This window comes from Engraulis encrasicolus, chromosome 20, assembly GCF_034702125.1.
Source record: "Engraulis encrasicolus isolate BLACKSEA-1 chromosome 20, IST_EnEncr_1.0, whole genome shotgun sequence".
Taxonomy (NCBI): domain Eukaryota; kingdom Metazoa; phylum Chordata; class Actinopteri; order Clupeiformes; family Engraulidae; genus Engraulis; species Engraulis encrasicolus.
In genome coordinates, this window is record NC_085876.1 from 5245243 (window position 1) to 5389421 (window position 144179).

Below are 144179 nucleotides of genomic sequence, written 5' to 3' on the forward strand. Positions count from 1 at the left end.
ACCCCCTCCAACTGAATCGGCGGCCCGACGATAGCACTTTACTCTAATCTTCGCCGTGTGAGTGGCTTCCTCCCTCTCCAGTGACAGCAAGCCCCCGAGGTAGTCGGAACGGATTTGGATGCTGGCCCGCTGTAGTCCTCGTGGAGCGTCTCAGTGGCAGAGACTCTCCCTCTGACAATGCATCGTCATCCCCACTAGGAGTCCCGGGTGGCTCTAGTTCTGACTGAGGTTCTTCATGGTAGACCATCACCACACCTTCAGGTTCTATTTTCTCAGGGCTGATAGGGTCACTTGCAGGACTTCGACCACTGCTGTGGACCCTCCTCTGTACTGCAGGCATTCTCTCGGTCTCTGGTCGTACTCCTTCAGGGACTGCTCTCAACTCTGACCTGTGGACCTGTCGCAGCGGTCCTTCTTGTCCCAATGGGGCCAGTGTGTACACCACCCCTGTTGCAGAAGGGGCACGTACCACTTGAAAGACTTGGGGGCTCCAGTGATCTTGTATTTTGTTCCGCCCCTGCACATGGTTCCGCATATATACGAGCTGTCCCTCTTCCAACCCTGCATCATTTGCCTGGTCGTTGTGCTTCTGATTCCTTCTGCGTGCCACCTCCTCTGCTCTTTGTTTGACATGCTGCCAAGTCATCTGGGCACTCTGCCGGTGTCTTGCAATCCATTCCTCCAGAGGCTCAGCATCCTGAACAGTTCCTGGGGCAGTCCCATTGTCACCCAATAGGAAATCAATGGGCAACCTGGGGTGGTGTCCAAACATAAGGTAATACGGCGTGTGCCCGGTGGTTGGATGGGGGGTAGTATTGTATGCGAATGTCAGCTGAGGCAGGTGGTGCGGCCAGTGTCGCTTTTCATCCAAGGGTAACGTGCGCAACAGGTCGTGGAGTGTACGGTTAAACCGTTCACACTGCCCATTCCCTTGTGGATGGTACGGTGTAGTTCTACTCTTCTGGATACCATACATCTGACAAAGCTGCTGTACTAATCTACTCTCAAAATTTCTCCCCTGATCGGAATGCAAGCGTGCAGGTGGGCCAAATCGGTAGAACCATTGCTGAATTAAAGCACGGGCCACAGTGTTTGCCTTTTGGTCCTTTGTGGGAATTGCTTGAGAGTACTTGGTGAATATGTCAGTAAGGACCAAAACATTCTCCCTACCATCACTGGCTGGTTCTAACACTGTGAAGTCAATGGCCAGTATCTCGTTGGGTTGACTGGCTTGCATGGTGCCCCAGTAGGGACGGACTTTAGGCCGGGCTGCTTTACCTAATATGCATCTGTGACATTTGACACACCAGTCCTCTGCATCCCGGGTCATGCTTGGCCAGAAACACCGGCTACGCAACAGCTCAAGAGTTCGCTCAGCACCCGGGTGCCCGTGGTCATCATGGACGCTGCGGAGGACTTCGTCCTTGAGGCACTGTGGGAGCACTAGCTGGTATATCTCGGGCCCTCCCCCCGATTCGCAGACCAGCCGGTACAGCCGACCTTCCTGCTCCACTAAGCGGTCCCACTGACGAAGTAGCTTTTTGCTCAAGCCAGACAGCATGCCTCTTTCCTCCTTCCTGGGACGCCGCCCCTCTCTGTGATATTTGAGCACTGGCCCAATGACTGGATCATTCTCCTGCAGCATGCCTATATCCTGCACGGTCCGTTCTGGGAAGGCGACCACCTCAGCACATCGAGCTTCGGAGGCAGGTAGCTGACTAGAACTGGCTAATGGCAACGTTGGGACCTCCGTGCCCCAGGCAAAGCGTTCCAGGTATTGCCGGGATAGCGCGTCCGCATTCTGGTTGCTTCTCCCGGGGCGGTATTTGATCGTAAAGTTGAAGGACGCCAATTGCGAAGCCCACCGTTGCTCCGTTGCCCCTAACTTGGCTGTCTGAAGGTGGCTTAAGGGGTTGTTATCGGTAAGAATAGTAAAATGGTTCCCAAGCAGATACTCACGAAACTTTTCCGTAACTGCCCATTTCACTGCTAGCAACTCGAGCTTCATCGAGCTGTAGTTCTCCATGTTTTTCTCAGTTGGTCTCAACCCCCTACTGGCATAGGCTACTGGCCGAACTCTCCCTTCATGTTCTTGAGACAGGATAGCGCCCAACCCCCCATGACTAGCATCAACTTCTAAGATAAAGGGCTTTTTAAAATCTGCGTAAGCTAGTACAGGTGCAGAGGTGAGCTTTTCTTTTAAGGAGCAAAACGACTGTTCGCAGTCCTCGTTCCAGGCTGCCGCAAGTGGGACTGGAGGGGTTTTTCCCTTTCGCCGTGGTCCACTAAGCTTGCCTACAAGATGGTGCAATGGGGCAGCAAGCTTTGAAAATCCTTGCACAAATCTTCGATAGTAGCTTGCAAAGCCTAAAAAGGACCGCAGTTCAGCTAAATGCCCTGGACGCTTCCAGTCCTTCACCACCTCAATCTTCTTTGGATCCGTCGACACCCCCTCCGACGAGACGACGTGGCCTAAGTAGTTTACTTGGTGTTGAAAGAAACTACATTTTGACAACTTGACTTTGAGACCTTGCTTTTGCAGTCTGGAGAACACTTCCCCTAATCGCTCAAGATGCTGTTGTATCGTGGTGGAATAGACGATGACGTCGTCCAAAAACAGAAGAACGGACTGGTAGCGGCAGTCCCCGAACATTCGTTCCATTAGCCGCTGAAATGTCCCAGGGGCATTGCAGAGTCCAAACGGCATGCGGTTAAACTCAAACAGCCCGAATGGAGTGCAAAAGGCCGTCTTGGCTTTGTCACCCTCTGCCACTGGGACTTGATTATAACCGCTTGCCAGGTCCAAAGTAGAGAACCATTTTGCCCCAGACAAAGCATCTAATGACTCTTCAATTCTAGGCAGTGGGTATGCGTCACGCCGGGTCTTCGCATTGAGTTGCCGATAATCCACACAGAGGCGAAGACTTCCATCTTTCTTAGTGACAAGGACTATTGGGGAGGAATAAGGGCTACTGCTTTCTCTGATAACCTGGCTATCCAAAAGTTGTTGGATGTGTGCCTTTACAGTCTCATACTGAGAGGGCGGTATTCGTCGATAAGGCTGGCGGACAGGTGCCTCATCCAACAATGGAATTTCGTGGGTAATCAAGGAAGTGCAGCCCAGGTCGCCATCACCTCGGGAGAAAATGTCCTTGTACTGAGCAAAAAGGGTCTTCGCTTGTGAGACTTGCGGTTCTGTCAGTTTCTCAAAGTCAGGAAATGGTAAGTCAGGAGCACTGGAACCTGTGACTACTTGTTGAGTAGAGATGTACACACAGTCCTCCTCTATGCTGTGATCCACTGCAAAAGGTGTGGCTCCGGTTGACAAAACTGTTACCGGTTCTACAGTGCCGATGACTTGGCGTGGGGGAAGCCATACCTCCATGCAGCTGACGTTGACGATGGGGGCATATAAGCGACCTTTCTTGGCAGTAAGAAGGGCGGGGGACACCAGGAGGCCTTCAGGCAGCTGCCCATCTTCAAAGCCCAAAGGCTCCAACAGGAACTCTGCGGACTCGATCTGGGGGCAGGTCACGGGGACCATGTACAGAGCACCTGCCCCAATGCAGATAGAGGATTTCCCTCCGATTTTGACCTTGTGTGGCTTGGGGGCGTTCATAACGGCCTGGATCTTCTCGCACTGCTTCAAAGCACGCAGGGCTGCCGGGGCCGCCAATTCAACCGGAGGGGAATGGAAAAGCTGAGGACCATGCTGTTCAAAAAGAATATCATAACACTCCCCGAGTATGTTCATACCTAGAATGCCAGGTGTTACCTTCTTACGGTCTCGGAGGGTCAACTCTTCAGGGTCCCTTACCACCAATATTCCCCTCCCAGGTATGCGTTGCCCCAAGACTACTACATCCATCTCAATATAACCAGTGTAAGGTATATCTAACCCATTAGCTGCTCTGAGACTCAACCAATTACACTCTCTCTTTTGCAAATGAGAAAAATGTTGCTTAAAAAAGCTTTCTGTTATCGTTGTCACCATTGATCCTGTATCAACAAGGCAGGGAACTTGTACACCCCCCATAGTTACACTTAACACCGGACAATTTCCCACTAATTGATTGAAAGACGAAGGACATGCAGAGCCAGAGTCACGCCCTCCCAGTGTGTGGCTCTGCACACTGGGGGTGTCTAGTTTCCCGACTGGCTAGTGGAGGCATGAACTTGGGTAGGCGGCTGGCTAGCAGAATTTTCCGAAGGAGCACGGGGGGCAGACATAGAATTGCTTAGCGCGGGAGCTGACGGGCAAAATCGAGCAATGTGACCTGGCTTTCCACATCGGAAGCAAATAGGCTGGCCGTCTGGAGCGCGCTTTAAAGCGCCCCCCTCGATATGACTGACCAACAGGGGTTTTGTTGGAGGGTTGGCCAAGGTGTTTAATCAGCGTATCTAACTGGGATTGTTGTTTGAGAACTATATTCTTCAGTTCTGCCAAATCAGATGTTTGGGCTACAGTAGCCTCACACTGAGACGCGTACTGCGCTTCACTTGCCCGTGACGGAACATGGGTTTTCTTTTCACGACCAGAGTTGCCCTCCTCCACCCACCTGATTGCCTCCCCTCGTACATCCAAAAGGGTCAATTCTGCTTCAGCCCGCACCCGCCTCTTTAGTTCCCGCCGTAATGTATGATCATGGACATTTTCACAAAATTGATCTCTCAACACTATGTCTGGGTTAGCAATTGCACCACTCTTGGACTGTTTAACTTTTTCCATAAGCTCCATTAATGCATGCGAGAACTCGAATAGTGACTCACTTTCTTGCTGCTTCCGATCAAAGAATCGCTGCTGCCAAAACACATACGATTTCGAACATCCATACACTTCCTTTAGAACCTTAATAATTTCTGTAGGGTTTTCTCTGATCGTTGTAGGTCGGTATTTGATTTCATTGCGGGCTTCGCCCTCTAAATGATCATATAAGAACAAGGCCTTCTCTAACTCCGACATGTGTCTTGAGCGAATACAACTCTGTGCTTCTTCAACCCATTCTTCAACACATAATGACCCTGTTCCCATAGACCCAGAGAATTTAGGGCACCGCCTTTCCCTGGGCAGGTAGATGGCCTGCTCTCGTCGTACAGATTGAGCAGCATTGGCATCACTAGTACCTCCATTTTGAGTGTTAGAAAGTCTCTGGTTCTCAACTTGAAGCCGGTTCACTTGTTCCCGTAGCTGCTGTAACTCCATCTCGGCTTCCTCGCCGCTTGACATCCTGTTGCCAGCTGCTGTTCTTTACACACAAACACACACACACACACACTCAGCCCTATCCTTTATGACCAACCTATTGGTACAAAACAAAAAGAAAAGTAACAGAAAAAAATAAAGAAAATCTCTGCAGACTACGCCAAGTTGTAACCCCCGCTTAAGACTGGCTATTGCACCCCTACAGCAGAACCACCAAAAGCAAAGGGAATCCTGATGCAATAACCAGACAGCACAGGTGTTTAGAAGGAAATATAAAAATACAAATCTTTATTTAACATGTTTAAAAATACCACAGAGGTTGGTCATAAATAACACTTACACAGACAAGGGACTCTAACTAAACCTGGGCGGCGGCACCAAAGCGTTGGCCTCAATATCACTCGTGAAATGTATAACCACTACAATGCATTTCATATCACTCGTGAAATGTATAACCACTACAATGCATTTCATGCCACACGAGAAATGTATAACCACTACAACACATAGCTCTCAGAGCCTCAAACGTGTACAAATAAACCTCATGGATCACACTAGTGAATGTACACAACGTGTCACTATCTAATCACTACCAGGTGATGCACACACTCTATGGAGGCCGTACGCTTTGGATTGACTGCCCGGCCCACGCCAGAAGTAGGAGGTGGTGGACGGGGCACACAAAGACAAACAAAAACAAAAGGAATAAAGAAAAGAAATACCTCCAACCTGAGGCTCACAATTGCAACACCTTATTTCTCCAGCCCAGGTTGGAAGGAGAAAAAAAAAACAATAACCCCTATGCACCACTAAAGCAACAAACCTTTCACGCACGCACACACACACACACCCAAAGAACAGCAGCCAGCAAATAATGTAGTCGCACCGTGGCGCTGTACACACTGAAACAAAAGAAAAACACACAAATGTAACATACCCCATTGACCCCAATTCTGTGCCCCTCATAGTAAAAGGACTTTAACACTTGCCATGTGTTACATTCTGATCATGACAAATGAATACTTAAGTCTCCACACAAAAGTGATTCATTACTACCGAATGGACAGACATCAAAAGACGGGTTGCACCCAAACCTACCTATTACTGCAGCTAGAGTTTCACAGATCGGTCCGATGCCAGGATAACTCGTTCACGATAGGCCAGGTGACTGGGTGAACCCGCAACACAACAGGTGACTGACCAAGAACACAGAATGGCATACATTACTAAAAGCAAGTACCAATATTAAAGGACCATTGGTTGGTACACTTGGCTACAGTATGCGGCCGATGTGCATACCTGGATTGCTGAAGTAGCCTACTGTAGCTAGGGCTTCCTAGACCAGCCCCCCAAACCAGCGCAAGGGTAAACACGGCATACAGCAGGTGGCTGGGATAACCACGGTACACAGCAGGTGACTGGCAAAGGACACAAAGTAGTATACATTATCCAAAGGCTAGCGACATATCTTTAGTCACACACTGAGATGCTTCAATGTACAAAACGCACCTGCTCAGTTAGAAGCCAGCACACCCCCGGACCTCTTTACAAGAGCTGCGCGGTAGCGCTACACAGCAAGCCACTAGTCAAAGACATAGGACACACATTACTCAAAGTGAAAGCCTACATATGATTTTAAGTCAAAACGAAGGTCGCTAACATACCTCGATAGTGGCCACAACACTCATGCACTCGACCCAAGCAAACGCCGAGCTAGCAACAGGAAGACAACCGGTGCCAGGACCCCAGGTGCCTATACTAATGCCTGTTCCCAACAGACTTACACCTGACGTATTTGCGCCCGCCCACCCATTCAATTATCTACGAAGGGGGAAGTAAACTGGAATAAGTGAGAAGCAGAGCCATCTAATAACAGAGTTGCGCAAACCGGGGACCAGGAAGTCGGTTGGTGATGTGATTCGCGTAGATTAAAATGTTTCTTAACAGTAAACTTCTGTTCGTTGGAAACTAACACAGAACCATCACATACCAAACAAAGATTAAGTACAAACAAATTACATTACCTTTACAACATTTTCTGTGTTCTACGGCCACCTCCTAGAACTAAGTAGGGGAGAGCGGGGAACAAAGTAACAGTTTTTGCTTTTGGGCTGATATCTTAACATATAATGCAGTTACATTAGGCCTATTTATTTTTTTAACACAAGAAACATACACATCTCTGTTACATATTAGCACTGGTGGTTTGTTTTTAAAACCTACCATTGCTTTACACTTTTACCGTTTGTGGAGGATGTAAAATGTTACAATTTACCCCACAGCTCGAGTAAGTTGTAACAGGGGGAGGGTTGTAACACATGCTGAATAGATTTATTTAAAACAATTAATTCAGTATAATTTCACCACAAGTGTGTTTGTTTATAAATCTACGATACGTAAAGATACTTTCTTACCAAAGACACTAATAAAAAATAAATAAATAGGCTTTAGAGGCTTTATTTTATTAGTCATTAAAAATCACAAAATCCACTCTCACAGTATAGCTTAATTTTAACTTTTATAAACACTTATTATGAATAATATTTAAATAAATAGAGCCATACTTCAAATGAAATGTGATAGGTTTGCATTTGTGTGCCAATTTTATTTCACCTTTATTTTACCATTGACAAGAATGAGAATTTCACTGAGATTTATCGTGTTACAACTAGCCCCCTTAGCCTCAGCCATGATTGTTGTCAACCTAGCACTGGCTACGAAGTAGCAACAAACTTCATTATGGTATCATTTTGTAACTGAGAAAACACAGTATCCGGCAATATCAGAATAGTTTTGGTAGCTTGTACCCATGCTTCACTAAATAAAAAACAAGCGCCGTGGAAAAAAATACTTTCAGGGTGCTAAAACACACTTTGTGGAATAACTCAATGAAATCTCAACGAAAATGTTTGAAACTTTTCCGAAGGCTTCTGTTGACTGAAACAATCGTGTTTACAGAAGTAGGCAGAAAATGATTGGTCCGTCTTGATAAAAAGTCCGTGTTACATCTTGCCCCCCGTTAGTTTGTGCCCCGTGCTCCCCTAACTTCTAATAGAACTAAAGTCAATGGGGATTTCCATGTTAACGCTCCGTGAGGCTCCATGAGAGCCGCCATTGCTGTGGAAAGATTGGTCCATAGAGGTCTATGGGAGTGGCGTAACTCTGATATTAGATGGCTCTGGTGAGAAGTATACCACGTAGTGATGATAGTAATAAAAAAAGGATGTGCACTAACATAAAAGAAAATAGGCACATATCCCCAGCTTACATAACATTAGCACACGTAGAATAGCAGGGCAATAACAAACGCATTACATCTACTGTGACTACCAGGTTCATAGAGCTCAATGTTCAGCATGGTATCCTATTGTAATGCACTGTACTCTACTGAACTATACTCTACTGTACCATACAGTACTCTACTTCACTCTACTCCATTGTTCATTACTGCTGCTTGGGTCTAGGGATGGGTCTCAGTGTATGCCTGGGAAGTGAGCTGCAGTTGCTCAGTTGGTACACCAACACATGTGAATACAGTACATGTATGCATGTTGCTTCATCAGTGGCAAGGTGTAGTAGTTGTTGCAGCAGTATGAAGTTCAGAACTTGTGCTATCTTTGCAAAGCGCTGATGACATTGTAACCCACTCTTCCTTTGCAAACCTCTTCATGATCTTCACCTCAAGTGTTCTTGCGGAGCGTTTTTAAATGTTGCTGTAAATCATGATACATGTGGTGCGACCAAGGCCTCCAGGAGGAGAGAAGTGCCGCAAACTCTCGAGTTAAATAAACAAGTTTTTAATGTGACAACGTTGTCACATTAAAATCTTGTTTATTTAATTTGAGAGTGTGCAGCACTTCTCTCCTCCTGCAAGTGTGCAACTGCACTCAGGACCCGCCAGGTTAGTGGGGGGATTAATTAACCAGTGCTCTCCACCATCCTCTTCCATGACTGAGGCACCCCAATTATGGTACCGTCCCGCTGCACTACTCCCTTTCGGATGACCTTTGGGGGCTGCACCGTTGCACGGGTGAGGCATAAATGCAATTTTGTTGTGTGTCGTGTGCAGAGTGTGTAGTGTGTTGTGGAGTGCTGTGTCACAATGTGAATGGGTGTAGGAGTTAACTAGTTGGGCTTTCACTTCACTTTCACATGACTACTAAAAAGGGACAAGTTAAGGGATGAGTTTATGTTGTGTTTTTCACACAATTGCTATGATTTCAATTGCAAGACTAAAAAGGGACATTATCACATATATGTCTGGTATATAACCTCTGGGCGCATAACAACATTGATTTTAGGACAAGTAGTCAGGATTCAGACACCATATAACACAATGGAATCACTGAGAAACTATATCATTGATACTGGTTATGGAAAATGATTTGCCTAGTTAACATTGCTCTGCAAACAGGAACACCAAATATATGATAATATCTGAATATACTACCCACTCCAAGCTTTCATATGGTATATAACAAGCTATGACAACCAACTGCAAAATGCACCTAGAGGTATTGCTTCCTGAACTTTATGAGAAAATGGCAAAACTGTGTTTTGAAAAAAAGACCATGCCTCATACAAGACTGAAAATCACCCCCTAAACATGGGATAACATAGTGAAAGGATACATTTTCAGATTCCTGATACTCAAGACAATATTTTAGAGTTTAAAATAGGTCTTTCTGATGCTCCCTGATGCCACAGTATGAAAAGACAAGAGATGATATCGGCGAAAATGGAAAAAAATGTGTCTGAGTAAATGTTTGAAGAGCTGCAGGGAGGGCTATACTTAACCAAAATGTTCTCGAAAGGTGTCAAATGAAAGCTCAGAGTCTCCCCTTCGCAACGATACCACACATAACAAAATTAACCATCCCTATATGTCTTAAACAAGGGCCAGTAGACAGACAGGCACCCATCTTAAAAACCTTTATTTTTGATGGGGGGGTGTTACTTTAACGGCTGATAACCCTAACTTGGCTGTACTTCCAGAAGGGTTATCATACAAAAATGTTGACTTCAGACATGTATCTTTTCAAAAAATATAAGCAACCTTTGCCCCTCTGAGTGGTACCGACATCTCACCTGGCCCGTGGACTATAAGGAGACTAGGCAAACATTGCATATATGTCAGAGTTCCAAGGCCAAAGCCACCAAGGAGAGCAGTAGGCTTGTCTCAAATTTGCTGAAAACATCCACTCACCGGTCACTTAATTAGGAACACCTCTCTAGTGCTGGGTTGGACCCCCTTTTGCCTTCTGAACTGCCTGAACTGCCTGCAACAATACTCGAGTAGGTTGTGGCATTCCAACAAAGATAAATTGGTACAAATTTGCCCAAACTGTGCTAAGAAAATATCTTTATGCCATTATATCCCCAGCCAGAAACATTGATGTAAGGCAGGATTGACCCATGTTTTCATGTTGTTAATGCCAAATTCTGACCATTCCACCTGAGTGTTGCAGTAGATGTCAAGACTCATCAGACCAGGTAACATTTTTCCGATCTTCTAGTGTCGTTTATGGTGAGCCTGTCCAAAGTGTTGCCTCATTTCCCTGTTCTTAGCTGACAGGAGTGTTACCAAATGAGGTTTTCTGCTGCTATAGCCCATTTGCCTCAAGATTTGATGTGCTGTGTAATCAGTAGAGATGCACCGGATCCTGATTTTTAGGATCCTGCCGTATACCGGATCCTACGAAAGGGTTGAAACACATAGCCTACTCACACATGTGGGCCCTTTTTATCACGTTGGCTCAAACTATTTTGACTGAAAAGCCTCGGCTACCGGATCCTGGATCCTGGATCCGGATCCTGTGAAAAACCCTATTATCCTGCCGGATCCGGAACCGGATCTTGGATCCGGTGCATCTCCAGTAATCAGGGATTCTCACCTTGTTTGTAATGAGTGGTTATTTGCCTTTGTATCAGCTCAAACCAGTCGGCCATTCTCCTCTGACCTCTGCCATCAACAAGAATAGAATATAGAATAGAATATATACTTCATTTGTCATGTAAGCATGAAATGTATCTTTCGTCTCACCATAAAAACATAAATGTACATTCACTCCATTAAAAAACTCACACTCTAAAAAAACATAAATACACATAAAACATTGCACATATCCCCTCCCTCCTACCACCCCTCCCAGCACACACACCACATACAGTACAGGTCAGGTACCAGATCCAGTCCCTTGTTAGATGCGTCCCAGCATCTCTATAAGCAGGGGTGCACATAACTGGTACGCAGGTGCGCATGCGCACCAAAAATTAGCAATGCGTACTGCCACCTCGGTCACTACAGCGCACTTGCGTACTGACTATCTCACCAGACTGTTGATGTTAGTGAATGGTCAAACATGTCCAAAAAGAAACAGACAACAGTAGCCTAATCAGTTTCTTTGGAGTTTCGTCAACAGCAAAGAAAATTGAGTCAGAGATTTAAAAAAACAAAACTTTCCGAGAAGTGGCTCCAAGTGCCGTGGCGCTAATGATGAGTGGACAGATGTAGTGCCAGTCCCTTGAAATGCGAAATCGCTCCGCATGCGGTAGTGAAAGCATGCGTTCCGTGTTGAACAGGTAAGGGGCGCAATCTGTCCCGTTTTCTCATGAATGCCTAAAAATAGACATGTCACTCGCATATCAACTGTAAATCTAACGACAGTCAGCGCGAGCGCGACCGAGTTGAGCTCCTGGCTCTCTCCTCCTCCCTCCATCATTATGGAATTGTGCCGTCTGTTAACTCCCACTCTGGTGCGCACGAGAAACTTGGCTAGAACTCTCAGGCCTCATTAGATTCTAGTAAAACTGGACAGGACTGACAGAGACAGGCTGGCAGAGAATGTCGGACATCAAACACCAAAGAGTAAGTATCATAGGCCTAATTAATCATTCTACAATTATTCTACTATTGTTTCTGTATTGTGTGTTTCATATTGTGTCTTCTTCGATGAATGAACTGTATTTGGTATAAGTAGCGCATTAAACACAAATTAGCTCTACAGTCTAGAGGTGTTGTGGAGCTACGCATAGCATAAACTCGTGTAGCCTACGGGCTGTGATGGTTTGGTGCAATACATGTCGTCGTTACGGGTAAAAGTATGTCTCTTGTTGTTTGTGTGTAGCTAGAGATTACTTCCACACTACCCTCTGATACATGCAGAAGTAAAGCTGGTCGACTTCTAAATGGCCAGGGCGCGCGTGGGGAGATGATCGCATTTGACAGTATATCTCATGGTATATCATGGTGGTATATTAATTACAGAGATAGCTGTAATCGAGTTCAACTGTGCAAACTGTGCTGTTTGTTTCATTTTCTTTGATGCCGGTTTTGCGTGGCTGCACGTGGTGTGCGGCAGCTTGTTCACTGCCTTGACTTGCTAGTACAGGCTTTAGCCTCGCGAGCCATCCTACGCACGGTAGCCTACATCCGCCAAGGACCAGGCTAGTGGTTATTGGGTATAGCACACGTGTCAAAGCATGGTCCAGGATCTCCGTGGATCCTGTTATCTTTTAAACGAATTATTACTGCAACTCAGTTGTATAGTTATGCAGTTAGTGAGAAACATGATAAGGAGCTTGGATGTACAACTTCTGCGTTTATGATACGCCACCTCTGTATGTTGATAAGAAGCGTTGTGGGCTGACTCCACTTTGCTAGTAACATATGTACACGTTTACGTTTAAAAACTAAAGGAAGAGAATATACTGCAGCAGGTTGTTGCCTATGCGAGTCTCTCCAAAACTATGCCGACTGGGTAGTTTGAAAGGCGTTTTTCTTTCCAGTTGCCACTTCAACACTTTCTTGTCAAGTCCTAGAGCCATGTGATGCTATGTAATGCAATCTTATATGTGTTGCAGCAGCGACCTGTGGATACCAAGGAAGAACAGGCATAGTGGAGAGCTGGATCACTTCAGATTGTCTACATTGACACATTTGGAGTTGGCTGTAAGTATCTCTTGACAGTATATATCATGGTGGTATATTAATTACAGAGATAGCTGTAATCGAGTTCAACTTGGCAACTGGTAAACTGTGCAAACTGTGCTGTTTGTTTCATTTTCTTTGATGCCGGTTTTGCGTGGCTGCACGTGGTGTGCGGCAGCTTGTTCACTGCCTTGACTTGCTAGTACAGGCTTTAGCCTCGCGAGCCATCCTACGCACGGTAGCCTACATCCGCCAAGGACCAGGCTAGTGGTTATTGGGTATAGCACACGTGTCAAAGCATGGTCCAGGATCTCCGTGGATCCTGTTATCTTTTAAACGAATTATTACTGCAACTCAGTTGTATAGTTATGCAGTTAGTGAGAAACATGATAAGGAGCTTGGATGTACAACTTCTGCGTTTATGATTACTTGCTCGAAACGCCACCTCTGTATGTTGATAAGAAGCGTTGTGGGCTGACTCCACTTTGCTAGTAACATATGTACACGTTTACGTTTAAAAACTAAAGGAAGAGAATATACTGCAGCAGGTTGTTGCCTATGCGAGTCTCTCCAAAACTATGCCGACTGGGTAGTTTGAAAGGCGTTTTTCTTTCCAGTTGCCACTTCAACACTTTCTTGTCAAGTCCTAGAGCCATGTGATGCTATGTAATGCAATCTTATATGTGTTGCAGCAGCGACCTGTGGATACCAAGGAAGAACAGGCATAGTGGAGAGCTGGATCACTTCAGATTGTCTACATTGACACATTTGGAGTTGGCTGTAAGTATCTCTTTCTGTCTTCTGCTACATCTGTTTTTAATAGCACTTTTCATGTTACTCAAAGCTTTACATTTAATGCAATGTTACACACAATTAAATATTATATGTGTTGGTCCATGAGCTGGCATAGTTGCGATCTGCATTACTTCAGATTACCTGAATTGAAGCATTTGGAGTTGGCTGCCCTGAACAGTAAGGCTCTCTCTCTCTCTCTCTCTCTCTCTCTCTCTCTCTCTCTCTCTCTCTCTCTCTCTCTCTCTCTCTCTCTCTCTCTCTCTCTCTCTCTCTCTCTGTGGCTACCACATACTAGTAAGCTGTAAATGCATTCACAGAGTGCAGACCTCAGTCAAATGTTCTAACAGACAGCTTCCTTGGCAGTCCAGATCACCACCAAATTTTCATTACTTGTTCCTTGTTCTGGATCACTTCTGATTACCTGAATTGAAGCATTTTGGAGTGTGCTGCTCTGACTAAGGGTCTCTCTCTCCTCTCTCTCTCTCTCTCTCTCTCTGTCTCTGTCTCTGTCTCTCTGTGTCTGTCTGTCACTCTCTCTCTCTCTCTGAGCAAATGTGGCTGCCATACGTGATGCTATGTAATGTGTGTTGCAGCGAGCTGTGGTTACCAAGGACAGGCCTTTGAGATAGTGGAGAGCTGGATCACTTCAGATTGTCTACATTGAAGCATTTTGGACTTCACTGCTGACCAGTAAGTGGCTCTCACTCTCTCGCCCTCTTGCTCTCTCTAGCTCTGTGTGTGTGTGTGTGTGTGTGTGTGTGTGTGTGTGTGTGTCTTTCTCTCTCTCTCTCTCTGAGTGCGTTTTTAATATGTGACCTTGCCTCCTCCACTTGCCTCCTCCACTTGCTTCTCGTCATGATGACATCACAGACAACAGCATTATATTTCAATATCTTGCAAAAGCTCAATTATAGAGTCTTTTTCTCATTTGCAATTGGGATGGTGAATGAAAAACAGTCCCTCAAAAGTTGTTGTGGCGAGGCTGACAGCTGGGAAACTTTATCGTTTTCTCCACGGAGGAGGGGCCAGGAGGCGGGGCGAGGAGACAAGCACAAGTGGAGGAGACAAGGTCACATATTGGGATGCACCCTCTGTCTCTGTCTCTGTCTCTGTCTCTCTCTGTGAGCAAATGTGTCTGCCACACGTGATGCTATGTAATGTGTGTTGCAGCGAGCTGTGGTTACCAAGGACAGGCCTTTGAGATAGTGGAGAGCTGGATCACTTCAGATTGTCTACATTGAAGCATTGGCTGCTGTCACCCGTAAGTCTCTGTCTCTCTCTCTGTCTCTTTCTCTGTGAGCAAATGTGTCTGCCATACTGCTACCTCTCTCGTGCGCACTCCCACTCTCCCCTTACGAAAATGCCTTCTTCGGTAGATTAGATATTTGTCTTCCTTCTGTTAGTTACCCTTACAAAAATGGACCATGGTTTATTATGGTATTACTATATTTATCTTGGTTCTACCATGGTATGATTACTCTGAGTACAATGAACCTACCATATTGTACTATGGCTTACTCTGGTATTACTGTGATGTTTATGTGGTAACATGGTTCTTCCATGGTATGTCATGATTACTCTACCCTTACGGAAATCAACCATGATTTTAATGCAGTAACCACGGTTTTCCTATCGCATTTCATGGTGATTCTAAGTACTATCAACCAACCATAGTTCTAGTACATTGGCTTTCATAGTTGTAACCCTTACAAAGATTAACCAAGGTTCTACTATGAAAAGTAATCATGGTTTTACCATTCGAATCCTGCCGTCACCATTCCCTACACCTCCATCCTTGGCTGAAGTGCCCTTGAGTAAGGCACCTAACTCCACGCTGCGACAGGGACTGTAATCAATAGCCTGTAAAATCTGTAAGGCACTGTGGATAAAAAAAGTGTCAGCTTAATTTAATGAATAACTATTAACCATTGTTTATTTTTTGCATAGTTAAACCATGGTTGAATCATAGTTATACCACGTTAAATCCATAGTGAAACCATGGTTGAACCATAGTCAAACCGTGCTCAAAAAAACGTGACAACTATGAGTAACTAAAAACCATGGTTTGTTACCATAGTAAAACCATGGTCCATTTTCGTAAGGGTCTCTTGCTTTCTCGCTCTTACTCCATATGTTTTTATTTTTAATTCTGTGTATTGGTCCCACTCTTATAGTCTTATGTCCTTGATGCTGTGTTGAACAAAACTGAACTTGAACATTCTCTCTCTCTCTGTCTCTCTCTCTCTTGCTCTCTCTCTCTCTCTCTCTCTCTCTCTCTCTCTCGTGCGCATTCTCTATCTTGTTGTAGATCTACATGAATGAGACAATACATTACACTTAGCTGATGGTTTTATCCAAACCTATTTCACAGGTACTGTATTATAGGGTATTGGTACACTGAACATGGCGATGGCGGCAGAGGATGACATGTTGGCATTTCTCAGAAGAAGAAACATTGATGACGCCATAATTGAACAACTACAAGAGGACAAGGTGAAGTATTTTTGTTTCCTTTACATATACAGCTCCACCCCAAATTATTAGAACATCATGAAATAGTTGATATTTCCATAATTCCATCAACAATGTTAAACGTTCATAGATTGTTATAGATTCATTGCCTACATTTTGAACTATTCCAATCATTCATTTGTTTATTGTTATGTGGATATTGCTTTTCACAGATCGACATCAATGTCATAGGTGTAATGAGTGATGCAGAATTGGAGAAGTATATCTACAGATATGGTGCCCGGCTTGCTTTAAGAGCATTTTGCCGCCAAAGAGAGGTGGCAGCCACAAGACCAGATGGAACGGGAACGGTGAGGTCTTCTCTTGTGCAAAAACTGAGGCAAAGGATAGGTGCGCGGATAACTCAAACACGACATGAAGAAACAACTCACGGAATGGGAAACAAACACGCAGCCAAAACAACCCGAAGAGTGGAATTGGGATGGCTCCACTACTCAGAGGAGACCCACTCGTTTCATCAGGTACGGACCAGAAATGGAGGAGGGACTCGGAACTTAACTGTCCAAAAGTCAGTAACCATGGCGGAGCTTCTGCAGACAGGGAAAAATTTGTTTTTTTCAAATGGACATTCACGTAAAGGACCAGTTGAAGACTTTCAGCTGGACGTACGAGACTACTGCCACAACATTCTGCCTCTGAATGTTACAGTAGGGCAGCTGTATGACCAAACCAAGCTAAGGATGCTCCGCATCTATACAGCTTCGATGAAGGCAAGTTGGGTGTTGCTTTTCTGTATTATATTGTGCAAGCGGCCTTTGGGTTAAAGCACAGAAAACCATTCCAAAAGTTGAACTTTGATCCTTCATAGATTGAGAATTTCTGTATAATTTAAGAGTTTATGTTTGCTTTCTATCAACAGAGAGGACAACCAACCCGTGTCGAAACAAGCAGCCAGCCCGCGCCAAGCAGCCAGCCCGCGCCAAGCAACCAGCTTCTGCCCACCGACCAGCCAATGCCAAGCAGTCAGCCACTGCCAAGCAGCCAGCCACTGCCCACCGACCAGCCACTGCCCACCGACTAGCCAATGCCAAGCAGTCAGCAACTGCCCACCAACCAGCCAATGCCAAGCAGCCAGCCAATGCCAAGCAGCCAGCTTCTGCCCACCGACCAGCCACTGCCAAGCAGCCAGCCACTGCCAAGCAGCCAGCCTCTGCCCACCGACCAGCCAATGCCAAGCAGCCAGCTTCTGCCAAGCAGCCAGCTTCTGCCCACCGACCAGCCAATGCCAAGCAGCCAGCCTCTGCCAAGCAGCCAGCTTCTGCCCACCGACCAGCCAATGCCAAGCAGCCAGCCACTGCCAAGCAGCCAGCCACTGCCAAGCAGCCAGCCTCTGCCCACCGACCAGCCAATGCCAAACAGCCAGCCTCTGCCCACCGACCAGCCAATGCCAAGCAGCCAGCTTCTGCCAAGCAGCCAGCTTCTGCCCACCGACCAGCCAATGCCAAGCAGTCAGCCACTGCCCACCGACCAGCCAATGCCAAGCAGCCAGCCTCTGCCAAGCAGCCAGCTTCTGCCAAGCAGCCAGCCTCTGCCCACCCACCTAACTGTGTTAATTCAGGAAGAACAGGAGTATGATGATGTTGTTTCCCAGGCCTTCGTAGCTTCCATGGATGATTTTGAAGTTCAATTCGGTCCAGTGACTGGTGAGGAGGAGCGTAATCAAGATGACACCCTTCCCTGGAGTCAAGACGGTCACAGTGAAGTAGGAGTGCGCGGTATGGACGGTATACTATCGTGCGAGGTATTTTTTCCCCCAAGGTATGGATTTTGTCCATACCGCTCTACCGCCATAGCGCATTGCGTCCTGCAGATGGCAGTAATAGACAACGTTTTGAACATCCACAGACAGACTGTCTCTCGTAGTAGCCAAAAGAATATGTGGTTGTAGAACAGAAGCACAATTTCATTTAAGCTTTAAGTGTAAAATGTATAGTTAGTGTAGTGAACTATTGTTTTAAACTGTATGTGATTTCGATTCTGGTCTCCACAATTTAATGTACAGTGGTGTGTGAAAAGCAAGTTAGCAAGCTAACAGCCCAAGTCATTCATGTCAATGCTGGTGTCTGACAACAGAAATGTGCTAAATCTATGTGCTACTGGTTGCTTTACATTTGCGCCAGCCTTACTGTATGTTACTGTGTCCAGGTGAGATAATATCATTCACGATATCTGGCTGGGTGTTAGTAACTTAGATGACTGTTCACTGTTTAAAATGTGATTTAGCGATTTCGCTAACGTTAGCACGCTAACCGCTGCTGCAGTGATAGCTGCCATTTAAATGCATTAGTTCTACAATGCATTGCTAGCTGCCTCATGTGAAAGTTCGTTTTTTTAAAACTTTAACAATAACAGCTGAACCATTAGGCTTGGCATAATCACAGATGCAAGCACACATTTCCAAATAACCCCTAGCAACTCCAGAAATAGAAAAAAGGGTCAAATGAAAGATTTATTGGATAAAATCCATGTTCAGTTTGACACCCCTCCCTTCCCTAGTTTAACACCTTCTAGACTTGGTGAAATTGACAGTGTTATAGCCTATTGCATTGCATTGCAAAATGCATTTTACATAGTTTTTGTTTGTTTTCAAAAGATTTGAATAGCAAGAATTCACACACATTACAAAAATGCAAATGTTTAAAAAATGCAAATGCAAATGCAAAAGTAAAAAAAAGGTGTTTTGTACATTTTGCGACGGAATGCTTAAATTTTACACAAATGTAAAATACCGTGATATATACCGTGATATATACCGTGGCTAAAATTATACCGAGGTATACATTTTTGGCCATATCGCCCACCCCTACAGTGAGGTACTGTAAACTATTAACCAAAACTCATGTTTCAACATTCTGTCAACTATATAGCACCCTATCATCACACAGTCGTTGTGTTGCACTATTTGTGATGTAACTCTGACTTTGATTTGTATACAAAGTTGCATACACAGGGTTATTATTGAGATTTTTTTCGTGCATGTGTGTGGACATTAAGCACAAAAAGAGAGAGTTTGGGTCCTAGGCAGCAGCTTGATCAACTGTAAGAGTATCACAGAAAATAATAAAGGAGTGGATTCCGCGCAGTCATGACAACCCTCCTGCAACATACAAAAACTTCTTTAACAGGTCATGACCTATGTCTAGCTTAAGAAGTGACTGAGGAGCAGATACCTTACATGAACTTGTACCAGTTTAAGTTCAATGTCATAGTGGTAGTAAAAAAAATGGAGGTAGTCAAAACATTGTAAATCCAATATATATGAATATCTGTAGGCACCCTCGATATGTGGAGCAGTAGCTAATCTTACCAGGTTCTGAAATTTTTCATTTTGCAGGAGAGTGTGATGACTACAAGTACTCAGCAGCAACTCAGTCCAGACATAAATCCTTCATCTATACCAGGTGAACAACATATTTTATGTGTAATGTTTCCATAATTGGCACTCATTCTTGAGTTCATTTAAAAATACTTTTATTTCAAACCATTTTGTATGGCTGGTAGCAGTCAATGTCAGATCATGTTTTTATTAGTATACCGTAATTCAAAATAATATGTCTTATGGCACTTTGAGAACACCACCTTTTTGAGTAGATTTGCATTGTCTTGGGGCTGCACAGTCTGTCATTGCATACATGACAGATCTCCATTACCACACATTCACAAGTTAATTTTCAGCTACATTAATACCAATGCGGCTGTGTTTGAGAATGGGAAACACACAAAGAAATCCCCCTTGAAAGGCTGTTCATTTCACTTGCAAGAGGTGGCACATTTTACCTTTGACATGGTCTTCATGAAATCAATAGGCAGTTATGTACAATATGTACTGTATGTAAATAACTATCTTGCGCTCTCTCTCTCTTGCATTCTCTCCCCCCCCCCCCCTCTCTCTCACTCTCTCTCACTCACTCACTCACTCACTCACTCTCTCTCTCTCTCTCTCTCTCTCTCTCTCTCTCTCTCTCTCTCTCTCTCTCTCTCTCTCTCTCTCTCTCTCTCTCTCACACAGATCCAATGGATGAGGAGACATTTTACACTTTAACTATTAGGAGGGGGCATTGTCTTACAGATCTAGTTCATGCCTTCAAAAACCCAGAAATTTTGAACCTGGATGTCGCCATCAAGATGCGCTTGTCAAATGGAGCACTGGAGGAAGGAGAAGGTAGTGGTGTTAGGAGAGATTGCCTAACCGAGTTCTGGACAGACTTTTATGAAAGGTGCACCTTAGGGGGGGACGTTAAAGTCCCATTCATCAGACATGATTACCAGGCAGAGGAATGGCAGGCTGTTGCTAGGATTGTAGTGTTTGGTTGGAGGTTTGGTTACTTTCCTGTGAAATTAGCAATGCCTTTTCTTGAATCCACCATTTATGGCACAACCAGCAGCAGCTTCAAGGATGCTTTCCTACAATACGTGTCCGACAGTGAGCGCCAGGTGCTTATCAAGGTTTTGGAGGACTTCAATTCTGTCGAAGATGAAGACATAATTGATGCCCTTGAGGCATACGATTGCCTCCAAATGCCAACAGAAGACAACTTTGTTGCTCTTCTTTCACAACTTGGTCACAATGTTTTGCTTCAGGCCCCTTCCTTTATCATGCAGAATTGGCAACCAATTTTGCAGCAGTTGGCAGTAGCTATGCCACTTGATGTTCTTCATGACACCATAAAAGAAAAGACACCGGCCAAAGCTGTGAAGGAGCTTCTTTTGTTCCCTAAAAACATGACTCCTCCCCAAGCAGTAGTTGCCCGGTACTTAAAAAAGTACATTGGGGAGGTTGACATAAGCACTCTACAACATTTCCTTAGATTCTGCACTGGTTCCAATTTAATTGAAAGTAAAATTGAAGTGCAGTTCATTGAATCGTCTGAATTTGAGAAACGGCCTCAGTCCCACACATGTGCTTGCATTTTGAAAGTCCCAGTGGGTTATCACAACTACCCAGAGCTGCGCAGTGATTTCAACACTGTACTAAGGAGCTCTGTTTGGGTCATGGACGTCGTCTGACGTTTTTTGTAGTTTCTCAAGACTTATCACAGTCTGAGACTGTGCAATAATCAAAAAAGACCACAAAGCCGTTCATTAATTTTCAAAAACAAAGCTTAAAGAAATGTTGGAAAAAATCCATCCATCCAGTCAGAAGTTATGGGCCAAACAATTCAGCCATGAGAAAGTTTGGGCGCCCTTTTGGGAAATCATTACATTGGTTTATTTCTCGTTGAGCTTTTACAGTATCAACTTCATTTTGACATATTAAACTGTAGGGAAAGAGAAACATATCAGCAGTGGAAGAATTTTCATAGGTGTTACAGAAACAATTTGATGTGGATTTAAACAAAAATAGGTGTGTGCATAAATATGGGAACCCCAAAAAAAGGTATACCATTGTTATGAAGTAGAGCTCACCTTTGCTGATCTAATGGCCTGTGGATACTTGCTATACAAGAAGACAAGTTCCAACTGCCTGGTGCTACTGAATAGTGACCAATTTTTCTATCCAGAACCTCTCTAGTTCAGTCAGGTTAAAATGTGTCTTCTTTAGACATCCTGGTTATAGAAATTAATGGCTTGGCAACGAGCGGGATCTCCGGCCCACAGACCACCAGTCACTACCGTCCGCAGACCTTCCCCTTGACGACGAGCGGGATCTCCGGCCCACAGACCACCAGTCACTACCGTCCGCAGACCTTCCCCTTGACGACGAGCGGGATCTCCGGCCCACAGACCACCAGTCACTACCGTCCGCAGACCTTCCCCTTGACGACGAGCGGGATCTCCGGCCCACAGACCACCAGTCACTACCGTCCGCAGACCTTCCCCTTGACGACGAGCGGGATCTCTGGCCCACAGACCACCAGTCACTACCGTCCGCAGACCTTCCCCTTGACAACGAGCGGGATCTCCGGCCCACAGACCACCAGTCACTACCGTCCGCAGACCTTCCCCTTGACGACGAGCGGGATCTCCGGCCCACAGACCATCAGTCACTACAGTCTGCAGACGTGCGTCGCCAAAGTTCAAAGCCGCCGCCTCGCCATTAATTTCGTATAACCGGTCACCAGGCAGAGGAATGGCAGGCTGTTGCTAGGATTGTAGTGTTTGGTTAGTTTCCTGTGAAATTAGCAATGCCTTTTCTTGAATCAACCATTCATGGCACAACCAACAGCAGCTTGTTGGATGCTTTCCTACAATATGTGTCCGACAGTGAGTGCCAGGTGCTTATCAAGGCTTTGGAGGACTTCAATTCTGTCGAAGATATAATTGATGCCCTTCAGGCATACGATTGCCTCCAAATGCCATCCTTTACCCATGCTTTATTAACTATTTTTCAGCAAACTACATTTTCCTTTCAGGAGTACCATTCCTGTGGCCTTCCATGCTTTCCACTCAAATGGATTTCCATTTCTGGGTGTGGGGAAACTTCCAGATTACTTTGTTTACCTTTCTCATTATTCATAGTAATGCATTATCTTTGTTTGAAGTCTACAAAGAGTTGTTCAGAGCCCACTATATTGCCACTCTCCAAGATAGAATTTAGGACAAGCCTAGTCTGCTATTATGTATGGTAAATAACATTTTAATGACCAATCACTGCTGTCTTAGTGACTGAAGTCATTAAAACCAGTTTGTGCTGCAAAGGTGAGCTCTACTTCATATTAATGGTATACCTTCTTTGGGGTGCCCATATTTATGCACGGGCATATTTTTGTTTAAATCCACATAAAATTGTTTCTGTAACCCCTATGAAAATCCTTCCACTGCTGAAATGTTTCTCTTTCCCTACAGTTTAACATATGGTAAAATTAAGTTGCTACTTTAAAAGCTCAATGAGAAATAGCCCAATGTAATGATTTTCCAAAAGGGCGCCCAAACTTTCTCATGGCACTGTAAATGGTATTTTAAGTTGGCTAAGGAACACTGCATATGATATAATTTTGAAAATCAACATGGTTTCGAGCGGGATTCGAACTCACAACCTCCATATCTGTAATCCAGCCCCTTTGGCATTGATATTAACTGACATACAATACATGATATTTGAAGTTGGCTAAGGAACACTGCATATGATATCATTTTGAAAATCAACATGGTTTTGACTGGGGTTCGAACTCCCAACCTCCATATCTGTAATTCAGCACATTTGCCATTCATACTAAATGACATACATGGCATTTTAAGTCGGCTCGCTAACAACGCGTCAAATAAACTTCTAGGTGAAAGTGTTGATGTTTTATGATCTCCAAGCCGAGCCGGTCGTTTTAGTGTTTGAACGGTGTCTCTATCTCGAAAGGCCTAGGAGGAGATCCATTTTCTATTTTACTGCCCTACACAAGAGAACCAATAATAAGAAACAGGACTAGAAACAGGACTTAGGGATTACTATAATCGGGCCCTTGCTCTGCAAGGGCCTTGCTCCGCAAGCCTGCTTAATAAAGAAAAAATAGTCAAATATTCCATCAAACAGCTTCCTCGGCGGAGGTCTGCACTCTAGAGAGTGCATCTAGTTCCAGGTGCATTCATTTTCAATAAACTTGGGTTTTTTGTTATTTGTGTGCGTTTGTTTGTTTTGTTTTTTTTGCTGCAAACTATCTGCAGTATGTATTTCTCATACAATAGACTACAACAATAGACAGTTAAATTGTAATGGGAACGTGAATGAGTTTGTATTAAAAAAAATGAAATAAAGCACAAAGTACTGCATTCAGGTAATCATTTGCCATGTGTTTTATTTTGGAGTCAAGAAAAGAGTCCCTCTCGATTTTAGAGATCTGCTGTAATTTCATTCCTTAAATGCAAGTATAAATCCACTGCTTGATAAGCATCACCTGGAAGATGCAGCTGTGACTCCACCATCAGAAAGTTGCAGAGATTGTAGATGTCTGTGTCACATGGGATAGTTTGTCTGAATGTGCAATCAGACTGACATAACTGTATATCAGCTCTGTCCACTGGTGAGATGCAGTCTTCACTCCTGTAGAGGTCTGGGAACAGGTACATGATTTGGGGTCGACCACTGGGAACTCTGTCATTCTTTGATGGTCTGATGATATGTGAATCCCATACATCAGTGGTTTCATCCAATTCATCCTGGAAAGGGGCACACATTACAGAGTTTAAAAAGTGCAATTGACCTCAATGTGGACAATAGGCAAGTGATAAGACCCCCCTATTTTTTCTTTCCAAAGGGCGCCGACCATTGTGGTGAAATGTAGACATTTTATAAACTGCCAAACCACCCATGTGATTTACCTGTTGAGATGTACGCTTTGCGAAGCTTTTTATGTCGGGCGCACAAAAAGACGCCTTAAAGACCGTTTGGCTGAACATAAATATGCAGGAAAAAGTGGAAATTGTGATTATGCCATGTTTAAACTGAGACACATGCCAATGCCCCTGTTACATTCACTGCTATTGGCATTGATCATATCCCCTTGAGCACAAGAAGAGGAGATGGACAGAAACTACTCAACCAGAAGGAAAGCCGGTGGATACACAATCTAAATGCCATGTCGTATCCTGGTTTAAATGGCTGTATTGATATGGTGGCATTTCTTTGAGCTGTGTATTTAATGTTAATGGTGTATTCTCTTGCAATATAATTGTGCTGGAAACTCTTCTCTGTAATGCTGCTGCAAGGGCAGAATGACATCCACCATGTTTGTTTTGGGTACATGCGCACGCACGCTTTGGAGACCCGTTGGCGCACACGTTACCGGCGCGCATGGACTGGAGACGCGCACCCAAACATGACGCGAAAAGCATAAAGGGAAGTGGGGGAGAGTTTGAACTCTTTTAAAGCCCTGATGAAGGCCAATGTTTGGCCGAAACATGTTGGCAAATTTTAATGTTCAAATATGAACTAGCTACATTTAATGAAAAGCTTTTTAATGAAGACGAAGAGTGCCTTGGATTTCATCATACATCTCTAAGTTACGTCTAACCAAAGAGCACCTTCGCACCACAAAAGAGAACGCCGAAGCCCTCTGACCCACACCTTTGTTTAAGTGATAAGATCATGCTCATTTAAGTTAAAATGCTGAAAGTTATGTAAGGGGATGGGAAGTAACGAATTACATCCACTCAAATTAATGTAATTTTCTTACAATTGTCAAAAACGGTGTAACACAATAAGGGACATTTGGAGGCTACCTGAATCATGCCCATGAAGCAGAACTGAATCAGACTTCGGTCCAAATATGTCCCACTGAATAAACCCCGGTCCTTCAGGTCTGTGAACAAGCAGATATAGAATTCCATGGATTCTCTTCGGAGGAAGCCCCACCAACTCTCTATCCGCTGATTTGCTGTGCTTGCCCCTTCAATGTAGCTGTCAATACCGGAGCCGTCGTGAATGTTGCGACAGAGAAAGCGTTGAAAGTCTCTGACTTTACCGTTCTCTGTGCCGCGGTCGCCTCTAACGACCCTCGGACAACCACCTAATCTCTCGACGGAATCCATGTAGTAGCCGCCGATTACTTTTGGATCGCTGCTGGTGGTGTATGCATTCATCCATATGATCTTTCGGGAAAAGCCATCAATGCAGCCGTTTATGCAAATGCCAAATGGTTTGAGTTTGTCGTAAGAATCCAAATGCCAAATGTAGTTGGGGCCTTTGGCAAAGTATCTCCGACGGCAGAGCCGTCGCCTTCCCCTCAGTTCTACCCCTCTTGGATCGAGTTCTTTCAGAATGATGCGCACATCCTCCTTCTTGACATGAAGCCCATGCTCTTTGCATTTCTGGTACATCCACCTGTATCCACAGAGTTGCCCAGATGTTTGTAATTGCTCTCCTATGAACTGAATAACACGGTCCAGTGGGGTGTATCCCTTGCGCCTGAATAAACCATTGGATTTCAGAATTCTTCTTAAATGTCTTTCAGACAAAATATAGCGATGCAGAGCCGCGACCCCTCAACAAGGCATTTTTGCCCACAGAATCACTGCTCACTGCATTTTTTTCTTCTTTTTCGTACCATTCAGCCCTAGAGATGGTTGTGTGCGAATATCCCAGTACATCCCAGTAATCAGTCTTTTCTGAAATACTCAAATCAAGCCCTTTCGGCTTGACAGCCATGCCATGTTCAAAGTCATTCAAATAATTTTTCTTCCCCATTATGATGCTCGGTTTGAACTGCATCAGATCATCTCGACCATGTCTAAGTTTACATGCACAAATGCATTGAGTTGTCACCATGTGATTGGCTGATCAGAAATTTGCCTCAATGAGCAGTTGTACCAGGTGTTCCTAATATAGTGGCCGGTGAGTATTGACAATGCAAAAAAAAAGCCTCTGAGAAAATATTGTTACAAATGACAGATGTAACAAAAGTTGAACTTTTTGAAAGGAGCCTCTGGTGTTAGTCCAGTCGTGATCCCCATAGGCCCCTATACTGAACCCAGAAATGTTGAGTACCCTAAAGTTTTTTTTGCAGAAATTTCATCTATAGGTCAAATGAAGGGGATTTAGCTTGGTTGCTCAAAGTTGCACTTTGGGCAATTTGCATAATTAGCAATATATCGTTAAGGTAAGACTACTATAGGTGAATAGGCAAAAAAAAACTTTAATCATAGATATCACCTTGAAACTCTCTCAGTTCATTACTGATGATAAGAGAAGAAAAAAATGTATTGGATATTTTTTGTATTTTGATGTTAAGATATGCAAATGAGGCCATGAATCATCAATTATGCACCAATTTGCATACGCACGAAATCAGCTTTGCATGGTAAAGCAGACTCCAAATTATTTTTCTGTGGGTAAAATATGTGTATTTCAGGGTTGAGTTAGTGAAAACCTTTTGAGGACCCTAGTCAAGAGGCAGTTTGGACATGTACCGTAGATGGATGAATTAGGTGTTGCATGCTAAACAGCCGTAGCTTACTCTATGCATAATCTATCAATCGTGATAACATGAATCAATAATTTGCATCCCTCACCACACCATTTAAAAAAGTTTTGGGGGGACCTTATCTTACTACACAACAAAAATAAACCATTCACAGTTCATAAAGATGAATAGCAAGAAGATAATGAGGCTGAAGAGTGTCTCAAAACAGAATATGGAGATGGTGAAGGCTATGTGGTTCTAAATGTGTTAACATGTGTGCGCTTGCTTACACAATGGTATACAATAATTAATGGATTGGCTCTCAGTAATTCATACCAAACATGTTCTATCAGGCTCAGGTTAGGACTCTATGTGCTGTGCTCTGCCAGTCAAGTTTATCCACACCAACCATACTCTGTCATTCAGGTCTGTGTGCACCAATGCACAAACAAGGTACAAGGTACATAGTCATGTTGTAAGAGGAAGGGGCCTTCTATAAACTGTTCCTTCAAGGTTGGGAGCATGGAATTGTTCAAAATGTTTTGGTATCCTGACGCATTCAAAGTTCATCTCACCGGAACAAAGGGGCCAACTCAAGAAAACAATCCCACATCATAATTTATCATGCACCAAATGTCATACTTGGCACAATGCAGTCCGAAATTGACCCTTCTCCTGGCATCCTCCAAAACCCAGACTTGTCCATCAGATTTCCAGATGGAAAAGCCTGTGTATCACTCCAAAGAACCCCAGAAGTCTCCAACAATCTAGAGTCCAGTGGCAGTGTGCTTTACACCATTGCATCTGGGGCTTCGCTTAGCACTTGATACATGATACATGACTTGGGTGTAGCTTTTTGGCCATGGAAACCCATTCCATGAAACACTCTGCACACTGTATTTGGGCTAATCTGAAGGTCACATGAAGTTTGGGGCTCTGTATACAATCAACTGTATTCGGTGACATCTTTGCATTATGTCCTTCTCCGTCAGTTTATGTGGCCTACCTCTTCAGTATGGTTGAGCTGTTGTTTCCAGTGTCCCAGTGTTAATAAAGCTGTAGTAATAAAGCTGATAGTTGATTGTGGAACACATATAAATGAGAAAATTTCACAACTGTACACAATTTGTAACACAGGTGACATTCTATGAGAACAGAATTCACACATGAATTCACTGAGCTCCGGAGAGCAGCCCATTTGTTCAGCATCTTAGCAGTAGTAGGTAGTGAAAGTGGACTATCAGATTTTGCTCCAAAACGTTTCGCTACCATATATGATATTTAAGGCCTTAAAGCCCTTCCTCAAACCAGTAAAATTACTCTTGTATAGTTATTTTGTGTTTGTATACACAAGCATGCTGTAAATAGTTATTCTACACTGCATATTATCTTCATGCTGTATACAAACTATGCAGTAGGCTATGTAATACACTGTATATAATATTGTATGGGGCAATTAATCTATCCAGGTCAAAATATCTTCTTGACCAGGTTCCTCAGAGGGTTGTCACTAACTCTAACCTGAAATATACATATTTTACCCACAGAAAAATAATTTTGAGTCTGGTTTTACCATGCAAAGCTGATTTTGTGTATATGCAAATTAATGCATAATTGATCATTCATGCCCTCATTTGCATATCTTAACATCAAAATACCAAAAACATCCAATACATTTTTTTCACCTCTCATCATCAGTAATGAACTGAGAAAGTTTCAAGGTGATATGATTTTTTTTTTTTTTTTTTGCCTATTCGCCTATACCTAAACGATATATTTAGGCCTATGCTAATTATGCAAATTGCCCAAAGTGCAACTTTAGGCAACCAAGATAAATCTCCTTCATTTGACCTATAGATGACATTTCGGCAATAAAACTTTGGGGTACTAAAAAATTCTGGGTTCATGAAATCACGACCAGACTATGTGAAATGAACACATTTGATAAAACAGAACATGTCAACTGACGTTATAGTATACAAGTCAGTGATGTCAACAGTGAAACATGGTTCGCTGCCTCGGAACATGATGACCAGTAGGCTCTGGGCTAAACAAGTAGCCTAGGCCCTAGTCGACAACAAGACCATGGCCAGGCATAGTAGCCTAATTGTTTCAATACTTTCCAATGCCATTATTGAAAGCTTATCTTGATATAGGCTACCTAACACGCCGCAGCTCAGCGCACAAACCAGTTCTAACCTACCATTCACAAGAGCAGAAAACTTCATTGAAAGCGAGACCTGCGGCATGAATTCACGCGCGACGCTGCTGCCGCGTGTAAGATGAATATCCGGGTTAACCGGGTGGTTTGCAGTTGGTTGAAGTGGAAATCGCAGCGAAACTGTCACAGCAACATCGGGATGTTGTAATAATGTAGAAATTCAGACGCCTCGAAGCCACCGATGACATGCGATCCCGTCCTTTCTGTACTAGGTACAGAGGATCCGTGGGTTTAGCGATTTAGTGACAGGAGTGAACGTTGTCATCTGTTGTAAGTAGCTCTACCTTTGTTTTGCTAATGTTGCACAGCTAACTAGCCCGTGGTTGTTGTTGCTGCATTAATGGTTGTTTTCTCGTTCACAACAATCTTCGTTTAGTTACCCAAGTCATCAGCTTACACTGCACATTCTGTTCAACTGCACAACTTTCCCCCCATAAATGACACTCAAAATTGTGCTTGCTTGTTTACTTGTAGGTGATTGGAGAAGATGTGGCAAAACATCGGACTCACTGTACTGGCCATTATTGCAACACTAATATGCGTGCTACTCTTCATGGTGTTTGGTGAGTGGATTTTTAAAACCTACACCGCCGTCTTTTCTCAAAACTCATTTGGACCCGGCTACAAATTGGGGCAGGCTACAATTTGAAGGCGTTACGTGCCGAAAAGCGAGTCCCTGCCAGAACACTCATTGAAACCAATGACATTTTTGGAGAGACAATTATACTATTTTTTGCAGAATGAATTACATGATTTATGAACTAAAAATATGCTTATGAAACACTACTCGTCCTCCACATAATATGAGTTTGAATGAAACCGTATATTTGTTATGACAATTCTTCGATTCTTGTATGGAAATAATACTGAAATTGTAACCAGCTGGTTGTAATACTTCCAGAAGGAATGTAGATGCTTTATTGGCAGGCTTTCCATCTTAAATAGTGTCGGATTTGTCTGCAAAAATAGGTTTTAAAAAATCTGAAAAATTGGTCATTGGTTTCCATCGGTTTCAATGAGGGCACGCGTGTTCTGGCAGGAACTCGCTTTTCGGCACGACATCGTCTTTAAGCCACAGTGGCCATATTTTACTTCGGTGCGCACCAAAGTAGTAGGTTCAGGCCTTTCCCTACACTCTTGGTGGGGGAATGATGGGCAAACACCAGTGACAATACTGAGACTAGAGAAGCGGTACGGAAAGTGGAACTACAACGACCTCTGACACATTTCTGTGAAAAAAAGATAGGCATATCCTACTTGTATTGCTTTAAAACGTTTTTTTAGACCATACGTTTACTCAAAGAGGCAGGCAAAGGTCCAGGGTATAAACTGAGGAAAGGCCCAGTAGGCCTAGGCCTATATCATTTTAATAGAAAGAGAGCATGTCAGAGAAGTGAACATGTGAGCAAGACCATTTAAAGGTCCACTGTGCAGTAGGATGGTGGTCAGAGTAGGTATTGCAACTATGCTGCTCATTGACATTGTGCTGACGATTGCCAAATTCGACCTCTCATGAATATTAAACTAAAAGTTAACTTACTAGTATGACCAAAGTATAGTAAGTTAGGTAACTAAAAATGTCTATTTCTGGACATTCATAATGGCAGACATGTGACCTTGTACCTGTTCACCCCCCTCGTCAACTACAACGGTCTGGCAATGGGAGACACAGTTCGATAGCGCTGGGCCAAGACGGCACAGAGATCATAGAGGCCGTTTACTAACTCTGTTGGTTAGCCTCCGTTACACTTGGAGAAGATCCACCCTTTCATGTATGGAAAGAGCAATGTTTCCAGTCAGCATACATATATTTGATGGTGGTTGTAAGCATTTGTGAAACAGGTAACATTTGTGAATGGGCAGCATGAATTCTGGAAATAAACTACCAAACATACAACATTGCAAACACAGTCAGCTTGCTAGTTAAGGTACCCAACAACCAATTACTATGTGGTACATTTTTAATTTGTGTCATATTGCTACTTCACATCACAAGCAAGTTTGAAAGCTGCTTGACAGATCTCTTAAAAGTCTGTGGTATGGTCACAAAATCTGTGTCACCTTTGGGACACAAAATCTGTGTCAGTTTCACAGATCTTGCAAAATGTTGGTGTACCTGGTCATGGAATGTTTTCCGTGATGGACTCATGGAAGTGCTCTCTCCATATTCACTATCACTACTTAACATACGGTATTCCAAATATCAGCACAAAGTTATTGCTGTGTTGTAAGGTGTTGTTAGTGTCTGATGATGCAGCATTTTTAGTTCAGCCCTTTCAAGTGAAGAGTAGCTCCTTTAAGTGATGATGGAAGAGGGAGTGTAGTCTTCCGTTTCTATAGCTGCTTGTGATAACTCCACCTAACATTAGGAACACTTTGAATTTTAGTTTCCTATTTGAAAATCAAATGGTTGAATGGTCAAGTGAAGTCAAGTGTACTTTATTTTCAAAATTATATGTAACAGGGTTAGTACAGAAGTTTGAAATTGTGTTTGACCAGTCGCCAATGTGCAATTAAACTAAACATACATATTAGACATTGACACACATATACACACACAATGTGCAGTAAAAAAAAAGTTGACTGTTCCGTCATAGTTGTATCATTGCATGTTCTGTGATGGTGTTCTTACCCCACTCACCTCAATGCATGTTTTGTGTTCTAACTCATTCGCCTTGTTTTTGTTTTTCTTCCAGGGTGGTATGTTGTTTGGCAGCTCTTTTTGTCCAAGTTCAAATTCCTACGGGAACTGGTTGGCGACACAGGCTCACCACTAGCTGAGACGGAACCCTCCGAGTCGGAGAGTGAGAGGAGCTCCCCACCCACACCGACACCCCGCCCTAAAAACAAACCTCGCCAGAGGGTGGTGGTGCTGCCACAGGACACCTCTTCGTAGACCTACAGGCCGGCTATCTACAACGTGCACCCCTGTCTCTTTGTAGACCTGTGGCTATCTATTACGCACGGGCCGCTGACAGCTTTGGCTGGGCTGGGACAAAGTCACCCCACACCCCCACCCCCACATACATACTATGTAATGGGGACCCAATTCTGGGCCCTGCACAACTGACCCGTTAACACCGCCCATGGGATTTTTCACATAGACTAGCAGCCCATGCCTTTAGACCCCATGGTATGGTGTGCCATTTAGGCTTCAATTGTCACGTAATTCTTAATTTCTCTGCAGTATTCATTTCGTTTCACTCTCTCTGAGTAGCACTCATTCAGTGGAATATAAAAGAAGCCAGATGTGATGGTAAGCGTTGTGTGGGCAGGTAGTCTGTCCCTCTGTAAGTCATCGTTAAGTCATCGGTTCTTCACTGTCAGTATTCAAAGCTTAATAGAAATTGTTTAAACACAACGACATGAGTCTTATTGGCGGCAGCCTGGCCTCAATATCACACACACAACCCACAGCACTCATTGAACTGAAGGGTAAAGGGGAATGGAATCCTGTCTTAGAAGCCATTTACACGCATATGGATTTTGTTTTTGAAAACGCATTGGTTTTGTGCAGTCAAACAGTTTTCCGTGTCAAAATCAGCTGACGTCCCCAGGCCACATTTTGTCCATGGTCATTGGTTTTGGCCCCTCGCTTTCCACGTCAATTGAGTTTTAGTATGCACATTTCAAAACTCTGGTTAAAAATATCCCATGTTGCCTTTACACATAAATGGATTTGGAAAAAAAAATCCTGTTATCTGCATATGTGTAACCAGCACCATAGTAAAACAATAATATAATAATGATGATGATTTAGGAAAATTGAGGGAAACTGACCACACTGACTTCTACCACCATAGTGTATACTGGCTTAATGGAATACTTCACTAAACTGCCCAGGTGGCACCCTGCCCACTGTGTTTTTGAACTGGTGGTGTTTCAGTGGGCACTGCATCATGATGTGTCCTGTTGTCACGGCAACAGTTCTGGATAAAACTGTACATTACAGGGCATCCCCCCAAAAAATACATTGTTAGAGCAGGTGGGTTTTTAAAATACATTATTTTCAAAGTGCAATACAGCTTATAGATATGATGTCATTGTTTTGCACCACATGTTCTCAAACTGACATTCACTCTGGTCCAGGCACTGCTGACCATGCGAACCACACACACTCTTTTTGTGAATATTTGTGCATTGACTTTCAGTGACTGATGACTGAAGACTATGAGACATGGATGGAACAGTTTTAGAATAAGTGGTGACAAACCATGAAACTGATTCTATTACAGTTTGACAAGTACCTTCATTGAAATAAATGCCCACTTTACATATATTTGTGTATACATTTTTGGGAAGCCCTGTACATTGCCATTTCAATTTTGATTTTTGGCAAAAGTCCTTTTATCTTCTGAATAAATTTGTCTGATAAAAATGAAATGTTTCCTCTGAAGAGATAATTTCAAGTGTCACTTGAGTGCATGTTTTTTCCATTATTATTACAGTTTCTCAATTGGTTTTGTACATTTCTCACAACAGAATAATAATTCTCAAAAGTTTTTGTTCATGTGTCACTTCCTGGTGTTACCTGTGCACATAAAATCAGTTTCTCATTGTTTTCAGCATATAGCAAATGCTTTCGTCCACCACGCCATGGTTGTGTACAATTCTCAGTTGTTTTCTACATTATCAATTGCTTTTGTCATATCACTCAAAAAGCCTCGTCACTGAATACATGAAAGTATCTTATGCCCCAAAACATTTAGGCCCTCATTGTACTGAACGTCTTGACAGGCAAAATGATTTACCAAGCTGTCTTGGGTTAAACACTGGATAATTTCCATTGGATTTTTGTCTATAAATATCTGTAAATATGATTGGTAAATTGCTCACAGGTAAATATTAACCCTCTCTAATCAAAGGCAGTAGAAGGGAATAATATTTCAAAGAGAAAACAGGCATGCAATATAACAATAGGCACTGTACTGCACATTACTCTATGCCTCGTGCCCTTTATAATTACGCTCCACACAAAATTACAATATTGCCCTATTTCACAAGAGAGTAAGTGCACTTTATATAGAATCAGTGTATTGTTTCAAATTTATTTTGCTTTACAGCTCTATATTTTTTTCACATGGGCCTGCAAGACAGGTAAAAAAGGGGTGCTAGAGGGCGCATTTTTACACCTCAACCAGAGTTGGCTATTTTTTCTATTTTGCAATGAGAATACCTGTCAATAAATAGGTCATAGTCTAAATGTAGTATATCATAGTCTTATCTGACCAATGTTATATAAAGCCAAATGTACAACATTTCCCATCTAATCTAAACAACATTTAGCTTCAGAAAAGATCCTCAGAAGTGTACTAGTCAATTGACAACATGACATCAATTTGACAAGCTTGTCCATAAATTGACACAATGACCAACCATTCTGATGGCACTGACACATTCATTGACACAAAAACTTGCTTTTGAAAGAAGGATTTTGACCAAGAGACTCGGTTTTGAAGGTCATCTACGGTGTTTTGCCATTTGTTAAGGCCGTTATGAGAATGAACTTTATGTTTTTCAAATTGCGAGAGAGATTTGAAAAATGCTCCAAAGCAATTGAGAAAAACTGTAAAGCAGTCTGGGTGAAACATGTCACTGATATCTAAATTCAGGGTACGATTTGTAGGGGGAGGGGTGGTTTTGAGATCGCCACTTTTTCCATATAATTGTAATCATAGTTTAATGTAATTCCATTGATATTGCTTGAAATCTGAAAACATACACCCCCCCCCTTCTGGTTTTCCGACAAATCGCAACCTGTCCAAATTCCTAATAAAAATAGTTTGCCCTAGCCTACAGTTATTTAATGTTGGATAAGGGTGGACACGGAGAAGATCCACACATTCATGTATGACCAGTTTTCCCAGTCACAATGAATACTAAGAAATTGATGGTCGTAGTAAATAGTAATGAAAGATATAGTATTTGTGTATGGGCAGCAAAAACACCATGTTTAAAAAAATAAGGGAAAAATCAGAAAGGAGAAAAAGACTGGAAGATAAAGCAGCATATTTGTTAGTTTACCTCACCTGACTGCTTAAGAATATGCATAGGCCTAGGCCTACTTCGCTATCCATTGCTAACAGATGCATATCTTGAATGACAAAGCCATGAAGGATCTCACCAGGTAACAATCAGGATGTTACAGAATTTGTTTCTTATAAAAAAAGCATTTCATTTTTTATTTAATATTTTTATTTCATTATCCTACAGTGCACATCATTAATGTGTACACCCCTTTTGAAAAAGAACATCTTGAACAATATTGAAATAAACACTAGTGTTGCACTGATACCGATACCAGTATCGGTGGATCGGCACTAAAATGGTGGTATCGGTATCGGCGAGTACCAACAAATAGGGCACCGATACCATTTACAGGTGCTTGTATGACCCTTAAACAGTTATTTCATAGAGGCATTTAAAAAGTATAAACAGTTTTTCTGGATTCACTTTGTATTAGTCTTTTTTCTGATTCACAGAGGTAGGCAGAAGCCTGACAAAGCCATGCAATGATTTTACATCCAAGTAGTATGCACTGCAGCCCTTCATATACATTTCAAATAGGGTGGTATCGGTATCGGTATCGGCCGATACTGCACAGCCAGGTATCGGGTACTGTATCGGGGCCAAAAAAGGGTATCGGTGCAAGACTAATAAACACAAAGTTACTACCTCCGCCAAGTATGTTTCTGCGTTCGTCGTTCGCAGTGCGTGTGTATTTCTGTCCACCAGAGGGCGGAGGTGCATGTGCTCTCTGAAAACTAGTGGTGCGACGTTAGCGAACGAGCCGATTCTTTTGAGCGGCTCCCAGAAGTGAACGATGGGAACCGGATCACAGCTGGGGGAGCCACTCTACCGTTATTTCGTTCATTTTTCATTCATTTTAAGCACGTGACCTCGTCACTAGGAGGGCACAGCCTGGCTACATAAATCCAATCTCTACTGAAAACATTTCAATTGGGGTTAGAACAGGGATGGGGAACCTATGTCTCGTTTACGGTGGCGTCATATAATTAAACATACTTTTCCGTGGCAAGCTTCACGGATGTTGTATTGAACTTGCTCTAAGCACATTTTGAAAATAACTTGTGTGTTTACTGAAATATTGTCAAAAATTTTACTTTTCAAAAGGGGATGTACTCATTAGTTATGTGCATCATCTTGAGTGACCATATAAAACAGTCTAAACATAAAAATATGGCAAATAATTTACATTCCAGAAAACATTTATATACAATTAACAATTCTAAAGCACAGCTTTTGATCGCGTGTATTATTTTAAAGACAGTGAGGGGACATGTTTACATTGCAGCCATCTGATGGAGTTGTGTCTTGAACCTTTGTCCCTCATGAGACAGCTGGGCGACTCGGTCCACCATTTCCTGCACAGCTAGCGTGTTTGGATAGATGAGAGCAGCTCTCTTAGTGGCCGCCACCACCGTCTTCAGCAAGTCACACAGAGCGTTGCTGGAGTTCATGATGCGATTGGCCACATCAAGTGCACTGGCCTGACGCGAGAGGGAGTCTCCGACGAAGACCAACTTGTGTGCGCTGAGGATCACGAACTTGCTGTGAGCGACAAAAATGCGAGGCGGCTGTCCGGCAGCCACACAGCTAAAGAAGGCATCGATGGCACTGAGAAGTGTGTCAAAGTGCTGTTCGCATTGGTCGGCATAGAAACCCAAAAGCTGACGGTCAGCTCCGCCCCCCGCTGACGAGGAAGAAGAGGAGTCAGAGCGTGCAGAGGAGGAGCCAGCAGAGTGATGGTGATTGGCTATCCACCGAGTGACGTCATTTTCCACCGGTCTGATCACTTCCTCCTCCAGTCGTCTCAACTTGTCGAGCTGTGACATAACAGACAAAAAGAAAGCAAAACATGGCTTTCCCATTTTATTTACAAACACTAGCTTGTGTGTGTGCAACACAGGGGAACCTTCTTCCTGTCTGGCCCAGGCACCCGTGTGGTCATAATTCATCCCTGTCACTAAAGCTCTTTTTTTGTTACTTAGGGCTGGATTCCATCTACAGTGTTGCTTATTTGGTGTGAGGAGGTTGTATTTGTGTGAAGAGCTCCGCAAAATCAGCTGGTTTGCTTAACTCTACACACAGTTGTCAAAATAAATGTTTTTGAACTAAGTCGTGAAACACACCCATCACATTACTAACACACATTGCCGCAGCTAGACAGACAGTGAAAATTAAAACACACCTTACCTCTTGATTCCTTTATTCACAAAGTATGTCATTTTGAGGAGTCTAGTGTGTGAGTGTGTTCGTCATTTGAAAGTTGTGTGTAAAGCAGGGAGTTGTGTGTTCAGTTATGCTAAATGAGTGTTGTCTTTGTTACATTCTGCAAAGCATGTGTGCATGTAATTCATTTTATTTTAGTTAAGTTATACTTCATCTTTGCTTGTTATGTAGTGGTTCCGTGTTAATCAGAACATTTGTTCAAAATGAAGTTTAAGGTTAGGGCCTAACCTCTCATTTTCTTTTTCAGCACTAATCTGAGGACAGCGACAGCTGCAACACGAGCGGTCCTATATGGCCCAGGATCAAGTGTTAATATTGTACTGCTGTTTGGTTCCAACGCGGCACACACTGTTTGTAACATTTGATGATTTATTGAGATAAGATGTCCAGAGCGCTGATCAAAATGATGACAAGCATTTTCTATTAACACAGAGTCAAACACTAAATTTACTCTGTCCAAACTCTGTCCAAACTTTTGGACATTATGGTTATTAGGCCGCTTGCCATCGTCTTCTCAAGTAGCTACAGGATGCTGCAACCTCACCTGTTCCTGTTCCAGCTGGACCTTCTGTTTCGTAATGTTCTCCTTATCTAACAGTTGCCTCTGGTGCTGCTCAAACTCCTCTTTGCCCTGAAAGAAATGAGATAAGAGTGGTTTAAGAATACACACTCTGAAAACAGAACTGATTAAGAAATGAGAGGAAACTGTGTATAATGTCTTACTCTCTACAGTTGAGGTAAGGTGCATGGCATGTCTATATTGTCAAACAAGAATAGAAATCAGTGCCAATGTGTGGGGAAGAAATGAGAGAGGAGTGCTTTAAGAAATGTGAGAAGAGTGCTTTAAGATATGAGAGATCAGTGGTTTAATGCAAGGTAAGCCAAGGCAAGGAAATTCATTCACATACGCAGTTCAACCCACCCAATGCATTTTTTTAACAGCAGATGGCAACCCTGAAAGGTTGAGATTTTGATGAGCAATGTTTTGGCTATGTTGTCCCTTATTGCACTGAGTCGCAAAAATAAGAAGAACATCCAAGGAGAGAGCTCACAGTTCGTTTTCTAGCAACATTGACCGTTCTAACTGTTGGTCAGTGTCACGGCTTCATCTGTACAGCGCAGCATTCTGGCGAATCGTGCGCTGGAAATAAGCCGATAACAACACTAGAACAAGGGCAAGTTTGTGCTCAGTTCCTAGGTTTGTAACGAAGCAGATGCCCCACAGTTGCAGAGAAACGTCTAGAAACCACAAAACTACAGCACAGGGTTGGCCTAAAGGAACGAAGACCTTCCTTAAGCCCACTGGACCTTGTGTCATCAGCAAGTGCAAGCCCTGCACTCGCAGTAGGACATAATCATTCATTCATAAACTATTTAATTAATCATTTAAATCCTGTCTTGTAGGCCTAGGCTTTCAAGGATTCATCTTCTAAAGCCTGCAACTCCTATGGTTCCACTACCGCATACCTACCTCAAACTCTGACTGAAAATCAATTACAAAAAGCATGAGACTAGCAGAATGTGTCCAAGTACTTCACTTTAATGTTGCTCCAAATTCGCTTGACAGGAAGGCTGTCTCAGTGTCTTTACAGTAGGCTATTATTTTAAGTAATAATATTCACAATATTGCTCAGGTTTCATTACAAAAAGGGAATTGCAACTAAATCGCAACTTTTTGGCATTTTAGATCGCAACTTTCAACGAAAAATCTTAGCAAATTCCTGGGGAGACTGGCTAATAAAATGCTGGGGGAGGAAACCCTGTGGTCCCTTACCTGCAAATGGACATAATCGTAGTCCTCCATCCAGCTCTTGATGCACTTCTCACTGTTGTTCATGTTGGCCTTCTCTGCTGCCACCGGGAAAGGCCTCCTCATCTCATTGTTGCAGTTGTAATCCGTGTGGTTGTGTCTGAGAGGGTGTATGACGCCCACACACTCCTCCCTTGTGCCCTTGCAGAGTGTGCCCTCCCCGACGGCTGACGACCGAGTGAAGAGCAACTCGGCACTCCCGCCAATTGTGGAGGCTAGCTGCCTGGCGTCATCCGCCGCCGTGCGCGATACTATTACGAAACGGTCCAAGTCCTCATTCTTACCCTGGTGCTTGCTGCTGCTACTGCCCCCACCTGAAAGCACATGCTGTTGTGACGTCCATCTGCACATGTCCAGATCCTGGTGCTGTTGCGCCTGCTGGAGTAGAAGCTGCGAATCCTCCAGCTTCAACAGCTGCCGCCTGAGCTTGCCATAGAGAGTCGGGTCCGGGAGCGCTGCAGCGTTGCCCATGGCGCCACGGCCAAACAGCAACAGGTCGTTGAGAGCTCCGCGAACCATCTCCAAGGCTGTCTGGACCTCTTTGGCGTGGCGCTCCATGAAAGGGAGTGTCATGGTTGTGGTCCTCCAGTGTGCTGAGGAGACCAGCTCCACCAGGGCGGCGCTAGAGGACTCCACCGCCAGCCGCAGCTGACCTAGCCTCTGGACGGCCGAGTCCAGGTCTAGCGCAAGCCGAGGCTCAGGGGGCGAGCCAGCTGCAGAGGAGGAGGAGCTGGACATGCTGCTGCTGCCACGGGCGCTGCTGCCCACGCTGGAAAATGATAGGCGGCTCATGTTGTCGGTCACGTCACCTGGCAACCGTGGTGGCGTATCACGACTTGGCACTTGGTCGTAGATGGCAAGGTGGCCAACTCGTCGCTCGCGCTCAGTCGATGACGCCAGTCTGTTCTGTGGGGGCGATTGAACGTCACAGGGAATGTCGTACAAGTCTCTGCGTGCCTCGGCCCCCACTGAAGACAGCTGACCACCAGGTGGAACGTCGTAAATGCTGTTGTCATCCGGCCCGCCGCGATAACGGTGATGAGAGGCTGCGCCCGCATCGGGGAGGATGGTGGAGAGCGGGGGGAATTGTGTGGCTTTGCAATGGGAAGAAGGTGGAGGGGCGTCATAAATCGTCTCTTGCTTCCGCTTGTGTGGCTGTGGGAAGTCGTAGCTGCTCTCCTCCCCCGCCACTGGGTCACTTCGACAGGAAGGCACCGAGTAAAGCTGCAGGTTAAAAGAGCAAAAAGAATAGAGTAGAATAGACGTTATTGTCATGTAAGCATTATAATTTGTCTTTGCAGTCACCGGGTGTCACCCGGCACTGACAAGTCAAGGGTAGCGTGAGCAATACAACAGCACATTGAAATTGGCAGGAGTGCTCCTTTAAATGACATACTAAAACAATAGTAAAACCTGACTTTAGGAAAGGAGTTATTTTCAAGATGACCCCTAGGTAGGCCAAAAAAAAATGTAATAGCCAGGACTACGAAACTTCTTCAGTGTATTAGACACATAAAATCTAAAACAAATTGTATTGGAAGTCTTCTGAACATTTCTTTCATCTTATGCAAATTATCCCCTCGCTCATTAAATATGCACATATCTGGGTGCATTGGGTGAATACCATTTTTTTCCTGATCCTTGATCCATCCCAACAGTGCATGAGATACAGTGCCCTCCATAATTATTGGCACCCCTGGTTGAGATGTGTTTTTTAGCTTCCAATTATTTTTTTTTTTTCTAAATAATATAGGACCTTAATGGAAAAAAAGAGAAAAATCCAACCTTCAATACAAGTGCATTTATTCAGTGGGGAAAAAATCCCACATAAAGAAATAATTATTTGACATCAAATAATGTGTGTCACAATTATTAGCACCCCTGGTGTTAATATTTTGTACAACCCCCTTTTGCCAACAAAACAGCACCTAATCTTCTCCTATAATGTTTCACAAGATGGGAAAAGACAGAATGAGGGATCTTCAGCCATTCCTCTTTGCAGAATCTCTCTAAATCATCCAGAGACCTGGGTCCTCTCCTCTGTACTCTCCTCTTCAGCTCACCCCACAGGTTCTCAATGGGGTTGAGGTCTGGGGACTGAGATGGCCATGGGAGGAGCTTGATTTTGTGTCTGGTGAACCATTTCTGTGTAGATTTGGCCATATGTTTAGGGTCATTGTCTTGCTGAAAGACCCAGTGACGACCCATCTTCAGATTTCGGGCAGAGGGCAACAGATTTCGATTTAAAATGTCCTGGTATTTGAAAGCATTCATGATGCCATGCACCCCAACAAGGTTCCCAGGGCCTTTGGAAGCGAAACAGCCCCACAGCATGACTGACCCACCCCCATACTTCACAGTGGGTATGAGGTGCTTTTCAGCATGCGCATCTTTTGTGGCACGCCAGACCCACTTAGAGTGTTTGTTGCCAAAAAGCTCAATCTTAGTCTCATCTGACCAAAGCACACGGTCCCAGTTGAAGCCCCAATACCGCTTGGTGAACTCCAGACATTTGCGTTTATGATTGTGACTGAGGAAAGGTTTTCTCCGTGCATGCCTCCCAAACAGCTTGTTGGCGTGTAGACAGCGCCTGATGGTTGATTTGGAGACTTTGTGACCCCAGGATGCTACCATTTCTTGTAATTCTGTAACAGTGAGCTTTGGAGATCTTTTGATTTCTCTTACCATCCTCCTCACTGTGCGTGGTGGCAAAATAAACTTGGGTCCTCGTCCAGGCTTGTTTACCACTGTTCCAGTTGTTTTGAACTTCTTAATTATTCCTCTCACAGTGGATATGGGCAGCTGCAGTTGAGTGGCAATCTTCTTGTAGCCTCTGCCTGACCTGTGAAGGTCGACGCACATCTGCCTCACTTGTATGCTGTGTTCCTTTGTCTTTCCCATGTTTTAAGAGTGCATAAGAGAAATGGCCTCGGTGTCACGTCATATTTATACCCCAGGGAAACAGGAAGTGATGAACTACTAATTAAATGTTCCTACATACTCTGGTAAACTTTGTAAACCACTGTAGAAATGACAGAAATTCTTCAATTATATTTATTTCCTGGGAATTGTTAAGGGTGCCAATAATTGTGAAACAGGTGATTTAATCAAAAATAACTATTTTTTAGTCAGGGATTTTTGCTATTTTCTTACAATTCATTTGAGTTGAATGCTACATTTTCCTAAAATTTTCAGTGTGACAGTATTCTTCTGCAATAAACACTGAATATATTTTAAGGCTTTTAACACATCTCAACCAGGGGTGCCAATAATTATGGAGGGCACTGTATAACCAAATCCTTCTTAAAAAGCTGCAGTATGTAGTTAGGAAGAGAGGAAGAGATCTGCCGAGTTAGGCTTGAGTAGGTTAATGATAAATCGAGATATTGTGTTTCATGCTGCCATGATATCAAACTCAATATGGGCTCTACCACTGTCAGCCCAAATAAGGTTGAAGGAAACCTTGGTGTCATGATTAATGATTAAATTTGATCTTTTGTCCTCTTTCCACATAGCTCCAGGGGCCCAGACATGCCCCTTGTCACTGTTCAAAATACAACATATCTTCTTAGCTTGTGTAATAAGACCCTTGCAAATGATCCAGAATACGACGGCACTTCTGGCTTTCACCCAACCAAAACGGGTGCATGGAACTTCTCTTTTTGTCAACCTACATTGGCTACCAACCAGTGTCCGTTCTAATTAAGCACAAGGCCTTGACCCTTACCTACAAAGCTAAAGCAGGCTCTGTTCCTGACTGATGATGTGTCCAAAAGGGAATTAGAAGATGTTTGACAACACAAGAATGAAATTACCATCAAGCAGTATTTTGCTAACATACAAAATATTAAGCCGGTAATAGACCGGCTGAAATGAGCTTATAATAACTTTCAACATTTTATTAGAAAGTGATCAAATGAAAATATAGAGAGATGTACATCATCTGGTGACCTTTTAAATCCGTTTCAACATTGATAGCATCAAGAAGTCAGGTCCTTTCCTGAAGTCAGGTTTTACAATAATTTTGATATGCTATTAAATACACCTAGATGTATCAAAATCAGTTGAAAAACCTTCTGTATAAATTAGTTTGAGGTTGGGTGCTTTTTTTACACTGTAGATGTACTCTCCTATACACATGCAGCATGGCTGTGATGTGAGTAGGTGAGGTTTGAAAAGTATATACTTGGGTGTGTGGTTGGACTACATGGATGTGTTAGTGAGATTTAAGTGCTTTCCTAACCTTTTATTTGAATGATTAATTGCTTCACCGAACAAGGACAGCTCAATGTTGTTAACAATGGAATGACAATATAGAATATCTTTTTTATTTATTATTATTACCATTATCATACTTTAAACTGGTATGCCTTTCTCCATTCTATTATGTCTGTTAAGCACTTTAAAAATGATTACCCCATGGCCGGCGACCCGGGTTCGATTCCTGCCCGGGTCATTTGCCGATCCTTCCCCGACTCTCTGCCCACTCATTTTCTGTCCCTCTTTCACGGTCCTATCTGAATAAAGGCCGAAATGTCCAACAAAATACATTAAAAAGAGAAAAAAGCTCACCCCTTGAGATGAGAGGGGAACATCATAGACGCCCTGCTGCCGCCTGCTGTCCGACCGCAACAGTGGAGGGACGTCGTAAAGTGCCTGGCAAGATTTCCCTGCATGATTCCCTTGGGGTACGTCATATATCTAGATAGACAGAAAGAAGGAAAGGCAGACAGACAGACCGACCTGTTGGTACAATAGGATTACATGGTAATGTCAATGAATCTTGGACTTAGATGTAGCATAACGGTCATTATACATCAACATCCATGTGACCCTCTGATGAAGACAGAAATAGCACCATCGTCACGTCAGGTAAAAGATAAAACTGACACAAACATAAAAAAGTGTTTCCTAAAGACAAATTCCACCACCAGTTGGGTGAATTATTATACCAGGGTAGCCATCCATAACACACGTACAGTATGACATGCACACACTCTTTCATAAAGCAAGATTTCCTCATTTTGTAACATGAGAATAAAAAGAGAATTAAATGTCATGCTCAAATACCTTATCTGATACATTCTTATTTCTGGCGATAAATAAGAGACCACAAAAATATTATTCAGAACAAGGACAAATAGAGAGTAGAGTATCATTTATTGATCCCAGGGGTAAATTAAGGCGTCAAGTAGCATACATAAATACACAAGACATTACACACATGTTAACCATATATGGCTCATGTAAGATCCCCCCATATGGGCCCTGACGAAGAGGCGCTAAATTCACAGCGCCGGTGGCTCATGGGCACGATATTAACATTTGTTTGCGTTTTTCTTTATTTCAAGCCTTTGTTTACAATCTATCGCCTTTGTTTTGGCTCCTCTGTGCTACCTTTTCACTTCGAAGATAAACTTTGCATATCTTACATCTGGATCTGAAAAGTACTGTGTGAGTGAGTACCCCCCTTCGAGTAATCGCTCGGAGACCTTGGCCACCTGTTCCATTTGCGCACCTCCCGGCGTGATAACCCACGGAACCTCCGGGCCAGTGTGCTCCCGCGCGCTCTCCAGCTGATTTCAGCGCGCACCCCCCGAGGGGTGTCCCCGCGCACCTCTGGTCGACTGGCCAGATGTTCAAAGCTCACCTTGCAGGAGTTCCCGCCAGATCTGAGATGTGTGACTTAAATGCTTACTATGACAGGTTGAAAATTGCTACGATGTGTTTGGTATCAATCTGATGGTCATATTTCGGGTGGTGACAAGGTATTGGTGTTGAAAATGGTCGTAGATGATTTATTAAAGATTTAGAATCATAGGAATGAATGAAGAGTCGGGCATTTGCCCAACCCCTCTGGGTTACAGTAGCCCAGCCCAAATTAATAGTCGCAGCCTATTGGCTACCTGGCCAAGGTGACCCACGTGGTAAATATTCATTTAAGACGGGGGGAAATATGAATTCTATGAGGTTTTATCTGTATCCAGATCCTCTGCGAATCTCTCGTTCGTGTAGCCTTTCCTCTTGTTCAGGTATGCATTGTTCAGGTATGCATACAATTTCTTTCAAATTGTACTTTGACGTAGAATTAGATTTGTCCTGTAATAAAACTTTCATTGATCTATCTTTGCTATAGACCCCGTTTATTCCTTCATAAGGTTATTGTACTGTCGAAACGTAGCAGCTCCAAAGACATTTCTCCATGTGGAGTGGGACGCTATACTTCGGGTCAGCAGAGTTCTACCTGATTGCAGAGATGTATAGTAACGTAATGTAAGTAAAAGTAACGAAGTACTGTACTTAAGTACTAAACTGCAGTATCTGTACTTTTTTGAGTAATATTTTTTTTCTCATACTTGTACTTTTACTGCACTACATTTTTCTGATGAAATTAATACTTTTACTCCGATATATTTTTCATGTGCTGCTTTCGTTACTCGTTACTCGTTTCTATGCCCGAGCGCTAGATGGCTCTGTCATCACCAGATATGATGGAACGTGTTCACGGTCACGGCAATGGTAGGGAAATAAAAGCAGATTGCATTCTTGCGCTTGTCTTTTGGCGCGGTCAGTGACGCTCAGTTGGCATTGACACTGGCATGTTGGCAAGATGGATGAGGTAGACGAGGTATCACTATCAACATCAACGACACTGCACTTCCATTGCACTTCATAAGAGACTTATTGTACAGAGCTCTAATAAACCAAATGGTATTCAAACTTTTGACTGACTTTTTTTCCCCCATTTTTTTTAATGCAGTACTTTTACTTCTACTTCTACTTTTTACTCAAGTAGCAAAACTTGCAATACTTCTACTTGCTTTACTTAAGTACAACACATTTTGAATACTTTTGTCCTTCTACTTGAGTAAGGTAAGGAAAGGTTACTTTTGACTTTTACTCAAGTCATTTGACAAGATGATACTGGTACTTATACTCCACTACTTTTCTCCAGTACTTTATACATCTCTGCCTGATTGTCACTGGTGTCTACTTAGGATAAAAATATGTTATCGTAAACTGGAACTTAAGCGGGGTGATCAGATCTTTTGAGTGTAGTTCTTGACATACACCTCTCGCTTCCTATTGCAGTCGAATAGGAGTAAAGTGTATGGGACTTAGGATCTTAGAAGTATGGTACCTTCCAGCAACCTTAACCTCTGATTTGTTCTAGACGTCTCTCATATGGGATGGACATGCATAAAGAAATTAGTCGGGCCGCGTGCAAATCAGTTCTACAAGTAAATGGAAACCTTTGACAGCTGGACTCAGACTTAACCGATATTGTTGGAATATTCATAATAAGAACAGTTCATATTAATTGAGTGCAATCACACAATTATCCTGGAACTAGGGAGATCTGCGACTGAGATCCCATCATAATACGGAAACTTGGTAAATTAGGAACTAAAATGAAATGTTTTCTACAGTCCATAGTTTAAGGAGCAGAGCATGAGACTAGGATTCCGGTGTTGGGCCTATCTCAGGTTTCACTCACTCTTAGACATTTAGCCCAAGGCAGGTTTCTCTCTCTCGCGCACGCACTCTCGCACGCACCCACCCACACCCACACACCAAATTATAAAGTGTTCACAGTGTCACATGTGCCTTGGCTGAGCAGCACACATCAGCCCAAGACAAAGTGACCAACACAGTGTCCAGGAGTGTCAGAAGTCACTGTGCATAGTAAAGATAAAGTGTCCAGGAGTGTCAGAAGTCACTGTGCATGGTACAATATCCATTGTATTCCTTGGAAAAAGATGGGGTATCACAAGTGGCACGCTGTGACGGTCCACACACACACGCATGTGCACGCACGCACACACGCACACACACACTAGAAAAAGATGATTGTCCTGTAGGCTGTACTGGAGAAATAAAAAGAAAAAACACAGTGCAGTACAGTAAAGAATCCTAGTGCAGTGTGTAGATATTCCAAGTGTAGAAAAGGCGAAGGATAAGAGTCCAGGTAGAAGCACATGAAGGTACAGAAGGCATGCAGATAAAGTGTGCAGGAGTGGGGGTTTGTTTGCAGTCCAGTCACCTATGACGATCTCTCTCTGTGTGTCCTTCTGTGTGATGTTTAATAGCTAGATGGCCCTGAGGACAAAGGACCTCTGTAGTCTGTATGTCTTGCAGGAGATGGCGTACAGTCTGTAACTGAACAGGCTTCTCTGGTTGTCAAAGACTGGGTACAGGGGGTGCTTGTAGTTGTCCAATATAGAGTCCAGTCTGCTCAGAGTCCTCTTCTCAGCTGTGGAAGTGAGAACCTCCAGTTCGGTGCCTACAACAGACTCAGCTTTCCTCACCAGCATGTCAAGGCGTCCAGCATCTCTCTTCCTAATGCTACCACCCCAGCATGCCACAGCTTAGGAGCACAATGGCCATGACAGACTGGTAAAACATCTGCAGGAGTTTGTTGCAAAAATTGAAGGATCTCAGCTTCCTCAGAAAGTAGAGTCTGCTCTGTCATTCCTTGTACAGTGCTTGTGAGTTAGTCAAATGTCAAAATAACACCAATGATGTAATGTTTTCAGATCTCAAAAAGAAAACAAGATTACATTCACTTTAAAGGTGCACTGTGTAATATTTATAGTAGTTCATTTCCAGAATCCATGCTGCCCATTCACAAGTATTACCTTTTTAAAGGGACACTGTGTGAGATTTTAAGTTGTTTATTTCCAGAATTCATGCTGCCCATTCACTAATGTTAACTTTTTCATGAATACTTACCACCACCATAAAATTCAAAGTATTCATTATGATTGGAAAAATTGCATTTTTCATACATGAAAAGGGGGATCTTCTCCATGGTCCGCCAATCGCCATTTTGAATTTCCAGAAATAGCCATTTTTAGCTGGAAAAATGACTGTACTTGGACCATATTAGAAAATATTAGTTTATTACTTCGTAAACTTTCGTGTAAAGATCAGATTTGGCAATAGGCAGCCCAGTTTCAATGAGCAGCATAGTTGCAATACCTTTTTTGACCATTTCCTGCACAGTGTACCTTTAACAAATACTTACCACACCATCAAATTCTAAGTATTCATTATGACTGGGAAAATTGCACTTTTCATACACGAAAAGGGTGATCTTCTCCATGGTCCGCCATTTTGAATTTCCAGAAATTGTAATCTTTAGCTGCAAAACTTACTGTACTTTGGTCATCCAAGTAAATATTAGTTTATTATTTAGTAAATCATGAAAACACCTAATTAGGAAGTGAACAGCACAGTTTCAATGATCAGTGTAGTTGCAATACCTACTCTGGACACATCCTACACAGTGCACCTTTAGCAACTTAACCCATTTTGACCTGGAGACACACGTGTCGTTTTACCTTTGACGCCGGGAGTGACGTTCTTGCGTTTTCAACAATGCAGGCATTTTAAAATGATTTTGTTATTGTCTGAGTGCCTGAAATGCACATTGGGGGGTAAAAAGTGGTGTGTGAGTCATGTGATAAACAAAATCGTTCCTGGTTGGTTTACCCTACAGAAAAAAACATCCGAGCCTTTTTGTCAGCGCCGTGTTTTTTTTAAAAAGACGGTAACGACCATGGCTGATATAATTGACTGTTGTTAGCAATATTGAGGGCATTGTTTTAAATTTGATTAGCAATGAGGATGATGTTGAGCTGGAGATACCTGACGATAGATAAAGGTCAGTGGCTGCGAGCAATGTTTGAAGATGAGCAGGAAAACTTGCCATTTATGCAGTCTATGCCGGTTGTGAGTTTATAAGCTTCCAAGATATATCCATTGATATAGTGTAAACTTTCTCCCTCGTGCGAAGATACCATACAAAAGGAAGCCAGAACTGTGATCATTATCCTCTAAACTGTGATTATTGGATTATTACCCTCTGATTTGATCGCCAGACAGATAAGTTGGATCATTCATTCTGCTTTTTATTCCCCCATGATGAACTTGACACTAGTGAAAAGGAGGACCTTGTTAGCTAGTGAGAAGCTAGCACTGCTATGTAAACAGTGGCATGCATGGGACAGCTATGCTTCCCACACAGGGACTGGAGACATTAATGCATCCAATTAATGGATTTTGTTGTTGTCGTTGGACTAAATGCCTCTAGGGACATGTTTTGGGGATAAGTTTTCCCTTCTGCGTGTGACTAAAGACGACTTGTGGGAAGACGGGCCGTGCACAAGAAACTGAAAATCCCAGAGGGTTGCTTTAACCCTGCAAGTCTTTACTGGCTGACCTTGAGGTATGGTATCCAACAGTGGCTGGTTGTGTCGCACACATGGATGTCAACACAAGAATCCAAGGAGTGAGAGCGAGATGGGCGATCTTTCCAGAAAGACGCTGACTTTGACCAGCAACAGGTAACAACATTTAATAGTAAAAGCCAATTGTCCAACTACAAACTTGTCTCGGCTTGAAAATCCTTTACATAATAACCTGTAACGCAGTATGTGCACATCTTGGTTAGTATGTTTGTGCTTTATTTCTGTTACTCACCCCCTGTTGCTTCATGGCAGTAGGAACATCATAAATGCCCTGCGGTGGCTGCATTACAGAACTAGAGTTGCTGGAATTCCCCATTCTGGTTGCAGTCACCCCCTGTCAGAAACACATACATGCATATGTTCTTTAGCTTTAGATTTTTTTCTGAAATAAAACATGACAACAGTGAAAATAGGAGAAGCATCCATCCATCCTGGAAGTTTAATTCTAGAGTGGGGAAAATCAGGAGACAATTCTCATTACACCACAAGTAAAAGTACAAAAGTCACGCCCTTCTACTTCTGGATCATGGGTCACAATTCTGCAAAATTCTGAATGGAGGTTAATGGAGAGAGTTCAGCTAAATCCCAATTTCATGTCACATGTGCTCTGGATAGTATAGTGTATAGTGTGCTCTATACAGTAGTATAGCAGTGACTTTTACGGATTTGGATTGGCATTGGAGGGCCATTCATGTTCAGCAGACAACAAAAGTTGCATTGCATTTTATGCGAGAGCAGGCAACAGACTACAACATGTGTCTCACGTACTTGATGTGAACTGATGCTTAAAGCCGGGAGTCACGGGAGTCTTCACCAAGATGGCGGTCTGCTTTGGTCTGACGGGCAATGGGCCTCGAAATTTTCGGATTTCTCAGCAGTCTAGGTTAATCTATGGGTCTTTCTCAAATGCTAGGCCAGTGTCCTTCCAAGTGTATCAGCCTAATTAGTCACGCCCAGTGATTGGATACCCTTTATTAGTCACACCCAGTGATTGGATATTCTGTAGAGTTCACCAAAAAGTATCCAATCACTGGGTGTGACTAAGTAGGCTGATACACTTGGAAGGACACTGGCCTTGCATTTGAGAAAGACCCTATGTCTATGGTAGTGACTGGCAAAGAGGGAGGAAGAGAAACAGACTGAGGGGGCGGGGCACGGCACGCTTCTTCCTAGCGTCAGGGGAGCGTATTCAAAATAAGAGCCGACAGCGCGATCGGACAAAAAAAAAAACACATTTTTTTCTCCCTTCTTTTCTCATCATTATTCGAGGGCCACAAATAGATGCCTGCTAATTGAGTATGGGGTTCTATACATTCTATTATTGAGGGCTGAGAGTTCACCTTACAATAGAAACTGCATAGCACAAAGTCGATCCAACGGCTTATTTTTTAAAACTGCTGTTATTCAAAAACTATAGCGATTTGGCAAATGAATACCAGATCAATGTCAGATTCCAGACCTCTCTAACAAAGTTTCAACCAAGTTGATAAGTTACATAGGTTTGTATAAGTGTAAGTGTTCAGATTTTATGGTTGAAAAACCTTTGCTATCTTAGATTGTATGAACCACCTGTACATTCCACCACTGTTTTCTATGGGGACCAAAAGTCGCACGAAATCGGCAATAACGAAAAAACGACAAGAGGCACGGATGCGCAATGCGTGCTTTAAGATCTCCAAACAGGGCCGGTAGTTTTAGAGTTTTAATGGAAAGCCCTTGGAAGAGTAGTGTTTGAAATTTGCAGAAGAAGCGGATACTAGCAAGCAAGCAATACACAGGACTTAGGGATTACAGTAAGTGGAACTTGCTGGGGCAAGCCCACTTAATAACTGCTCCCTGTTAATCGAATATAAAAACACTTACTTTGACATGAACTGCAACAGCAAACAAATAACAAAATAGCAAACACTGTGTGTGCTAAGGGCACATGATAGATGTTCTGTTGGTGGTGTGGGTAGTGCTGTGCAGGGGGCACATGATAAATGTTCTGTTGGTGGTGTGGGTGTGCAGCCTGGAGGCCAGTGGGCAGCACCTGGTACGGCGGAGACATCAGAGTGTTCTGCTCAAAGCCACCAGCAGTAGGGCTCACAACGTTCTGAAGTGGAGACTGTGCCGCCGAGCTCAGGGGACTTTGGCTCTCAAACATGGGTCCAATGAGGAGCTTGAGGCGGTTGCCAGGGGCGATGCCTTGTCGTCCGTGCAAGGAGCACAGCCACCAGCCCTCCAGGCCACCAGTGTTCTGTTCGATGACCGTCAGTATGTCACCCTTCCGGAAGGACAGCTCCTCCGGTGACTCGGGCACGTTGTCATACAAGGCTTTAGCCATTAGGTTCTGTGGAGTGAAAGACACATGATTCAATTAGTAAGTGTGTGTGTGGGTGCGCACTGGAGATTGTTGGTTGAGGCTGAAATCTTTCAGATTCATCTTTGCGAAAGGCCTGTTACTGAAGCCACATACAAACTCTGAGGATTGTCTTTGTCAGCAGGGCAATGCTCCAAGCTGACAAAGCTTTGTCAATTAGTGTGAGGATGGAGGACCATCAGATCAAGACCCTGTCATCTCCAGGCCTGAATGCCATTGAAAACTTCTGAAATGTGATCAAGAGGAAGAGGGATGGTCGCAGGTCATCAAATTAAGCTCAGCAGATTGACTTTTTGTACCGGGAGGGGAAGTCCAAGAACAATGACAATCCAACAATCAAAGAACAATACAAAAGATGGAGAGCATGCCAATATGAAAGCTGTGATTAAAGCCAAGTTTCAAATGATCTAAATGACTCAAAAACCAAACACCATCCTCTCAGGGGATGTTCATGACATTGCAGGCTAGGTTTAGAAAAGACATTTCGTGTTGCTTGTGTAATTCGCAGAGCTTTCAAACAACATCAAAACCATCTCTTCATAGGGCTGAAAAATTTTAAGAATTTTTTTTTAGTGTTTTCTCTGACAGATATCGAGATTTCGTGATTCCCTTTCTTTAAATCAAGTTTCAGTGCACAGGGCTCTGTTCTCATGCCCCACAAAAGTTACTCCGGTTCAAGTGACTGTCTTTGCTAGAGAGTGACCTGTTCACGCACAGCATGGAACTTTCTGATTGGTAACTGACACAGAGCTGTTCTATCAGAGCTATGAATGTTGTTTTCTACACCACGCAGCAGGGGCAATAAGCAGAGCATAAACGAGTGCAGTGTCGCGTCAGACTAGGTCTGCAGCGATTGGTTTTTACTTCACTGGGGAAAAAACACACAGGAGAAAAGAAACAGAAGGGTCATTCCATGTCAATTCAACAGGAGCCCGCGCACTTAGTTCTCAAAAAATTCTGAAAATATTACCAAGTGCACCCATGGTACTTAAGAGAAACACTGTAAATTGATCTGAATGCAAGATGTATACTCTCCGTGATACAGCCAAATTTACTGGGGGAGGGGGGTGCCCATTTTGTTCACACTCTTTTTTTGGCAAAGTTCACAAGCCCATAGCTCAAGAACTAAACCATGTAGGAAGCTCAAATTTGGCATGCTGGTACATAGATTGGAATCGTTTGTGCAAAACTCTCAGTTTTGTTCTGTATGATCCTGCATCGTCATAGCATTCCCTCAAAGATGATACAAATTGTACTGGAGCTTTTGGCTGTGCTCTGTTTAGGCCTTCAGAAGACATATTTGTGCCCAACATAGCCTCATGACTTTTGTCCCTTGTAGATACAAGTAGAAACACTCTCATAAAAAGCTATAAATAGAAAGGAAATCACATCAGTGTTTGACCACAAGACCTCACAAGCCTGACAAATCATTTTGGGTGTCATTTTCAGAGCACCAGAACACCTTGTGGGATTGTCCACAGATTTTTATTTTATTTTTTTCTTAATTCTCCATGAAGTCTTCTTTTTAAAAATGCCAATGAGACTTGTCTTATGTGAGGTTTTCTTTTTTAATTTCTGATTACCGTACATCTCATAGTACATGTGCAGGCACATCTATTACCGTACATGACATCTCCCTCTTCAAAATGGATAATTACCCTTAAACAAACAACCCATTGCTTACTTGTATTAAGAAAACATTCTTTTACATTTACTGTAATCATTTCCTGTTATCATTAAATCAGTAATTAGTCATTTCTTTAACCTCTGTTAAACTCAATCAATATAAACTCATTTCTATAACTTCTGTTATAAAATCATCTCAGCAGGATCAGCATTCACAACACTAATGCATTTCAATACAATTTTCACATTTCAGTGTCTCTTGTTTCTCTTCTTCTCACTCCCCCCCCCCCTTTTTTTTTGGAATAATACCCCCCCAAAGGCCATAGGTTGTCTACAGGTCAAGCCTGTTGACCGGTTTGCACACCCGTCCAGATCTGGTCACAGATTGACCGGGCATGAGGCTTGCGGGTGGAGCCACACTCTGACTGGAGGGGACTGTCTCTGTCACGTCAGAGTGTGTGGCTGTCCCAGTGTTCTCGCTGGGTGGATGGGGAACCGGCTGAGGTTGTAGGTGGCGGCGGTTCCGCCGAAGCTCAGCTCCCAGCTGCGTCCTGATGACGAAGGATCTCGGAGTGCTGCTTTCCCCTCCGAGACCACCGCTGGTTGTGACCACGATTTCTCGTGATCCAACTTGGACCTCACCACGTCCCCTGGCTGCAGGACAGGTAAGGGTCGGGCCCCGTGGCGGCGGTTTTAGTAGTAGGCCTGCTTGGCCTTCTCTCTGTCGTCTTTCTCCTGCACTGCTGCTCTACTCGACCACTGTGGTTGGAGATTCTTCTCCAGCATTGGGAGCGTTGTCTTGATCTTTCTCCCCATTAAAGGGGCATTCCACCGGTGGAGACATGAATATGTATTGAAAGTGGGTCATATAATATAGTAGAATAGTAGTATACATTTTTAATTTGGTGCCTTCTTGGCCGAGAAAAGGCAGAAAATGACTTTTTAGTGCTTGTGGATTTGTGACAACAATCCCCATAATGCACTGCAATGCTCAAGTTCCACAGGCCACACCCAGTTATTTGGGACTCCATCATTCCTCACTCAGCTGGCAGGCAGTGATGCCAGATTGGGCTGTTTCCCGCCCAATTGGGCTGCTTAGTACAGCCGTGTGTGAAAATGGCCTTTAGCAGAAAAAAAAAAATTAGCCATAAAAATCAATAGAATTGGGCGGGATTTTGAGCTTCTAGGCGGGTTTTGACCATTTTTTTGGCTGGAAATCATCAGCCTCATCTGGCAACCCTGCTTGCAGGTGCATCACAGTGGGACAGACATCACTGGAAAGGAGAAGCTGGAGCACACTGCAGCTTAGTTTTCAAGACTTTATTTTGTGCACACACGCGACCAACGTTTCGGTGTTGCTACACCTTCTTCAGAGTCAAATGATAGCAAGAGACAGACACACACTAGGTGCGATCGAGATGTCATCAACTCATGCATGCGCATTTAGACAGCAATGCACCCTTGATGAAAATGTTGCATGACTGTTAGATTTCCTGTCAAACTTCGAAATTTCGTCGATGTTGCCTTGACGAGGTGACATGTCACATGGTGTCAAACCAGGCACGTGCACTCCAATACGGCAGGGGAGGCACGGCCTCACCAGCCCCAGATGAGAATGATGATATGCAGTAAATGTGAATAATAGTAACAATAACAGCTATTGTTTTCGAGCATCTGCACCATAACTACCATTTGAGCAGTATTTAAACAGTTTCACTCATTTTCATTCATTTTCGTGGCGAAAATCGTAATTTTTGCCCATTTCATGTCAAATTGCTCCGAATACGCTGAATTTGGGGCAACTTTGAACTTGCCTCACCCTGGATTGCGCAATCCCTCGTTAACAAGCTTGAGCGCATGCGCCATTTTGCTCGTTCTGTGAATGCAACCTGGTAATATTGTATTAAACGTTTTTATACACTTAATAGAAGTATGTATGGTGTGCCCTCATTTCCTGATATTTTTTAAATATTTTCTACGTGTGATTATCATTTCTTTACTCTGAGCGCTTTGGCATAACGCCCACTGAAAGATACAATGGTGAGGCGAGCAGTAGCCTGGCCGCAGACTCCTTCTGGCGTTGAGTCTTGCTGGACAGTTACGTCATAGCGAATCTGAAGTTCACAATACAGTCAGTCGGTGTTGTTGGCTAGCTTGTTCACTTTAACTGCTACAAGTGGATTTCATAACGAAACTAAGAGAATTCTCAAAGTTGGATTTCCAAGGGGAAAATATGTGATAAAGAATGGAGGACCGACAGAGCTGAAGGGTTTGCTACTGCAGGTGACCGGTCAGAAGATTATAACTACCCGATCATTTCAAAGTGAGTGGTACAACAGAACATCATTTTTGTTTCCCCTGTGTCTTGTTTGCAACCGGCGAGAATGTGTGGAAGACCATTCGCATGGGATTTTACGACTTAACAATTTACTAAGGACTAAGGAGCCTCACGAAACACAAATCCTTGCGGCTACTCATATTCAATGCCAAATTGCTTTGGACGTTTGGGGCGTCTCGAATAGATGTGGCTTTGGATGAACAGCACCGGCTAAAGTAACGTTAGCATGCACAACGCCAAAGTGAAGGAAAAGAGCGGGGAATGGACCTGATGTACGAGTTAAGGTAAGACCAGTGTTTCCTATGTGTTTGAGGCCTGTGTTTGTGAGACCCGTGGGGAGAGAATCCGCCGTGATTCTGTCCGGTGTGGTAGCTTTTGTGATATGCAACGGATTCTCATGTGCCCTGTAACTGTTTGTAAAGTTGAGTACAGGGTACCGTTGAGGTAAATCAAATATACCCGTGTAACTACAAGACTCTGATCTAATTCCAAAGTGTAGGCATAACATAAAGGACAGTCCCAAAATATTTGGTGACCATATCGAAGCTTGTGTAGTAATCTCTGTTTAAATGTTGACATTCGCTTCCTGTCACACCTTTGTCCCACATCGTTTGCCGTAGCCTCGTACAAGTAGATGTAGGCCTACATTTGCACGAGAATCCGGTGCTTATCACAAAAGCTATCACACCGGTTTGTTCGTCGTGGTGCTCAGCGGTCTATATGACACCATGTTTTGAATCCTGTGTGTGTGTGTGTCTTTCATTGAGCATCCGCCGTGATGTGGTTTATGTGAGACCACTGTTTGAATCCTGTGTGTGTGAGAGCAGTGGGCTGTGAAGGAGCTTACACTCTCCACTACTCTCCTCTCTTTCCCCATCTCCTCTCCTCTCCTCTCCTCTCCTCTCCTCCTCTCCTCTCCTCTTCTCTCCTCCTCTCCTCTCCTCTCCTCTCCTCTCCTCTTCTCTCCTCTCCTCTCTCTCTGCCGTGATGCTTCTGTTTGTCCACATTGCTGCTGTGTGGTTTATGTGAGACCACTGTTTGAATCCTGTGTGTGTGTGTGTGTGTGTGTGTGTGTGTGTGTGTGTGTGTGTGTGTGTGTGTGTGTGTGTGTGTGTGTGTGAGTGTGAGAGAGAGATCTAATAGCATTTTCTCTACAGAAATGCAGCATGTTTTAAAATGTAGGCCTACCTTATGTTAAGAAAGCTATGACACTTATCGGTAGGCCTATTTGGCAAATTTACTAATTTTACTTATACTGTAGCTGTAGTATTATAAATCTGATATTGGAAAAGTCAGTGCTTCACCAGCCATAAACTTGACTGCACGTCACTGTGTCAAAGTATCGCGGGATGAATGCGGCTGCAGTCAGATCTTGCAACCTCTGCAGTTGCTTATCCCCTTCAACCTGCGGACTGCCTCCGAGGTCACGCGCCCATAAACTGGTTGGTCAACAACTCACTCACGTGTGTATATGGATCTTGTCTCACACCTCTACACAAGTTTGCGCAGGTCCTCACTTCAGCTCCTCCTCACTGCCTGCCCCCCACTCCTCACACGTGGTGTGTTAGTAGAGCAAACCGGTGCGAGCTCATCGTCTCGTTCATATTTGTGGCCGACTGTAAATGCGCTGTATTTGATAACACCCACATCGTGACAACAAATTCTCGCTCACGTGCTTCCGTCAACGTTGGTCGACAGCAACAAAGTCGTATGGGCCTATTTCAAGACTTGACATTCACAGGTGATCTCACTTGGTTTGGCTAAATTGGTCTCATCCCATTGCAGGTAATTCAGTCCCCCCAGGAAATCGCGATGTTGCGATCGCGTCGTTTTTCGCAACTTCAATGAATTCCCGCGAATTCTGCGCGAGAGCGCAACTTTAACCAATCACCGCGATTTCCCGCAACTTTGAACACTTTGAACCAATCCATGTTGCGCTGACTTCACTGACGTCGACAAACTTCCTTTCAAAAAGGATAATACAATAAAAAAAATACAATAAAAAAGTAACCTAGCAATCAGTCCCAGCACTTTACTATGCATGTACAAAGTTGTCGGTGAGGGGAAAAAAACTAATAAATACGAATGTAAGAAACGCCATGTTCTCATTGCGCGTCTGCTCGCATGGTCACAGGAGGGAAAATGTATGACTACTAGTCTGGCATAACCAATAGGCCTACATTTTTAAAATGTGGTAGGCCTACATAAATATATAGCCTAATTAACACTTCATGACAGTCATCTACATTACGCCAAGTATAGGGCTCCTACAACAAGATGTGTTTTCTTTTTTCTAAAGCGGTCCACCTGCTGGACCACTTTGGTGTTTGACTTGTGCGCATACCGAAGGCAACATTTTCCCTCCGAATTGAGATGCGCAAATGCCTTGTCCACAACAAAGCAGTAATTTCCATCCTTCATTGTGAATGCTGCGTGCGTGCCTGGCCGATATAGTAGCCTAATATAGTAATCTCTTTCGCGCAAATTGGGCTATGGCTGGATCAGGGTTCACGTTAGCCGGCTGTGGCCGGACATTGGCCGTTTGCATGCATGAATGACCGGCAAAATAAAATGTGGCCGGACAAAAATGACTGCAATCAGTCAGTAAATAATATTAGCTCATTTTAAATAGGCCTACTTAACGTTACAAAAGACCAGTAGGCCTAATATGAAACTGAACAAAACTGAAAATATTTGTGAATAGCCTATGTAAATGAACTTGTCATAAGCAGCACGCAATATTGCTTGCGCTCTCTTCCCCTCGTTGTCTCCAATCACGCGATGCTTATAATCACTTGACTCACGCTGGCTGCTGTGCTGTCGAGGAACGATTCTGTTTTGTTGTGGGCTATTTTCTACCAATATATCAGTGAACACAACAAAGGGCATTGCATTTGCAAAACCGTTTCATGCCCTTTGAGAAGTGAAGTCTAAAGGGGGGTTTAGAGTCGCGCGTTCGCGGGGGTTCTGCACAGAGAATGAGCCACAGCGCCCCCCTGTGCAGCGACAAAACGACCCCTGGCTGCAGTACACGCATGTTTCTCCCAGGCTGAAATGTCCGTGAGCTGAGCTATGCTTGAAGACGGTGATTGGTCAATGCGCTTACGGCAGTCCGGGGGGAACTCAGCCCTGATAGGTCAGTTGTGTTCTATTCTTCTACCCTACCGCGGAGGTTTGAAGGAAAACGAAAAACACGATGCAGATGACTTGGCAGGAAATCACTGGAGTTTACTTGACAGGGAGAAGAGAAACTGTTTTTTATTTCAGTAGTACAACTTCCAAAAAATCAATTAGAAATATCCATAAAAGGCCATCATGGAAATGATATGTTTGTAGTGTGGTAGTAGCAAAGAAGCCTCTTTGTTCTTTTGTAGTGTGGCAGCTAGCTCATTAAAAAAGGGTTCGCTAATGTCCTGTAGAGTTTGAATGGGTTTGGCTGACAGTTGCTAAGCTAGCTGTTAATTAGATAGGCTATCTATTGTATTTAAAAATGGCTTTTGTTTCATTTAACCACCTCAACTGTAAAACATGAATAAAGAGAGACTCTTGTATGCTATCATCCATGTCTAATTACGCCACAACTTTTTAAATTAATAGCAAGAAGCCTCTTTGTTGATACAGTATATAGTACAAGTAGTGTGGCTAGCTAGCTTCTAAAACAGGGTTCGCTAATGTCCTGTAGAGTTTGAATGGGTTTGGCTGACAGTTGCTAAGCTAGCTGTTAATATGGCCATTAGATGTATTGTATTTAAAACGGCTTTTGTTTGGCATTTTAACCACCTGAACTGTAAAACATGAATAAAGAGAGAATCTTGTATGCTATCATTCATGTCTAATTACGCCACAACTTTTTAAATTAATAGCAAGAAGCCTCTTTGTTAGTGGTAGAATTACGTTTCAGGTGGCTAGTCAACTAGCTTTGAGTTTGTAATGACTGATTTAGCTGGCTAGCTACTACTAGGCCCCAGGTGTGAATGGCCATTCATGCTGTCTATTGTCTTTTAAAATGGCGTTTGTCTTGCATTTAATCTCATGTAGTACTTGACCAAAAATAAACTGATGTTGTACCATCTAATTATGCCCCAACTTTTAGAAGTAGGCTACTAGTGGAATATTACGTTTTACATAGCCAGCTGATTAGCTTTGTGATTCATTCTAGGGACTGGGCTCAACTGAATGAGTTAGTTCGCCCCCTGTTGTCACGGAGGTGAATTGACGTCATTAAAATCTCCTCCTCCCTCCCCCCTTGCCCCACTCTTGAATTTTCGGCGGGAAAAAAAACACCACGCCCTTTCGCACGCATTCGCATGTAGGTCGACTATGAGGCAATACCCCCCGCTGACAGTACGTCTATGCTTTACCCCGCAATCGGCACCGCGTGACTATGCATCAGCCTTAACGGTTGGACTCAATGGCATGCGCAGCATTGCATCACTTTCACTTTTACCTCTGCTGAAAAACGGTGGTGGATCTCCAAGTAGGCTACAGTCTACAGAGGGTCAAGTTAAACATTCCAGAGAACGATTGACTCGCCAGAAGTCCCAGTGAAAGTGCATGCAGTGCTTTATAACTGTTTTCATCACCGGCCAAAACGTGTAGCCCATATGAGCATCGTTGACAGCTGACCTCCGTTCTGCAGGCGACGTGGTGTTTTATAGATAACAATGTCGCCGTCTTTTATATTCACAAGAGGACCACAATTAATATAATTTCTGATCATTATTCAGCAAGCACCCTTCACAAACGGAAATCTGTGAACTCCATCCTCGTTACATTGAATGATGATCATCAGCCGGCTGACGGCGCGGGAGAACAAAAAAAAACCTAGGCTATGCCTTCTTTCGAAAGCGACCCCTCTCTCTGCTTTTATTTGTGTTGCTTTTGACAAGCTTGAAAATTAAACGCCGACACAGGCAGGCTATGTGTAGCAGACGACTCACATTAACCAGGATTTCAGTCAGTTCCTGTCGCGCAGCCTCTTGGACATGCCCAATTCCGCCCGCCTACTTATAGTTAATTATGTATCCACTTTTTTAAAGTCAGGAATGGATATCGACATGATACGAAGTTTGTATGCTTACAATTTGAAACGGTGATGACATTTAAAACAGAGTCAAACGGCCATAAACAGCATTGTAATGAAGGGTGTCGTAATGGTAGCATGAAAGAGATGGAACTTTTCACGACGACATTCTGGCTAAAAACTTGCCCTGGCCGCTTCCCTGCTTTGGTTATGGACCAAAATTATAATATAAAAATGGAAATAGTAGGCTATAAAAACACCAGAGGACTGGAATGTGGCAGTGTCCTTTACTTTCAAGCGTGGGGAAGCATATTAAAAATCGCAACAAAAATCGCACCTTTCACTTCATGCCGCAACAAAATCGCAACAACACAGTAAGAAGCTCCGCAACTTTTATCGCGATTTTCTGGAAATCCTCGTGCACCATCTGGCAATTCCGACCGCGATTTTTTGAGAAAATGCCCGCGATTTCCTGGTGGGACTGGTAATTGACCCCACCCCCCCAACACCAGGACAAAATTGTAGACAATTAGACAGCTTGCCAACTTCCCAAAACAAAACAAAAAAGTGTAAAAAAAATGTAAAAAAAACAATACACAAAGAACATTGTCAATAAAACCACAGCTACAATTATTACAAGACCACAGCCGCGATGCTGGAGCAATTTGTTACAGAAAGCAAGACATATTGAGTTCCTCATTTATGCCCTGAGACTCCACTGAATTTAGAGTATGAATCCAAAATGCCTTTCTACGAAGCCTTGTTGGGGGGTGGGGTCAATTACCTGCAATGATATGAGACCAATTTAGCCAAACCAAGTGGGATCACCTGTGAATGTCAAGTCTTAAAATGTGTGTCTCTCTCTTGCTATCATTTGACTCTGAAGAAGGTGTAGCAACACCAAAACGTTGGTCAGGTGTGTCTACAAAATAAAGTCTTGAAAACTAAGCTGCAGTGTGCTCCAGCTTCTCCTTTCCAGCTATGCCAGTGACTTACTGGCAGTGTTGCCAGATGATTGCTGATGAAAACCCGCCTGGAAGAACTAAATCCTGCCCAATTCTATTGACGTCTATGGAAAAGATTGGGCGAGTTTTCCTGCAAAATGCCATTTTTACCCGCAGACGGCCATCCCAAGCAGCCCAATTGGGCGGGAAACAGCCCAATCTGGCAACACTGCTTACTGGAGCCTCAATGCCAGTGATTTCAAAAGCACTGGGACACTGATCTGTGATAGGTCTGTTAGAGCATTAGGTCCAACCCCCTATGGGCGGGGTTGAAAAGGTGGGAAAAAGGCTTGTAGTCTCAACAGAAATCCACCTCTCTTACACTTCCTCCGTCAATGATGCAAAATGACGATTTTTACATCATTGACGGAGGAAGTGTTAAGAGATGGATGCGGATTTCTCCTGTATCAGGGGGAATTGAGAGATTTTTACAAGACCATTCAAAAGTATGACTGGGTGTCTAGCAATGGAAAGCCTAATGCAAAATGGGTGGAGTGTCCCTTTAAAAGCTCCGCAGGGCTGTAGCCGGTCGATGCGCACGGAGTGGACATGTAGATCATCAGCGCCAGCACTGGATCTGCTTGCCTGAGGATCTTCTTGGCTGTCTGCACGGCCCGTTCTGCATGGCCATTGCCCTGCGGGTGATGATGGCTGGATGTACAGTGTCTGAAATCAAACTGCTTCGCAAAGTCTTTAAACTCATTACTACAAAACTGCGGCCCATTATCGCACTACTTCGTCTGCGATGCCAAACCTGGCAAAGACGGCCTTGAGGTTAAGTATGACATGTGCACTGGTAGTGGATGGCATGTGCAGTATCTCTATGAATCTAAGAGTAATAGTCTGAGTTGACTAGGAAGTGCTGGTGGTTGTACTCACATAGATCCATTCCGATTCTCTTCCACGGACGATCTGGAAGTGGTGTAGAGATGAGTGGCTCTCTTTGCTGTGTTCTTTTCTGTTCTCGGCATGCCAGGCAGGAGGACACCAGGCTGCTGAGCTCTGTAGCGAGACCGGGCCACCACACAGATGGGGAGGCTCTCTCCCAACACCTGATTAGTCCTTGGTGCCCGTCGTGGATCCTCTGGATGATCTCGGTCCTCATCAGCTGCGGGATCACGATTCTGCTTCCCTTGAGGACCAGGCCAATGTGCTCTGACAGTTCAGCTTTTACATGTGTGTAGTGTCTTATACTCACAGGCACCTTGCGGCTGTGTTCCGGCCATCCTGCCCGTATGACCTTGATGAGTGACTGCAGTTCAGCATCCTCTGCAGTCGCCTTCCGGATCTCGTCTATCTTGCTCGGGCTAGCAGGGATGTCACCTCACACTCAGTGTCCGGCTCAGCACGCTTGGACAGCGGGCTGTGTGAGAGAGTGTCAGCGACGACCAGAGTTTTCCCCGGAGAATACTCTGCCACGGGACTGAATCTCATGAGCCTCATGAGGAGACACTGGCACCGCACAGGCACGTTGTCCAGGCTGCGGCTGTTGATGAGCGGCAGAACAGAAGTGGCTTGTGGTCAGTGACTAATTTGAATGTTTTCATGCCAGTGAGGTACCCGTCAAACTAGACATTCCTTTTCAATCTGGGCATAGCGTGTCGGGGTGATGAAGGTTGTGAGCTTATAGCTGTCTGGGTGCAGTGGGATTTGGAAGAACCCATTAGCTGCATCGAGCGTCGAGAAGACAGTGGCACCACTTAGCTTTGCTACGATCTCATCTGTGGTAGGCATGATGTACTGTTCCCTCTTAACAGCTTCATTCAGTCTTTTAAGGTCAACACAGATGATGCTTTACCTGAGCTCTTCAGGACCAGCACCATGGGCGCACAACAGTCAGTAGGCTGCGTCACCCTCTCAATGATGTCGTTCCCCTCCATCCGCTCCAGTTCCTCTTTAACTCTCTGCAGCATGGGGATTGGTACGCCTGGCAGTATGAGTGGCGTACAGCTGAGCATTTTCTTTTAGCTGTATTCTTACAGGGTCAGTCTTCAAAGTTCCATGCTCACCGAATGCCTGCAGGTGTCCTGTGCTGCTGCACGCCGCTTCTCCCACTCTCCTCACCAGGTTCATCTTCACAGACAGGGGCCTGCTGAGGAGATTTCTGACTGTGCTGCCTCGGACGACGTAGGCTGTGAGTGGGTGTCTCTTCCCTTTGTAAGCCACAGTGCTCTTGAACTGTCCTAAGCACTGCAACTCACCTCCTGGGCTATCCAAGTCGATGTCTGCAGGCCCAAGTGGTGTTTTGGGTCTGAGCGAGTGGTAGGTTTCCTCGCAGATGACGTTCACGTCGGCCCCCGTGTCGATCTTCAACTTGTGAGTGGAGCCTACCCGCAGCTTGACGATCCACTGCTCCGGCGACCCCTCGGCTGCTCTGCTCACTGTCCCCAGGTAGTATGTCGGTTGGTGCTGCAGCGACTGCTGCTGTTGCTGCTGCTGCTCCGCGACCTCGCTCACCGCCCTCCTGCTCTTGCACACCCGGCTCCAATGCCCCACTTTGTTGCACGAGTTGCATGTGGAATCTCGCACAGGGCAGTTCTCCTCCCTGCTATGGCGCATTTTCCCGCACTTTCCACACTTGCCACCTCCGTTATTTCCCCCTTTTTGCTTTCTTTCACCGAATTTCAACTTCTTTTTGAATTTGTTGGTTACTTCATGCACTAGCCCGGCTTCTGCCCCTTGCATACTAACATGAGAGGTGACCTCGTCTGACTGCCTGACTGTTTCGATCGCCACGGCTAGGTTCAGGTTCTGCATTAGCTGTAGCTGCTTTGACACTTCTTTGTCCAGTATCCCAACGACAATTCGGTCGCGAATGTTCTCTTCCCTATTCGCGTCAAAATCACAATGTTCTGCTAGCTCGTACAAAGCCCTTATGAAAGTCTCTGCTTTTTCCCCGGCTCTTTGAACGCGTTGATGGAAACATGCCCGCTCATGCATTACATTTCTGCGCGGCACAAAGTAGTCATCAAACTTCCCTAGCACATAGTCAAAGTCGTCTTCATTTTCCCCCTCCCCAACAAATGTGAACGATCGAAAAACATTTTCAGCCTGGCTGCCCATAGCATAGATGAGGCTGCTAACCTGCACCGCTACCGCTTCATTGTTAAGTTTGGTAGCAGTTCTGAATCTTACAAAACGTTGCTTCCAGTCGGGCCATTCTGCTGGTTTGTCGAAGGAAAAGTTCATCGGAGGGTTGAATTGCGCCATGACTGTCCGGTTTACGCTTCTGGCACCATGTAAAGGATCTCCTTGAGGCAGATTACTCTTTAGATAAAATGTCGTTTAATCTGGCAGCTTGTCAAACACAACTCACAGTACAGCAACTAATAACGGAATGAAGATCAATGTCATGCGCATCACAGGTTAACGTCTGATTACCGTACATCTCATAGTGCATGTGCAGGCGCATCTATTACCGTACATGACAGTTAGGTTGGTGTACACACATTTTCACTGACAGGTTATGTTTAGGAATTAGTTTTGGTTTAGGCACAGTTCCACATATTTTTGGACACCACTAATTTTTGGAATCAGACATAGAATAGGCCTACATACATAAGATAAACCAGATGTTGATCCAGGGCCAACTTTGCGATGTCGTTCCAGGAACAACAGTAACCCGAGGAAATCGCGGTCACCCGCTTTCAGACACTTGCCTTGCGTGTTGGAAATGAAAGATGAGCATTCGTATTTAACTAGGTCAATTTAAAGAAACCCTGCAGAAGTTTTCATTTGTCACTTACAGCAAGGGAGGCCGACACAGGATTTTGACTGGCTCGTTTTTTTTTTATTCTACAGGACTATTCGAAATTCGAAAGAATAATCGAATATTCGTGCGCATTCCTAGTAGAAACCACCTTATTCATCTCATCTGAAAGTAAATTTCAAACATATGCATTGCACACACAGTAACAAATTCAAAACATTCAAAATATAATTAACTGAAAATTGAGGGCAATTCCCTCAGGATCTAGAAGAATGGCGACTGGAAAATGGGAGACTACACAAGCATGCACGTACGTACACACACACACACACACACGCGCGCACACACGCGCACACACGCCTGTCCTCCTTCCTCAGGTAAATATAGAACATAATTATGGTCTTGGTGTTAATAGATACAGCATGACTTAGCAAAGGCTGCTCTTACAAAAGACTGTGTAGAGCAGTGGTTCTCAACCTTTTAGAACAAACACCCCCTTGACCTCATCATAAGCTTGACAATGCCCCCCTTAGTATTAAAAAACTAAATGGACTAATGTCCCCCAATGGAAACTAGGCACCGCCCCCTCTCAGCTGTATCCTTCTCAACGCCCCCCTAGAGCGCCCCAATGCCCCCTGGGGGGCTGTACCACCCCTGTTGAGAAACGCTAGTTTAGAGCAAAGATGTCAGTTCATTACATGCATGCTAATAAGGATCCAGATCCACTGTCGGGAATTCAAACACCTCAGCTTGTGTGAGCCTGAGGTGAACAGTGGTGACACCGGCCAGGGAAGCTGACAAGGGGGGAAAAAGGGGTCAGTTGTCCCGGGCCTAGGGTGAGAGGGGGCCCGGAATTGGGTCTTCATAACATTGCATGTATTAAGTGAGGGGTCCTTTCAGATTACTTTGTCCCGGGCCAGCAAAAGCTGTCAGTGGCCCTGGTGACGGCCAGTGTTGGGCAATACCAAACCATAACAATGTTACTCCCAACACTGGTGACGGCGCACACACACACCCCTCTAACCATAACACAACATATTAATTTGATATGTTACATATGACAATATAACTCATACTTGTCCATATAGCCCACCTCATCACTGCTCACCAATCACCCCCTTCCACTGCCGCCACACGCTCACACAACTGCCCTCCCCATACACTCACCAGTCACCAACACTGTAGCAAAAATACTGAATCAAACAAAGATATCGCAAACCACGCCCACTCAATGCAAAAGCGTGTGCTCAAGTTGGGTCTCCTAAGGGGGCGTTGTCCCCTACTTCTTCTTCTCTTTTTGAGGTGTTTGCGGAAGACGTGCGCTACCGCCATCTACAGCGCTAAGGGGACTTCATTGATTCTCAACCTCAGGACTCCGAAGGTCTCCTAACCGAAGGTCTCCTAAAGGGGCGTTCACCCGACATAAAGTGGATACCGGAAAGGAAACAAAATGACGCTTCTTGATTACATCCACTTTCTTTGCCTGTAGCCTACTGCTAGGACCGTATTAACACACTGTGGTGCCCCCGGGCACTACACCTCGCAGGTGACCCCTTTATTCAATAAACAATAAAGTTGTAACAATTCGCCTGACAGAATCAACGCCAGAGAAAGTCACAACGCTATATTTTCACGGGTGGGTCTATTACTGACAATACGGTAACTGCTATAAGTTACTGTTTTTAGAAAGAGCGCAATGTAGGCTAATTGCCAAGTGCAACACTCATCCAAACCCCATTAACACTAAACATTAAAATAAGCAAAATAAAGAACAACAACATAGGCAGTAGTCAAGCACACAGTTCACGCTGTATTGTAGGATGTTTTAAGCACAGCTGCAGCACGTGGATCAGCGCAACATAAACAAACATTCACTCACTCTACACAGCACACCCCCGCGAGTCCCAAATGTCCAAACCACAGTTCCCCAGACCCAATGATAAGTGATGATGAAATATGTAGTCCAAGAATCGATTCACAGCAACCCGCGTTTCGAACAGTTCTTAAGTCAGCTGGTGAGTAGTCTCGCCTCACAAGGAAACAAGGATGCAATCTCACCAGATTCCAGGCGTCGGGAACAGTCCTTTAACTTGCCGTAATTCCGAAGGTTTTCAGTAAATTGTCCTCATTCAATAATCCACAAAAGAAAGGCCCAGGTAATCCATAGCAAGAAGGTCCCGCACACTGTGGGTCTTTCTCAAATGCAAGGCCAGTGTCCTTCCAAGTGTATCAGCCTAATTAGTCACGCCCAGTGATTGGATACTTTTTGGTGAACTCTACAGAATATCCAATGACTATTGGTATGACTAATAAAGGGTATCCAATCACTGGGCGTGCCTAATTAGGCTGATACACTTGGAAGGACACTGGCCTTGCATTTGAGAAAGACCCTGTGTCTTGCTGGCTTGATCCACAGGAAGGGTACCTGTTGCGCGCCAGCCCTCTACTTCCTGGATAGGTAAGTTATTTAAAAGTCCTGACTCCCCCAACCCACGTCAATCAATTAGGTGACAACAAGCATGATTACACGACACATAGTAACCAAACTGTGAGAAAAAAGGCAAAATGCGCTCTACACTTACATTACAAAGTCATGTAAAAAAGGTGATTATGGAAACTACACAGTTTTTTTCATGTGGTGCCCCCTAACTGGCTATAAATAGTTGGTGCCCCTGTGCCACTGGCCCTTATGGATATTCCAGCCCTGTGTACTGTCTCCAGGGCTGGACTGGCCATCTGGCGTACCGGGCAAATCCTGGTGGGCCCTCGCGTCTTTCGGGCCCTCGAGGGCCCGACATAATAATAAAAAATGATATACCGTACATTATTTTGTTGTCTGTGACGGTAAAAAAATGACACATCAGGGCTCATTGGATGCTTCTCTTGAGGCACATTGGCCTAGTCCAATGAAATCCACTGTTTCTCGAAGGCCCGCCCCTCCCTGGAGGCCCTCGCTCGACCCAACTAGTCTGTGACTCTGAGTGACAGTCAGCAGCATTATCATCCGAAGTTTCGTTGACTTGGATGATGGCTATTCGGTTAATAAAACTCTGGTGGTGGAGCGGAGGATACAGGACGCTATATGGAGAAAGAAAGGGCTGGCTATGAAAAGCGCATGGAAAAGCGAAAGCAAAAACTAAATCAAAGAAGACGGAGCAAAATGTGCTAAATCACTGACTTGTTCAAAGCTAAAAGCACCACCAGCTCGAGCTCCGGACAGGTAGCTCTCGTGTGGCCGTGGGAGGTGGTGCATCACATAGCTCGACCTCAGGTTGGGACGGTGGGGCCGCCGGTGCATCAGCGAGTGCAAGGTGGTGCAGAATGAGGCGGAGGAGGAGGCGGCGGGGCTCGGGAGCAGGGGAGCTTCGAGCAGGGGAGGTACAGACAGATACGAGACGTGACCCAGGGAGAGAGAGGTAGCATCCCCCTCAACACACCCAGCCAATAGCTATGCGCCGCTTCAAATTGTCATCCTGACTTTATCAAATCAGCCATGAATATTGTACCCATTTGATAAATCCCCATGCACTTGTCTTGTAATGTTGCGCCAGCACATAGAAATCTTCCATTTGCCTTGAGCTGTCACGAGATGCTGTGTTGAAGTGAAGCTAGTCTTTGCCCTCTACCCAATTACTAGTGGCTGGCCAGGCAGATTAGCTATTCACCGCCTCTGCGTTTTTCCCCATGTAGCCTGAAACTAAAGATGTCGTCCCTCCCCACTCGCTCAAATCAGTCACAAATATGTAATGATTTATTTTCTTCAACTTGTTTGTATTGTTGCGCGAGCATATACAACTTCCATCTCTCTTTACGTGTCAGCTGTCTGTCACAACCACCTGTGCTACTGTGTCTTGTATTACGTGTTTTACGGCTTTCCCTTTCTCAAATCCAACAAATATCTTGTTTTAGTCTATTGCTTGTCGTGTCTTTTGCAACTATGGTTTTAAACTAAAGGTATTTTTGCTATCTTTTCCTTCTGTAATGGCATGTCACGCCATTATCAAGACATCTGGTATTATCCTGAGCTGCCCATTTGCATGGTAGAAGCCGTCTTTCCGTGCTGCTTGTGAATCGCTGACGCTTATAGCTACGCGCTCACTTTATTGTATTTAGCTATGAAACTTAACTTTGTTGTTGGAGTGTGTCTGATATTTTATAGGGCCTTCATGAGTTGAATTTTCCTGTGGTGTTCACGGATAGGCTTTTTTATCCATGCAAACACGTTTTGTTCTGGAAAGCATTTAATCATTGGGATGGATGTTTCAATATCTTCATGGTTGAGGCTACGCGGTTTGGACGCTCCAAGGCGCATTGTACGTAACGTCATCAACCTCTGTTGGAAGCCCCAATAATAAGTGGTCACTTCGTTTTGTTGTGGTGAAAAAAATGACGAGTGTAAGGAAGAAAAACCCCACTGACATAATGACAATCTTGGGCTCTTTTGATCAGTGTCGAGCTGCATACAGTTTATGCCTAGACAACAACTAGAAACGTTTTTATGTGCGTTGGGAAAGGGGGGTGCTAAATGGTGTTGCCATTTAGTAAGCTCACTGACAGTATCTGTGGACTGGAGCAATTTGAAGCTGAATTATTATTATTATATGTGTCCATTTTGCTGTGTGTGTGTGTGTGTGTGTGTGTGTGTGTGTGTGTGTGTGTGTGTGTGTGTGTGTGTGTGTGTGTGTGTGTGTGTGTGTGTGTGTGTGTGTGAGTGAAATATTGCTTTGCTTAACAAGGTGTTTGTGTCTGTGGGACCTGTTTTCAGTTTTTGCATAAGGAAAATGGTATGAATACTTTTATATATTGAGATTCACTGGCCAGTATTGTGAGCGTAGCTGTCAGTTGTCTTCTGAAATGTTCCGAGTCCTGACGCAACTAAGGTGGAAAGCCCACGCCATCGGAAAAAAAACAAAAACAACCAACGACAAAGCTATAGAAGTAACAAAGGAAGCGAAGATCCCTGTGATAATATTTACTTTTAGTTAAACATAGGTTTCTTGTCATTCTGTTGCGCATGGTAGAGAAGAGCTCCTCCTTTCTCCTCTCCTTTTCCTCTCATCTCTTCTCCTTCCTTGGGGTGTGCATAAGGTTTTGTAGTGTTTGGCTGTGTGTTTGGTTACTGTTAAAGGTCTGTTATGTGAGTGGCTTGTGTGATGTGATTCACTGTTTTCAGAGGAATTGAATAAAAACTAATGAAATTGATTAGGCCTAAGTAATGAAGTAAAAAATAAAGCAGAAGTTAAAAAATAATGAAAAAATACATAGCCTATAATATGCTTTATGTAGGCATATAGTCAAGTAGTGTATCTGTGTTGTAGAAATAGTTGAACAAAATGACCATAATAAAAAAAAACAAAAAAAAACAAAAAACTAGCCTAACGCATAGTTTATTTTGGCGAGATTGAAAAAAAAAAGACTAGTTAAACTTCTGTTTGGCTGGTAAGAAAAAATGTCCACTAGCCAAATTGGCTGGTGGTGGAAAAGGTTAATTTAGAGCCCTGGTTATTATGAGTAGTGATGAAGCATTTTTTTGTGTGAGCTTTTTAATGTAGGCTATATTATATACAATGTCATAAATACCGATAGGCATTGGTGTCGGGCCCTCAGGCGTCAAAAAGTGCCCGGGCCATTTTCAGATCCCAGTCCAGCCCTGACTGCCTCCACTCTCACATTTGTTCTATTCCTAATGAATAATCCTGAAATATTCTACAAGCACAGAGTAGGCCTAAACATTGCACTTAAATCCCTCCGCCTTCAATTAGGTGGCCTTTCACTAACAGTGAAACAATAATTTGTGTTTAACCTGTGTTTTGTAGGCCTACTTGTGCATAGCCTAGGCCTACATCATGAAACTCTACATTGTAGACCTACCTGCCCTAAACCTAAACAGAGATTTTTTCCCCCATTTATTTTCCTCCGAAATATGTGGGCCTAACTGAATGTCTCCGAGGGAGGGGTACAGGAACTACTAAGAAACTGGATTAGATAAAAACCATGGCTAATTAACCTACCGGAAGAGGTAAACCTGTCATAGATAGCCCACAGGTGTAAAGTCAGAAAATGCAGGCATCCAGACTCTTCTATTAGGTGATTTACCACAAACTCAAGGTTCACTTAACCTGGATTAATAATCAAAAAAGCAAGACAAAAAAACAAAACACACCGCAACAAGAAATGACCCACATAGAATCCACACTGGAGGCCAGTTTGTCAATGGGAGAGAACACTCGGTAACTGCTGACAGAAATCTTTGCGAGATTCGGCACAAACCTACTAAGTAGGGTATAATTAGTTCAAAAACATCGTGCATTTCCAAAAGCTGTTAGGCTTGACGGAGAACAAATATGACGTGGTAGGCCCTCTGTAACGGTGTCTGTTCAAAGCTACGACCATAGCCTACATTTCGGGCAGAAACAAACAGCCAGGACCCCAGAGAAGTTGGTGAGCACTAGAAGAAACGCAGACAAGGCATGGGTCAGGCGTGTTGTCCGTCTATTGAGCTCCGATAAATTAGCGATTTAGCCTACCAACTTCATCCGCTAAAATAATTAAAAAAGGAAACAGTAACGACACTTACTTTGTGCTTCATTCCGACCGTTTTCTTCTAGCCTCCACTCCGAAGTGGCAGAGCGCAAATATCCGGGTGTTCAAAGAGGCAGGCAGGCATCAGAGGAGTTTGCGGCGCTTGAAGTCACGTTTCCTTCTAAAGTATAGCCTACTCGAGCTTTTTATTGCAAAATCCACGGGTGCGTTTGCAATCCACTTCCTTCGTACAGCGGCACTCTTTCTTCGCTCTTTAGTAAGCACGGCAAACGACCTTGACTTATTAACATAAGACGGATCCCATTGGTCAGGTCGTCATGATTCCCCCCGCTAACACTATTGCGGTAGTAGCAGGGAATGAACATTTCCACCCCGTATGACCAAGACTCTGATGCTTTGGTGTCAGTACATGATCGGCGGCAGGGAACTATTCCACTGTGCACATGCGCACATGACGTAGCCTATCATGCACGTTTTCGTTAATGAAATGAAAGATTTTTGATCATAAGTTTATTGTTCTATTGTAATGTTATTGTAGGCTATGTTATTGTCAGCCTAATAGTTACACAATTGTATTGTAAATGTCACCCAACAATTAAAGACTGCCAAAGTAGAGGCATACAGAGGCATACACTTTTCTTTGCTTCATCACCTAGGCTACCTTTCTCATCCCCTAGGTCGGATAGCTTTACCTTGGACATTTTGTTTTACTGCACTGAGAGACTTAACACAGGACAATCACCCATAACTTTTTTGTGTCTGTGCAACACTAACCCACCAGGACGTGTGTGTGTGTGTGTGTGTGTGTGTGTGTGTGTGTGTGTGTGTGTGTGTGTGTGTGTGTGTGTGTGTGTGTGTGTGTGTGGTACACTGCCTCATGAAGTCATGATGAATTCACTGGAGGACATACACCTGCCAAAGACCTACTGTGATATAATAAAAGATGTATGTAGGCCTACTTCCTATCTGCAAGTGATATGTGGTAAACACCTCACCCGCCTGTCAAACTGGGAGTGGGGATTAAAACTGGTTGCTTATGGAATGCATGCAGTAAACTTTATCATTGCCGTTAACCAGTGGCTGAAATGGTGAAAGTGTTGTCACCAAAAAGTGTTGTCACCAAACTGGCTGAAAGTGTTGTCACCAAACCCAGTCCAGGGCTACGCTGATGATGTAGTCATTGCATCCCGTGATGAGGGAGTTATTAAAAACATACTGGCTTGTACTGACAGCTTCCTCACCTGGTCTGACCTGCAAGTAAAACAGAGTAAATGTGCAGTGTTTTAGGAGAGGAGCGGGGGCAACCGCTGGTATAGAGCTGGTATAAAGACTGACCAGCCTCCTTCCCTCACCATCTCAGGCCAGCCACTCAGAGTGTATGACAGACAAGAAAGTCACACCTATCTGGGGCATAAATTCAACATTGCAGGAGATTGGAGTCAACAAGTGACCAATTTGGTTCAGCAGTTTATCAGCAGACTGGACTTAATTGACAGTTCACCTCTCCCAGCAGCTGTGAAGGTCCAAGCAAGAGATATGGGTCATTTCATGTGAAATCAGACACTTTGCGACCCGACCAACACCGATTTCAATCACACTTGCTGTGCCTGTTTAGTAGCAAGGGGAGCACCCCAGAACGGCATTTGTGTGAATCTGACACCAACATTAAGGGAGAAACAGACTAGGAAAGGTTTACATATGAGGGTAGGACACTATAAATTCAGTATTGATTATATCAGTCAGTGTAAGTCACAAAAAGATGTCTGCGGTGTTATTTGAAAGCAGTCTGGCTCTACAAATTACAGAAACAGCGTGGAGTACAACAATCCTCAGAATATGAATGATGATGAATTGAAATTTTTAAAATTGAATATCAAAAAAACTTATATTTTAAAATGGCCAGTTCCTTGTCTGGCAGTCAAGGCCATGTGTATAGGCTGGTGGTCAGTGGACTCAACATCAGTGGACTAAGTAAAAGATGGGCCAGACAGCTAGCTAAATACTGCTCAATACTGCTGTTATAGGGAGCATGTTCATCTGGAAGAGAAGATATGTTTCCTGTATCCTTAATGACATATTTCCATAACAAGATGTGTCCTTTGGTCAAAATAGTTGTTGGATTATTCATCATATTTGGTTCCTATTGATTTTAACTTGTAATGTGGATAAAGTACATAAAGTAGGCCTACATAAAATGTGTGTGTGTGTGTGTGTGTGTGTGTGTGTGTGTGTGTGTGTGTGTGTGTGTGTGTGTGTGTGTGTGTGTGTGTGTGTGTGTGTGTGTGTGTGTGTGTGTGTGTGTGTGTGTGTGTGTTTGTGTGTATGTGTACTGAACTGTTGTAGGGCTCTTTGTGTATGTTTTGTATTTGTGTAATTTTGTGAGCTGTCAGACATCTTCCATTGGGATTAATACAAGTACTACACTCCACTCTGTCTGTTCCTTAAAAAAAGACTTTGACAGAAAATTAGGCCTAGGCTACTGGTAGGCTAATAAATAGGCCTAGGCCTATTAGGCCAGGGGTTCCCAAACTTAACCATGACAAAGCTCCCCATATACTGGTAGATTTCAGCCAAGGCCCCCCTGACATGGGCTGTGCCACATTATTTTTTCTGGGCAAACGGTTCCACAACTCGATGAGGTTGGTGCATTCCTACACCCATTCAAGTACTACAGAAAGCATAATACAATTATTACAATTATTATTAACATTGTAAAGAGGAAAATGATTCCAATGTGATTGTTAAGCTTATTTTTGGCTAATAAGTCATTTCATTTATGGAATTATTGAGTTTATTTCGCAATGTTTTCCCTGCCAAACTGCTGCGGCACCCCTAGCATCCCCTCGCGGCCCCCCAGGGGTCCCCGGCCCCCAATTTAAAAAACACTGTTATAGACTATAATCACAGGTTTCTCAGTCAAACTTAACATTCATATGACTTTCCCTTTCCCTTCCCTGACTTAAATCCCCATCACTGTAATAAACAACAGCTGGTATCTGACTAAAACACAGCATGCAAGGCCGGAACTGTTCATTTTAAGCGTGTAGGCCTAGCGTCATTAGTGTCAGTTTGCCACTCCAGGCTTGAACACATGACCTACCTGACTGTCAACGCACCAGTTCGGGCATGGGAGGCACAGCACGATACCCTGTGTTGGCAGTAATGCAATACAAAAGAAATTAATTAATGTTGTTAAGTAATGCATTACTTTTTGCAGAAACTAAGTAATGTAAGGCATTACAAAGAAAAAAAGCGGTAACTGGTTCTGGGATTGTTAGTGGGGTTGTCACCTAACCTGATTTACATCATCTGGGCTGCGTTCGGCTACGTCACGCGAGAGCATATCAGATGGCAAGAGTCAGGTAACGTGTAGCCTATGCTGAGCAAGATCTGGCGAAAGCAATGTTACTTTTTACATGCTTGTCTATGGAATTCATTCAGTGTTATTGATACTTCATGTTTGTATAATAACATTTCGCAGCAAAAACAGCCTATGTGTATGTAAAATAAATATGGTCCCTTTAAAAAACATATACAACCCCACCCAGCATTTGGCACCCCTTAATTTTATTGAGGAAATGTGTAATATCTCCAGAAATAAATGGAAACTTTTCCAACCATTCCAGTGTGGTTTTGGATGTGTGCTTTGGGGTTTTGTCTTGCTTGAATACACATGATGTTCTTAGATGGGGTTAAACATTTTGCTGTAAGTCATGATGCCTGTGATACCTGTCGTGTGACAACAAAGCAGTAACACAATATTATGGATTCGACACCACGCTTGATTTTTGGTAGGGTAGGGTAGGGTGTTCTACTGTTTAAAGTCTTTTATATACTTGCAGAGTATGGAAGTATACTGTTTTTGTGCTTTACCAGAAAGCTTTATATGGAAATAAGGGTCCACACACAACCCAGCTTTTTTATGGCACCTGGTTTTATTTTTTTAATTTTTGAATCTTTGAAGCTATACAATTTGACAGGTACCAAGATGAAATGCTGTCCCAAGGGATTTAAGGGATTTAAAGTATTTTAACGCACCTGACCAGAGCCTTACGGATTACAAAAAGGAAATAGAATTGGTCATAACTTTTGATATGAAACATATAGAGACAAATGCTTGTGTCCACAGACAGCTCCTTTGAGATGTAACAGGTGGCTGTTTGAAACACAAATATCATTATTCATTGGCTAATTTGTATCCTATGGACAAAAACAATGTCAAATATCAAAGGTGCTCATGTGTGATTTTCCACATTTGAGTCAAATTAGCTTTCCACAGTGATCTTCAGTAAAGGGTGCCAACACCAGTGACACCGGAAGCTTTACCTTTTTCTATTTTCAGATTTTTTTTTTTACTTTCGTGCTTTATTTATGATAGGACAGTCACAGAGGGACAGGAAACGAGTGGGGAGAGAGAGACAGGGAAGGACTGGCAAATGACCCAGGCCGGTGTCGTGCCAAAAAGCGATTCCCTGCCAGAAAACGAGTGACTTCACGTATTGCCACCCCTGTAACTGTGGACTACAGAGGGTCAGCTGCATCAAAGTCACTGTACATACACCTGGCACCCCCCACTATCATCCCATAACTTTTTTGGTGAATTTTGCCCTTTGCAATCCCGATTTACAAGGGGCAGTTGCATTCTGGCAACGCCTTGTAACTAAGCGGTTGCCAGAAAGTGACTGCCCCCCGTAAGTCAGGATTGCAATGGGTAATAATCACCAAACTTTCTGGAGTGACAGTGGTGCCAGGTGTATGTGCAGTGACTTTGATGCAGCTGACCCTCTGTAGTCAAGAGTTACAGGGGTGGCAATCCGTGAAGTTACTCGTTTTCTGGCAAGGAATCGCTTTCAAACCATCAACTCCTTCATACCACCGCCCATCTAGCCTAAACAATTGTTTTTGATCGGTTTCTATGAAATGAAGCTCCTTGTTTCATGTCAAATTATGTAGGCCTATGAAATTAATGGTTAGAATGTGTGAAACATTCCACATTTATCCATACTTTCTCACACATAGGGTATGGGTCTAAATTGTCCTTTAGATTATGCCTGTGTCTACCCTACCTAATCTATAACCCAAATTGACTGGGAGACGCATCTGTGTGCTTTTACCTTTAATGCCAGCTGCCGCAACTAATGCATAGGCTTTTTTTACCATTAGCTGGCGGTGACCTTCATGCGGTTTTCAAGGATGGAGGCATTTTAAACGTATGTACATGCAAATTTTATGTTGTCCCATGCCTGAAATACACATGCTGACGTAAATGTGTGTTACCAACTAAATGTTTGGTAGTTGGTCTAAATACTGTAGCCTACACCAAAAAAGCACCCAAGTTCATTTGACTGTGCAATTCATCTCTCAGTTGGAGAGTGAAAAAAAATTCTGACGTTAGTGCCCATGGTTGACACATAGGCCTATAGTAAGTGACAGTAGCGATATTGAGGAAATTGATTCAGATTTGATAGGAAATGGGGATGCGATATCTGATGATCCCATAGATGGAGGTCAGTGGATTCAAGCAATGTTTGAAGATGAACAGGAAGACTTAGGCCCTACTTTTTTTTAGTTTGTTGGCTCCTAAGATGAATGGGAAAGAGTAAACTTTCACCCTTGCGCAAAGACGCTCTACAAAAGGAAGCCTAAGCTATATTTTTTCAGAAAAAAAAAAAATCTTTCTACGTGCTACAGAGACTAAAAAAAAGTAAACATTGACAATTCTGTTCAATTTTTCTGAAAACCAATCATCATAAGTCTGTCAATGCTTGTATGAGTTATTAGTAGAGCAGACTCTACTTTCTGAGAAAGCTGAGGTCTTTCAATGTCTGCAACAGACTCCTGCAGATGTTCTACCAGTCTGCCATGGCCAGTGTGCTCTCCTATGCTGTGGCATGCTGGGGTGGCAGCATTAGGAAGAGAGATGCTGGACGGCTTGACAGGCTGGTGAGGAAAGCAGGATCTGTTGTCGGCACAGAACTGGACGCCCTCACAACCACTGCTGACAAGAGGACACTTAGCAGATTGGACTCTATTTTGGACAACTACAAGCACCCCCTGTACCCAGTCTTCGACAACCAGAGAAGCCTGTTCAGCTACAGACTGCGCGCCATCTCCTGCAAGACAGACAGGCTGCGGAAGTCATTTGTACCCAGGTCCATCCAGCTATTCAACATTGCACAGAAGGACACACAAAGAGAGATTGTCATAGGGGACTGGACTGCATAACAAATCCCACTCCTGCCACTTTATTTACCTGGACTCTTAACCCTTTACCCTTTACCCTTCGACTCCTCTTCACTGGACAGTGCAGTCACTGGACAATGCACAGCTGCTTGTGTGTGTGTGTGTGTGTGTGTGTGTGTGTGTGTGTGTGTGTGTGTGTGTGTGTGTGTGTGTGTGTGTGTGTGTGTGTGTGTGTGTGTGTGTGTGTGTGTGTGTGTGTGTGTGTGTGTGTGTGTGTGTGTGTGTGTAGAGACACAGTTGGCGACTTGTGTAACCCCCTGGACTACTGATACTCCTGGACACTTTGTTTTTGGCCACCCAGCACAGGTGACACTATGTACACTTTATTTTTGGTGTGTGTGTGTGTGTGTGTGTAGTGAGACAGGGGGCGACTTGTGTTACACCCCCCCCCCCTATCTCATCTCTTTTTCCAAGGAATACAATGGACATTGTACTAGGCAGAGAGACTATGGACACTCCTGGACACTTTATGGCCACTTTGTCTTGGCTTCTATGTGCCACTCAGCTAAGGCACATGTGAACACTGTGGACACTTTACACTTTATCTTTGGTGTGTGTGTGTGTGTGTGTGTGTGTGTGTGAGAGAGAGAGAGAGAGAGAGAGAGTGAGAGAGAGAGAGAGAGAGAGATGCCTTGGCAAATATATGTAACAGTGAGCTATATATGATGATTATTTTATGTGTAATATGTGTGTTACGTCTTGTGGGCAATGTCTTCATTTATGTATGTGTGTATGCTACTTGACACCTTAATTTCCCCCTGGGATCAATAAACGATACTCTACTCTACTCTACTCTACTCTACTCTACTTAACTGAATGAAGATTTTCTTGACCAGGGGTTCCCAGTGACCCAGCCCAAGTACACTTAGCCAGCATCCTCCACTGTTCCCTTCCATACCATAGACTGTATTATGGTTGAGTAGGCCTACACATTTTAACTGCTGTTAACTACAAGCATTTCATAACTCATTTTTTTATTTTAAAAAGCATGGATGAAATGCAAACATCCACATGAAGAACTGCTTTTGTTTGGAATGGAGAACACGCAAAAAAGATGGCAAAACAGCAACTAATCAAAATCTTTACATTTTCTGTATTTTTTAATAAAAACAAAAACACAATAAATCATTTAACATTCTTTCCCAGTTTCCCCTCTCCTCCTTTTGGTCCTTCCAAGAAAAAAAAACGTTAAAAAAAAAAAAACTGTGAGTGTGCATGTGTGTGTTAGTCAGAAGACAGGTGTGTCTGGAAAATGTAATATCATTTCGCCACAATTTTTTCATGATTGTCTAGAATACACAAAACACTTTTGTGAAGTTGTGTGTGTGTGTGTGTGTGGTACACTGCCTCATGAAGTCATGATGAATTCACTGGAGGACATACACCTGCCAAAGACCTACTGTGATATAATAAAATATGTATGTAGGCCTACTTCCTATCTGCAAGTGATATGTGGTAAACACCTCACCCTGCCTGTCAAACTGGACGTGGGGATTAAAACTGGTTGCTTATGGAATGCATGCAGTAAACTTTATCATTGCCGTTAACCAGTGGCTGAAATGGTGAAAGTGTTGTCACCAAAAAGTGTTGTCACCAAACTGGCTGAAAGTGTTGTCACCAAACCCAGTCCAGGGCTACGCTGATGATGTAGTCATTGCATCCCGTGATGAGGGAGTTATTAAAAACATGCCGGCTTGCACCAAGAGCTTCCTCACCTGGTCTGGCCTGCAAGTAAAATAGAGTAAATGTGCAGTGTTTTGGGAAAGGAGGAGCGGGGGCAACCGCTGGTATAGAGCTGGTATAAAGACTGACCAGCCTCCTTCCCTCACCATCTCAGGCCAGCCACTCAGAGTGTATGACAGACAAGAAAGTCACACCTATCTGGGGCATAAATTCAACATTGCAGGAGATTGGAGTCAACAAGTGACCAATTTGGTTCAGCAGTTTATCAGCAGACTGGACTTAATTGACAGTTCACCTCTCCCAGCAGCTGTGAAGGTCCAAGCAAGAGATATGGGTCATTTCATGTGAATCAGACACTTTGCGACCCGACCAACACCGATTTCAATCACACTTGCTGTGCCTGTTTAGTAGCAAGGGGAGCACCCCAGAACGGCATTTGTGTGAATCTGACACCAACATTAAGGGAGAAACAGACTAGGAAAGGTTTACATATGAGGGTAGGACACTATAAATTCAGTATTGATTATATCAGTCAGTGTAAGTCACAAAAAGATGTCTGCGGTGTTATTTGAAAGCAGTCTGGCTCTACAAATTACAGAAACAGCGTGGAGTACAACAATCCTCAGAATATGAATGATGATGAATTGAAATTTTTAAAATTGAATATCAAAAAAACTTATATTTTAAAATGGCCAGTTCCTCTGGCAGTCAAGGCCATGTGTATAGGCTGGTGGTCAGTGGACTCAACATCAGTGGACTAAGTAAAAGATGGGCCAGACAGCTAGCTAAATACTGCTCAATACTGCTGTTATAGGGAGCATGTTCATCTGGAAGAGAAGATATGTTTCCTGTATCCTTAATGACATATTTCCATAACAAGATGTGTCCTTTGGTCAAAATAGTTGTTGGATTATTCATCATATTTGGTTCCTATTGATTTTAACTTGTAATGTGGATAAAGTACATAAAGTAGGCCTACATAAAATGTGTGTGTGTGTGTGTGTGTGTGTGTGTGTGTGTGTGTGTATGTGTGTGTGTGTGTGTGTACCGTATGTGTGCCTATGTGGTGTGTGTGTGTGTGTGTGTGTGTGTGTGTGTGTGTGTGTGTGTGTGTGTGTGTACTGAACTGTTGTAGGGCTCTTTGTGTATGTTTTGTATTTGTGTAATTTTGTGAGCTGTCAGACATCTTCCATTGGGATTAATACAAGTACTACACTCCACTCTGTTCCTTAAAAAAAAAAGACTTTGACAGAAAATTAGGCCTAGGCTACTGGTAGGCTAATAAATAGGCCTAGGCCTATTAGGCCAGTGTTTCCCAAACTTTACCACGACGAGGCTCCCCATATACTGGTAGATTCCAGCCAAGGCCTCCCTGATATGAGCTGTGCCACACTATTTTTTTCTGTGCACGGGGTTTCAAGTTGGTGCATTCCAAAACCCATTCAAGTACTACAGAAACCATAATACAATTATTACAATTATTATTAACATTGTAAAGAGGAAAATGATTCCAATGTGATTGTTAAGCTTATTTTTGGCTAATAAGTCATTTCATTTATGGAATTATTGAGTTTATTTCGCAATGTTTTCCCTGCCAAACTGCTGCGGCACCCCTAGCATCCCCTCGCGGCCCCCCAGGGGTCCCCGGCCCCCAATTTAAAAAACACTGTTATAGACTATAATCACAGGTTTCTCAGTCAAACTTAACATTCATATGACTTTCCCTTTCCCTTCCCTGACTTAAATCCCCATCACTGTAATAAACAACAGCTGGTATCTGACTAAAACACAGCATGCAAGGCCGGAATTGTTCATTTTAAGCGTGTAGGCCTAGCGTCATTAGTGTCAGTTTGCCACTCCAGGCTTGAACACATGACCTACATGACAGTCAACGCACCAGTTCGGGCATGGGAGGCACAGCACGATACCCTGTGTTGGCAGTAATGCAATACAAAAGAAATTAATTAATGTTGTAAAGTAATGCATTATTTTTTGCAGAAACTAAGTAATGTAAGGCATTACAGAGAAAAAAAGCGGTAACTGGTTCTGGGATTGTTAGTGGGGTTGTCACCTAACCTGATTTACATCATCTGGGCTGCGTTCGGCTACGTCACGCGAGAGCATATCAGATGGCAAGAGTCAGGTAACGTGTAGCCTATGCTGAGCAAGATCTGGCGAAAGCAATGTTACTTTTTACATGCTTGTCTATGGAATTCATTCAGTGTTATTGATACTTCATGTTTGTATAATAACATTTCGCAGCAAAAACAGCCTATGTGTATGTAAAATAAATATGGTCCCTTTAAAAAACATATACAACCCCACCCAGCATTTGGCACCCCTTAATTTTATTTACAAAATGTGCAATATATCCAGAAATAAATGGAAATATATCCAACCATTCCAGTGTGGTTTTGGATGTGTGCTTTGGGGTTTTGTCTTGCTTGAATACACATGATGTTCTTAGATGGGGTTAAACATTTTGCTGTAAGTCATGATGCCTGTGATACCTGTCGTGTGACAACAAAGCAGTAACACAATATTATGGATTCGACACCACGCTTGATTTTTGGTAGGGTAGGGTAGGGTGTTCTACTGTTTAGTCTTTTATATACAGTACTTGCAGAGTATGGAAGTATACTGTTTTTGTGCTTTACCAGAAAGCTTTATATGGAAATAAGGGTCCACACACAACCCAGCTTTTTTAATGGCACCTGGTTTTATTTTTTTAATTTTTGTATCTTTGAAGCTATACAATTTGACAGGTACCAAGATGAAATGCTGTCCCAAGGGATTTAAGGGATTTAAAGTATTTTAACGCACCTGACCAGAGCCTTACGGATTACAAAAAGGAAATAGAATTGGTCATAACTTTTGATATGAAACATATAGAGACAAATGCTTGTGTCCACAGACAGCTCCTTTGAGATGTAACAGGTGGCTGTTTGAAACACAAATATCATTATTCATTGGCTAATTTGTATCCTATGGACAAAAACAATGTCAAATATCAAAGGTGCTCATGTGTGATTTTCCACATTTGAGTCAAATTAGCTTTCCACAGTGATCTTCAGTAAAGGGTGCCAACACCAGTGACACCGGAAGCTTTACCTTTTTCTATTTTCAGATTTTTTTTTTTTACTTTCGTGCTTTATTTATGATAGGACAGTCACAGCGGGACAGGAAACGAGTGGGGAGAGAGAGACAGGGAAGGACTGGCAAATGACCCAGGCCGGTGTCGTGCCAAAAAGCGATTCCCTGCCAGAAAACGAGTGACTTTACGTATTGCCACCCCTGTAACTGTGGACTACAGAGGGTCAGCTGCATCAAAGTCACTGTACATACACCTGGCACCCCCCACTATCATCCCATATTTTTTGGGGTGAATTTTGCCCTTTGCAATCCCGATTTACAAGGGGCAGTTGCATTCTGGCAACGCCTTGTAACTAAGCGGTTGCCAGAAAGTGACTGCCCCCCGTAAGTCAGGATTGCAATGGGTAATAATCACCAAACTTTCTGGAGTGACAGTGGTGCCAGGTGTATGTGCAGTGACTTTGATGCAGCTGACCCTCTGTAGTCAAGAGTTACAGGGGTGGCAATCCGTGAAGTTACTCGTTTTCTGGCAAGGAATCGCTTTCAAACCATCAACTCCTTCATACCACCGCCCATCTAGCCTAAACAATTGTTTTTGATCGGTTTCTATGAAATGAAGCTCCTTGTTTCATGTCAAATTATGTAGGCCTATGAAATTAATGGTTAGAATGTGTGAAACATTCCACATTTATCCATACTTTCTCACACGTAGGGTATGGGTCTAAATTGTCCTTTAGATTACGCCTGTGTCTACCCTACCCAATCTATAACCCAAATTGACTGGGAGACGCATCTGTGTGCTTTTACCTTTAATGCCAGCTGCCGCAACTAATGCATAGGCTTTTTTTACCATTAGCTGGCGGTGACCTTCATGCGGTTTTCAAGGATGGAGGCATTTTAAACGTATGTACATGCAAATTTTATGTTGTCCCATGCCTGAAATACACATGCTGACGTAAATGTGTGTTACCAACTAAATGTTTGGTAGTTGGTCTAAATACTGTAGCCTACACCAAAAAAGCACCCAAGTTCATTTGACTGTGCAATTCATCTCTCAGTTGGAGAGTGAAAAAAAACTCTGACGTTAGTGCCCATGGTTGACACATAGGCCTATAGTAAGTGACAGTAGCGATATTGAGGAAATTGATTCAGATTTGATAGGAAATGGGGATGCGATATCTGATGATCCCATAGATGGAGGTCAGTGGATTCAAGCAATGTTTGAAGATGAACAGGAAGACTTAGGCCCTACTTTTTTTAGTTTGTTGGCTCCTAAGACGAATGGGAAAGAGTAAACTTTCACCCTTGCGCAAAGATGCTCTACAAAAGGAAGCCTAAGCTATATAAATCTTTCTACGTGCTACAGAGACTAAAAAAAAGTAAGCATTGACAATTCTGTTCAATTTTTCTGAAAACCAATCATCATAAGTCTGTCAATGCTTGTATGAGTCATTAGTAGAGCAGACTCTACTCTCTGAGAAAGCTGAGGTCTTTCAATGTCTGCAACAGACTCCTGCAGATGTTCTACCAGTCTGCCATGGCCAGTGTGCTCTCCTATGCTGTGGCATGCTGGGGTGGCAGCATTAGGAAGAGAGATGCTGGACGGCTTGACAGGCTGGTGAGAAAAGTAGGGTCTGTTGTCGGCACAGAACTGGACGCCCTCACAACCACTGCTGACAAGAGGACACTTAGCAGATTGGACTCTATTTTGGACAACTACAAGCACCCCCTGTACCCAGTCTTCGACAACCAGAGAAGCCTGTTCAGCTACAGACTGCGCGCCATCTCCTGCAAGACAGACAGGCTGCGGAAGTCATTTGTACCCAGGTCCATCCAGCTATTCAACATTGCACAGAAGGACACACAAAGAGAGATTGTCATAGGGGACTGGACTGCATAACAAATCCCACTCCTGCCACTTTATTTACCTGGACTCTTAACCCTTTACCCTTTACCCTTCGACTCCTCTTCACTGGACAGTGCAGTCACTGGACAATGCACAGCTGCTTGTGTGTGTGTGTGTGTGTGTGTGTGTGTGTGTGTGTGTGTGTGTGTGTGTGTGTGTGTGTGTGTGTGTGTGTGTGTGTGTGTGTGTGTGTGTGTGTGTGTGTGTGTGTGTGTGTGTGTGTAGAGACACAGTTGGCGACTTGTGTAACCCCCTGGACTACTGATACTCCTGGACACTTTGTTTTTGGCCACCCAGCACAGGTGACACTATGTGCACTTTATTTTTGGTGTGTGTGTGTGTGTGTGTGTGTGTAGTGAGACAGGGGGGCGACTTGTGTTACACCCCCCCCATCTCATCTCTTTTTCCAAGGAATACAATGGACATTGTACTAGGCAGAGAGACTATGGACACTCCTGGACACTTTATGGCCACTTTGTCTTGGCTTCTATGTGCCACTCAGCTAAGGCACATGTGAACACTGTGGACACTTTACACTTTATCTTTGGTGTGTGTGTGTGTGTGTGTGTGTGTGTGAGAGAGAGAGAGAGAGAGAGAGAGAGAGAGAGAGAGAGAGAGAGAGATGCCTTGGCAAATATATGTAACAGTGAGCTATATATGATGATTATTTTATGTGTAATATGTGTGTTACGTCTTGTGGGCAATGTCTTCATTTATGTATGTGTGTATGCTACTTGACACCTTAATTTCCCCCTGGGATCAATAAACGATACTCTACTCTACTCTACTCTACTCTACTCTACTTAACTGAATGAAGATTTTCTTGACCAGGGGTTCCCAGTGACCCAGCCCAAGTACACGTAGCCAGCATCGTCCACTGTTCCCTTCCATACCATAGACTGTATTATGGTTGAGTAGGCCTACACATTTTAACTGCTGTTAACTACAAGCATTTCATAACTCATTTTTTTATTTTAAAAAGCATGGATGAAATGCAAACATCCACATGAAGAACTGCTTTTGTTTGGAATGGAGAACACGCAAAAAAGATGGCAAAACAGCAACTAATCAAAATCTTTACATTTTCTGTATTTTTTAATAAAAACAAAAACACAATAAATCATTTAACATTCTTTCCCAGTTTCCCCTCTCCTCCTTTTGGTCCTTCCAAGAAAAAAAAACGTTAAAAAAAAAAAAACTGTGAGTGTGCATGTGTGTGTTAGTCAGAAGACAGGTGTGTCTGGAAAATGTAATATCATTTCGCCACAATTTTTTCATGATTGTCTAGAATACACAAAACACTTTTGTGAAGTTGAAGAGCTGCAGCTCAGTTACAGGTAAAAATTGACAAAATCACAACTGCTCTACAGAGGCTGGTTCAGTAGTAAACATGGTCAAGTTAACCTCGAGGTAGTGGCAAATCATCTAATAGAGGAGCCTGGAGTGAAGTGGAGTCCTGATTTTCTGAACTAAATGACATCTGGAGGTTTAGTACTTCCTGTAGGTTTAGTACTTCCTGTAGGTTAACTTAGCCAGGTTTATCACTTCACCATGTTCCTCCTGGAATATCAGCCACCCAAGTTTGTTGCTGATAACAATACTTACTGAAGTTCTACTAAGCCACTCTTTACAGATGCTGTTCACGTGATAACCTCATATGGGCCTCATACATCACTTGAGGCTGTTTGCACGAGAAGCTTTGCTTTAAAACGACTCCAAACAGAGCAACGACAACAAGAGTGGTTTAAAGCGCACATTCACAATGCAGCGACAATCCAGGAATATTGCGTTGAATGAAGCCCAATAGTACTGTGTACATGCCTGCCTAGTTTGGGTTCTTAACGGTCACAGATCTGGTCTAATTATCGTAAACATTCACTTTGAGAGCGGGAAGGAAAATGTATTAAAAAAAATAAGAGATAGACACACTCATAACAATCACAATCACAATCACTTGATGACTGCAAGCAGATTGAGTGTATCATATCGGGGCAAAAAAAAAAAGAATCCGACTGGTTCAAGTCAAATAAAACAAATGATAATGTACAAAATACAACCAACGAAAATTAACATTTAAAAGTAGAAACTGCAAAAACTACAGATGACAAGACTGATTCATTCCACATGTCTATTTCTATTCCACAAGGAAGTCATTTGTCAAAGTAAATCTCAGGTTGTGAAAAAGAAGAAAAAAAGTGTTATCGCAAGGACCAATGTTGTGACAGCAATGGAATGAAAATTGATGTTAAATACAGTTGAAAATCCGACATTACCACATGGTAAACTTTCAGAATCATTTCTCTGGTGAAACCCCTCCATCTCTCTTTCTCTCTCTCTCTCTACCACACCTCCACATTATTACACAGCTTCCCTCTTGGCTTCGTCCAGCATCCACATCATAGAATAACCATTTTTTTCCCCAGCCACCTGTCAGCTATCAAAACTCGGTAGCACACTCCAAAAAACGTAACAGTGTTTTATGCATGATTCTTTCCCCCGTCTTGATCCTGAAATTTCTCCACAGATTACAGTCTTTTTGTCCTCCTTCCTTCTCTCCCTCTCTCTGTCTCTTTCATTTACTCTCTCCACATCGTCTCTCACTCAGTCCCTTGTCAAACATATGGAACGTCCCACGTCGCCCCCTCTTGGTTTCACTCGTACTCTGCGATGAGCACCATCATGCCCACTCCAAAGAGCAGCGCCAGGATCTCCATCAGCGATTGGCCGAGGCTGGAGCGGCCCACCAGCAGCTCGGGCAGCACGGTCACCGTGGCGATATAGACGAAGCCGCCGGCGGTGAAGGGGAGGATCCAAGCGGTGGCGGCCGCGCCCACGCCCTCTGCCAATAGGGAACAAGACGTGCCGGCCAGCGCCCCCACCGCCGTCAGCAGCTGCAGACACATGGCCTGGTGGGAAGAGCACAAAGAGGTCATTAGTAGCAGTGGCATCACTATTATTATTATCACCAGCAGGAAAGATGACAAAGGAGCCTTTCTGATGGCTTTGTCCTGGGCCCAGCCAAAGCTGTCAGCGGCCCTGATTATCAGTAATAGCATTTAGGCATCATGTCTGACCATTTCACTGCAAACTCAGCAGCCGCCAAACTTTTTCTGCTGCCTGGGACCCCCTATTGGACCTAAGAATAAAGTCCATTAATATAGCAAATTCAAATTTGAAATTCACTGGCAAAGTAAATATATTTGGTAACCCCCAATAGGACTGACATGACATTGTCATAACAATGACATAACACTTGTCATGAACATTCAGGAAAGTGAATGACTGCAGTCATTAATAGGCATGTGGTAAATTATGTTACTTTTTACTGTGAATCTGGAGACATGTTACCAGTGGACTAAAAAGGCGGGTGCTGTCCCAAGCTAATGGTCATCATGGCTAATGCCAAATTGTCATGACACCTGCATGTTTTCATGCAAAGTCCCCTCTGTCCATGACACTCTTGCAGTACCTCCACTACCCTCCAAGGAGGTCCCTATGCATCAGATAAACAAGCACCTTCTTCTTGGTACAGTAGAACTGGACGAGGATCCATGAAACGGATAAAGTTCAAATCTCCTGACCATTAAAATGTCCAAGTTTACTTATCTTCCTAGCAGTGCTTGACAACTTTTTCGCTTACCAGCCATTTTGGCTAGTGGTTTTCCTGACTCACTAGCCATTGGGCCTTTTCACTAGCCATAATTTTCTTAACCATCATAGCAGCTTTAAAGAATTATATAATAGGCTGTAATAATGTGATGTAGGCTAATATAATATAATATAATATAATATAATATAATATAATATAATATAGGCCTAATATAATATAGGGCTTAATAATTAGCCTATAATTGTTAGGCCTATTAACTGGTCCATGCATGCATGCTATGGAAAGAACAGATTTACTGATCTGAGGAATGGCATAGGCTATATTGACCATGCAGAAACACCAAGCACAGTGTTGTGGAAGGGCACAAATGTAAGCTACACGAGAGCAAAATATTTGCGCCTTTGATCTGAAAGGCACTTTCTTCATATCATATAGCCTAGGCCAATCTGTGGAGGTTGCCGTCCAAATTGATGCGCAAAGTAGATAGCAAAAGTCATTGCCAAGTTCGCCTCTCCTCGGTCATGGATGTGGAATAACACCTCTTCTGGAATATTTTCTTAGTGTCCACTAAAAAGCGCACACAGATGCGGTAACTAGGCCTACGATGTCCTTTCATTTCGTTTAATATTGAGTTGTTTAAATAAACGGACGCAAGGCGAAACGGGCAAGGGACGTGCTTAATGCAGTCTGGAAGGCTGCAATAGGCTACTGCTCGTTGTTTAAGCCCGGTTTGACAGTCGGGAACAACAGCACAAGAAACATGGAGGAATATTAAGGTATGAAGACATACAGGCAAATCAGAAAATAATTTAAACCGAACATTATTAATGCCGCATGTGTCCTTGTCTTATCACTGCGCTTATAGTCTCGAGACTTTCACAAGACAGGCTGGCGTGTTTTCCTCTCGCCTTGGTCATTTTAATGTACACTACTACTAAGTATTGAACTAATGACAGATCGCAAAACACGTCAGTTGAGATGAACTTGGCTACTTTATTTTCACGACAAGGTTTTCAGTGACATTTCCAAACGCACGCTGATATGCCGGTAGCTCGTTGCCACTCCTCTTCGCAAGACTAGTCGCTCTATCAGATTCTTGGCATGCGTGACACACAGGTGACACGTGACACAGGTGCTTCATGGGTATTGTAGGCTCGCGAAAGCGCATTGTATTGCTTTTGTAGCAAAGACGGTCCGAGGAAAAAAACTACAAAATGCGGTGCCTCATCATTCAGAATAGTAACGGACCCGCCAGAATGGCTAGTGAACCTTCGGTATCTACTAGCCAACGCCGATATTCACCCGCATTTGGCTACCTGGCGTGTGTTAGTGTTAAGCCCTGCTTCCTAGTATAAGCTGCTTCTCAGCTCTTCAGAGAAGCAGAGCTTTCTTAAATAAAACACATCTTTGCGCTGGCTAGACATATCTTATAGGTATGCTGTACCTTTCTCTTGGTGCAGCCGGACTGGACGAGGATGGCAAAGTCTCCGATCTCGTGAGGCACCTCGTGCAGCAGGATGGTGATGGTGGTTACCATGCCGACGGCAGGCCCAACCAGGAAGGAGGCGCCGATAGCCAGACCGTCTGTGAAGTTGTGCGTGAAGTCGGCCGCCAGGTTCAAGTAGCCCGACACCTTAATGTCTGCAGGTAGAGAAAAGACGAAGACAAAGCCCATACCAAAGTAGTTAATATTATAGAAAGGAAAATATTTTCAAAACAACAAAATAATCAATGAGGAAATTTTAAAAAGAACACAATCACAGGTTCAAGTAGCCGGATACCTTAATGTCTGCAGAGACAGAAAAGACGAATGCAAAAACCCATCCTGAGTTACGGTATAACACATGGAAATGTCATTACCAATGTGAATACGAAAATACTCAAATGTACATGACATTTGGAAAAACAACACTAACCGCATAGGCACCATACCACACAGATATACCGTAACTCCTGGACAATAAACCGCAGCTGTACCCTAAATTAAGTAGAAATTCTGTAGTGTCCACATTATAACATGGGATATTTATAAAAACATTCCAACAACTTCCATCACTTTGTACTTGTCACATATATACCTTAGCCGCATCGTGGTGTAATCTGCAGGGTTCAAAGCATATGACAAAAGTAGAAGCTTATAGGCCAGAAATTAGGGTAATATGTATACATGAAACACACCTGTTCCCTTCTCCTCTGTCTTGGCTTCCTTCTTCTCTTCCTCCTCCTCTTCTGCATCACTGTCCTTTGCTTTGGCAGCACCTGCAAACACCAGATTATGTGGATCTCAGTAGGGGGCGCAATACTATCATGGCCAACAGTACAACATGGAAAAATGTGAGGTCAATAAGGAAGTTTGAGAAATTAATTACTTGGTGGTCAATTGACAATTGACGTCAGGTGCTCCACTATATGATACAGTGTTGGCATTAATATACATTGATAGTATGACAAAAGCATTATTCGTTTCTTTGTTAGGAATATTGACAATGTTGCCCCCATATTCTCATTATTTAGTGATCCATCCATCGATCTATAGTATTCATCCGTGCTCTCCTACCATGGGAGTGTCCGTGTCCGTGTGAGTGAGAGTGTCCTCCCTTCAGCAGGCGGACAAACTTCTCCACCACCAGGAAGGCAACGATTCCCCCCAGCGTCCACAGGCCCACAGACATCATATGGGCATGGTTAGCACCTGGGGAGGGAGAGAGAGAGAGAGAGAGAGAGAGAGAGAGAGAGAAATATTGTATAAACAAACATACAAATATGTATGGACATCATAGACAACTGTATCACTGCCTCACTTTGCAATGCTTCAACCACACACCCTCCACATATCTGCCATGCAAACCATCTGTTGACATCCTGTACAGTTATCTGTTTAATATCCTGCCTCCATCTATATGGCCATTGAACAGTGCATTGTGCTTTCTGTTTTATAACTGTGTAAGTAAAAGTCAACATCTGCTGCCCTCCATCTGGATGCCACAGGGTGCTGATACAGCAGACATTTGTGTGATCTACTCTACTGTACAGTAATAGACTGTGCTGTACAAGACCATCTACAGCAGCTAGTAGAGTCAATACTCAAATTCTAGACTGTGTCTTGGAATTATTCCTTGAATGTATTTCTTTCATTTGAATGACAAAATAGATTCAAGAAAAGACTGAGTGTGTTTTTTTCACACTAACTTCGACTTATTTTGTTGAGCACCGGTGGTGCACAAAGAGTCCATCCAAGTGAAAATGGCTGAAGATGACACACACCCTGTGCTAGCTGTGGTGGCGCTATTGGAGTGTACCGTGAGAGTGGCCGTGGTCATTTGACTCTGCCTTGGCGTGTGAGTGGCCGTGTCCTTCATCGCCATGGTGAGAGTGGGGTTCTATCGGGAAAACACAGAATTGTCAAGTTACTTTACAAAACACATGATGACTAATTTGCCTCAGTATTCACTTGCGCACGCACACATATTTCGTAAACATCAAACTAAAACGGTGCAAGAGAAGCGAAAACAAACAATGCTTAAAAGACAGTTTGCTCAAAATACAGCCAACACAGCTGTAAGTGATTTGGGGTTTCATGGATGAAGCTTTAGCGTTAAAATTGGCGTTAAGACCACACAGCAAACACAATTAAGCATTTACATTTATGAGGCAAGTCAAACTCAACGTGCAACTCTGCACTAAACAGATGCGAAGTGGCAATAGAGGGCAGATTTTGTTTTCTGCATGCCACCTGCAGCTAAAAATACAGCCAGTGCTTACCACACTGCCGACAGCAGTCTGCTGCATTGTTTCCAATGGAAATCTACTGTGGAACAGCAGTGCACAGCGGCCACCAAGGCCGCAACAGGGTACCTTATCAGTTTCCACTTGATAACACGCATATCAAACCTTACTCTGGCGGGAAGCAAGCGGCCCACTAAGGCAGCCATGGCTTCATGGGAGTTGGGATCAGAATATTGCATGATCAAATCCCGAAACAGCAGAACAATGGGGGTGGCGTTCTATACACATCCATTTTCTGGCCGTTTTCTTGCCTTTATGGAACGTACTGGAAACTTCCTCCGCCATTGTGACACAGCACTCCACAGTACACAGTGCTTACTGCACACATCGAAATTGCATTCATGCCCCACCCGTGCAAGGGGGCAGCCCGAACAGCCCCCCAAGGGAGGGGTGGTTCAATGCTCAGGATATCTCTGTCATGAGGGAGAGCACTGGTAATTACTCCCTCCACCAACCTGGCAGGCCGCGAGTCAAACCGTCAACCTTTGGGCTACAAGTCTGATGCGCTAACCGCTTACCCATGACTGACCCAGCGCATGGGGGATGAGGTGGAGGAAGGCGTCTCCCAGCAGTCCCAGGAGGCAAAACTGAGCAGCAATACTATGTAATGTAGTGCACTAACACAGGGTGGGTAAGTGGAATCTAAAGTACTATACTAACACAGGGTGAGTAAACTGAATGTACGTAAGTAATGTAATTTGATGTAGTATAAGGCACTAATCCAGGTTGAGTAAGTGTAATGAAATATATAGGGATGCACGATGTCAAAAATTTCGGCCGATACCGATATCCGATTATGATATTGCGGTTTTGGCCGATGACCGATATTAACCGATACCGATGTTTTTCTTTCTTTTTTAAAAAAAAGAGATGACAATGATGCAAACAAACAGAATTTTTGAATGTCGTCTTATTTCCAAAAACACTTTTTAACTCCCTGTGATGATTAGATAAAAAATAGAGACAAAATAGAAGACAAACAGTGAAAGTCATCGTCAAGTCCATTCTTTTAGAACCGTAACATACAAAAAAAAACATCGGCATTAACATCGGCCCAGTTTTACCCATCAGACCGATGTCCGATGTGTTGAATATTGGCCGATATCGACCGATACCGATACATCTGGCCGATACATCGTGCATCCCTAGAAATATACTATACTGACACATGACACGGTGAGTAAATTTAATGTAATATTCTATTGTAAAAGGCACTACTCCAGGTTGAGTAACTGTTATTATGCAATGTAATGTGCTGTGCTGTGCTGACCCAGTGCGTGGGGGATGAGGTGGAGGAAGGCGTCTCCCAGCAGGCCTCCAGAGGCGAAGCTGAGCAGCACCTTCAGCAGGTTCTGGTGCTGATCCGTGTTGGACTGGACCGGGATGAGGAAGAGGATGAGGAAGGGGGCCGCACTGATCAGCAGAGTGGCGCCGATCGCCTGGATAACAGAGGGAGGAGGAGGGTACAAAGAAACAACACAAAGACTTAATCAGAGGCAATCACACAGGCAACCGCTTTTGTTTCCCTGAAGGCTTGATTATCGTTTGATTGTTCTTTTTTTTTCAATGTGACCAAGCCATTATAAACAACAGCTTTTCAATGTTTTCTGAATGCCTTTGAGTACCTTTCATTCTGTCATCTAAACTGAACTATCCAAAGCACCTTGAGCAAACAACTTTCCAGGAAGTCCAGGAGGCACTTCTACACAAACATTTTGGGGATTTCCTGAAGTCTGGTTCTAGCCAAGAATGGGTCTGTTTTGGGCATACAGAGGTGCAACTGGCAACTGGTACACACAAAACAGGCTTGAACAACTGATTCCAGATAGTTTATTGCGTTCTCTTTTCTCCCTCTCGCATTCTCTCCTTCTCCCTCACTCATGATAAATTAGAGAAGGAAAAAAAGAAAAGCATGTCTCTGTTTTGTCACTGGTGCAACCACAAGAATACTGTGGGTTTTGCACTTCACTTTGTGTGGTGTCAGACCCTTGCAATCACTTTCTAAAAATAAAACTGTGGAATTCAGAGAAATCTGTGGCCACTTCCAACAAGGTTGCTCATTGCATCACACCACAGTGTGCAAAGCAGGCAGGACATTCTGTCTCCAGAATGACTCACTGGTCTAAGTTAAGAAATCAATGAATGAAGGGCAAGTGTTTGCAGTACTGCTGGATAACACAGCTCTATGAAAGTTTCACTTTCCCTAAAAGATCCAACTGCTAGAGACTACAGAAATCACATGGGTTGCTGGACAGTAACACCAGCCTCACAGAAAATAGTGACTACAGAAATTTGTAAGCTTACTAAGAGAGGAAGTCCTGAAAAGGCTGATAAGCTAAGTTACCATTATTTTTCAGCTTACTCAGAGAAGATGTACCTAAACTGGTGCCCGTTACTATTACATTTCCACCAGCAGGATATCCTGATAGTAGTGCCATCCTACTCAGGGAGGATGTCTTAGGAGGCTGGTAAGTTAATCCTTCCTTGAGTAAACAGATATCTGTTTACATGAGGATAACCAACGAGATAGGATGAGGATGAGAAAAGACGTGTAGCACTTGTTAACGCACACAGGTGTACATCAGTCACAGCAGTACCAGGATCTGCACTCACTTTAACGGCTTACTGACTTAACACTTTCACTTCCTTCACAGAGGAAGTCTCACATTACATTGCTTATCCAGAGTGACTTACAAATGAAACCAACCGACCAGTCATTTCACTTGGGTGGGCCAGGGATGTACAGTATGGGGTTGAAGAATCCATCGTAGATGAACAACAAGTGGCACTTTTTTGCCCAACTAACAAGCCTCCCCTGTTTGGAAGAACCCCAGCAGCTCAATAATAAGATAAGGGTAAACCATTCTGATGCCAGAATGCATATCTTCACACAGGCATGCATCCACACACACACACACACACACACACACACACACACACCATGTAAGGAAGCCCTTGGAGGCAGGCCGTCACCCCGCAATCACTGATCATCAAAGAGACAAGATAATAGTAGTAAGAGGAGAGCCACAGGCATTATTCATGGTATGGACTGTAAGGACAAAGACGGACATGCCCACTCCAAAGCAATTTGTAAATCAGCTCAATGGTCCCACAACTCAAGATATGTTTGGTATTTGCGCATTTAATAGATTAACAAATTGCATCACCCAGTGCTTCTTAAGAAAACGAGCCCCCCCAGGCTCTTCTATTAGATGATTTACTTCTTAACGTAACCTGGTTTACTCCTGAACCAGTTTTGTAGTACAGGCCCCTGAAAAGATAACCTTAAGATTGTGTATTGTTGATGTAATTTCTATAGTTGTTTCAGTAAAACTGTATGAGGGGTCTGAGTTATTTCACCTAGCTGACTAGCTAATGTTCTGTGGAAATGACTGAGCTGTACCTGCATCCAGAGCTCCACCAGGTCACGCTTCTCTGCCGCACCCTCCTGTTTGGCTGGCTCTGAAGCGTGGCCGTGCGAATGTCCGTGGTGATCGTGAGAGTGTCCGTGGTGATCGTGAGAGTGTCCGTGGTGGTCGTGAGAGTGTCCGTGGTGGTCGTGAGAGTGTCCGTGGTGGTCCTCAGCCTCCTCGTGGTCATCATGTGCGTCGTGGTGGTGATCATGGCCCTCCTCCTCCACCTCCACCTCCTCCTGGTCCTCCTGTGTGCCGGCATCATCATGGTCCTCCTCCGGCTCATCCTGTTGTGCGTCCTCATGGACCTCTTCTACAAGCTCATCTTGGTGGAGGTCAAGGTCCTCCTCCTCAAGCGGCTCCTCATGGAGATCTTGGACCTCCTCGAGGTGTTCCAGGGCCTCCTCAAACTCATCGTGTGCATGTCCGTGGTGATCGTGTGCATGTCCGTGGTGATCGTGTGCATGGCCATGCCCATGGTGATGATGGTGGATCTCCTCCTCTGCAGTAGGAAGGTTGGCCTCTGCGCTCCACTTGCTGGCGCCGTGGAACATCCTTTGCCCTTCGTGAGAGTGCCCGTGCCCATGATCATGATGGTGTCCGTGGCCATGTCCATGTCCATGATGATGATGCCCGTGGCCATGTCCGTGATCATGGTCACCATGAGAGTGGGAATGTGCCCCGGTTTGTAGAGTCTGCGAAAGTACCAGAGCCACTGCCAACAGCACCATTGGTGCCAAGGAGCATCGGGGATGCCCTGCCATTCTGCCTGGCAAAAGAAAGACAGAAGTTTTAAGGCGTAATTTGCAAAATATTAATTGCAATGGGGAAAGGTTTAGTAAGCTTAATGGGCTACTTCATCACTCCCTGAAATGTATAACGGATATAACATTAAAAATCAATGTCATTATGTGACATTACTTTTTCTAGTTGGCTATATGTTGTTTTTCGTACTTGCATAGTGAATTTACGCCAGCCAAACACCGACAGCACAGTACTTTAGTATGCATGTCTATGCCAGCTGTTTTCTGTAGAACTACAGGATAACTTCAACCAAATAAACAAGCTTAGGATGGGCAAGAGCAACGGCGAAAGTTCAAATGACTAAGACGCGGCATTAACAACAACGAAAACACAGTAAGTAGTTCAAAAGAGTACCGGTAAGTGGGATTACCTGCAGGGTACAGTACAATACAAAGAGCAAACAAAGATCTTCGTAGCTGTTAGAGCTAACTTGCTAGCCGCTAGATAAGTTGCTAACATGCAGCATTTAGGTGGAATGCACAGCAATGCATCGGGTGATATTCTTCCAATAAGGAAAATACTCTAGTCTACTTACAAGTCTGCTGACCCGTTGATACCCGTTATAGTGATGATGAAAACTCTGTCCTGGTTCTGTCTACCTGTACGTGGTGTTCATTGAATGCAACAACACTTTCAAAGACGTGGCATATCATCAACTGAGTGTAGTCTCGCGTGAAGAGCAAAGCCATCCCATACAACGCACTTGTGCCGGGGAGATCTCGCGGGGTTATGACATTTGAAAACGGAAAGATGTGAGGAGAAGAGAAGAGAACCACTGGAACCACTTATCACGAAATCTCAGCAAAATTGTGTAAGCTCGTTTTTCTCTGGTTAAAAAACACCCCAACCACAATGATCATCTGTAGCCATGTTTAAACGGCCTTACAATGGTAGTAGGCCATTTGCTGCCTCAATGTTGATAACTTTCATTTTGTTGCAAATTAGTGTGTTTTGTAGCAATTTTATTTTGGTTATGTTCAGGTTTTACTTGACATGCGAGTGTTGATGATTGATGTAATGTTCATTCAAATACTTTTTTTAGGCCTATGCAGAGATGAGCGCCTGATGTTATGCCCTCAGGCAGCCAGATGAGGGAAGTGTTGAGCTATAAATTCACATCCCCATGCACAGAAAGATTTGTTTAGGAGACATCCCTATTTGCTGCTTCAATGTTGATAACTTTCATTTTGTTGCAAATTAGTGTGTTTTGTAGCAAATTTGTTATTTTTGGTTATGCTCAAGTTTCACTGGACATGCGAGTTTTGATGATGATTGATGTACTGTTCATTCAAACACTTACTGTAGTTAGGCAGATTAGAGTGTATTATTTAAGAAAAGATGTATTTAAGGGTGTATTAGGCCTATTTAAGAAAAGTACGTTATCCAGCTCAAAATCCAAGATGGCCGCCATTTTTCAAGATGGCCGCCAAATTCAATGTAATAGAAGTGTCTTTCAAGGTAGAATTTCGTAGAATAGACATGTTCCAATTACCACAGCTTCAAAGTTTATATGTAATGTCTAGAAATACCCAATGGGGTCAACTGTATTCTAATATGGCTGAGTTTTCAAGATGGCGGATATTGAGTCATTCAAAAAGTATGTTTTCGAATGTTTTCTGGCCATAGACATTCTTCTAGATCATAAAGTGGGTGATAAAAGTTATTTTTTCCCCCCAAAGGATGTCTATGAAAAGTTTGTTATCTGGCTTCAAATCCAAGATGGCTGCCAGGTTTTTAAGAAGGCCACCAAATTAAATAAAACAAGAAAATGAAAGTATTTCCAAGGTAGAATTTCAATTAATAGAAACATTTTCATGTCCAAAGTTTCAAATTATGCTGTGTCAAAATATTCAATGGTACAATCTTCCAATATGGCTGATTGCCTTCAAGATAGTAGATCTTACATCAAAATCAAATCCCCAAACCGTAGAGCGAATTTCACTGAAATGTCAGCAAAATTTTGCTCTGTAGGTAACGGGCCGTTATGTGATTTAAAATGAGTATTTTCAATGGGGTTTTTTTGGCCTCAGATATTCTGTATCAAGAAAAATCCAGTCACACACTGAACCAGTAAATTAAGTGAGTAATCTAAACTATGTGTATTTTGCAATATTTTATATGAGTGATGTCGTAGCACGACCAGGGCACACTGGTGACATTACTGCTGTAAGACTCAGCATGGGGTTCAGTGTTGGCTTGTAGTGTACTAGCTGTAGTTGAAAACTTCACTAAACATTGTGTATTTACTGTAGATGATGGTACACTCAAGTTTCCCAAATGCTATCTAACAAGCCCTTGTGACAAAAGGAGAGCAGGCCCTTTCAAACAAACACATCAGCACTGAAGGCTTGTGTCCATGAAGAAGCTGACACAAGGATCTTCACACATGCTCTCCATGCAGCCAAGCAACAGATAAAATCTTTGTTGATTATGGCATGTGACACAGATATTGTTGTTGTTGCCATCAGTGTGTTTACGATTCTTCAGGATGCAGGCCTGGAAATGGTTTGGGTAGAATTTGGTCGGGGTCGATCCCTTAGGTGGTTGCCAATTCATGATATGGTGCAAAATCCTGATTTCACTGGTTATATTGGTTGTGATGTTGTGTCAGCTTTTTGCGGGAAAGGCAAGAAATCGACATGGCAAGCATGGGAGGTGTGCCCTGAAGTGAGTCCGGTTTTCAATAGCTCAGTCAGTACCAACCTACCATACTGAAGACCTCAATATCCTTGAGAGGTTTGTTGTCATCATGTATGACAAGCACAGCGCTAGAGCCAAGGTTGATGAGGCAAAACTGAAATTATTTGCTCGGAAGCAAAGGTCTTATGATTCTATTCCACCAACAAATGCATCTCTGGTACAGCATATAAAACGGTCTGCATTCCAAGCCGCCTACATATGGGGCCAGGCAACTATATGCAAAATGCAGACTGAGGACCCTGCCAACTGGGGATAGCATAAAGATGGTGAGGTCTGGAGAGTGTTCTGATCCACTATTCCACCCATCGCTCAAGCCTGTCAGCAGTTGACTACAAGACAGCAAGACAGAATGCAGAGGATTATGCAAAAGTTTTCGCTTCAGCCTGAAGTCCACCCAGATATGCACTTGGAGATGTGAGAACTAAAGAGTAACAAAAGCACTAAAATAGTGGTCAGTCAACAACAAACCGTTTACTGACTCAAACATTTCCTTTTTTCACGTGACCCAGAACATCTTTTGGCAACACCCGAGATGAAGAGAACAACTTTTCCCTCCCCATGTTCACTATGTTGTAGTTATAGTAGGAAGTAGAATGTCAATGAAATTTTAGACTCTGTGCAAAGCAGTAACAATGTTGTAGCAAAGTTTTTAAAGGGACAGTCCACCCTGATTTTCACACATTTGCAGTATTTCCCAGCATTATTCATGAATGTGCATATCATTTTCGTCTATGTGTTTCCATTGCCTAGTTTAACTCTATAGCCAAATTAAGCGTAGCAATGCAAGTCTATGGGGGCAAACAAAACATCATCAAATGTACTTATAAAGTACTTTACAATCAATGTAAAATTCACCAGAGTACAAAACAGCTATTTAATCCTGTCCTGTGATCATTTGTGGCTTGATGCTAAAGCCTCCATTCACTTCCAGTGATTATGCTAAGCTATGCTAATAATTCTGATCCAATAAATCTAAGTACTGAAAAAACTGAGAAGAAAATGAAATGCACATAATACTGCAAATATGTGAAAATCAAAAAAGGGTGGACTGTTCCTTTAAACTAACAGTGAGTGCACTACATTTCCATTTTTATAATAATACTACTTGATAATCTTACTTTTTTGAATGCAGAATTGGACTGTCCATGTCCCAAAACATCTAATTTGATTTTGATTTAATCAAAACAGGACTCTTTTGTCACAATATAGCCCAAACAATGATCGAGAATACGTCAAATGGCAGCCATCTTGGAAAATGGCGGCCATCTTGTTTTTTTACTTGGATAACGTACTTTTATGTTAAAGTAGGTTCTAGAGCACTAGTGTGCCAAATATGGTGCTTGTATGACCAACTGAAATATTCTCTCACTAATCTGCCTAACTACTGGGCCTATGCAGAGATGAGCGCCTGAGGGCCAAAACATACCAAGGCGGAACGGAACGGTCGCAGGACGGACGCGGTCTTTCTGCTTAGTTTTGGCCGGCGTGCTTTTCTCTGCCTTGCACACTGACAGCGTCGGCGTGCGCGGCCAGTCCTGTTCAAAACCCTCCCCACAGCTAAAGCTAGCATGCTACTTTGCCATTCATTTGAATGAGACACCGCCGGTCGCCGGCGTGAAAAATACGCTCGAGTTCTATTTTCCAAATGCAGCGCGGAGCCGGCTCCCGCGCCGCTGACGCTCGACTACCGCCGGTTGGTGTGTAAGGACAGATAGGTTTCAATGTATTTTCACCGACGCCGGTAAAAAACGCGGCCGTTCCGCGACGCTTTACCGCCTTGGTGTGTAAGACCCCTGATGTTATGCCCTCAGGCAGCCAGATGAGGGAAGTGACTGGGATGTGGAGTGGATTTTACCATTTTTAAAAAATCCTATTTTGGGAAGAGTTAGTAAACAAACTGTGCATTCCAAGACGATTGTATCCAACACACTTTTTTCAAAGTAGAAATTTAGTAGGGCCTATCTCCAGTGATGAACTTGGATGCAGACTTTGACTGTTCTTTTGTCCATCGTCAACAGCAGCATGCGTCCCTATTGAGTGAGATGTCGATGACATGCCATCCAATGGCAATCGTTAAAAGACAGATGTTTACAGTGAATACTATGGAGACATGGGTATTAAAGTAGTTTCACTTCCATCGCATGGAAGAAAGGGGGTTGACATGCATGGGGGAATATATGGAGAAGCGACAGATATACCATAGACAACTGTATCAGTCAATTGTGATGGAGAACTTCATTACATACTGCAGACCATGAATTGCTATCAGTTTATATCATGAAATTAAGTGATGGAGGTGTCACTTTGTCAAAAACAGTTACCCTATGCTTACATGGCTCTTGCCCGACCTGTAGTTCCGCGCAGCTTCGTGAGCTCATGTATGCTGAGACCCACCAGTGGCCTCCAGACTTACACACACAGAGGTGTGGTAGGAACCAGGCTAACCCTATGCTATTGCCATCCAAAATAAAAACCATGTTACACCACATTAATTGGATGGGGATGACCACCCCAACCCCAACCTATCTCTGGAGAGCCATGTATTGCCCATGGAGCGCATCTTATTCGCCCCCCAACATAATTGTAATGTTATGTGGTTTCACATGAAATATGACATGTTTCATAAAGAAATGTTAGAAATGACATTAGCAATACAATGAAGTAGGTGTGGGCGATATGGTAAAAATGTTGTATCACGATATTTTAACATGAAATCACGATTTGATTTTTTATCACGATCTTCCATCCAAAATATAAAAACAACAAAAAACAACTTTCATATACTTGCAATTTGTAATTTGCAGTCAATAAAATGTTAACACACTGATGATACTCTCATAAAGTGTACAATTGGAATACAATAATGTAAAGAATAAAGTGAAGACAACAACACAAGTGAGAAAACGTCACTCTGATACTGATAATAAGCATCCTCACTGCAAGACGATCTATACGATTTCTCCACTTTGGCAGATTGGAGACGATATTTTACTCAATATCGCGATTCACGATATAATATTGTCATATCGCCCACCCCTACAATTAAGTTATATTTTCAGGGGACTTAGTGAAGGTGGGGTGTCTTTGTAAAGGTGGTGGCCTTCATTATTGACCCATAAAGGGCAGGGGGAAGTCCTGGTCTGTGTTCATAGTACAGCCCTAGGAGGACTTTATAAAATTTGAAGTGGCCCCTCAAATAAAAAAGGTTCCCCACCCCTGCTCTAGACCATAGAATAATAAGACCTATATGCCTACTGTAGTATAAAAATGTATAAGACACCTTTTGCATGTTTTCATTCACATCGCATACTTTTGATGTAATGCAATGGATGGGCGTGATTTTAGGGGGGGGGGGGGTGATGGGGACATGTCCATACCACTTTTCAGATAAACCCAGCTTGTCCCCACCTCTCTTTCACAAATATAATGCAAAAACAGCATATCCGGACAACTTGCCATTGAAATGTCCCCACCACTTTTCGAGCCAAACCTACACCTTTGCAATGGACGATGAGAAAGCAATCAAACCCAAGCATTAGAGATGCAGTATACACAAGGTCAAAGTTGGACATGTGTCCTTGTGATATAGTGTTAAAGGGAGCTCTTCTTTAGCATGGTCACATCTTCTATAAAGTGGTATGGCTTTTACATACATTTGGTGAACTAAAAAAATTGTCTTTTGTAAAGAGACGGCCTTGGGTTTTTAGCCTGGTAAAGTAGATGAACCCACAGCTGTAAAAACGTGGTTTAGTTAAGTTAAGTGAAAGCTGAAACTCTCATTGTCATTGTGACAGCACTCCACAGTACACAATGTACACTGCACACAACAAAGTTGCATTTATGCCTCACCCGTGCAAGGGGGCAGCCCCGAACAGTGCCCCAAGGTAGCAGTGTGGCAGGATGCTACCATGCTCAGGGTACCTCAGTCATGGAGGAGGATGGGGGAGAGCACTCCCCCCCCACCAACCTGTGGGGTCAGGAGTCAAACTGGCAACCTTTGGGCTACAGGTCTGATGCCCTAACCGCTTACCCACGATTGCCCTAGTACCACACCATCAAAGATAATCCAAAAGGATGCAAAACCATCCATCACAGTGCTCTGTCACAACGTTTTTTTTATGTTTGATTCTGAGTAGTAAGTCGTTAGGTCTTAGCACGGTGACTGCACTGGTCCATGGTCATTATGCGCAGTTTATAACTGTAGGCTACATGTCTAGGTTTCAATGTCAATCGTTGGTTCCAAAACACTATACTGTGAACACATTACATTCACTGACTGGATGCACAAGTATTCACATAGCTGGCAATGAAGTAACTTACTCTTTGATTACAATAGTCTGTTCCCGCTTTGGTGCCTTCAGCATTGCTGAACCGAACCAATTATAATCACCGGCACCAAAATGAAAATGACCCCATCAATGGCGACTTCATCTTCAGAGTTGAAAACAAAATCAGATTCACCTTTGAAAATGCTCTTTTGGTTTGTAGAGCTTGGGTTAATGAACAGCAATGGCATTGCTTTGAGGTTGATCTCCGTCAGCAGTGTTGCTCATAATTAGAGTAGAATAGAAATAGAATAGAAAGGATAGAATAAGAAACATGTGGTTTGAAATCTCTTATCTAAATGCAAAATGAATGTTCAATACAGAAGCTAAACTAACTAACTAAACTAAACTTGACTGTCCATGATATAATTACTTTGAAAATGCCATGTAGTCAAACCATCTCTTTTGTTAAGTTCACTCTCAAAACAGAGGACACACACACTGCTCTCAACAAGGAGGACAAAAGGTCTCATTTCAAAGATAAACATAACCTCTAAGAGGTCTTCCACGACAAGACAAAGACAAGAATGCTATTTGCTCATCTTATTATTCTTTTTTTGTATTTTTAGGTAGATTGGCATTCTGCTGACTTTGAGTTGGTCATACGTGTCTTCGAAACATCCTTCACAGGGCCACACAGGTTGATGCAAATTTCACAGAAAAAAGAAACATAATTAATATGGCGTCCTTTCTTCTGACCGCCTAAAACCAGCTGCAGCTTCTTCAGTAGACACCAGCAGGTGGTTCAAGTCCAAGGATGTACTACTGCATGGGCCTATCGGGTCCAGGCACAGGGGCCCAAGAGTCAAGAGGGCCCTGAAGGCCACGGCTCTACATTTTATTTTTCATATTGCGTTAAAATCACACTTTGAACAACTGTTTTTTTTTTCAAATTTTATCAGAAAACATACCACCAAATCCCCAACAACCTAGAGCCCCATTTAGCCTCACACCCTGAACCTTTTTGTAAGCCAGCTACCCACACCCATAGAGTGGGGCCTCTGTTGTTTTCTGGCCCAGGGGCCTATGGATTCACAATCTGTCCCTGTTCAAGTCCAACCACCAAATCTATAACGTGTGGTAGGCTACGCCTGCACTGCAATATTTTAGAAAGTTAATTAAGACAAGAAACACATAACAGATATTTATATTCTTACAGCCATAACTGTTTTAAATGTTGAAAATAGTTTAATAGTTTACCTTTCTCTGATTGTAACTTTGACATTTTTATTGTTTTCTTTCAATGGATTGACAGTTTACACTGTTGAAAATGTGTTTTTATCAATGTTTGAATGTTTAAAATATAGGTCCTTCTCATTGTATCAGATAGGCCTACTGTCTTCCCATACTGTTAATTATTAAGTTAAAACAATCTTTCTCTCTTAGGACATATTGCATCTGAGCCAATTAAAGGAAAGAGCTTGTGTTATTCTCTAGGCCTACAACTATGCAAGTGAACTGTGTAATGCAGTTGATAAAAATGGTGGTAGATCAAAATTTTTGAAAAAAAAATGTACATAAAAACACATAAGCAATACCCATTGACGGTCCATCCCAGACCATCGTAGCTGTTACATGTCATATTGAATATTATAGAAAGCGAGAACCTCGTCTGAACCTCTTCATTTTCTGATTCTATATCACTCTACCCTTAAGTCCAAGAGTCCAAGTCCATTTGGGTGTCTAGACTCATCCCTTATAGTCTGTCAATTCCCTTCATTGTAATTTAGAATAACAAAGTTTGAACATCTGGTGACTTGGTCTGGCTTGGTCTGGGCCAGCCGGACCCTCTGCTCTCATGAGGTCTGTTGGTCTGGCGGCCCCTTCACCCACCCACACCACATCACACGCCACACCACACCACACCACACCACACCACACCACAGCCGTCCCATCCGCACCACAGCGTTCATTTTCTCACCCTGTCTGTCCACTCTCTCCTCTCCTTCAAGTTCACATCTCTCCTCCTCTCTCCTTCTGTCTCCAGGACCCAGGCGAGGGCACCGCGTTGACCCCGGAGCCAAAGGCGGGATTGAGGCTCCCCTATTGTGATAATGCTAATTACGCTGGTCAATTGAATATCCCCCCCGATTCGATTACAGGCATCTGCATATTGAGCATCTGCCCCTTCAGAATCAGGCCGCACTGCAACCCCCCCGTTCCCACCCAGCCTGGGCTCATACTCCCTATACGCCCCTATTTTGGGGTGCCCCATGACCCCAAGGGCAACCCCCCCCACCACCAACTCAGCCTTGGCCTGCCCAGCCTGAGCCCCCACCCCGCCCTAGCCACCCTCCCTGACCTGCCAGACCTCTCCATAATCGCAAAACCCCGCCCTGTAGAGACAGGCCGGACTGAGTTCAAGGTCTGCGTTCCCCTTTCTGCCTTTGCCTTCGTCTGTGGCCCTCAAGAGCTCGAACCCTGGCCCCAAGTAATCATATGCACCGCTCTTTTTCTGGACATTCAGGGAGGTGATTGGGGGGAGTGGGGTGCATGGATGTGGAGGGGGGGGGGTGCTTTTGAATATTCGCAACCCCCCCAACCCCAAAAAAAGCATGACGGTGGTCTGAAGAAATCAGAGCCTTTCGATGCTAAATCAATTCTCCTTCAAAATAGAAAAAAGGGAGGACTGACTGCTCCTTCTTCTGCCGTTCGTTGTTTTTTTACTCCCTTTCTTTCTCTCTGTCTTTCTTTCTTTTTCCCTTTTTCAAGACCGTTTTCCTACTCCATGGATCTGATTTATCAGACCTTCTGTGATGTCTGGGAGTGATACCAATGCATGTCAGAAGGTTAAAGCAACTGAAAATGGGCTGTCAAGAGAAGGCGTGTAGTGGTGATTCGTCTCTGGCGGCAGGACTGAAATAATGATTAAAGAGCCTAAAGGGACAAAAAAAATGTGATTTCACAAACACTAAATCTAAGTTCCTAACTCTTTGCCGTATAAACCTTGTCTTGTTTATTCCGCATTCTGTCCTCATCAACGTGCATAAGTAATAATGCAAATGATATCAAGTGGCATTAAGAAATAATAAGACATTATTCAAACATGTTTTGTGGAACCCCACAGTGTGTCTCTATTAAACATACATGTAATCTCAGAATCAACAAATGGAGCCAATGGTGGGAGCTGAGAAGGACTCAACAGGGGGTTTAAATACGCTTCATCTCCAGCCCACTATTAATCAAAATGTGGAATACTTAGGTGCACTGTGTAATATTTGTAGTACCTTCTTTCCAGAATTCATGCTGCCCAGTCACAAATGTTACCTTATTCACAAATACTTACCACGACCATCAAATTTTAAGTATTCATTATGGCTTGGAAAATTGCATTTTTCAGATGGATCTTCTTCATTATGAATTTACAGACATAGACATACGTAGATATTTTTAGTTGCAAAACTTTTGTCATACTACCTACAGACAGTACTCTGGTCACCATTCTACACAGTGCACCTTTAATGGTCTAACTTGTGGGATAAACAGAAATGCATACTGTATAGAACCTGGATTGGGTTAATGACTATATGATCATTTTACACATTTAACTTGGTTATGGTAAATGCTTCCAGGTCCCTTCTGTGAGGGAAAAGACACTCGAACGGAAAACATGTTCACTATTCACAGTAGTTATGGATCATTGTATCAAATGAATGGCTGTTTCAATCAAGCCTCTTAAAAAATAGGTCTCGAGCTTTTCACTTCTCACATTTCTGTTCAGCTCAGACATTGTAGGCTATAATATCTGTCACATGGCAACATGATATTTAAATCATGCATGTTTGTATAGCCTATTTTAAATGTATTCAGGCAACTAGAGGTGAAATCTTCCCATTCTTCTCTCACCTCTGACATCATAACACATGTTCATCCACAACATGGATGAACATGTGTTATGATGTCAGAGGTGAGAGAAGAACAGGATGGCTTGGCCATAGAAATGTTATAGTCCCTATTATCGCCCACTTTGTTTTGCATCTGATGCAAAGAACAGAACTGCATCTGTGTTGTTTTTTTTCTCTTCATTTTAACCCCTTGGCGCAGAGCCTATGTTATAACCTTACTGTCTTCAAAATTGTAACTTAAGGCTCTCTAATGTCATAGCAATGTTGTTATGATGTAGTTGAGTATTTTCAGCAAGTAGTGAATAGACCCGCCGGCGACCCCATCTGCAGTAAGAGGCTATGAAGTTTTTGTCTCCCATTGCACCAGATGACAACAGAGAAACATGTGAAATTACTCCTTTTTATAGAACCAAAACATGTTTGTGGGTCTAGTCTGGTCCTGACCATTCCATAAAACTACCATTTAATTTCGTATTCATAAGCCAATCTCTTGGCGGAAGAACGTAGGATGACGCGCGAGGCTAGGTGAGGCAAGAGGAGGCAAATATTTACATTTCGCACCAGGAACCTTATCACAAGTTGTACCAAGTAAAGTGACCAATGAGTGTATTTTGCATCAAGGTCAATAGAAAACTCAATACCAAAGTCCAGCGTCCAGCAAAGATTGACATGAGAGAGAGAGAGAGAGAGAGAGAGAGAGAGAGAGAGAGAGAGTTTTAATATTAAAATTGAAAGAGAGAAAAACAAAGAGAATTGTCACAGCATAAAGGAGTGAGACAGGGCTGCAGTCTGAGTCCACCTCGCTGTTCTGGGTCGCCCAACAGGGATTACAGCAGCTTCTTGATCAGTTAGAGCATATTGCCTGACCTGGGCCCTGGTAGTAAGTCCAAACAAGAATTGTTTTTTTGTTTTTTTAAGTGCTGGTGGAACAGATACAGGAACAGCTTAGCCCATAAAATGCAAAACTTATTGGTCTGGTAATTACATCAGGTTGTGTCAGCCTGGCTGTGAATGCACTGAAAGAAAAGGCCTGCAGTGAACTATGCACCATCAAACAGAAGCTCCATAATCAAGTCTGGTGCAAAATATTTGATAATTCAGCCTATTGCGCCGCTGTATGGAAGTGAGATGTGGGGTCCACTCAGTATGCATGACTACACAAAGTGGGACAAGCATCCAACTGTGTCCCCACATGCAGAATTGGCTCTAACAATCCAGAAAAGATCCCTAAAATTGTGGATATATCCCCAAATTTTGAATGTCTCCCAGAAGCTGAAAATATGCTGTGAGGGGCCCTGACCTAGCCTTGCGACGCCATCCTATGTACTCCACCCAAAGATTGTGGCTCCTGATTGACGGAGTCAACAGTCGGCTTTTCGGTGGTTCTCCTTTGTCTTTGCAATGGAGCACACCTGCTCTTCAAATCATTACATTAAATCTACACTTAGCTGATGGCTTCATACAGTTATTTTAGACATTTGGCTTTTACAGAAGTATGTGGGATCAGGTGCCATGCTCAAGGGCATTTCCGGAGAACACCCTCATTCTTCCAACTGTATTGTGGTGTTTGAACCTGCAACCCTGGTCACAAGACCACATCAGTAGATAGCTTGTGTGTACCTGCGTCATTAAAAGTAAAAAAGGCAATGGGATTATTGTGTGATTAGTAATTGGTCCAGTGAAATTGATTCACGTAGCCTGTCAATTATTTATCACCATGACTTTACATCCAGAATAACTAACGTCAGACAACCGTGCAAGATGTTATTTCAGTCCTCACCTCAGTGTTATTGACATGCTTTACATTTGGATTTCAGCATCAAGATCATTCATCGTGGGACTGAATATGTGATGACAGGCCTACATGAAACTTGTGACTATAGAATTTATGAACATTACACACTGTGCATGAACCATTTTAAAATAGATGAGCAAAAGTTGACCATCTTTTCTATATTGTTTGTCATCCGCAAATATCAGTGGTAGTGAATGCACCTCTTCCCATCACCTCTGTCAAAACATTAAGGCAGTAACCTGCTGCTTCAGAGAGTAACCGAGAAGTCAATCAGCCTATAAATTGTTGCATTAAAACTTTTTTTCCGATTCTATATTTTTCTGACCATGCCTGTTATTCCCTCTTCATTTGGATGGTACACATATACAGACACTCACATAATATAGATCAATTTGGGAGGAGGGGGGTGCTTTTACAGCGGACGGTGAAGATGTGACCTGAAAGTTGCGGAGAGATAGAGTATGACTGGGAAATGCCCAGGCCCAGTCCCAATAGGCCTATATGTACAGGTGATATACAGTGCCGCCCAGCAATATTGGCATCTATCTTATTTTAAAAATGTGTAATATCCAGAAATTAATAGAAAATACACAATGTATAACACCAGGATCTTTTAATTGGAGGTACAGTATTAAGAATAGATTTTTTTTTTCAAAATACATTTTGCAATTTCAAAGAAATCTTCCACACACCGCGCTCTTCCGTCTTGTTGGTGCGTCTCTGAAGTAATCTAGTAGTAGGGAATGGATCGCACTCAATTTTTCTTCTTTCTTGTGGTTTTTATTTTATTTTAACTTTGCAGGGACTGACATGACAGACGTTTCGGCTGCACAGAGCCTCACAGAGCCTTCTTCAAAAAAAAACATTAATATCAATATTAACACTCCTTAAAGGTGCACTGTATAATATTTTTAGTAGTTTATTTCCGGAATTCATGCTGCCCATTCAGAAATGACATTTCACATTCCCCCCAAGATTTTCAACTACAGTTGGAATCATTGCTGGAAAGACTTTTAAACAGTGTTTTTGTCCTTTCCCAATAATTCCACTATGCTTTTGGATGTGTACTTTTGTCTTGCTGGAGCGCACATGATCTTCACCCCAAACCAAGTGTTTTTGTACAGGTTTAAATATTTTGCTGTAAATAATGATACCGGTGATACCTCTCAATGATACCTGTGACATGGTCGAGGCCAATACCAGATGTAACAAAGCAACACAATATTATGGATCGGACATCATGCTTGATTTTTGGCAAAGACGTTTTGCAGAGCATGCAAGCATACTGTTTGCATGCATTACCAAAAAGCTTTTGTTTCATGTGACCTTAAAACACTTTAAAGGATTTTGCTTTGTCCATGTTCTCTTGTACAAACATCAGGTGTTCCCTTTTATGACTTTCAGTAGCCTCTTAGTACAAATGGGGTCACCGGCGGGCCTATTCATTATTTGCTGAAAATACTCAACTACATCATAACAACATGGCTATACATTACAGAGAGCCTTAAGTAACAGATTAATCCATTGATGCCTAAAGCACCTGCAAAAAACGCCTGGTGAATGCCTAAGGCCTTGTTGGGAAAGTTTCCCTCAGCCAATAAAAACCTAAATATCTTAGCCTCTGATGCACATAAAAACATGAAATAATTTGCATTTAAAATCTCAAGAGCCTGAATGCAGCGTATATGTGTCTCCAGGTACCAAAGGTCAAACAACATATACCAATCATCAGGTTAAAATGGGTTAAGTTTAGCCATTACAATGTTGTTGACAGTAGGCCTAAGGTTATAATAGGCTCTGTGCTAAGGGGTTTAGCAATGAGGTCTGCCTTGCTCTCCACCGAAAATACCCTATGCTTGTTGAACCAACTACTCAAAAGGGTTCAGAGTTGGCCTTCAGGTCTGTAGATGTTAGACCTGGTGATTTTTCCAACATTTGTACCAACTTCTGCATGGTTCTGTCATAAATTCCTCCCAATTGCCTCCAGATCCAAGGAGGTTACAGTTCCATGTTTGGCAGAATTCTGGGTAACATAACACAATTGAAATTAGTATATCTTTTGAGATGACATTTTATCATTTGGTCTTGGTTTTGCAAATCACATATTTCTAGTGGCCCCAGCTCCTCTGTCTTCACATTGGTGAAAGAGGAACACATGTAACACATGGCTTTTTAAAACACAGTTGGCTTATTCATGTCCCATAAAAAAGCATTTTTCACAGGTGATCTCTAGAGATTTACCATATTTGAGTCAAATTAGGTGTCCACAGTCAGGGCCGTCACGAGACATTTTCAAATACTGGGATCAAATACTGCGTGCTGTAGCATACTGTAGGCCTACAGTGAGAATGCTTCAAACTCTTCAGTTTGTTTTCATTAATCACGGTCTTGAGGATAAATTAGGTTGGTGTATACAGACCGAATTTATCACTGTTGATTATAGGCCCAGATCAATTTTCAATTTTACATTTCTGAACAAAATAACCCTCTGTGTCCTCAATGGTAGTTACGGCCCTATCCACAGTGATATCTTTACGGTGCCAATACAAGTGACTGGAAGCTTTATCATTTCTTAATATTGTTGATCCTTTTGCTGCTTTGTATCAACCATAAGCTATTCATTGTAAAACCACAGTGGACCTTATTTTTTGTTGTTTGAAGATATATCCAATCATGTCCTTAACCTTCAAGGGTGCCCATACTGCTGGGCGAGGCTGTATGTGGTGCACCACTGCACCCACCATGTGTAAGGGTTTGGGTTTGAGTTTGGTGTGCAGGTGATATTCAGTGTCCCACGTACAGAATGAAACTGTATTTCAACACCTCATGTACAAAATGTAACCCATTAAGACACGGCCCCTGTTATAAATTGGGCTAGCTGTTACCAGAATGGCAATTACCAAGTCGCAATGTATTGCAATGTATGCCTACTAAAGGCCGTGTGCACTGTCATAGTGGTGTAGTACCATGGACATTTTTTTTCAATGACTATTACAGCATTTTACTGGTGGAACGGCATTTGTTAGGGGGCTACACAGGGGCATTTTAAATTGAGTGCAACCAAAAGTACTTGGCAAGAGCCCCCCGCAATGGTGGGTATACTGTATATTTGAGCATTTTTTGAAGTGGGTATACTGTATATATTTGTGCTATTCAAAACAATGGATCAATCAATTTTAAGTGGGCCCTGAAATTTAGAAGTGGGTATACTCTGTATACCCACGTTCTATGTAGACTACGCCACTGGACATGACTGCTATTGCAGGAATAGCTATACTTGGTGATGCTTTGACATAATATCACCATAAGCTAGAGGAACTTTGGTAACACGGAAGGCTTCTCTGTTACAGTGTACTTACAGTAGGTACAGTAGCATAACCGGTGTGATAATATGTAATAACATGTCCTGTTATTGTTGTACTCACATCTCCCCTGCTAGCATAATTACAGTCAAATATGAAAGGAGATTTTACAACATGATGTTGCCAAACTGCTACACTGTCATAGAGGCAACAAGCTGGGCTGAGGTCTAAGGCACCCTAATGCTGAAGTAGGTGAATTTGTGCAAATCTAGGCCTACTACATGTTATTACTTGTTAATCCAGCTATTCCATTACACCCACTTAACTAATTGTAATGGTGAACTTGTAGCCCCATAATGCACACCGTTCCACCAGTGGAAAGTTGTAATAGTCATTGGAAAGTTAACTACCATATTCTACAGTGTAGAATCTACACTACCATGACATAAAACAGGCCTTTTAGTAATACACTATGACTTGTAGCCCAAAGGATGCCGGTTCGACTCCCAACCCACTAGACCAGAGTCACAATGACTGTTGGGCTTTCATTGCCATTCTGGTAATAGCTCATTTATAACACAGTGTCCTAACGAGCCAAAGAAACATAAAATAAATAAATGACTCACTTAATTCATAGAGATGCTATTTAGTGACAGCCATGACATAATACAGTATAGGGAGCCATTGACATTCTACCATTTGTATCACCGTGTTCTTGAGTACACCATAATTGCTTCTCGCAAAGTCCACTAACTAAGTGGCTTATATTATACAGTATAGTATGATGATCTAACATTACATCTTATTTTGAATGTCATCATAACTTACTAAATAATGATCACAAGAAATATTTAAAAGGAGATGTGTTTTGTTTGCGTCTTATCTGTATGTATTTCTACTCTCTACTGGTTGTGGTGATGCGTTGATGAGCATTCATCATCACACAGTGTTCGTCCGTGTCTGTCCGTCAGTTAGATTGAGACATCATGTCCCTGACCGTGGCGGCTGTCATTTTTCTTCCGTCACGCAGGAAGTTTCATCCTTGTCCCTTTTCCTTTGGGGCCTATCTGTTAGCTATAGCTACACGCAACGTGACATCCCCAAAGCCTTTGTGGACACTTTGGCCTCCCTGAGAACACGGTTCTCTGCCGATCCACAAAAGGTGTCAAACGGAGACATTGGACTAAAAGTGCCGTGTTCCCCCCATGGCTGGCCTTAATCCTATTAAAGCTGGCCGTTTTAGAACAGATCAGCCCCCTGCTATCTTCCCTTCTCTCCTAGCCCCACTGGGCCCTCTGAAACCCGGGCTGCTCCATCTCATTTGGCTGTGGATGGTTGATGGGGCTTCACAATCATGCACAACACATGCACAGCAGGTAGGCTATATGTGAATGTGTGCTACAATGAAAATATATGATTGCATTTTATGTAGGGCTATTATATTATATTATATTATATTATATTATATTATATTATATTATATTATATTATTAACTCTTTTTCTATAAAATAAAAGTAAAAAAATGCAGTGTTAATTCAATAGTTGAGAGAGTTGATTTGAGATTGTATTTGGCCCCAGAGTACACTTCATGTTTAATTAGCACTGCATATTATACTGTGAATGCAATGTCAGACAGAGGCTAGTTTCAATTTACTGCTTTTATGCAACCAAGGGTTCCACATTCTGTTGCCAAAATGTAAAACACATTCGTCCTGTCCATTATATAATGATTAATTAACTATTTTATTTCTGATTTTAATGATATGCATTTAAACATTGTTTAAATCGCCCTATTTTTGGAGATTTGGTTCGAATGGTGGTAATCTCATTGCCGTAATCTCTGTTTTGTTACAGCCATTGAGTCTTGTCTAAGCGTAGCGTTTTTGCAACATTGAGCAATTTTGAAATTTAAGGCTTCTTGCCTATTGTGCTGTCAGTGAGCAGGATTTCTGATTCAAAGGACCAGGCCTGGAATGAAACATTTGAAAATGCCCAATTGTTTCTCCAAAGTATCACTTATCTGACGCCTGGCTCCCTCACACACTCACACACTCACACACACACACACACACACACACACACACACACACACACACACACACACACACACACACACACACACACACACACACACACACACACACACACACACACACACACACACACACACACACACACACACACACACCTCCAAGCCTGGCTCAAAAGGCGCATTTTCGGAGACATTGACCAGAGTCAATTGCCTGTCAAATGCTATGCGCGATTAGGCACCAGTGGCTATTGGTCCTTATACTATGTGGGGTCTCCCATAGAACTGCATGCATGGTGGGCCTCAGCCATGGTGAGACCCTCACGACTGCAAACACATACACACACGCATGAACACACAAACGCACACACACGCACACATGCATGCATGAACACACACGCACACATGCATGCATGAACACACACACACACACACACACACACACACACACACACACACACACACACACACACACACACACACACACACACACACACACACACACACACACACTCACACACACACACACACGCACACACACACACACACACACACTTTCATGTCACCACACAGTTCAATGCGGATGTCCAGTGCGCTGTCCAGTCGATGGAGCCCTTGCTTGCAAAAAAAGTGAAAAGCAAAAAAAAAGTTGAAGAAATCCCTCCCTTTTTTCTCACCCTCGTCTCCTCTTGTGCTGTCCAGCTGCCTGTGACCTCCGACCTCTAACCCTCACTCCTGACCCTTGGACTCATTCCCACGCCACGCCCTTTTGTGTGCTCCTCGCCATGGCAACCCAGCGAGCAGAGCCTCGGCTACCACGGTAACAGATGGACAGGAGCCTTGGAAATAACTTCATTCAAGCCGGCCGCGGACAATCTGCCCCCTGGAACCCCCATCTCCACACACACACACACACACACACACACACACACACACACACACACACACACACCGACCCGCAAACCCCCCCCCCTCCCCACACCCACCACCACACCCACCTCACTTGGCCCTCTACCCATCTCCACCACCCACACACCACACACCACACACCACACACGGACCAACCGACCCCTCAAAACCCCCCACGCCACACCACTCACTTGCCTCAGCAACACATAGCCACCACCCCCCTACCCCCACCCCACTGCACCCCAATTCCTAAGCAGGATCCCCCTTGGTCATCTGCTCCTGATAAAGTCATTACCAACAGGCATTGCAGATTCATCTTGGCATGCAACATGGGCATACACATGGATATGCACGCTTGAGATATTGTTATCGCATTATTGCAGCGCAGCATGCATGCGCAGACCGTGCCATGCACCCGCCAAGCATGCACATGCCTCATCCCTTGGCGTGAGGACACTTTATACACGTCACGCTGAATTATTGCATCGTGTGCACATGTGCAAGTGAGGGGATGCATGGCGTGAGCTTATTCAACGCACTGCCGTCTGCATCGTCATATTTATTTGTGGCACAGGTGTGTGTGTAAGCATGTATCAGATGATACTGTTGTCACCCTGCTGAAGAAACGTATTTGAAAATATGTACTAATAGGCCAACATGTAGTATTAATGTGTTCATCACATCATCTGATGCCAACTTATTTTCCCATACAGTGGAGAAATTATAAGAAGACTGTGTGTGTGTGTGTGTGTGTGTGTGTGTGTGTGTGTGTGTGTGTGTGTGTGTGTGTGTGTGTGTGTGTGTGTGTGTGTGTGTGTGTGTGTGTGTGTGTGTGTGTGTGTGTGTGTGTGTGTGCGTGCATGCGTGCGTTGTTTGTTTTCCTGTCCGTCCTTTTCACCGAGCCAAGTTCCAGTTTACAGCCCTTGTGGGATTGTTGGAAAGAAGGAAAAAAAACACCAACACAAAAAAGACAAAAACAAAAGCACAAGGTGTCAAAAAACACTTCCCCTGCTCTCTTGTGTTGTCCTCCAGAGGAGCTGAGATGCCCTTTAACCCAGCCGAGAACAAACAAGAAAACAAGACACACCACTGAGGACACACTTGTCTAATGAAGTCCCTCGTTCTTAACGGTGCCATTTCCTGCGTATTTTTTGTCTTGTTTTTTGTGTCTTTGAAAAGAATCCTGTGGTGTCCCATTGGCACTTAACATCAGTTACCAGCATGGTCACTGTATGTAATAGATTAGGGACACTTTTGACTAAGATCGTACTGGTGTAAAGCTAATAGCCTTTCTATAGTTTTATATTGGGAATTCAGTTCAATATCAGTTACCGGCATTGCCACTGTATGTAATAGGTTAGGCCTTTAGGATGGTTGACAAAGAACCTTTGCCGTAAAGCTAATAACTTTTCTATTTTTTTTTACTCTTTTGGAAATTTCTACTTCACATTGTACTTGTAGGATTCTACATGCATTGCATGAGTATGAGTAGTATATGAGTTTGTTTTTTTCTCAATATTAACTCAAGATAAGGGCTTACTGACTTTCTGACTTTTGCCTCGACTTTTAATAAAAACAACTGTTACACTGTATGTGTGTTATCAAGTTTGTAATGTGTATGTGTTTTCTTTTTAGTCAAGGACCTGACCATGGCTTTCACTTTCCTTGAGCCACATCTCAGAGCCATCGGGGGCTTAGAATCAGAATCGCACAAGTTCACCCACTTATTCAGGTTTTTTTCCTTTTTTGAATTTGCAATCACTCCATCCTGCATCTGCATCACTATCTTTCCCTCTCTGTGCAATCCCCCCATTCCCCCATCACTCTTCTCCTCCATCCCCCGCCCCTCCATCTCTCTCCCTTTCCCTCTCTCCCTCAAACTCCCCCTCCCCTTTTTGCTCAATTCATTGTGCCAAAGGAGATTTTCTCCATTGAGGCCCAGTTTCTTAGGTAACCCCAGTGCTGCATGAAATGAGAAGGAGAGAGAGAGAGAGAGAGAGAGAGAGAGAGAGAGAGAGAGAGAGAGAGAGAGAGAGAGAGAGAGAGAGAGGGTGGGCGAGTGGGAGGGCTAGAGGGGAGGGCTAGAGGGTGGGAGGGAAAAGGAGAGAGGGGGAACGAGGGAAGGAAACTCGGGGTACAGAGAGAGGAGCAGGCAAAAGTGTCCAAGACACACGAGGGAGAGGTCGCACCAACAGCCAACGGAGAACAAGCCAAAGACACACAGGGACAGAGAAGAGACATGTGTACACTAGAGAAGGTGCCGCATGGCACCACTCACCCGGCAACAAGCGCCAAGAAGTTCCAAAAGTCATGGAGGAAGAGAAGAACGAGAGGATCCGAAAAAGGAACAACACAGCCAACCGACAAAGGATGGTTTTCAGAGGAGCAGGGATCTTTTTTGGCGGAAAGTTTTTTTTTCTTTTTCAGTCCTGTGTTTTAAGTGAAACACAGCGTTTGGTTTAGGGCCTAGGTTTTGGCATTCGTGCCCCTTCTCACAAGCGGAAGAACTCAAAGCCTTCCGTCTTTCCTGCATGGTGGTAGCGCAGCTGACCTTTCCGTTACTCTCAATGTTCTTTTTATTTATTTCATTTTATTTTCAGACAAAAAAAAGGAGGGAGGAAGGGAAGAAGGCCTCTCAGGCACCTGCTCCAGCTCCTGCTACTACAACTTCCACACTTCCAAAGTGTCTTAGGGACTTTTTGAACACGCAGGTCGTAAATACCAAGCATTATAGTCTCTGCATAGATTGTGTATTTTGAGGTGTTTCTGTTTTTTTACTCCTCCAAAGGAAACGCAGGTGCCATGATAGTAACTATCCTCCTACTGTGGGTGGAGATCACAACTAGGGGAGCACCTCCTGCTCCCAAACTCTGACCCAAGGGGGTCAAGCAGGTGCAATGCGGGGATGAAGAGAGAGAGAGGGTGAGAGAAATAGGGAGGAGAGAGAGAGACAGAGAGAGAGAGAGAGAGGGAGGGAGGGGAGGAGGAGAGGAGAGCAGCTGACCAACTTCTTGGAGCCGGGGCCCGGTTGGTGAGGGAGTGAGAGTGTGGGTGAGTGACGACATGGTAACATCCCTGGTAACTGTGACCATGTGGCTGCTAGCTGCCTGACCGTAGGCCAGTTCCCAGCCAACTATTCGACATTTCAGGTGAATTATTTGAGATATTTTTTTTTTAGAAAATAATTATAGCAGCCATTTGTTGTAACGTAGAGTATTTTGCTGAGAGTTTACTTCTATTTCAGTTATGTTACTTATCATGTTTTTCATGACTTACTTAATTTTTAGGCAGGAAGAGATAAGTAATAGATTAATTTATATATTTATTCATTCATTCATTCATTGATTTACTTAATGAATTTGTTACTACATTTTTAATTAGTTACTTGCTCATCAGTGCAAATGCAGTGCATTTTTGCACATTTTTGCAATGTACTTTGCAATATAATGTTTTGCAATACTTCCTACTAAATGTGTTGGTGTAGTGGTACAACTTTAAGTGACTTCGCTAGCTAATTACAAATTCTGCGGTCCCTTGCTGTTTTCTAACCTATTTGCCTCCTCCAGCGCATCAGAAAAAAAGGGAGCCCCTTTATGGCTTCTCTTCCTTTCATGCCCTCTCGTGCTTGTAATTTTTTCTTCTTTTCTTTTTCACTTTTTCTTTCTTTTTTTGTTGTTTTAGTATTTCTTTTGTGAACGGGGCTGTGCTGGCATGCCAAGTTATTATTTAAGCCCCTGGCCCTTTGATCCATTGGGGGGCCGAGAAGGCCTTTTGAGGAGGTCACTCTGCTACTGCCCTGAGAGCTGACCCCTGCCTCCGATGCCCATTGTCCTCTTCTGACCACAAGGGTCAGCTGGTTATTGAGCCTAAGCCATAACGTTTGGGCTCCCCTTCTTTTGGCTCCTTTCACTTTCTCTTACTCTTTTTTGCTTTCTTGCACTCTCTCTCTTGCTCTACCCTTTTGCCTTTCTCTCCGCAATGACCTGACCTCCCTGCCCTTTCATCCGTATGCCCGGCCATTCGTCCACTGTGGATTGGAATAATCTGTCTATCTATCTATCTATCTATCTATCTATCTATCTATCTATCTATCTATCTATCTATCTATCTATCTATCTATCTATCTGCCTGTGTATCTATCCATTCACTTGTTCGCTTGTCCGTCAATACAGAGGAGGAACCGGACGTCTGGGGCTGATTGTCCAAACGCAATTCTTGTGTATGCCTGTGTGAGAGCAGGAGTTGTGGATGGACATCACGCCACTGACGCTCCCCCAGCATCGCATCACCACCACCACCAGCCCCCCCCACCTCCCTTGCCATGCCGCCCTGTCTCCATGTCACGCCTTCACGCCTCCAGAGACAGGAGGCAACGGCCACTCACTCACTCACTCTCCCTGCCTGCCTGCCTCCGACGCCTCTGGACCACTGAAGGAGAGGCCTCTCGGTGGCATGTTGGCCTTTTGTGTGGTGAGTAGCAACAGCCGCGAAAAAAAAAGAGACAGAAAGAAAAAGGAGGGAGGGAGGCGAGAAAAAAAAGAAGTATAGCGCAGCACACTACCCGAACCAACAAGGCTCCCAGCAGGGTCTCCTGTCAGCAGCAGAGCCTGGGAGCCGAGAGGCTGGACGCCAGTTACACTCCACTGACACCACACAGAAAAGAACTGAGCAAACAGCATAGACATGGAGCATGGTAGAGAGAGAGAGAGAGAGAGAGAGAGAGAGAGAGAGAGAGAGAGAGAGAGAGAGAGAGAGAGAGAGAGAGAGAGAGAGAGAGAGAGAGAGAGACAGAGAGAAATTGAGACTGATGGCAGAGAAAGATGCTGAAGAAGAAAGAGGCAGAAAAAAGAGGGAGAGGAAATTGTGTGAAAGTAGCAGAGCAAGAGGGAGAAAGAAGAGTGCTGAACACACTTATCTTCAGAGTGGCCAGTTGAACATGTCTGATTAGCTTTGGCGTCCATGTATTTCCACCACCTCATTTCTGCCACTGTTGCCACACACACACACACACACACACACACACACACACACACACACACACACACACACACACACACACACACACACACACACACACACACACACACACACACACAGTAGCGTGGCAGCCGGGTCCCGGGACTCACATGCATGCACGTACACGTACGCATACGCGCACGCACGCACGCACGCACGCACGCACACACACACACACACACACACACACACACACACACACACACACACACACACACACACACACACACACACACACAGAGCAGCGTGGCAGCCGGGTCGTGGGTCTCTCTCACCGGCTCTCAAAGGAAGAGGGTGGGAAGAGGCAGAGAAAGGGGATGAATGAGTGTGTGTGCGTGCGCAAAGAATAGGGCAGCGCAGAGGACAGAAAGTGAGAGAAAGAGAGAGGGATGAGGGATGAGGGGTGAGGAGGAGAAGAGGGAGGGAGGGAGGGAGGAGGGGGACACAAATGCAGGGAGAGCGGGATTAGAGTAGGAGCACAGAAAGACACAGCAGCGGAAGACAGGACAAAAAAAAAGAACAAAATTAGAGATTTACAGGCAGATGCAAAATAAGGCCTTAGGGTGGCGCATTGTATTTTAATTGGTTTGGTTTCTGTTATGAACTGAAAGTTTCACTAACTAAGTTGCTATCACAGACTGAGGCTACAGATTGGATGTGTGGATGAAATGCTAAATTTAAACTGACAAGGAAGTAATGCAAGGAGGGTTGAGAGAGAGAGAGAGAGAGAGAGAGAGAGAGAGAGAGAGAGAGAGAGAGAGAGAGAGAGAGAGAGAGAGAGAGAGAGAGAGAGAGAGAGAGAGCATGCAGCATTAATATGCTAATGGCCTGAGTGAGCACACAACAGACGCACTGACCAAGCAAATCACTGCTGGACACACACACACCGAGGCTAATCTCTTGCGCGCACACACACACATACACATACACACACACACGGTTATACACCACAAAAGTCACACACATGAATTTGTATGTTACATACAGTAAATTGAATGTCAGCATTTACCAAAATCTTTTTAAAATTAAATAAAAATGGCACACACACAGGTATCTTCTTATGTAGGCCTATAGATTGTCGTTCTGTGATTAACTTTTCACCATTAAAGTTTGGGTCGGTGCACTGTTGTTTCTCTACCCCGGTTCCCAAGAGCAGGCTGGCATATTTGCTGTAGAGATCTTTGACCATCTGTGGCCAGCCCATATAACTCCTCCTAAACTAACCCCCATCCTTTACACACGGACACACACTCCCACCCACACCCACACAAAGAGAAGAAAAGAAACCCTAACATCTGACGCAGCCAGTTCCCACTCCAAGTAAGTTTTTGTTGTTGTTACTGTTTAAAGAAATATAATTGCATCAATTGCTGTGCTGGTCACTTTCCTTTTTGTTTGCATTTGGTTAATAAAATAAAAAATAATAAAAAAAAAGCACACTTGTTCATCGTTTGTCATATTTCACATTTCTTACTAGTTTCTTTCATATAACATAAAGTGTGTTGCTGTAACCAAAATTGCAAAAACTTTGAACAATATTTTCCTTCTACTGTATATTGCTAAGCATATTGCAGTAAAAGTTGGAAAATGTAATAAATAAAACTAAAAAAAAAAAAACTTTGAACAATTTTCAAAAATTTGAAACATTTTTAACTGAGAACCCAAATAAATTGTATCAAGTCAGGTATTGACTATACCACCAACACAGGAGGTAGATATTGACATAATGTTTTTATCATTTTAATTGATTTGATATTTTTGCATTATATTCTTAACACTTCGTGAGAAAATATTTGGCTTTTCTATTCAACCATCTGGACTGTTACCAATACCATGTACTTAAAAAAATAACTTAGCGCGCTGCACCACAGCGCCCCCCACATTTGGGCTTGCATGCCGACGGGGACCCCTGTTTGAGTCCGGCCGGGGTCGTTTCCCAATCCCACCCCATCTCTCTGTCCCACTCGCTTCCTGTCACCATCTCAGACTGTCCTATCAAATAAAGGCATAAAAGCCTTTATTACACTTAGCTGCCGCTTTTATGCAAAGCAACTCAGTATTTTTTTAATATATTTTTTAAAATATATTTTTAGGGGCTTTTATGCCTTTATTTGATAGGACAGTCTGAGATGGTGACAGGAAGCGAGTGGGACAGAGAGAAGGCATAAAAGCCTCTAAAAATATATTTAAAAATATATATAAAAAATAACTGAGTTGCTTTGCATAAAAGCGTCAGCTAAGTGTAATGTAATGTAATTTTCCCTGGTGTACAGGGGTTGGGCCCAATATTACACACACACAAAAAAAGTCTATTTGTCACATAACCACCAGATGTCGCTGTTGTTGACTACAAAAGCCGAAAGGTATACAGCGGTGTCAAGGGCCGAACTCAATATAGCCTACTTTAAAAAATGTACCAATTGTATAAGCACACACCTAATATACTCAGTTGCATTTCACACACACGTTTTCCATGCATGCTAGTTCAAATGTTCCTGCACATATTGTGTTGCATATGAGTGTGAGCTGTTTCATTGGCCTGGGCCCACTCATTGCTGTTACATACCCAATTTCATTTTCAAGTCTTGTTATTCATTTGAAATTCTCACGGGACTTAAACAATTTAATGACTCCGCAGGCCCTAGCGTACAGCATTGGTCTCCAGTTTTTCCCCCCAAAGCCCAAATTAGTAGCCTTGCGAGCTATCCTACGTACTTCCGCCAAAGGATTGGCTCCAAATACGAAATGGTAGTATTATGGGATGGTCAGGACCAGGCTACCAAAGTAAGTAGTGCTAATGAGGCTGAGAGCCAAACAAATTGTCAGCCGGTATGGCCACAGATAGGACATCTTTTCCAACCTCATGGCGGCCCAAATGTTTGCCATACTTGGGCCGGATCTGTTGCCTGGCTCTTGCCCGACCTGTAGTTCCGCACAGCTTTGTGAGCTCCACTACTAGGTCTGGGAGCGTGTAGCAGGATTCCATTGCTACAGTCAAAAAAATCTCAGCATTTATTGCTTCAATATCAACAAATTCTTTCAAAACCATTTTCTGTTAATCTCTACAGCGTCAATATGGTCTATAATATGACCTGTGACTCCTCAATGTGAGCTGCCAGTGATATTGAAGTGATACATGCTCGGCATTACTTTTTGAGTCCAGAAATTGAATCCTGCCACATGCTCCCAGACCGATGTGTGTGTTTGGAGTGCCACCAGGGGGCTCCAGAGCACACACACGGAGGTCTGGTAGGAACCAGGCTACCGGATCTGGCCCATGGGCCTCCATTTGGAGATCACTGGTGGCATACCAAGAGTACGCCCTAAATCATGCTCTACAGCTCCAGGACAAAAAAAAATGTATTTCCATAATTCCATCAATAATGTTAAACTTTCATGGATTATAGATTAATTGACCACATTGAAGTATCCCAAACATTCACTTGATTATTCACATATTTTGACCTTTCAGTTCAACAAAACCATGAATGAAGGTGTTAACAAAATTAGAACGAAATTTTTCAGAAAAAAGTTCAGGTAACAAAGCAGATTATGGGAAGCCCGGATATCCTTGATGCTTTGCAGTCCACTTCGCTGTTTTTTCTTTTTTGATCTGGTAACCCACACTTGCCTTTTCATTACACCCTGTAGACTCCCATGCCAAGCTTTGGTGGTATGGACATTCTAACTCACCAGAAATAAAACCCCATTGAAAATGAATGGGGTTTTGTTTCTGGTGAGTAAAATGTCCATACCTCCAAAGCAAACGCTGTTTAAATAAAATTCAGAGAATGTTCATCACGGAATGTCAGCAGTTGATACAAATCTGAATGAGGTATGTAAAGCAAATTTTTCGTATGAAGTGTTTGCCACGACATTCGTACCGGACCGCTCTCATAAGTTACATTTAGGGTTCTGACAGCGCACCGTCAAGGTGGTTGTGCGAGTCGTTTACCTACTAATGACTCAAGCATCGGCTGACTCGGGACAGTGATTAATTAACTTTCAATCCTACCTAGAACCCCTCTAAGTCAAAGGGTGCATTTCAATATGCAGACTTGGTCCTCCACTTGTGCTTGTAGCCTCGCAGAAAGTTTCCCCGCTGACATGGTCTGAGAGGACTGGAGGATCTAGCAGTTTAATGTACGTAGGAAAGTGATCTGTAGTGGACCCCTAATGCAATATTGGCCTTCATCCCAAAATCATGTTTTTTGAATAATCCTTGGTCATCCATCAAAAAAATATTTCTGGTTCTTGTGGCTTGGACATATTTCCGCATCTCTAAAGCATGTTGAGGGTGTATGTACTCTAACCCTGTGCTGATGAACTTTGAAAAATTAAATAAATAAAAAAAGGCATCTGCACTTCTAGCCAAATCTCAACTCAGAAGTTCAAAAAGAACATTCAAGCGTATACTCATGGAATTGTCATTTAAGCATACCGAATGCCTTACCGAATTCAGAACATGCACATCAGTCACTTTTTTTTCTACAAACCCCCACGGTACCTCTAGAACCCCCTCAGAGGTAACAACCCCAAGTTTGGAAACCACTACTATAAATGGCAATACCATGCACTTAGGTTTGAGGTTTGCAACCGCAACAAATTATGAGCACAATGCATGTTGCATGTGAATATTCTGCCCTGATCATATTTTTACCTGGCCAATATTCAGCCATATCCAGATGTGAAGAAACCACAGGAGAGGAGCAAGGCTTTTGTGAACTGTGACATTTATTGACACACGGGGAGCAGGGAGAGATTTACTTCTTCTTGGACACACCAACGGTGCGACCACGACGACCGGTGGTCTTGGTGTGCTGGCCACGCACACGCAGACTGGAAGAGAAACAAAGAATAAACGTTAGTGAGATTCCAGACTCTTTAAGTACATCTCTATATAGGTAGAAGTTTGTGTTTTTTTGCAAAGGGTGAAAAAATAGCAGTCAAGTGTATGCATGTAATGACATTGCTATCACAATGACAAATAAGCAAACCTTTCAAACATTGAAATTAATGAGCTAAAATATTAGTTTACAATAAAATCACTGACAGCTGCTGCAACAGACGTACAAAGACACTGCCACGATTTCCTTCATACACTTAAACTCAAAAGTGTATAAAAATATATCGCACCCATAGTGCGATAAACTATGACTGGGGTCAAAATACATGGACAACCTGCTTGTAGATATACCTCAGGTGTTTAGTCATGTGAATGAAGGGACACAATGCAACACTTGGTTACTTTTAATTCTTTAGTATAAATTCACTTTGATCAAGTCCAACAACACATCTGGGCAGGCATGACCCAACTTGCACAAAGGGCACCACCAGCATTCAAACACACGTGTCTTTAGTCAACACCACCTCGGTCCATATGATCAAGATCATTGTGCAACACTAGCTGCTGGATGAGATGCTTATGGACACTCAGAATGAATCATTGGGGAGAAAGGCCAAGATAAGGTCAATTTTGGACAACACTTGATATTAGTGGTGTCGCTGTTTCCCAAGCTCAGACTGATCAAAACCCCCATTTCAGGTTTCAGGCATCACATCCCATGCCACCAGGTCACTAACGCTTCATGGAGGCTGTACGAGCTTCTGTGCTCTTTAGTGTACTGCATCAGAGCTTTCAAGTCATTTACTCTTGCCAAAACAGCAGTCAGACATGTCAAAACGGACGTCTGATCTGCAATCCAAGCTCATATCCATCCATTCAACACTTCACTACTCAATGTAGTGAAAGGCCACCAGTACTCATGACGGCATTAGCTTGCACGTCTTCAGATGATACAGCCGCCCAGAATGTGGGCTAGCCTAACGATAAGGCAATTTGGCTGGTACATGCATGATGACTTTGTTAACACCTCACAGGTCAGTGCGGTGATATTCACAGAAATAATCAAATCTGTGCAGTGCACATTTTACACACTGAAAAATGACATTGCGTTATTGTTAGAAACTGTAACGTGTGAGTATACATGCACACTCCAGCAATCTACCAAATTTTGAGCATTCCTGCACCCTCACAGAAGAAGTGGTTAATGTTGTGCCTATGGCAAGAGATTTCCAAACAGCCCTTACCCCCAGAAGTGCCTGAGACCACGGTGAGCCCTGATTTTCTTCAGTCTCTCCAGATCTTCTCTCAGTTTGTTGTCCAGACTGTTGGCAAGAACCTGAAACAGAAATCGATACTTTTAAGTCACCAATGACCACAACCACTTTCGAAAGACGCCAAGTAGCCTAGTAGAGAAAGGGAATTACAGTATTAATAAAAAAGGTCAAGACATAAAACATGTATACAAAAATGGTACTGAGATACATTGCCACAGTCTGAAAAAAAGTAAAATCATGAACCTACCTGACTGTACTTGCCATCCTTGACGTCCTTCTGTCTGTTGAGGAACCAGTCGGGGATTTTGTACTGGCGAGGGTTCTGCATGATGGTGATCACCCTCTCGACCTGTTCAGAGCAGGAGCACAAGACAATCACCATGTAGGTTTGCAGACACTGATTAAATATTAAGTCCAATTCTTGCAATATGATGTACTCATTACAATGTTTCTCAAAAAGTGCATGTGCACTGAAGATGGGATGTACCACCACAATGGTCATGCAAACCTGGATTTATGCATATGCACAAAGAAGATCCATTTATTTCGCTACATACTTGTAAATGAGGGCACAGGTGTTCTTGCCGTGCCCAAGTAAACGTGCATCACCTCAATCACACTTTCATCATGGACATGCTTCTTACCTCATCATCGGTGAGCTCTCCGGCTCTCTTAGTGAGGTCGATATCTGCCTTCCTCAGCACGACGTGGGCATATCGTCTGCCAACACCCTGCAAAACAGTTACACTCATTTAGTCATGCATGGAGGGTACCACTTTTCATGAATAAGTCTCATGATTAACTACATATACCATTTACACTGTGCATACCTAAGCCTTAGGTAAAGTGCAAGTACGCAATATTAGCTGATGCTGCACTGTACATTAACAAACACAACACGTTACAATGCTGCTTTGTCATGTGTGAAGGAGCCATGGCATAACACCTTAGCTTAACTCCACACCATGGTATCTAAAGCCAGAAGGCAATAGCCACATAACCAACCCCACTCAAAAGGTGAGGGGTTTATGCTTACCTTGATGGCTGTGATGGCGAAGGCGATCTTCCTCCTACCGTCAATGTTCGTGTTCAGAACACGAAGAATGTGCTGGAACTTCTCGGGAATGACCAGAGACTGAAATAAACACAAGAAACAACAGAAATCATTACTGACCAAGCCATGCAGCTCACAACTATTGCCACACTCAAGTCCCAACTAGCATGGAGATCCAAGCTTCATCAACGTTACGCTGTTGAGACAGATAGACGGCCTAGGATTCCTGAGAGCTTAGTAGTCTTCATTAAATCCGTTGTTATTTTCTTAAAAGTTAGATGCACACATAATCATTACTCAGTCTCGCTGGTAGTAAGCGTGCATCTGATTCCACTACTCGACCAGCTAACCTAGCAATGCTAGTCTATTACAGGACCAATATTTATCCAAGTGAATTCAGCCTTTCACGTGGATGTAAACTTTAGAGGGAAACTGGACATGGACCATACACTGTCTGAACGTAATGTATGAGACAACGGAGCAGAATGCATAAACTTCAAAATGCCTGATCTCCACACTTGAACGCCGAGGCGGGCTTCCATCACAGGGTTACTAGCTGGCATATCCATATTGTGATCCTAACCTAAATATAACGCCTAGTAGAAAAATATGATATTCAATTGAAAGCTAAAAGGATCCAAAAGCCATACCTTTCAATAATTGAATATAAGAGACAGTAAAAAGGGCAGATGATAGTAGATTTTCTTTACAGAATCGAGAAGCTAAATCTCACACTTACCATCTTGGAAACAGGTTCCGGGCGAAGAGGAAATTCCCTAGTTCTCGCGAGAGTTTATCGTTGTACTTGTAGGAAACGAGTCCATCACTGATGTGTTGCTCGTGTTGCAACATGTACCATAACTTCATTATTCACCCAGAAGTAACCCAGACAGAATGTATAGCAAAGCTACACCATCATTAAACATACATATAATTTCTATGTAGAATGTTATTTTATCTAGCTATTTACATAGGTGTTTGACTATTTGGTTGTGACAGCGTTTCAGGGGGAGTCGTAAACAGTGTGGAACCATATTTTTTGTACAACAGGAACTATGGCGGAGGTGGTGGCTGGTGAAGAAAGAGCTGATGTAAATACAATGGAAAACGCCACAGCAAATGCAATGGCGTATTTACAGGATGAGGTAAATCTGTTTTACCAAGTGGTTATTTATTGCTGTTTATGCATTTGATATGACATGGAAATCTAGCTGAGTGAAAGCCTTCTTCCTACCAGATTCACTGTGCTCGTCCTGGCTAGCTGCTGTGGGAAATGGTATCAAACATTACAGACAAATTCAATGTTCCGGGAGTTTCGGGATAAAATGACACCAGAAAGTGCAGTTCAGTGTGTGAAGTGTAAATGCCCTCTTTGTTTTAAATCATATTTTGTTGACGTGTCAGTGATCTTAACCTTTCTGTTAGCAGACTAGCAGCTGATAGTCCCTTTGCTGTCAGTGTCATCTCATGTCATAAGAAGTTAATGTTGCTGCTATAAAAAATACTATAATAATTAGAAATGGCCTTTCCTCGTGCTGATAAAGCTTGTGTTTACTAGGTGGCTATTGTTAATTTCTTATCTCAATATTTTCAGAAGACTGATTCTGACCTGGTGCCTGCCCTCAACCTGGGCGAACTGGACTTGACCACTGATGAGTTCATCTTGGATGAAGTGGATAGTACGTTGTCTGTCAAATTTACATCATGAATGTCCATTATAAATATGCACCTACTATACATCAGATACATTTGTAATGCATGTGGTAATAACCATATATTTACGATACCTTATAGTACACATCCAGGCCAACCTTGAGGATGACCTGGTGAAGGAAGCTCTAAAAACGGTAAAATACTGTTACACTGGCTGCTTTTCAATACATTACATCAGGGCTATTCAATTGGAGGCCCGAGGGCCACATGCGGCCCAGATGCAGTCCACATGCGGCCCAGGCATGGCCCCCAACTGAAGCAGTATACATTTCAGTTTTGTTACTGCAGTACAACACATTATATTGCGTGTGAATCTTCTGCTTGTCTTATACATTCACATTCAATGTGGTTAAGTTTTAGGTTAGAGGAACATGTTTAACATTTGTTTGTGGACTACTGATTTTAAGTGTCATTTCAGTGGTCGTGATGTCTGAAAATGTGTGGCCCGACTGCAGTTCTTGGTTTCGAAATGTGGCCCAGATGAAATTCTAATTGAATAGCCCTGCATTACATGTTACTTATCCTGAGGTATTGGTTCAAATCGATTGTGATACACGTGTTTGTTAATGCTCTCTTACTCTCCCCATTGTCTAGGGGGTTGATCTTCGGCAGTACTCTAAGCAAGTGGAAACTGAGCTACAACGGATTGAGCAGGCTTCAATTAAAGACTGTATCCTTTATTTCTACTGTTTTAAGTGCTTCACTTTACTACCTAAGCTTAGCTAAGCAAATGTAATATTCAATATATGGAATACATTAGTTTTTCTAGTTTTATAATATTGATCCTTAACCAAAGATTCAAAGATATCAAAGAGAGTCAGAACATTGCATCTCTTCACAACCAGATAACTGCATGCGATTCCATACTGGAGGTAGGTCTTTCTACAACCTTATCACCTTGAATACTTTGGGCAGAATGGGACAGCCATCTTTGTAATGCAACACAATAACAATTTACTTGTCACACAACAAACAATTGTGTTCTCATTTCATCTCTTGTCTTGTCTTGTCTTGCCTTGCCTTGTCTTCTCATCTCCTGTCTTCTCATCTCCTGTGTTCTCTGCTCTTCTCTCCTCTTCTCTTCTCTTCTCTTCTCCTCTTCTTTCCTCTGTTCTCTTCTCTTCTCTTCTCTTCTCTTCTCTTCTCTTCTCCTCTTCTTTCCTCTGTTCTCTTCTCTCTCCTCCTTTCCTCCACCAGCGTATGGAGGAGATGCTGAGTAACTTCCAGAGTGACCTGTCGTCCATCAGCAGTGAGATCCAGACGCTGCAGCAGCAGTCGGTCAGCATGAACATGCGTCTGAAGAACAGGCAGGCGGTACGCAGTCAGCTCAGCCAGCTGGTGGACGAACTGGTGGTGCCAGGAACCATGATCTCGTAAGTCTCCCCAAGTCTCAGTTCAGTACACTGAAGATGCACTTTAATATGTCTCTTGGTAACCACAGTGAGGAAGGCCAGTGGCGTGGAACGTTAGTAAAACTCCCTCCCGAAGCCTCATACAGTATCGTAGTGCTGAGCTATCAGACTGGTCCTTTAGCTCAGCTGTATCGTCAGAGATTCTTTAAGTATATAGAGATATGCCAACATAATAGGTTTCTATGGGCACCTAACGTGACCAGGTTCCGGTCTGCCTAAAAGGGCGTGTCATAATGCTCCTAGCATTGAATAGAGCAGTCCTTAGGTCTGCCTAGGTCTGCCTAAAGGGGGATTCCCCCCCCTCCCCCTTGCAATAATAGAACCCGGAAACAATGGGCCAATGGAACCTCTCTCTCTCTACTCTCTCTGGTATCGTGCTGTGCCTTCCATGCTCGAACTGGAGTGTTGACAGGTAGCTGGCGAGTTCCAGCCCCGAGTGGCGGACTGCGCAGAGAACCTCAGCTACACATGACCTCCTAAGTCTCCCCAAGTCTCAATTCAGCACACTAAAGATGCACTTTTAATATATCTCTTGGGAACCATGATCTTGTAAGTCTCTGCAAGTCTCAATGCAGTACGCTTAAGATTCACTTTACTATGTATCAATTCAGCAAGCTTAAGTAAGCCAAACCAGTGTGCTTTATCCCAAGTCTCAGTCCAGTAAACCAAAGCCAAAAGTCATCGCTGTTCTTTTTGGGAAAAAAAACACAAACTTACTTTACCATAGTAAAGGTCATGCTAGAAAAATACTAGTTTATTTTTCAGTTAATATTCATGAAAATATAAAATTTGGCATTAGTTTCGATGAGCAGCATAGTTGCAATACCTACTCTTACCACGATCCTACACAGCGCGCCTTTAAATTTATTGCACTATGTCCCCAAAAACTTGTACTGTATCTTTTATCTGTCTTACCACGGTTACTGATCAAACATTCAAATTTTTTTCTGGTTTCATCCCTCAGCGTGATACTGGACAGCCCCGTCACTGAGCAGGAGTTTATGGAGCAGCTACATGAGCTGAACAACAAGATTAACTTCGCCAAGGAGCTGAGCTTCAGAGAGACACTGGCCTGCTCGGACATCCAGGACATCGTGGACAGGCTCAAGATCAAGGTGGGGTGCGCTGGGAACACTGGCGTCTGGTGTAGACGTAACCAAACTGGCCGGCACATTTAAACATTCTAACCTTGGCTTTAGTCATTTAGCAAGGCATTTTTAGTCTCATGCAGTGACCCTGTAAACGGGGGGTTGCACACAACATAGGTCTATTCACCTTGTTTTAACTAGAGAAGCCCATCCTTTCCTGTTTCACAAGGAATGTGTATTTGTTATATGCACGGATTTACTCGGTAAAGTGAGACATGCAGTGAAATTAATGTTTGTAAGCCTATACTGTAGCGGTATGTGTCTTGGTGGAATGCAGTTGGGGGATAGCTATCTGATGAAGGCCAGCAATGGAGGTCAGAGGAGAGGGGGGTAGATGAGCAAGGTTGTGAAGTTTTGTTGAAAATGTAGTTGTTTTTGCAAACGTATGCCACTGTCTTTGTTTTACAGGCGGTGACAAAGATCAGGGAGTTTATCCTGCAGAAGATCTACTCCTTCAGGAAGCCCATGACCAACTACCAGATCCCCCAGAATAACCTGCTGAAGTACAGGTAAAGGCAGACACACACCATGGCCTACAAGCCCCGTGACATTGTGTAGTAAACAGTTAGCAGTCAACTGAGGAGTGACGAAATGCCTGTTTTCACTTAATATTGTAGTTTGGTAGGTACAAAAGTCATGACGAATGCCATAAATAAACAATGAACGGGTGGAAATGTATAATAATAACGATAACAGATTTCATATCTGGATTAGCACCAGCCTTCTTCATTTACTAATGTGTTAATCTGTCATTTTAACCAATTGCATTTTTTTACATTTCGTTTTAAACTTTCAGGTTTTTCTATCAGTTCCTCCTGGCCAATGAGAGGTCTGTTGCCAAGGAGATCAGGGATGAGTATGTAGACACCATGAGTAAGATTTACTACAGCTACTTCAAGTCCTACAGCAGCCGGCTACTCAAAGTGCAGGTGAGACAGTGGCACCGGTGAAGGAGACGCAGAGGATGGGAGCACGTCACCTCAGTGACACGGAAGACATCAATTATAAACATACTAAGAACATCTAAGTAACAACAGATTTTTTTTTTAAATATTTTTATGGGCTTTTTGGGCCTTTATTTCAGATAGGACAGTGAAGGTGCGACAGGAAGTGAATGTGGAGAGAGATGGGGTAGGGTTGGGTAATGACCCCGGCCGGAGTCGAACTGGGGTCCCCGTGGGCATGCAAGCCCAAGTGTGGCTGGCTTAGCACGCTACGCCATCGCACCCCCCAGTTACAACAGATTTTGATAGTTTGCTTTAGAAGTTCTTTTGATATAAGAAAAAGTAAAAAAAACAAAAACACACACACACACACCCTTTAGTTATTGCAAGTGTGAAAATCTGAAATGTTGTATCGCCTTCATTTAAGGGGTTTTAATGTCTTTAGTTGACACTTTTAGTTGACTTAAAGAGACATAATAAAATAAAATACATTTTATTGTTCATATCAAATCCATGCCATCGTTTTAAGGTGTTTCCTCAGAGCTATTCTGCTTCTCTTTCTTGGCTGCACAGTATGAGGATGTGGCTGACAAAGATGACCTCATGGGCGTGGAGGACACGGCTAAGAAAGATATCCTTTCACACACGCGCATGCCAGCCTCACCACTGATGTGTTCAACCTCAAGAAGACAACATCGAAAAGTAGTTGAAGTTACTACATTAGTGTCACTGTCAATACACCTATAACATTCTTGTATTGGTCACTTAGCTTTATCATACAATACAACAACATAGCATCCCTCTTATTGCCACCTATACAATATGAACTATACATACAAAGTACGTTTAATCATATTGACAGCACCTCACTCATTAGTACAGGTTTTGAGTGTTAGGATCAGTGCGTCAGGTCAGTGCTTATTATAACTGAATGCCAGGCTGCATGATTGGATGTAGTAAATTGGTGTTCTCCTGTGTAGTGGAGTGTCAGGGTTGGGTGGCAGTGAGTTGTGTGTCCTTGACAGCGGTGCAGGTTTCTTCTCCAAGCCGTCCCTGAAGAGCCGAAACACCATTTTCACTGTTGGCCAGCGGGGGGCAGTCCTGAGCCCGGCAGAGCTGGAGGGACCCATCCTCATCCCTCACACCGCCCAGAGAGGCGACGTCAGGGTAAATAATGATGCACTTACACCTGCAGCAATAGAAGAGAGTGAAATGTACTGAAATGCACACAAAAACCTGTCATTTGAACAGGGGTGTGGAGATGTTTTTATAGGCACTGCATATTGGCTCTTATTGGCACTTTAAACCTATAGCAAAGAAACAGGATAAAATGGCATGTAATTTATCACCACTTTACGCCTGCAGGTGAGGTTTAGAATAAAGTGGAGTAAAAACACAATGTATTGTCTTTTATCATCCACACATGATATCCATATTATGAAGTGACACTGAAATGTGCGATAATGTAGCCTATGTATTGGGTCTGCCTGCCTAAACTCTTATTAAACTGTTACTATTCTCATGCCAGCACTCTGCTCTGTTAAGGTTAGGAATATGCTTGCTGTGTGACTTTACATATAACATAACCATGTGGGAATGAAGGCACATACTTGCAGCAGTACTATCACAGCAGATAGTGGGCAGATAACCAGCATACTGTATTTTATTTTCCACCATTGTTTGACTCTACTGAGACCTCGTGGAAGTTTGCAAAATTGACATAAAAGACACATGGAAATGCATAGCCTGCTGCAAGCATATTCCAGCCCTTGGAGCACTTGCATTTCTTTCACCTTTCATGGTGTAAGTACAACACTAGCACATGATAGTACATAGGTGTTACACCATTTACTCCATTGTACCTAATAAGGTAGCTAATCGTGTTGTTACTAAAAAACACTAAAAACCTAACACAAACTTGATCCAACCAGTCCAGAGTTAGCTGATTGTAAGATAAGCACACAGGTCTACTGGTTAACCCAATAAGTTACTATGTTGGAAGGAAGCTGTACTTCTTTTTTTAACTTTTACGTTTGACACCTCTGTAAAATGTCAGCCATTATGTCAAGTTTTATTGACTGAAATGAAGTAGAGCAGCTCTATTATACAGTGATTAATCTATTGTGTATGAACCCTTTATCTCAATCTTCTTCTCCCATCTCTAGTACCCATACGAGACGCTGTTCCGTAGCCAGCACTTTGCGTTGCTTGACAACGGTTGCCGGGAGTTCCTCTTCCTGTCGGACTTCTTCATGGTGACCGGGAACTCCGCTCTGGACCTCTTCAACTGCATCATGGGAAAGACGCTCGGCATGTTCCTGGTAAGACGGGCACATCTCTTGGTGAGGCCTGAATGGGGAGAACAAATCCTGCGTTTATAGTTCACACTTTGTTCATCTGTTCTAGGAGAGGCAGAAAAGAGTTTTGAGTGGATTTTGTTTTGTTTTGTTTTTTTTGGGATCATCTTTAATAACACAGATTTTTATATAGCTGTCTGAATGCGTAGGTAACATAATCTTATGTATTTGTAATTGCATACCAATGCAGAACAGTATATGGTGTGGGGGAGCAAATTGCGGTCAGAGTTTCGGAATGTTTTTTTATCTGTACATATGAGTTTTCATTCTGAGTGTGCAGTAGGCCAGGGGGCACGGGGGGCAACAGGACGTGAGGGGTGGGTATGTTTCGATTGTAGGAGGGGGGTATGTTTCGATTGTAGGAGGGGGGTATGTTTCGATTGTAGGAGGGGGTGTGAAGTGGATCTGACTCTACTGTAGGTTCTGCCTTTGTATGAGTGAACATCAGAGCCAGATTAAGACGACCCGGAGGCCCCAAGGCTACTTGTTGTTGTGGGGCCCCATAGGACGGCAAATTTCTCAACAAAGTTCCATAAACTGTGTCATAATTTTGAACTTGGAAAAAAGATAACATGTCTGCCAAATGTGGAGAGGAGAATTAACAAGATTTAAAACTGTACTCAATTGATGATTTTTCAATTCCGCATCTTGTCACAATTCTGCGATTTTTGACTTTGGCCAAACGGGGGCCCCTGGCATGTGGGGGGCCCTAGGCGGCAGCCATATCTAGCCTTTGCATTAATCTAGCCCTGGTGAACATGCTCTGACTACATTCTGCCTTTGTGTGATCACTGATGCTCTAACTGCAAACTCTGCCTTTGTATGTGTGAAGACGGATGTTTTAAATGTATACCCCCTGGCTTTGCATGTGTGAAGTCGGATGCTCTAGCTGTAGACTAGGAGAGCTGTGGCTCTCCATGTATGTGTTTGAAGACAGATGATGTACAGTAACTGTGGACTCTGTTTGTCTCTCCGTGTCCCTGCAGAAGAACATATCCACCTACGTGTCTGACTGCTACGACAGCATCGCCGTCTTCCTCTGCATCCACATCATCCTACGCTTCAAGACCATCACCACCAAGAGGACCATCCCAGCCCTGGACAAGTCAGAATTAAATTATTATATTATATTATATTATATTATATTATATTATATTATATTATATTATATTATATTATAAGCAGAGCTCTAAATTTACGTTTTTCATCACCAGCCAAAATGGCTAGTAGATGTTACTAGTAGATGTAGGCTAGTAAATATTACTAGCCAAACACACACTCACTAATGGGTCTAAGTGACTGGCAAGTATTTTTTTTCTACCAGCCAAACTGAATTTTCGCGAGCATTTTGTTGGTTGTCTGGTGTTAGTTTAGAGCCCTGATTATAAAGGATAAGTGGTATGCCCATCCACCAAGAGCATCCTCCATGTCAGTCCTCAATGCCACCGCAAACAGTCTGATATTATATTATATTATATTATATTATATTATATTATATTATATTATATTATATTATATTATATATTCACTAAGAGGACCATCCCTGCCCTGGCGAAGTCAGTCTGCAACTCCACCCCACCTTTATATTCTATTGTATTATGTTCCTCAATTGTATGAGTCATTGTGGAACATGTGAGGGTGGAAGAAACTCAAGGCTGATATTTAAAAAGGCTAAAGGGTATGATTGTGTGTGTGTGGGTATGATGGTGCATCAATCACGCTACAATCTTACACGTTCTGTGTGTGTGTGTGTGTGTGTGTGTGTGTGTGTGTGTGTGTGTGTGTGTGTGTGTGTGTGTGTGTGTGTGTGTGTGTGTGTGTGTGTGTGTGTGTGTGTGTGTGTGTGTCTCCATAGGTATTGGGAGGCAGTATTGGAATTGTTGTGGCCACGGTTCGAGCTGATTTTGGAGATGAACATCCAGAGCATTCGCAACACAGACCCTCAGAAACTGGGAGTGCTGGACACTAGACCACACTATGTATGTACACACACACACACAATCTCTCTCTACGAAATGCGCACGCACATACACTCTCACACACGTTTACATTGTCTGTTTCTTTCAAACACACATATACACACGCATGTACAACTCTGAACTCTGACACCAAGCCTCTGTTTTTGGTCTTTCCCTCCTTCTGTCTCAACAGACAGACAGACACGCACACACACAGACAATCTGACCTCTATTCATAGATGTAGCAAACACGTTGTGGGTTTTGCCTTTTACCCTTTTATGGATGTAGTGAACAACTGCCTAACCACATTATGGGTACTTCATCCCACACACAGGTGCAAACACACTCCATTTGTCTTTCTTTTTCTCTCTCTCTCTCTCTCTCTCTCTCTCTCTGTCTTTCTTCACCTCATGCACACAAACACTCTTTCTGGGTTTGCCTTCTTATCTCTCCCTCACACACACATAGTACACACACACACACACACACACACACACACACACACACACACACACACGTCTAAGTCCTGCTCCCTGTGCTTGTGTTGCAGATCACACGACGCTATGCTGAGTTTTCCTCAGCCATCGTCAGCATCAATCAAACCTTCCCCAACGAGCGCACCAACACCCTGCTAGCTCAGCTACAGGTGAGCCAACACTTCAGTATCCATTACATTGCACTTGACTAACGCTCAGGAAGCAGAGTGAGCATTCTGATAGGCAGCTAAACGGTCAACAGGTCGTAATGGTGAATCAAATCGATTGAAACCTTTTTGTTGTGAATTTTTAATGGTCGCCTCTGGCAAATTCTGCTCCTCGTTTGCATAGGATTAAACTTGCCTCAACATTTTCGCTTTCACAAAGTTGGCTTGCATCTGTCCCTGGCGTAACGCTGTTACCCAAAGCACATCATCAACTATCCCTCCACCATAGGATACCCCCATGTTTGCTGTTCTGTTCCTTCAAAAAACTTTACCCGTTTTTTAGACCAATTTCCTCTTCATGTGATATGCAGATGAGGGAGGTGATGTTTTATCATATTAACGTATTAACTGATGTTTTTTGTCCAGGTTGAAGTGGAGAATTTTGTCCTGAAGATGGCTGCAGAGTTTCCCTCCAGGAAAGACCAGCTCATCTTCCTCATCAACAACTATGACATGATGCTCAGCGTTTTAATGGTGAGAACACAGCAGCCAAATTCATTCATATTTTACCATTGACTGCAAATTACAATATCGAACAACAAAGTACCATTCTACTCCAAGATGAAAGTTCAGAAAACACAGCACACTGATTACGCGTAAAGCGCAAACCTGAGGACGCACCGGGCGAAACATGTTATGAAAGCGAAATAAAATAAGAAAAAAACAAACGTAGTCAGTCAGTGTGCAATGTTTTCTGAACTTTGAAATTTTCCTGCCTCACATCTTCACTTCGTCTTCATCACACTTGGATTACTGAAGGCTTGTGCACAAGGACTCTCTTGAATTCCATTCTACTCTATTTGCCGGTTTTGACCATAGACTGAATACAGTCGATGTATTTCAGTCTTCATGTGGTCGACATCACTTCACTGGGAAATCTGAGTCACTTCAGGTCAAATGTTCCAGTAAACCGCTTCAAATAGTTGGAAGCGTCTTTTTAAGCAAACAAGCAGATACATTGTGTACAGACAGTATCTCGGCGTCTTTGCCTCTATTTTTGAGTGTGTGTGTGTGTGTGTGTGTGTGTGTGTGGTGCAGCGTTGCATAACACACTGCAGTGCATGAGCAGCACATCTGCTCCTTCAAGCATTTGCCGTACTGTACAGGAACAGGAAGATCTGACCCCACCGCCCGACTCTACATCTATTTGTTATTTCCTTTCCTTTTTTTCCGTCTTACACTCATTCTCTCTCCGTCACACAAACTCACTAACACGCACACACACACCTTATCTATCTCTCGCGCTCTATTTTCTCTTCTCTATATTACAACGCATACCACTCCTTGTGTAATCCTTATATGTTATATTATATGTTCTGTAATGGTCCTCTACCTCCTATCTCTCTCTCAGGAGCGTGCGGCGGATGACAGTAAGGAGGTGGAGGGCTTCCAGCAGCTCCTCTTGGCCAGGACTCAGGTGAGCACCACTGCACATGGCCCAGACAGCCAGGGCTGCGCAGGGGTGTCAAACTCAAATTGAATGAGGGCCAAAATCAAAATCTGTAACGAAGTCGCGGGCCGCACTCAACATTTATTGAAAAATTGTGCGTGCATGTACTTATACTCATAGGTACATTTCACACACACACTCTTCCCCATCATACACAGTAGTTTAAATGTGTCTGCACATCCTGTGACACACCAAATTTCATGTTCAAGTCTTGTTATGGTATACATGGTCTATGTGGACGAACTGTACATTTAAAATGTTCTCGTGGGCCAAATAAAATGGCTTCGCGGGCCATATTTGGCCCCCGGGCCTGAGTTTGACATCCCTGGCTTAAGTAAATAAAATAAAATACAACTCCAACTCCCATTGTCATTGTGACACAGCACTTCACAGTACACACAACGAAATTGCACTTATGCCTCACCTGTGCAAGGGGGCAGCCCCCAATGGCGTCCTAAGGGAGCAGTGCGGCGGAACGGTACCATGCTCAGGGTACCTCAGTCATAGAGGAGGATGGGGGAGAGCACTCCCCCCCACCAACCTGGCGAGTCGGGAATCTCGACATAGTCGTAAGTTAGCAAGTTACTTGGTTGTAATGCAATTTCCCATTGGCAACCTACTGACTTGCCAATTGTCATGGATAAGCGGATTAGAATGGTGGCCCAAAGTTGCTGGTTCGACTTCAGACTCACCAGGTTGGTGGAGGCGAGTACCGGTAATAAACAGTGCTCTCCCATATCCTCCTCCATAACTGAGGTACCCTGAGCGGGTACCGTCCAGCCGCTTTGCTTGCTAGGGGCTGCCCCCTTACACGGGTGAGGCATAAATGCAATTTTGTTGTGTGCAGTGAGCACACTTTCACTTTCTTTTTCAACTGGTTAGCAAGAGAATGCTTTCCTCCAGCAATATTGTGGCTTAGGATGCCACACCATAACACGCATAATTACCTGACTGATGTTACGAGATGAATAATTCATGGTGCTTTTAAAAAAAAAATGCAAATTGTGTTTTGAGTTAATTATAATCCACTATAAAGAATAATTAATTATGCAATTGCACATTGAAAATAAGAAGATTTAGACATAAAGTAGACAAAGTTTAATTGCTCTATTGTGTGCAGTTTTACCAAAAACACACACAGTAACACAAGGACCGATTCTCCTCTTTTGTTTGTGTGTGTGTGTGTGTGTGTGTGTGTGTGTGCGCGCTGTGTGTGTGTGTGTGTGCTTTCATCTACACAGGAGTTTATTGAGGAGATTTTGTCGCCGCCGTTCGGGGGCATGATCGCGTTTGTGAAGGAGAGCGAGGCTCTGATGGAGCGAGGGCAGCTGGACCGGCTGAAGAACGATGAAGGTTTGTGCACACACACCGCCTGGCCCATTCATCATCACTGCTCTATGCGGCACTCACACTGCCACATTATCTCCCTTTGTTAATGTACTTTGACTGCAGAATCATGCTGCTGCTTTTCAGCTTGAGCTAAATGTGTATTTTTGTGAAATGTATTTTTGCTGTGGTGCTTTTCTGGTGTTCTTCTCCCCTCTCCTACTGTCTTCTCTGCACTCTTTATCTCCATCTTTCTTTATCTTTCTCTATTTTTTTTTGTCCCTCTGCTTCTCTGTTCTCTGTTTATTCTCTATTGGTCTCAATCTCTTTTTCTCCTTTTACCTTTTCCCCTTATCTCTCTCTCCTGTAGCGCGCATCACACAGCTGATCAGGGGTTTCTCCAGCTCCTGGAAGCAGTCTGTGGAGGCCATGAGCCAAGACGTCATGAGGTCCTTCACCAACTTCAAAAATGGCACCAGCATCATACAGGTACAGGCGCTTTCTACCCCGCTCTCTCTTTATGTTTCTGTCCCACACGCACACACACGCTCAAACAAAGCATGCACGCATGCACCACGCATACACCATAATCTCTGTCTTTGTGTCTAACACACACACACATGCTTATGTACACTATTTTTGTTGTGTATTTTGTCCTATTTTTTGTCTTATAACACATGCACATGTACACACACAAACTTTGAACCCACCCCAATCTGCTTTTTCTTTGCAATCAGAGTTGTGTAGAATGGGTGATTATTATAATAATTATTATCAGTCATTTGCCCAATTTAGTACTCATCTAACATTAAATATTTGGTGGAATGATACAAGATTAAGATGTTTTTTTGTTTTTTTAACCAAACTGACTTTTTCCACCTAGCTACAACTAGTAGTTTTCCTGTGTGGCTTCAGTGAAACTCTCTTCACCCTCTTCACTGAGTGTTCTATGTTGCACTTCTCCTCCTCTGCCACCAGGGGGCCCTCACCCAGCTCATCCAGTACTACCACGGCTTCCACAAGGCACTCTCCCAGCCCACCTTCCGCAGCCTGGCCGTGCGCTCCGAACTCATCAACCTGCACCACCTCATGGTGGAGGTCAAGAAACACAAGCCCAACTTCTGATCACACGGACTGAGCTGTCTTCAAACATGCTAAGCTAACGTACACAAACTCATGCGAGAGAGAGAGAGAGAGCGAGAGAGAGAGAGAGAGAGAGAGAGAGAGAGAGAGAGAGAGAGAGAGAGAGAGAGAGAGAGAGAGAGAGAGAGAGAGAGAGAGAGAGAGAGAGAGAGAGAGAGAGAGAGAGAGAGAGAGAGAGAGAGAGAGAGAGAGAGAGAGAGAGAGAGAGAGAGAGAGAGAGAGAGAGAGAGAGAGAGAGAGAGAGAGAGAGAGAGAGAGAGAGAGAGAGAGAGAGAGAGAGTTATGAGCATGACTGTGGCTGGAATGTAACTTTTTGCTTCTAAATTCCATGGATTGGATTTGGAGGGGGACTGTTGGGTATTTCTCTTCTGGAATGTTTTCCTTTTGAAGTAAAGAAGAAGAGAGGAGTGGTTCTGCACATCACAGAAGAAGGGGAACATCCAGCTGATTGTAGTAGTATGAAGGTGGTTATTAAGTGAAAATCGTGGTTTTCTGAATGCAGAGGAAGTCGTAAATCTGACTAAAGAAGAGCCCATTGGTATTTTATATTGTTTAAAGACTGAATTGGTTTTGCTTACAGTTTTACTTCTATCTCTGGGATATCTAAACCAGGTGGTTCACTTACAGCAGTTGTACTGAATATCATATACAGTCCCTGCGTGCTGAAGTAAGTTGCAAAATGTGAACACTGTGTTAAGATGTATCTGTATATTTCTGTAGAGGCTTCTGCTATGTAAAAGTGGTGTGCGTGTGTGTGTGTGTGTGTGTGTGTGTGTGTGTGTGTGTGTGTGTGTGTGTGTGTGTGTGTGTGTGTGTGTGTGTGTGTGTGTGTGTGTGTGTGTGTGTGTGTGTGTGTGTGTGTGTGTGTGTGTGTGTGTGTGTGTGTGTGTGTGTGTGTGCGCGTGCAATATAACATTCCATTTATTTTAACCATGAAAAAGAAAGTGTTAATGTTTTCAATGGATATGAATGGGTAATCCGGTATGAGTAATATATTTAACTTGAACAAATCATTGATCTCTGTGTGATTACACTAATGTATTTGTAATGGATATCTGGCAACCAAATTAAATTAAATCTTAAAATATTATCAATCTGTTCTGATTAAGGCTTTTTCTTAAAGTTTAGGTTGGGCCATTTACAGTGGTGCAGAAAAATAAAGTGAATTTCAAGTCAGGGGTTGCTTCACATAGACATTTCTGTTAGGGAAAACAATACAACACAGAAACAAAGTACATGGAACATATGGATAAATAAATATATACATAAAGTGCATATAAAATGCTACATAGTAACAGTGAGTTGAGAAAATGGGAAAACACCAAAGAAGAGTTTTTGAAAGTGCCCTACTCGTTTAATTTGCTTTACCACATCACCTGAAGCAGCCTAGGCTCATTGCACAACCATGTCAAAATCAGTTGCTGAAATAACCACACCCATCACTCACTTTTTTAGCGTCAAAAGAAGATAGCTATGATGTAAAGGAAAAGATGGAGATTTAGCTATTTACTTAAAAACAACTGCACACGTCTAACATCATCTCACTTTTGAAAACACACACACACACATGCACGCACATACATACACGCAGAAGAAACTATATTACAAAAACTGAGCAGATAACCGGCTGACTCACATAATCATTAAATACATCTACAGTCAGGCTAATGATATTATGCAAAAGTGTTGGTTGATGTTGCTGGTGTTGTCTTCTGCTTTATATTGGTAAATCCTATTCTGAATACATATAAACGCTGATTTTCGCAGGACTATGACCAATAAGGTATTACAGAAAACCTATAAAGGTAATGAGTGGATTATGCAAGTTTGCTTTTTGAGAGTTGTTACATAATAAATACAAAAACAAACATGTCAGTTTACTATTCCTTTAATGTTCAACTTTCAATATGAACCTATAACTATTTTGCGAGCACATTTAAATAATCTACATTTACTCTA

At 43.3% G+C, this 144179-nt stretch overlaps 6 protein-coding genes across 9 annotated transcripts in view; 2 read left to right on the plus strand and 4 right to left on the minus strand.

Annotated features, from left to right (window-relative positions):
- The first annotated feature begins 29563 nt into the window (after nucleotides 1-29563).
- Nucleotides 29564-33893, plus strand: smim13 (small integral membrane protein 13). The gene is made up of 3 exons (XM_063185180.1): nucleotides 29564-29780; nucleotides 29985-30073; nucleotides 32207-33893. Exons 2-3 carry the CDS (start codon nucleotides 29998-30000, stop codon nucleotides 32404-32406), a joined length of 276 nt encoding a protein of 91 aa, XP_063041250.1. The 5' UTR covers nucleotides 29564-29780; nucleotides 29985-29997; the 3' UTR covers nucleotides 32407-33893.
- A 1780-nt stretch (nucleotides 33894-35673) lies between these two features.
- On the minus strand, nucleotides 35674-72763 carry nedd9 (neural precursor cell expressed, developmentally down-regulated 9). Its single transcript, XM_063185179.1, has 7 exons — nucleotides 72466-72763; nucleotides 51859-52158; nucleotides 50059-50160; nucleotides 44146-44274; nucleotides 39538-40797; nucleotides 38308-38394; nucleotides 35674-37357 (listed from the first exon to the last, which is right to left on the minus strand). Exons 1-7 carry the CDS (start codon nucleotides 72475-72477, stop codon nucleotides 36815-36817), a joined length of 2433 nt encoding a protein of 810 aa, XP_063041249.1. The 5' UTR covers nucleotides 72478-72763; the 3' UTR covers nucleotides 35674-36814.
- Nucleotides 72764-86362: 13599 nt separating this feature from the next.
- On the minus strand, nucleotides 86363-97645 carry slc39a7 (solute carrier family 39 member 7). 2 transcript variants are annotated; one of them, XM_063185182.1, is made up of 8 exons: nucleotides 97505-97645; nucleotides 96156-96930; nucleotides 94023-94191; nucleotides 92266-92346; nucleotides 91524-91658; nucleotides 91145-91225; nucleotides 90411-90607; nucleotides 86363-88262 (listed from the first exon to the last, which is right to left on the minus strand). In XM_063185182.1, exons 2-8 carry the CDS (start codon nucleotides 96927-96929, stop codon nucleotides 88008-88010), a joined length of 1692 nt encoding a protein of 563 aa, XP_063041252.1. In that variant the 5' UTR covers nucleotide 96930; nucleotides 97505-97645; the 3' UTR covers nucleotides 86363-88007. The 2 variants fall into 2 exon arrangements, with proteins under 2 accessions (XP_063041252.1, XP_063041251.1); XM_063185181.1 differs by having other exon boundaries at nucleotides 96156-96934.
- A 27962-nt stretch (nucleotides 97646-125607) lies between these two features.
- rps18 (ribosomal protein S18) lies at nucleotides 125608-128907 on the minus strand. Its single transcript, XM_063185195.1, has 6 exons — nucleotides 128805-128907; nucleotides 128048-128146; nucleotides 127656-127742; nucleotides 127259-127360; nucleotides 126982-127073; nucleotides 125608-125730 (listed from the first exon to the last, which is right to left on the minus strand). Exons 1-6 carry the CDS (start codon nucleotides 128805-128807, stop codon nucleotides 125655-125657), a joined length of 459 nt encoding a protein of 152 aa, XP_063041265.1. The 5' UTR covers nucleotides 128808-128907; the 3' UTR covers nucleotides 125608-125654.
- A 10-nt stretch (nucleotides 128908-128917) lies between these two features.
- Nucleotides 128918-142313, plus strand: vps52 (VPS52 subunit of GARP complex). Of its 2 annotated transcripts, XM_063185189.1 has the most exons (21): nucleotides 128918-128961; nucleotides 129116-129210; nucleotides 129660-129744; nucleotides 129860-129912; nucleotides 130373-130448; nucleotides 130583-130650; nucleotides 130976-131151; nucleotides 132155-132305; nucleotides 132747-132847; nucleotides 133135-133267; nucleotides 133856-133911; nucleotides 134314-134449; nucleotides 135448-135603; nucleotides 136626-136744; nucleotides 137495-137618; nucleotides 138149-138244; nucleotides 138668-138775; nucleotides 139653-139718; nucleotides 140993-141104; nucleotides 141448-141566; nucleotides 142056-142313. In XM_063185189.1, the coding sequence occupies exons 2-21, from the start codon at nucleotides 129121-129123 to the stop codon at nucleotides 142200-142202; spliced, it is 2172 nt and encodes a 723-aa protein (XP_063041259.1). In that variant the 5' UTR covers nucleotides 128918-128961; nucleotides 129116-129120; the 3' UTR covers nucleotides 142203-142313. The 2 variants fall into 2 exon arrangements, with proteins under 2 accessions (XP_063041259.1, XP_063041258.1); XM_063185188.1 differs by lacking the exon at nucleotides 128918-128961 and having other exon boundaries at nucleotides 128995-129210.
- Nucleotides 142314-144092: 1779 nt separating this feature from the next.
- The window catches only part of lgals17 (galectin 17), an 8065-nt gene continuing 7978 nt past the window's right edge, over nucleotides 144093-144179 (minus strand). For both annotated transcript variants that reach the window (XM_063185193.1, XM_063185192.1), the window contains one exon: nucleotides 144093-144179. This exon is cut by the window's right edge. The gene's annotated coding sequence lies outside the window, so the exon portion shown is untranslated.

Bases quoted from the DNA above. Each gene is read 5' to 3' on its own strand.
- vps52 (XM_063185189.1), top strand. From the start codon at position 129,121: ATGGCGGAGGTGGTGGCTGGTGAAGAAAGAGCTGATGTAAATACAATG. The intron at 134,450-135,447 runs GTAAATAATGAT...TCCCATCTCTAG, and splicing joins CCCAGAGAGGCGACGTCAGG to TACCCATACGAGACGCTGTT. The intron at 141,105-141,447 runs GTTTGTGCACAC...TCTCTCCTGTAG, and splicing joins CCGGCTGAAGAACGATGAAG to CGCGCATCACACAGCTGATC.
- smim13 (XM_063185180.1), top strand. From the start codon at position 29,998: ATGTGGCAAAACATCGGACTCACTGTACTGGCCATTATTGCAACACTA. The intron at 30,074-32,206 runs GTGAGTGGATTT...TTTTTCTTCCAG, and splicing joins GCTACTCTTCATGGTGTTTG to GGTGGTATGTTGTTTGGCAG.
- nedd9 (XM_063185179.1), bottom strand. The intron at 50,161-51,858 runs GTGCTGCCCACT...TGTTTCTGACAG, and splicing joins TGATGTCTCCGCCGTACCAG to GGGGTGACTGCAACCAGAAT. The intron at 44,275-50,058 runs GTGAGTAACAGA...CTGTCTATCTAG, and splicing joins CTGCCATGAAGCAACAGGGG to ATATATGACGTACCCCAAGG.
- slc39a7 (XM_063185182.1), bottom strand. From the start codon at position 96,929: ATGGCAGGGCATCCCCGATGCTCCTTGGCACCAATGGTGCTGTTGGCA. The intron at 92,347-94,022 runs GTCAGCACAGCA...TTTTCCCGATAG, and splicing joins CCTCATCCCCCACGCACTGG to AACCCCACTCTCACCATGGC. The intron at 90,608-91,144 runs GTGTGTTTCATG...CTCTACCTGCAG, and splicing joins GACAGAGGAGAAGGGAACAG to ACATTAAGGTGTCGGGCTAC.
- rps18 (XM_063185195.1), bottom strand. The intron at 127,074-127,258 runs GTAGGTTCATGA...TTTCTGTTTCAG, and splicing joins AGGATGGCAAGTACAGTCAG to GTTCTTGCCAACAGTCTGGA. The intron at 125,731-126,981 runs GTAAGGGCTGTT...TTTCTCTTCCAG, and splicing joins GGTCTCAGGCACTTCTGGGG to TCTGCGTGTGCGTGGCCAGC.